The sequence below is a fragment of the Schistocerca piceifrons genome, chromosome 4 (genome assembly GCF_021461385.2).
Source record: "Schistocerca piceifrons isolate TAMUIC-IGC-003096 chromosome 4, iqSchPice1.1, whole genome shotgun sequence".
NCBI lineage: Eukaryota > Metazoa > Arthropoda > Insecta > Orthoptera > Acrididae > Schistocerca > Schistocerca piceifrons.
This window is the reverse complement of record NC_060141.1, coordinates 752,408,695-752,552,873: the sequence shown is the minus strand read 5'-3', so window position 1 is coordinate 752,552,873 and position 144,179 is coordinate 752,408,695. Positions and strand designations below refer to the sequence as shown.

The following is a 144,179-nucleotide window of genomic DNA, read 5'->3' as shown; positions in this document are numbered from 1 at the left end:
TTGTGTTTAAAAATTAAATGACATTCAAAGCTGTACTGTTTCTCTGCTCGTCACTTTTCACGCCTCTACTGCAACTGTTCATATCACTGCAGCTTAGTTGGATCACTTGTCTAGCCAGTGCTGTCCAAGTTAAATTGGTCGTTAAAGCTGTTGCCACGTGTCATCGCCGAGTCGATGTGCGCGTAACGCACAGCATAAAACGTATCCTCATTATCGTGCTAGACTGTAATCTAGACGGCTTGCTTCCATTCCACGTGAAACGAAATCCAATGAGGTTGCAGCAAAACCGGAAGAATACATAGTGTAAAGTTTACATGAGGTTTATTCTGATGATGAACCTAGTATGTGATAACGTGTCCAGCATCTCAAAAGCGTGCCATCCTCAGCTGAATCTTCCTGCGTCGCGTGGTTACAGCTGTAAAAATAGACAAAATTTATCTTCTTGTCTGTATACTCCCACATAATTCTTTCTCTGCTGTGACTAAGACTGGCGGAGGAAATCTTTTGGCTCCTTTTTTCGATGTTGTATCCTTCTGTGTCGGTTTCTGAACATAGATGAACAAACATGGCTCTGGCTCTGAGCGCTACGGGACTTAACTCCTGAGGTCATCAGTCCCCTAGAACTTAGAACTACTTGAACCTAACTATCCTAAGGACAGCACACACACCCATGCCCGAGGCAGGATTCGAACCTGCGACCGTAGCGGTCGCGCGGATCCAGACTGTAGCGCCTAGAACCGCTCGGCCACAACGACCGTCAGATGAACTAACATGAAAATAACTATTGTAGTTCACTCCAACGTATTTTGAGACTCATTGTTTATTTTATCAAATCTGTTACAAAAACATGAGCGTGCCTCTGTTTGCGTCCACTCAGCTTCACAGCTACCAGGAGAAGACAAATAATATCCGCCTCCCACAATTTTTACTTCAAGACATCTTAAAACGAGATGGGAGCAGTGCACTAATCGATAAAAGGATACTTGACGAGAAAAACACGACGACGATTTTACATACAACTTCAAACCTAAACGGTAAAAGTTATTTCACAACCAAGTGGAGGCGTGATATATTGCACTACGTGCAGTGTATCGCGAACAGTAATGAGCATGTCTCACTTTACTGCTACGAATGCCGGACGCCACTGTCAATTTCTCTCGATTAAGAATGACTTATCAAGTTTTTTTGTCAGGAAACCTTCAGTCCATTTGTTCCGATGTATAATAAAACCGTACTTTTTTTCTACCCTACGGTGTGGAACTGTGTCAGAGGTGGTAACAGTCTGGGCTCTTTGAAGAAAGAAAGGGTCACATAGCATCGTTGGCTGGAAGGCTCTGTAGGGCAGGTTGAGCCGCCTGGTCGGAAAGGATTTCCTCCCTCGGCACACAATGGCCCTTATCCCCGTGGTGTGTGAGGGTTTTGTGTTAAGCGTGTGTAGGTGACTCCTAAATGACGTGTGCGTAGTATCATGTCGTGTCTGTGTTATATGATGATGATATGATGATGATATGATGATGATATGATGATGATGATATGATGATGATGATGTGATGATGATGATATGATGATGATGATATGATGATGATGATATGATGATGATGATATGATGATGATGATGATGATAGAAAGGAGAGGGTGAACAGTGTCGCATGCTCTCACTCCTTGAGAATCTGTGGAGAGGTCTGGAATTGAATCCAGGACTGGTGCAAAGAACAACAACTTATCTATCAAAGGTGTGTGAGTTGGGGGTGAAAAAAGAAGTGAAGCCCACAAGGCCCGAATGCCCAGACTGTACATCCAGAATATTAGAGTGAGAGCGCTTAGTGATGTGCGACAAACTTTGCACATAATTTTAAAGCATTACGAAACTTAGAATGGAGCCTTTCACGACCGGATGACACAGCTGCTGGTAAACCTTCCGGGATGTGATATTGTGGTCCAAGAAACTATTCTCTTCCTGACGCTTCGTCCAGAATTGCGCTGGACATCCTCAGAGCCTCTTCTCTGCCGAGTCTTGCCGACTGACCTGTCGGACGTCCGAGAGCGACATAAATACTGTCGGAAAGGGGGCGTGCTCTCCATATCGAATTTAGCGAGAAATTCGAACAAACGGATCTGGACAAAGCAAATAAGAAACCTTCTTGCAGGTACCGGTTTGTAGATAACACATTTGTGGTTTGGTCCCATCGTATATAGGCTCTGGACGAATTCTTTGATCACCTAAATAAAATTAATCGAAAAATCCAGTTCACCGTGGAAATGGAAAATGATAACAGAATATCTTTCTTGGATGTTTTAGTTATGAGATAGTCCGATGGAAGTTTGGAACATAAAGTTTTTTCGGAAAGTAACGCATACGGACAGATATTTGCGTAAAAACCCCGGTCATCATCCACAACAAAAGAGCGGTGTCATTAAAAGTCTTATCGATAGAGCCGAACGAATATGCACGTCGTAAAACCTGGACACTGAAATAAAACACCTGAAACAGGCTTTCGAGAAAAATGGATTTTCTCCGCTCAGGGACTGGGTGTTGTGTCATCCTAATCATCATTTCATCCCCATCGACGCGCAAGTTGCCGAAGTGGCGTCAAATCGAAAGACTTGCACCCGGCGAACAGTCTACAAACTGGAGACCGGTCTTTAGAACAACAACAAAAAAAAAGTCAAGTACTCCGATCTGTGAAGGATAAACGCCCTCCTATGGCGACTTGTGGTGTATACAAAATTCCGTGTACGTGAGGTAAAGTTTACATTGGAACTACCAAGAGGAGCATAATTACACGGCTAAAAGAGCACAAAAGTCTTTGTCGACAAGGGAAAATAGAGAAATCAGCTGAAGCAGAGCATGCTCTTCATTTAGGAAACCACGAAGTGAAGTTATCTGAGACAGAAATTTTATCTGCAACGTCAACTTATTATCCGCGATTATGTAGAGAAGCTATTGAATTTAAAAGCATCAGGATGGTTAAATTTTATCTCTGAGCAGGATTATCTCGCTCATCACGTGTTACTTTGAACACGCCAACTTTTCTACAGTATTTATGTCGCTCTCGGACGTCCGACCGGTCAGTCTGAAAGACTCAGCGGAGGAGCGCCTCTGAGGGTGTCCAGCGCAGTCCTGGACGAAACGTCAGGAATTACCTCACATCCCTAAAGGTTTACCATCATCTTTACGAAACCTTTTCTGGCTGACAACCCTAGTAAACGACGAAAGAAAAGAAGTTTGCCACTCACTACTTTTCCGCTGTTCATGTAGTGAAAGTACCACATGAAGCATCACATTTTAATTTATTACTTTTTTTACTAATAACTGTATTCGTGACAATTTTGCAGACGGTTTTCAGATATACCTCTGAATGTACTTGCAAAATTATATCAATGTAGAACGCGTAGGCCGGCAGCGGTGGCCGAACGGTTCTAGGCGCTTCAGTCCGGAGCCGCGCGACTGCTACGGTCACAGGTTGGAATCCTGCCTCGGGCATGGATGTGTGTGATGTCCTTAGGTTAGTTAGGTTTAAGTAGTTCTAAGTTCTAGGGGACTGATGACCTCCGATGTTAAGTCCCATAGTGCTCAGAGCCATTTGAACCATTTTTACAACTCGTAGTTCAGGAGATATGACATCATAAACACTGATATGTCTGAAAAACTGGTGCATCATGCATGACGCTTTAATTTATTACGTCTTTACTACTAACTCTATTCGCAATTTATTTTGCAGACAGTATCCAAATGTACTACTAAATGTACCTGCAAATATGACGTCGTGAAGACTGAGCTGCGTGAAAACGAAACTGCAGGGTGTAATTCGTTACACATACAGGTCAAATTTGTGTTCAGATATGTGTGAAGTATGTTAAATACTTGTATTAGTTGGTTGATTTGCGGGAAGCGAACAAACAGCTAGGGTATCGGTCTCAGCAGATTAGGGAAGCATGGGAAAGGAAGTCAGCCGTGCCCTTTTGAAAGGAACCATGCCGGTATTAGCCTGAGGCAATTTTGGGAAATCACGCAAAACCTAAATCTGGACGGCCGGATGGGGGTTTGAACCGTTTTCCTCCCGCATGAGAGTCCAGTCTGCCAACCACTGTGTCGTCTCAGTCGGTCTCTATATGTGAAATATGTGTAACATGTGCATTCTCTGGCATGGCTGCGGGAAAAAGTACTTCTTAAACCCCTGGATCGATTTCAGCCATATTTACTACACATATTACTTACTATCTACACTATCTACAAAGAAATATTGTGGGTGTAAGAATCACTGGCCTGCTGTTGGTGATGGAGAGAAAGTGTGGGTAGGATGAGGAGGACAGAGGGAGTGGGGACGAGAAGATGGACAGAGATAAGAGGTGAGGAGATTGTCAGAGATGGAGAGGAGCAGATGGACAGAGGGGGATGAGGAGGAGATTGACTTAGAGGGAGTGACGGGACGAACTTAGAGGGGGGGGGGGGGAAGAAGAAGTGGGCTTAGAGGGGTGAAGATGGGGAGGAGGAGATGTACAGAGAGAGGGGAGAGGAGCAGATGAACAGGTAAAAGGGCAGGAGGAGCTGAACAGAGAGAAGGGGAGGAGCAGGTGTACGGAGAGGGGGAGGAGCAAATGGACAGAGAGAGGATGGAGGAGGAGATGGACAGTGACGGGGGGAGGGGCAGTTGAACAGGGAAGGGCAAGAGATGGACGTAGAATGTGGAGAGAGGAGCACCACGATGAGGGGGGAAGGAGGAGACTTACCAACAGAAATTGGTAAGTCCGTAAGCAACGACAGCTACTCAGCGAGTACCATGTAACAAAATTGCGCTCAGTAAAATACAAGGTAATGAAGCTAACATTGAATGCACCTGGATACACGGTGGTAGCAGAACTTCTGCTCAAGAGTGATACAAGAGATACCAGAGATTACTCAACACTATTGACCTTCTCTCTATTTCCCGCTATGTAAGTTAATTATTTCTGTTTTGCCTGTCAGTTATTGAATATAACCTGTTTCCGCTCTCCCAAACAAAGTAGTGACTTTACAGATTACTAACTTTTCATTATATCTTCTGTGTGCAATGTAAATTAAGAGAAACATTTTCATCAACGATATATTCATATTTCTGTTAATATGTAGCAATATAAAGAAAGCTGCGCAACACTGAATCAACTATTTGACAACCATAAATCGAACACAAAATAGGACAAAATAGAAAAAAAAAGTACTGGCTACCAGAGATACGTTGAGGTATATTACGAATCTTTCAGGCACAGTAACGTTGATGTAGACTGTCACTATTAGTGTAGTGTACTGCATGAAAGGTGCAGCACGATTACTAAATTACAAAACAAAACAAAAAACAAAAAATAAAATAAAATTTGACGTCTATATATGAAGGGCTTTTTTCAATAGTGGTACAAGTCCATTTTTGTTCATTTTGAGATACAGAGTCCTAAAGTTAAATGCGCGCTGAAAAATTTGCAGTTGAGATACCAGAAATATTCAAGTATATATACTGGAATATTTCTGGCATATCAACTGGAGATTTTTCAGCACTCATTTAACTTTAGGACTCTGTATCTCAAAATGAACAAAAATGGACTTGTACCACAATTGAAATACGACCTCCATATACAGGTAGTTTAAATTTCTCAGTACAAATTTCAGTTGATTACATTAAGTGTATTTATTGGCCATGATTACATAAATTTTATATTTTTATTGAAGTCACCAGACCTAATGAGAAACATTTGCTCGGTATACAAGACGAAGTTGTTCAAAAGGAAAGCAAATGTGCATGTGAAGGCTCCGATGAAATTCCCTATAATACTTAAATTGGCCAGTCATTTTGCCTAGGTACGTAGATTGCATCAGTGTCTGATTCGTGCTACTGGAACAAGATACGCTGGACCACTCGCGTTTTCTGGCGAGGTTATCGTAAATCGAATGGCGCTGGAGAGTCGTGGTGATGGACCTGAGTGGCCCGGAGCTCTGTCGCAATGGTAAATATACCGGATGTCTCTTCTGAGGGTCGTCAGGCCCATTTCCTGTTATGTTTTGGCAGACATTTGCAAATTCGATTCTGCGAACTGTCGATAGAGCCATCCCAAACCGACACCGTTCGTCATAAGCTTCATGCAACGTCCAGTGCCAACGGAAATCGTCGATTTATTTCCTGTTACAAACAAAATGATTTTTAAAGCGAAATATTCTGTGCCTATTCGATAAAGCTGCCCCGCATTAGTCTACTGCGATATTCGCTCTGTCGATATGTGTTAAGAGGGACAGTAAAGCAGGAAGAATAACCAATACTGTTTGTCCACGATAATTTGACGATTGGTGCGGTAACTGTAGCGAACGGTCCTGCCCCTGAATTACGGCTGACGAGGGGACAGGAACGGTAGGGGGAAAGCAGCGTCGGCTGCTTGTCACAGTGCTGCCACCGCTACAAGCGTTTCGCGCTTAACGCGAAGTGGCAGGTGGCATTCGCGTGATTGTTGTCCTCTTAAGTCACACTGATTTATTGAATATTCATGCTTGAGAGTTTTACCTGCAAATTACGTACACTACTGGCCATTAAAATTGCTACACCGAGAAGAAATGCAGACGATAAACAGGTATTCATTGGACAAATATATTATACTAGAACTGACATGTGATTACATTTTCACGCAATTTGGGTGCATACATCCTGAGAAATCAGTAACCAGAACAACCACACCTGGCCGTAATAACGGCCTTATACAGAGCTTGGATGGCGTGTACAGGTACAGCTGCCCGTGCAGCTTCAACACGATACCACACTTCATCAAGAGTAGTGACTGGCGTATTGTGACGAGCCAGTTGCTCGGCCACCATTGACCACATGTTTTCAATTATTGAGAGATCTGGAGAATGTTCTGGCCAGGGCAGCAGTCGAACATTTTCTGTATCCAGAAAGGCCCGTACGGGACCTGCAACATGCGGTCGTGCATTATCCTGCTGAAATGTAGGGTTTCGCAGGGATCGAATGAAGGATTGAGCCACGGGTCGTAACACATCTGAAATGTAACATCCACTGTTCAAAGTGCCGTCCATGTGAACAAGAGGTGACCGAGACGTGTAAACAATGGCACCACATACCATTACGCCGGTTGATACGCCAGTATGGCGATGACGAATTAACGCTTCCAATGTGCGTTCACCGCGATGTCGCCAAACACGGATGCGACCATCATGATGCTGTAAACAGAACCTGCATTCATCCGAAAAAATGACGTTTTGCCATTCGTGCACCCAGGTTCGTCGTTGAGTACACCATCGCAGGCGCTCCTGTCTGTGATGCAGCGTCAAGGGTAAACACAGCCATGGTCTCCGAGCTGATAGTCCATGCTGGTGCAAACGTCGTCGAACTGTTCGTACAGATGCTTATTGTCTTGCAAACGTCCCCATCTGTTGACTCAGAGATCGAGACATGGCTGCACGATCTGTTACAGCCATGCGGATAAGATGCAAGTCATCTCGACTGCTAGTGATAACGAGGCCGTTGGGATCCAGCACGGCGTTCAGTATTACCCTGCTGAACCCACCGATTCCATATTCTGCTAACAGTCATTGGATCTCGAGCAAGGCGAGCTGCAACGTTGCTATACGATAAACCGACACCGCGATAGGCTACAATCCGACCTTTATCAATGTCGGAAACGTGATGGTACGCATTTATCCTCCTCACACGAGGCATCACAACAACGTTTCACCAGGCAACGCCGGTCAACTGCTGTTTGTGTATGAGAAATCGGTTGGAAACTTACCTCTTGTCAGCACATTGTAGGTGCCGCCACCGGCGCCAACCTTGTGTGAATGCTCTGAAAAGCTAATCATTTGCATATCACAGCACCTTCTTCCTGTCGGTTAAATTTCACGTCTGTAGCACGTCATCTTCGTGGTGTAGCATTTTTAATGGCCAGTAGTGTATTATTGATCCTTGGCAGCTATGAAAAATGAAAGTAGATGAATGTACAACTACGACGCTGAATCTAACCGATTTTTGGAATCTGTTTGGACATTGCATTTATGAAACACAGCACGGCAGTAAAGTTTACGAAGTGTACTTAACTGTGCTTGGTAGAATTGTCAGAATGAGGTTCGCTAAAGATCACTGTCATTTCTGTTTGATTCAAGGTCATCATCATCGCTTGAGAGTGTGGTATTGATGATAACTTCACTGATGCCTTTTTCCGTTATGCCACCTCGTGTCCAGTACTCTGGCTCCAGCTGCTGCACTTTTCTGCAGTAACCTTGCCAGTCCTGTGCAGTAACTGAAAGAAAAGCAGCGTTAGCAGCAGTCTGCAATCTTTCCTTCGACACTAGTGGCATTGTTTTCTTAGAAATCGTGTTTTATTTTGGTCAGTGTCAGTTCTATGGGATGTAGATCGCAGTTGTAAACGGACGACTTGTGGCCTCTGCTCTCAGTGATTTTATCCACGACGTACACATTCACTGGTTTGTTTTACTTTATTTTAGGTAAGAGTTCACCCTTCCCCATTCAGTAGTTGCAGTTTATTTGCGTGCCTCGCAACCACTCTGAAATCATAATACTGAAATCATATTTCTGCTGCGGTGTGACGCACTACTCATGCAATTTCAGAATTGGGTGGAATATTACGAACCACCATATCTGCAACCCCCCCACCTCCCACCCCCACTGCCCCCTCCTGTCGACGCCCGCTATTTTCGCCAACTTCAAGAAGTTCGCAAGTTAGTGGAAACAGTTTCTTGTATGAAACTTCCTGCCAGATTAAAACTGAATGCCAAACCGGGTTCCCACGTTCGTGTCCCCGTCCGACACACTGTTTTAATTAGTCAGGAAGTTTTAAATCAACGCACACTCCGCTGCAGGGTGAAAATTCGTTCTAGTTCCTTACATCTTGCTGCATGTACTGGCCGAATATGGCAGTTCGTCTAAGTTTTTCTCAAACTTACAAAAGTTGTGTATGTTCAGTACCGGTGCGAAAGTACCAGTACCGAAAAGGATAGCCGGCCGCGGTGGCCGAGCTGTTCTAGGCGCTTCAGTCCGGAACCACGCGGCTGCTACGGTCGCAGGTTCGAATCCTGCCTCGGGCATGTATGTGTGTGATGTCCTTAGGTTAGTTAGGTTTAAGTGGTTCAAAGTTTAGGGGACTGATGACCTCTGCTGTTAAGTCCCATAGTGCTTAGAGCCATTTCAACCATTTTTTTCGAAAAGGATAATGACACAAAGACAGATAAACCGGAAGAAATGTAGCATTGGAACCCCTAAACACTTATAATTGGCATCACCAGCAAAGGAAATGCGAAATTAATCTACCAATTACTTACCAGAAGAGAAAGAAGAATGGCAGTACATACGTCTTTAAATTTTAGCTGAATTTTTAATGTTATCGTTAACGTAAAAGCACTACATTTGTGATAAACGTAGTAAATACTGCTTGCAAAAACAGAACAGTGATTAAAAGAAAGTCTCTTGGTAAGATACCACGGCCTATTCATGTTTCCTGTTATCGAATACTTTATTATACAATAGACAAGACGTGTTCGAAATTAGCATACGACAGCCTCAAAGTTTTTTATCTAAGTGAAGTCACCCAGTTGTAGGTAATTTAATAGTGTTTCTTGATAATATCAATAAATACTCCTCTAACGTTTTTTAAATTTTTTTTTAATTTTTGTATTTCGTCACATTTTTTTCTTTAATTATAATGCAACAACAGTGGCGACTGTTGTGGTGTTTAAGAATAATTGCACTTCTGCAACAAGAACTTCCAGCAAGTTCCTGAAATAAACTTGGCGCAATGACTTGAAGAGGTAAACCTGAATAGGTTTTTGTTCTGATGTAAACACCTCAGCAAGTGCTTACTGAAGGTACTTGCTAGTGGAAATTAACCTCTTGTAGTACTTCGCGTCCAGGGGCAGTTTGACGTTGCCAGCGCTCGGAGACAAATGAATATCTTTCAAGTAGTACCGAATTTCTCCGCTTCTGGCATCACTACTGAAATCGTCAAGTTGTCGCGGCCAAACAGTACTCCACCTCCACCAGCGACTGAGCAGCGCCGCTGTATGGCGGTATCAGCTAACACGGGCCATTCTACAATGTCTCACAGTAAGGAAAGCGAAGAGTTTACACGAGAACAGATTTGTTCCACGAAATCGAATGTGAAGAGGTGCACATTAGCAGTTGCTGAAGTCCATGTTTACTGTCCTTTTTTGCGTGGAACGATCTTTTCCGTCATACTCTTGAATATTGACAATTCCTCCTGAGACACCACGTGTAACTCATAGTGCTCGGGTTCGGCTTACAGCCGTCATCAGATCTGTTGTAAAACAGAAAAAGAGTAATGAGACAATAATAAGTTCAACTGGCTGAAGCCTCAATATATAGAATATCTAAGAATACATAAAAAATATAACATGGCTGACAGCCATAACATGCCATTAAAAGTCTTCTGATACATGTATCAATGCGAAACAAATTGTACGTACAGGTTCACAACAAGAGCTAGTGAAGACTCGAGGATGTCCATACACGGACAAGCTAAAGCCAGTAGACGGTGCGAGTGCTGAGGTACATGAGTAATCAGTATCTCAGATTCAATACCTTAAAATAAAACACTGTAGGATGTGAGGTCCGCCAGTTATGCAAAACACCGTTAACTGGCGGACCTGACATCCTACAATTTTAACTGCAAACACGGTCAACACAAGGAGCTGCAAATCCAAATGATGAATAAAATAAATCATTCCTAGTCATTAATTAAAATGATTTTACATGTTAAAGTGTATGTCTTACAATAAATATAAAATAAAATGCTATATGTGGAAATAAGATATACGCTTAAATTCAGAGCAAAAGCGTAGAAAGTGATGGTGGTAAGTTCCTATGGGGCCAAACTGCTGAGGTCATCGGTCTCGTAAAAATTCGTATTCATCCCTCTAGTAAGAAAAACTTTTAGCGTGACAAAGCAAATAGAAAACATCATTGTGAGAAAAATAAGCGAAATTAAAATAGTTTCCCATGGCTAAAGTATATTCTTCTCCTTTAGTGTATCAGTATTACGGCAGGTTTCAACTGAAGGCGGTATACAATCTGCTAGTAGAAAACCTTTTTGCACGACATTCTGTTAGAGGTGACCACATGAAACAGTAATAATCTCAGTAAATGCCTCGATGGCTGACAGCGCAGTCAAAGGCATCTCAAGCGGGTCCTCTTTGTGGAGCTGTCTGCGAGAGGTGCCCGAGTGTTTGTGATGCCAGTGGTCAGTTTGTACATCCCTGAGTCGAGCCCCATGTCTACCGGTTGATCAAAAAGTCAGTATAAATTTAGAAACTTAATAAACCACGGAATAATGTAGATAGAGAGGTAAAAATTTACACACATGCTTGGAATGACATGGGGTTTGTTAGAACCACCCCATATTGCTAGACGCGTGAAAGATCTCTTGCGCGCGTCGTTTGGTGATATTCGTGTGCTCAGCCGCCACTTTCGTCATGCTTGGCCTCCCAGATCCCCAGACCGTGCGATTATTGGCTTTGGGGTTACCTGAAGTCGCAAGTGTATCGTGATCGACCGACATCTCTAGGGATGCTGAAGACAACATCCGACGCCAATGCCTCACCATAACTCCGGACTGGCTTTACAGTGTTGTTCACAACATTATTCCTCGACTACAGTTATTGTTGAGGAATGATGGTGGACATATTGAGAATTTCCTGTAAAGAACATCATCTTTGCTTTGTCTTACTTTATTATGCTAATTATTGCTATTCTGATCAGATGAAGCGCCATCTGTCGGACATTTTTCGAACTTTTATTTTTATTTTTTTTTTTGTTCTAATAAAACCCCACGTCATTCCAAGCACGTGTGTCTATTTGTACCTCTCTATCTACATTATTCCGTGATTTATTCAGTTTTCAAATTTATACTGACTTTTTGATCACCCGGTAGCTTTTGTCATTGTAGCAACTATGATTACGAAAGTTAATAAATGGGCGAAGAAGGCTAGGGGAGTGTTTCTGCTACATAGAGCAGACAAGCAGTTACTAGCATCTCACTTAGACAGTGAATTGGCATCACGTAATTCCAGTAATATGGATATAGAGCAATTATGGGAAAAGTTTAAGCAGATTGTAAATTGTGGTTTGGAGAGTTATATGTCTAGTAAGTGGATAAAAGACGCAAAAGACCCACCATGGTTTAATAACGAAATTCGGAGGATACTGATGAAACAGAGGCTGTTGCAGTCTCGGTTCAAAAGGGAACGCACAAATGACGACAAGCGAAGGTTAGTAGAGATTCGGGCATTTGTGAAAAGATCCATGCACGAGGAGTACACCTATCACCGTCACACCTTAGTAAAAGACCTTGCAGGGACCCCGAGGAAATCCTGGTCTTATGTAAAATCGCTAAGCGGGTCCAAGGTTTCCATTCAGTCCCCTTGTTGACCAGTGGCAATTGAAGAGGCAGAGCGAAACCGAAGTTCAAGAAATCGTTCACACATCGGACAGATTCCCGTATGGACGACATAGTAATAATCATACCTGGCGAAGAGAAACAACTGAAAGATTTGAAAGTAAATAAATCACCAGGTCCAGATACAATCCCAGTTCGATTTTACAAAGAGCACGCTACGATATATTGCTTTCTTACCTAGCTTGCATTTATCGCGAATCACTCATCCAGCACAAAGTTCCAAGTGACTAGAAAAAGGCGCAGGTGACTCCAGTGTATGAGAAGGGTAAAAGAACGGACCCCCAAAATTACAAAGATCAATATCTCTAACTTCTGTTTGCTGCAGAATCCTTGAACATATTCTCAGTTCGAATATGATAAACTTTCTTGAGATTGAGAAGCTTATGTTCACGAATCAGCATCGTTTTAGAGAGCATCACTCGTGCGAAACTCAGCTTGCTCTTTTCTTACATTATACACTGCCACTCCTGGACAAAGGGCAACAGGCAGGTTCCATATTTCTAGATGTCCGGAAAGCATCTGGCACGGTGCCTCACTGCAGGCTGTTAACAAAGGCATGAGCATATAGAGTAAGTTGACAGATATGTGAGTGTCTCGAAGACTTGTTCAGTAATAGAACCCAATATGTTGTGCTCGACGGTGAGTGTTCGTCAGAGACATGGGTATCGTCTGGAGTGCCCCAGAGAAGTGTGATAGGACCGCTGCTGTTCTCTGTCTACATAAATGATTTGGCGGCAGGGTTGGCAGCCAGTCTGCGGCTGATTGCTAAATATCTGGGCGTAACGCTGCAAAGAAGTGTGGTAGGGAAGGCAAATTTCCGACTTCGGATTATTAGGATAATTTTAGGAAAGAGTGGTTCACCTGTAAAGAAGGTCGCATATAGGACGCTGGTGCGACCTATTCTTGAGTACTGCTCAAGCGTTTGGGATCCGTACCAGGTCGGACCGAAGGAAGACATCGATGCAATTCAGAGGCGGGCTGCTAGATTTGTTACCGGTAGGTTCAAACAATACGTACGTGTTACGGAAATGCTTCGGGGACTCAAATGAGACACGCTAGAGGGAAGGCGACGTTCTTTTCGAGAAAAACTTCTGAAAAAATTTAGAGAACCGGCATTTGGAGCTGATGTCGAACGATTCTACTGCCGCCAACATATATTGCATGTAAGGACGACAAAGGTAAGATACGAGAAATTAGTGCTCATACGGAGTTATATAGATAGTCGTTTTTGGTTCAAATGGCTCTGAGCACTATGGGACTTAACATCTGAGGTCATCAGTCTAGTCGTTTTTCCCTCGCTCTGTTTGCGAGCGGAACAGGAAAGGAAATGACTAGGAGTACCCTCCGCCACGCACCGGATGGTGGTGTGAGGAGTATCTATGTAGATGTAGATGTAGCTTATTATTGCCACATTTATATTTTTCCATTTTGTAAGATATCTAAAGATGGCAGTGAGCCAAAGCCGATCATTGCGACTGATGTAGTTAAATGGAATTTACGAATAAAGCAAACTAATTCGATGCATCACTACGAAGGGGATGATATGTCTAAATGTCCTTTCACTTTTGCTTCCGAGAGAAACTGCACCATGTCGCGTATTGCAAGTCAAAACTTGGAGATGTGCTCTATCCACACATAGGTGTCAATTTTTTATATGGCTTATAGTTTCTACGAAGTCGTTTCTCAAAACCCAGATGTACTGGGTGTTTATAATTAAAGTGCACCTACTCACAAAGGTCCAGTGTGGGTTGTAACGATGGCATGAGAGCAAAATGCGTTAATGCGGAGCCGATTTAAGTTGGAAAAAATTAGTTTCAATTTTGGCCACCAGGTGCAAATCTGGCGATGTGAATGCAAGAAAGACGTATAGAAATGTTTCGATATGTAATGGATTAGGAAGGGACGTGGAAGGAAAAGATGAAACAAGTAAGAAAGGGATAATGTTGCTTTTATTATAAACCACCGCTCACATAATTTGTTCCATATGAGGACTGTAGACGTCGACGAGATGTTGCACACGTAAAACAATGTCATCGAAAGTTGTTTGTAGCAGTTTTGGTAGAATCTGATCAGGTAGGGACCGAATGTGTCGCTGGTAAACGCTTTCATTTGGATACCCCCAGAACAGAAACTCACATGGATTCAGATCACGTGATCTTGTAAGCCATGCATCAGGTAAACCTCAAGAGATAACATGTTCATGGGAGGTCGCATTCAACAGATATTCGGTTCAAATGGCTTTGAGCACTATGGGACTTAACTTCTGAGGTCATCAGTCCCCTAGAACTTAGAACTACTTGAACCTAACAAATCTAAGGACATCACACACATCCATGCCCGAAGCAGGATTCGAACCTGCGACCGTAGCGGTCGCGAAGTTCCAGACTGTAGCACCTCCGCTCGGCCACTCCGGCCGGCGCAGATATTTCACTGGGCAAGTGACGTGAGGTATTGCCAGCCTTTCATGAAAACAGAGGTTTCTACACAGTTGCACTCTTGCAAACCAGGAATCACGTGCTGTACGAGGAGCCTCGATAATGTGCAGACATCACGGTAAGCCGACAGGCCCTCTAAGTGTATTCTCTTCAGCTACGAACGGACCGAGAATAAAGGCACTTGTGAATCTACACCACACAGTCATATATGGCGAATGCAACGGTTCTTAGCCACAATATGCGATCTGAGACTGCCTCAAATTCGGCAGTTCTGTGTATTCACTGCATCCTGTAGTGTAAAATGTCGTCACTGCATACAGTATTGCCCGACCGCATGTCATCAACTTCGATTTGTACCAGAAACCGAAGAGCAAATTCAGGATGTTATGCAGTGTCCTGTATGGGTCCCAGTGTACTATAGACCGCAGAACATTCGATACTGTTGACCATGAGATGGACTATTCTCGTGACACTGCACGAACACTAGTGGTACCCAGGGCACATGCTGCACGGCCAGTTACAGCGACAGCAACCTTGTCAATAACTTCCACCGTGAGAGGGCGCGCTCCTCTTCCAGATCCCACAGTTTCACTAAGAGGTCGTGGTCTCTCTTCTCGACAGCCGTGCTGTCCACTCACGCTGTGCCTTGTCAAATGGAAGCGTCGGTGTCATACCATCGTACGGCGTACAGCACCAGATTTGCACCTGATGGCGAAATAATGTTGTTGTTGTGGTCTTCATGTGTTGATGCAGCTCTCCATGCTACTCTATCCTGTGCAAGCTGCTTCATTTCCCAGTAACTACCGCAACCTACATCCTTCTGAATCTGTTTAGTGTATTCATCTCTTGGTGTCCCTCTACGATTTTTACCCTCCACGCTGCCCTCCAATACTAAATTGGTGATCCCTTGATGCCTCAGAACATGTCCTACCAACCGATCCCTTCTTCTACTCAAGTTGTGCCACAAAATTCTCTTCTCCCCAATCCTATTCAATACCTCCTCATTAGTTATGTGATCTACCCACCTAATCTTCAGCATTCTTCTGTAGCACCACATTTCGAAAGCTTCTATTCTCTTCTTGTCCAAACTATTTATCGTCCATGTTTCACTTCCATACATGGCTACACTCCATACAAATACTTTTAGAAACGACTTCCTCACCTTTAAATCTATACTTGATGTTAACAAATTCCTCTTCTTCAGAAACGCTTTCCTTGCCATTGCCAGTCTACATTTTATATCCTCTCTACTTCGACCATCATCAGTTATTTTGCTCCCCAAATAGCAAAACTCCTTTACTACTTTAAGTGTCTCATTTCCTAATCTAATTCCCTCAGCATCACTCGACTTAATTCGACTACATTCCAATATCCTCGTTTTGCTTTTGTTGATGTTCATCTTATATCCTCCTTTCAAGACACTATCCGTTCCGTTCAACTACTCTTCCCAGTCCTTTGCTGTCTCTGACAGAATTACAATGTCATCGGCAAACCTCAAAGTTTTTATTTCTTCTCCATGGATTTTAATATCTACTTCGAATTTTTGTTTTGTTGCCTTTACTGCTTGCTCAATATACAGATTGAATAACGTCGGGGAGAGGCTACAACCCTGTCTCACTCCCTTCCCAACCACTGCTTCCCTTTCGTATCCCTCGACTCTGCCATCTGGTTTCTGTACAAATTGTAAATAGCCTTTCGCTCCCTGTGTTTTACCCCTGCCACCTTCAGAATTTAATAACAGAATAATAACTAATGTTTTTCCAGCGTAAATCGGTTCTGTATTAACACGCATTAGCATCTCTACCAAGTATCGCTGTCATGCGATAATTACAGCTCACACTTGAAACGTCCCCTTTTTTAAAATTATAAATGATGTGCTCGTAAGCGTCTGCGTTATTTGATTTTCAAACAGCTGAGCAAAACTGAACGTACTCAGACATTTCACTGTTTTCTTATTGTGACCATCACTAAACTGACACACAATATTTTTAGCGCAACGCAATCTGACTTCCACTAATCCCCACAAAGGAATGGCCCTGACTATCAATAACCTGTACCTTTCATGAATCACTTACCTCACAAAAATCTGCGTTCCTCGAACTACTGCAATACAGCGAGCGCCAATACTGCCAGCTAAATAAAAGATTCTAACTACTGAAAGCGCTAACTACTGATAGGCATAGTTAGCAAATGAAAGATTTTGATAGAGAAGAAACATGTATTTACCTTAATAATGTTCAAAAACCATCATATATATATCTACCAATTCATGACGTCCATCTTTATAAACTTCTTTTTTCTGGCGGACACACGTCCAGGTCGTCCGCTTATAGCAACCTCTCAAAACTGTGGTATCTCTCTCCCCACATCCTCCAGTGATTGCGGCTCACCTCCAACTGCCCAACACTACGCGCTGTTCACGTCCAACTGCCCAACACTACAATAGCGAATATTCCAACAATGCCAAACAGCCACAGATGTAACACAGCACAGTCAGTGATTTTCATACAGAGCGCTACGTTGCGTTACCAACATAAAAACCTAAACAGCCTACTTACACACTGAACATCCGTGAGCAGCTGCACTTTAATTACAACTACCGGTACTTAGGAATACTTCTGTATAATTTGCATACCAGTGGGGTAGTGGACTAGTTTTGTGAGGGTCTCTGAGAACAGAGGAGTGAGGGGCTCTGACGCTGCAGGTGCGGCGGCCGCCGTGCTGGGGGAGGCCCCGGGCCCGTGGCGGCAGGTGAACCCGTCCATCGACCTGGACCACTGCGGCCCCCACCACCTGCTGCGGCCGTGCCCGCCGCGCTGCTCGCTCGCTCTGCGCCCCGTCTACGCCGTCTGCGAGGGCGGCCGCCTGCGCAGGTTCCTCAACTGCTGCGCCTGGCACCGCGACGTCTGCTTCTACAAGAGGAGTGAGTCCTCGCTTCAGTCGACACTTCTCCATCACGTGCTACCTGTTCAAAAGTATCCGCACATGTAACAGTTAACATCAATGCAGTGGGTGTCCACTCTTAACCTATACGATGGTTCAAACTCTGCTGGGGGGCACTTTCAACTATGTGTCTGAATGTCTGTGGAGGAATGACAGCCCTTACTTCCCCAAGAGCTGAAATCAGAGAAGGTACTGATGTTAGACGCTGTGGTCTGGAGCGGATTTGTCGTCCTGACTCCCATCCCCTCCCATCTACGTATTCCATTGCGTTCAGGTCACATCTCAGTACACGACAGGCTGCCTCAGGCTCATCTGCCACTTGACCATCTTCTACTTCTGAGCAAATCCACAAACAGTGCCCGAACTCTTACGGGAATCGGCAACGCGCCGCGAGTACTGAGTATAAAGGGCGGGGGCACTACGAATGTAGTGCGGGACAATACGTTGAGAATGAGGGTTTCGCGAGAGGCGTGCCAGAAATAAATCCCTGCAGTCGCACTATCCTCTGTTTCCTCAGTGGCTCAGATGGATAGAGCGTCTGACATGTAAGCAAGAGATCCCGGGTTCGATTTTCATCTGTCCCCGTTGACGTATGTCAAAGCCTGTACGCAGCTTAAGGGTGTTCATTTCATTGTAATTTCTCTTTAGGAGTGTTACTGTCGCAAACCGTTGCCTGCTAGATGCTGTTTCTTGCCAGGATGCGTTGTCTTGCTGATTCAGTCATCATCCCCGAATTGTTGCTCTACTGCACACAATGGTGTAAACCTTGTTCAAATTTTTCCACATTTGCTCTTTTGTTAAATACAATAAGGGGATCACAACCCCAACCAGGAAAAGCAGCCACATAACGCTATATCACCTCATCTGCGCCGGCCGAGGTGGCCGAGCGGTTCTAGGCGCTTCAGTCTGGAACCGCGCGACCGCTACGACCACAGCTTCGAGTCCTGCCTCGGACATGGATGTGTGTGATGCCCTTAGGTTAGTTAGGTTTAAGTAGTTCTACGTTCTAAGGGACTGATGACCTCCGCAGTTAAGTCCCATAGTGCTCAGAGCCATTTGAATCTCATCTGCATTTCTCCATTGGCAATACACTTATTCGTCTTCTTGTCCCTTCGTCCCACATCAGTACAGCGTCAGCATGGTTATTTACGGATTTGGCATGATTAAGAACTGACCAGATGCACTTCCTATCGCCATCCCTACCTCTGGGACGGAATATACACTCCTGGCCTTTAAAATTGCTACACCACGAAGATGACGTGCAACAGACGCGAAATTTAACCGACAGGAAAAAGATGCTGTGATATGCAAGTGATGAGCTTTTCAGAGCATTCACACAAGGTTGGCGCAGGTGGCGACATCTACAACGTGCTGACATGAGGAAAGTTTCCAACCGATATCTCATACACAAACAGCAGTTGACCGGCGTTGCCTGGTGAAACGTTGTTGTGATGCCTCGTGTAAGGAGGAGAAATGCGTACCATCACGTTTCCGACTTTGATAAAGGTCGGATTGTAGCCTATCACGATTGCGGTTTATCGTATCGCAACATTGCTGCTCGCGTTGGTCGTGATCCAATGACTGTTAGCAGAATATGGAATCGGTGGGTTCAGGAGGGTAATACGGAACGCCGTGCTGGATCCCAACGGCCTCGTATCACTAGCAGTCGAGATGACAGGCATCTTATCCGCATGGCTGTAACGGATCGTGCAGCCACGTCTCGATCCCTGAGTCAACAGATTGGGAACTTTGCAAGACAACAACCATCTGCACGAACAGTTGGACGACGTTTGCAGCTCGGAGACCATGGCTTCGGTTAGCTTTGACGCTGCATCAATGACAGGAGCGCCTGCGATGGTGTACTCGACGACGAACCTGGGTGCACGGATGGCAAAACGTCATTTTTTCGGATGAATCCAGGTTCTGTTTAGAGAATCGTGAATCTGTGCCCGTGGTCTAGGGGTAGCGTCTTTGATTTATAATCAAACCGTCTTCGGTCCCGGGTTCGATCCCCGCCACTGCCTAAATTTTGATAAATAATCAGCATTGGCGGCCGAAGACTTCCGGCAGAAGAAGTCAGCCTCATTCTGCCAACGGCCTTGTCAAAGAGGGCGGAGGAGCGGATAGAAGGATAGAGGTTCAGGTCACTCTCTTGTCCTAGGGGTGGGAAATTGCCCCTAAAGGCGGAAGAATCAGCAATGATCAACGACATGAGGCTGCAGAAGGCAATGGAAACCACTGCATTAAAGACACGTAACGTGTATCCACAGGACATGTGGCCTGTAATTGAAGAAGTGTCATGATGGTCTCTCCATTGGCAAAAGATTCCGGAATAGTCCCCCATTCGGATCTCCGGGAGGGGACTGCCATGGGGGAGGTTACCATGAGAAAAAGATTGAATAATCAACGAAAGGATAACGTTCTACGAGTCGGGGCGTGGAATGTCAGAAGCCTGGACATGGTAGGGAAACTAGAAAATCTGAAAAGGGAAATGCAAAGGCTCAGCCTAGATATACACTCCTGGAAATTGAAATAAGAACACCGTGAATTCATTGTCCCAGGAAGGGGAAACTTTATTGACACATTCCTTTGGTCAGATACATCACATGATCACACTGACAGAACCACAGGCACATAGACACAGGCAATAGAGCATGCACAATGTCGGCACTAGTACAGTGTATATCCAACTTTCGCAGCAATGCAGGCTGCTATTCTCCCATGGAGACGATCGTAGAGATGCTGGATGTAGTCCTGTGGAACGGCTTGCCATGCCATTTCCACCTGGCGCCTCAGTTGGACCAGCGTTCGTGCTGGACGTGCAGACCGCGTGAGACGACGCTTCATCCAGTCCCAAACATGCTCAATGGGGGACAGATCCGGAGATCTTGCTGGCCAGGGTAGTTGACTTACACCTTCTAGAGCACGTTGGGTGGCACGGGATACATGCGGACGTGCATTGTCCTGTTGGAACAGCAAGTTCCCTTGCCGGTCTAGGAATGGTAGAACGATGGGTTCGATGACGGTTTGGATGTACCGTGCACTATTCAGTGTCCCCTCGACGATCACCAGTGGTGTACGGCCAGTGTAGGAGATCGCTCCCCACACCATGAGGCCGGGTGTTGGCCCTGTGTGCCTCGGTCGTATGCAGTCCTGATTGTGGCGCTCACCTGCACGGCGCCAAACACGCATACGACCATCATTGGCACCAAGGCAGAAGCGACTCTCATCGCTGAAGACGACACGTCTCCATTCGTCCCTCCATTCACGCCTGTCGCGACACCACTGGAGGTGGGCTGCACAATGTTGGGGCGTGAGCGGAAGACGGCCTAATGATGTGCGGGACCGTAGCCCAGCTTCATGGAGACGGTTGCGAATGGTCCTCGCCGATACCCCAGGAGCAACAGTGTCCCTAATTTGCTGGGAAGTGGTGGTGCGGTCACCTACGGCACTGCGTAGGATCCTACGGTCTTGGCGTGCATCCGTGCGTCGCTGCGGTCCGGTCCCAGGTCGACGGGCACGTGCACCTTCCGCCGACCACTGGCGACAACATCGATGTACTGTGGAGACCTCACGCCCCACGTGTTGAGCAATTCGGCGGTACGTCCACCCGGCCTCCCGCATGCCCACTATACGCCTTCGCTCAAAGTCCGTCAACTGCACATACGGTTCACGTCCACGCTGTCGCGGCATGCTACCAGTGTTAAAGACTGCGATGGAGATCCGTATGCCACGGCAAACTGGCTGACACTGACGGCGGCGGTGCACAAATGCTGCGCAGCTAGCGCCATTCGACGGCCAACACCGCGGTTCCTGGTGTGTCCGCTGTGCCGTGCGTGTGATCACTGCTTGTACAGCCCTCTCGCAGTGTCCGGAGCAAGTATGGTGGGTCTGACACACCGGTGTCAATGTGTTCTTTTTTCCATTTCCAGGAGTGTAGTAGGGGTCAGTGAAGTGAAGTGGAAGGAAGACGAGGATTTCTGGTCAGATGAGTATCGGGTAATATCAACAGCAGCAGAAAATGGTATAATCAGAATCGACAGCAGACCAACACCGACAACGATAGTTCAGGTATACATGCCGACGTTGCAAGCTGAAGATGAACAGATAGAGAAAGTGTATGAGGATATCGAAAGGGTAATGCAGTATGTAAAGGGGGACGAAAATCTAATAGTCATGGACGACTGGAATGCAGTTGTAGGGGAAGGAGTAGAAGAAAAGGTTACAGGAGAATATGGGCTTGGGACGAGGAATGAAAGAGGAGAAAGACTAATTGAGTTCTGTAACGAGTTTCAGCTAGTAATAGCGAATACCCTGTTCAAGAATCACAAGAGGAGGAGGTATACTTGGAAAAGGCCGGGAGATACGCGAAGATTTCAATTAGATTACATCATGGTCAGACAGAGATTCCGAAATCAGATACTGGATTCTAAGGCGTACCCAGGAGCGGATATAGACTCAGATCACAATAAAGTAGTAATGAAGAGTAGGCTGAAGTTCAAGACATTAGTCAGGAAGAATCAATACGCAAAGAAGTGGGATACGGAAATACTAAGGAATGACGAGATACGTTTGAAGTTCTCTAACGCTATAGATACAGCAATAAGGAATAGCGCAGTAGGCAGTACAGTTGAAGAGGAATGGACATCTCTAAAAAGGGTCATCACAGAAGTTGGGAAGGAAAACATAGGTACAAAGAAGGTAGCTGCAAAGAAACCACGGGTAACAGAAGAAATACTTCAGTTGATTGATGAAAGGAGGAAGTACAAACACGTTCCGGGAAAATCTGGAATACAGAAATACAAGTCGCTGAGGAATGAAATAAATAGGAAGTGCAGGGTAGCTAAGGCGAAATGGCTGCAGGAAAAATGTGAAGACATCGAAAAAGATATGATTGTCGGAAGGACAGACTCAGCATACAGGAAAGTCAAAACAACCTTTGGTGACATTAAAAGCAACGGTGGTAACATTAAGAGTGCAATGGGAATTCCACTGTTAAATGCAGAGGAGAGAGCAGATAGGTGGAAAGAATACATTGAAAGCCTCTATGAGGGTGAAGATTGTCTGATGTGATAGAAGAAGAAACAAGAGTCGATTTAGAAGAGATAGGGGATCCAGTATTAGAATCGGAATTTGAAAGAGCTTTGGAAGACTTACGGTCAAGTAATGCAGAAGGGATAGATAACATTCCATCAGAATTTCTAAAATCATTGGGGGAAGTGGCAACAAAACGACTATTCACGTTGGTGTGTAGAATATATGAGTCTGGCGACATACCATCTGACTTTCGGAAAAGCATCATCCACACAATTCCGAAGACGGCAAGAGCTGTCAAGTGTGAGAATTATCGCACAATTAGCTTAACAGCTCATGCATCGAAGCTGCTTACAAGAATAATATACAGAAGAATGGAAAAGAAAATTGAGAATGCGCTAGGTGACGATCAGTTTGGCTTTAGGAAAAGTAAAGGGACGAGAGAGGCAATTCTGACGTTACGGCTAATAATGGAAGCAAGGCTAAAGAAAAATCAGGACACTTTCATAGGATTTGTCGACCTGGAAAAAGCGTTCGACAATATAAAATGGTGCAAGCTGTTCGAGATTCTGAAAAAAGCAGGGGTAAGCTATAGGGAGAGACGGGTCATATACCGAGCGAGGTGGCGCAGTGGTTAGACACTGGACTCGCATTCGGGAGGACGACGGTTCAATCCCGCGTCCGGCCATCCTGGTTTAGGTTTTCCGTGATTTCCCTAAATCACTCCAGGCAAATGCCGGGATGGTTCCTCTGAAAGGGCACGGCCGACTTCCTTCCCCATCCTTCCCTAATTCGATGAGACCGATGACCACGCTGTCTGGTCTCTTTCCCCAAACAACCAACCAACCAACGGGGTCATATACAATATGTATAACAACCAAGAGGGAATAATAAGAGTGGACGATCAAGAACGAAGTGCTCGTATTAAGAAGGGTGTAAGACAAGGCTGTAGCCTTTCGCCCCTACTCTTCAATCTGTACATCGAGGAAGCAATGATGGAAATAAAAGAAAGGTTCACGAGTGGAATTAAAATACAAGGTGAAAGGATATCACTGATACGATTCGCTGATGACATTGCTATCCTGAGTGAAAGTGAAGAAGAATTAAATGATCTGCTGAACGGAATGAACAGTCTAATGAGTACACAGTATGGTTTGAGAGTAAATCGGAGAAAGACGAAGATAATGAGAAGTAGTAGAAATGAGAACAGCGAGAAACTTAACATCAGGATTGATGGTCACGAAGTCCATGAAGTTAAGCAATTTTGCTACCTAGGCAGTAAAATAACCAATGACAGACAGAGCAAGGAGGACATCAAAAGCAGACTCGCTATGGCAAAAAAGGTATTTCTGGCCAAGAGAAGTCTACTAATATCAAACACCGGCCTTAATTTGAGGAAGAAATTTCTGAGGGTGTACGTCTGGAGTACAGCATTGTATGGTAGTGAAACATGGACTGTGGGAAAACCGGAACAGAAGAGAATCGAAGCATTTGAGATGTGGTGTTATAGACGAATGTTGAAAATTAGGTGGACTGGTAAGGTAAGGAATAAGGAGGTTCTACGCAGAATCGGAGAGGAAAGGAATATGAGGAAAACACTGATAAGGAGAAGGGACAGGATGGTAGGACATCTGCTAAGACATGAGGGAATGACTTCCATGGTACTAGAGGAGCTGTAGAGGGCAAAAACTGTAGAGGAAGACAGAGATTGGAATACGTCAAGCAAATAATTGAGGACGTAGGTTGCAAGTGCTACTCTGAGATGAATAGGTTAGCACAGGAAAGAAATTCGTGGCGGGCCGCATCAAACCAGTCAGTAGACTGACGACCAAAAAAGATGGTCGCATTCGTGTTTGGCGACATCGTGGTGAAGGCGCATTGAGAGTGTGTATTCGTCATCGCCATACTGGCGTATCACCCGGTGTGATGGTATGGGGTGCCATTGGTTACACGTCTCGGTCACCTCTTGTTCGCATTGACGGCACTTTGAACAGTGGACGTTACATTTCAGATCTATTATGACCTGTGGCTCTACCCTTCATTCGATCCCTGCGAAACCCTACATTTCAGCAGGATAATTCACGACCGCATGTTGCAGGTCCTCTACGGGCCTTTCCGGATTCAGAAAATGTTCGACTGCTGCCCTGGACAGCACATTCTCCAGATCTCTCACCAACTGAAAACGTCTGGTCAATGGTGGGCGGGCAACTGGCTCATCACAATACGCCAGTCACTACTCTTGATGAACTGTGGTATCTTGTTGAAGCTGCATGGGCAGCTGTACCAGTATACGCCATCCAAGCTCTGTTTGACTCAATCCCCAGGCGTATCAAGGCCGTTATTACGGCCAGATATGGTTTTTCGGGGTACTGATTTCTCAGGATCTATGCACCCAAATTGCGTGAAAATGTAATCACATGCCAGTTCTAGTATAATATATTTGTCCAATGAATACTCGTTTATCATCTGCATAATGGCCAGTAGTGCATCTACCCCAACTGTCTGCATGTATTTAATGAGAAAATAGGTATACGTTTCCTAAATGTTTGCAGATCGTGTAACTGAGGTGTAACTTTGGTCCCAGCCCAGTATTCACCTAGTGGGATGTGGGAAACTACCTAAAAACCACATCCAGGCTGGACAGCACACCGAACCTTGTCGTTGATCCAACAGATGGACTCGATAAGTGCCGGCGCTGCTCCTCATCCCGGAAGCAGTGCTTTAACTCGCACAGCTACCTGAGCACGACTGTTTCGCAATACACACGATGACAGGTAATGTTCTAGACGTGCTCACCAAGCCCGAACCCTTTCATTGGATTGATACAGGGTATATCGTGCTTTGCCACTCCAAATGATCTATCCCAGTCATCCACTATCCAATGGCATCTCTCTTTGCATTGACGCTGGATGCTGACTTGTCCGACCAGGCAACATGTTTCCCGTGATCAACAGTATAATGTTGGTGTTGAAGGGACCAGGCGAGGCGTAAAGCCTTGTGCAGTCATCAAGGGTACACGAGTGGGCCTTCGGCTCCGAAAGCCCATAACTATGATGTTTCCTTGAATGGTTCGTACGCTGACACTTGTTGTGCCACAGCGTTGATATCTTTAGCAATCTGCAGAAGGGTTCCACTTCTGTCACGTTGAGAGATTCTCTTCGGTCGTCGTTGGTCCCGTTCCTGCAGGATCTTTTTCCGGCCACCGCGATGTCGGACACTTGATGTTTTACCGGATTTATCATATTCACGGTATACTTGTAAAATCAAATGTTGAAATGTGTGTGAAATCTTATGGGACTTAACTGCTAAGGTCATCACTCCCTAAGCTTACACACTACTTAACATAAATTATCCTAAGGACAAACACACACCCCCCATGCCCGAGGAAGGACTCGAACCTCCTCCAGGACCTCGTAAAATCGTCGTACGGGAAAATCCTCACTTCATCGCTATCTCGGAGATGTTGGGTCCCAGTGCTCGTGCGCCGACTATAACATCACACCCAAACTCTCTTAAATCTCGATAACCTGTCATTGTAGCAGCAGTAACCGGTCTAACAGCTGCGCCTGCCACTTGTTGTCTTATGTGGGCGTTGCCGACAGCAGCGCCGTAGTCTGCCTGTTTACATATCTCTCAATTAGAATGCGCATGCCTATACCAGTTTCTTTGGCGATTGAATGTAGATATATGAGACACTCGGATGTGTCGGTGGCCCGATGTTGGATTGCGTGGGAGTATGAGGGCAGTCGTACTTGCCACCAAGGTTCCAGCCGCCCACGTCTGACCACCATAAGGGAGGATCCCCTTATAGTGCACCAATCACACCATAGCCCCTTCACATATTCACCTGTCATATCATAACAAATAATGGACTCCCTGGAACTTATCGTGTAATCCTGCTCTACTAATCAGAGTATAACAGCACCTGGGCCACGGAATAATCGTCTAATGCACAGGCTGCTCTTAAGACCGCAACACAATAGACTTCCTTTGCAATGGTGTGGTGGCAAGGAATATGGACTGCTGATGAATGGTGTCGCAATGTGCTCAGTGCTGAATCGCACCCTGGATGACCACAGTCGGTGAGTGTGGCGACGACCTGAGGAGAGGTCCCATTCGTCCGATGTTTTGGAAAGGTACGGCGGTGTCGCTCCTGCCGTAATGGTGTGGAGAGCCATTGAGTATGACTTCAGGCTGGTAGAAGGAATTCTGACGGCACGACGGTAGGTCATGGACAGTCTACGTCCTCGTCTGTTAACTCTCGTGCGACAGTATCGTGTCGCCATTTTTCAACAGGACAATACTCGTCCGCACATGGCACATATCTCTAAGAACTGAGTGATGTTGAGATATGCTCGCGGCCGCTAAGATCCCTACATTTGCCTCCGACAGGACTTGGGGGAGAGGCAGAGGGGCGGGGGGGGGGGGGGGGGGCAGCTCGAACGTCAACCCTGTACCAGGCTAGTATCCGGAATGTCAAGGACCAGTTACAGCACGTCTGGGCCAGCTTGTCTCAGGAGCGGATACAACTGCTTCATGACACCCTTCCCAACCGAATTAGTGCGTGCATCCAGACCGGAGGGAGTGCGAAGTCGTACTGATGAGTGGGTCCATTCACACTGCTAAGTTCTTGGTAAATTTCACTCGATCCCTCAGTCCGTGAAGCTTCATTTCGTTTCTGGATCCGCTTCTGGGCGTGTCACTGGTCTGGAGAAACAATGAAATGGGAAGTTTTGACGAGAATATCTATCGACTTTTTGTAATTGAGGTGGAAATATGTCTTTCAGAAAGTGACTACAGATGAAAAACAGGATATCCAAACATTAAGTAACATCTATTGCAGATTTGTACCAATGATGCAAGACGGGAAAGGCGTATTGTTTCTAAACGTAAATTTTACAGACGTACTGTGCAAAACAAAAAGGCCTTACAGCAATGCGTGAAGAAAATGGAGATTGTTCCCCCACATTAGTCTTCCTCCAACCACAACTCACGTGAAGTCTGGAGCTTGCGTCCTCTGCTACCTGATCCCCATTTTGTTAGGAATCAAGAAATGTTCAGCAAATCGTGTACATTAATACACTAGATAACTCCTGTGAGACCCATTGCAAAATATAATATTAAGCTCAGACTAAAATAAATACAACGTAGAAAGTATCGGCATACGATACTAATCTTAATAATATGTTTTTCAAATGTTGATTCGTGTACTTAATAAATAAATATGTGATACGGGCTTCACTACTTACAACCATCAGCCAAGATTATACTGTAATGAACTGGCTTACCTAAACTGTTTTACAATAATTTCATCCTTAATATTTAACTCTAATGAATACCTTTCTGAGTTTCTTTTCATTCATTTTGTTTCAGAATGCACTTTCAGCCACGAGGAACCAGTCGAAGACAAATGGTGACAAGCAGTCGCAGAATACACAATAGATAAATAAAGGACGCCAATGCGAGAAGCATCTTCAGCACGTACTTTCTTTTCAATGTTCCTTTCTCTCTACATCTTCAGTCCCAGAATCCCCGATGTATTCGTGGCTATATTGAAATTCCTGGTACACTTATTTGACAAAAAAGTAACAAGGAAAAAATAACATAGCGACCAGAAAGTAGGTCGTAATCGATAGTGGGATGTCATTTTTACTAGCTATTATTTTGTGAACATGCAAATACAATAATCTTTCAATATTCACTGTCAGCATTTGATTTTACGCATATAATTTTAAAACTTCTTATATTTAGGTAAAACTAAACTATAATTTTACGTATCTAATTCTATTTCTTCCGTTTATGTTTCGTGTAACTGTGTAACAATTTATTACTAAACATGTATTTCTTATTTAGTACTAGGACCATAAAGAAATCTGAAAGAATCGCTGTGGATGCTGGTTTGCTGACCAATGTCACTTTTTTCAGTTTATTATTAGGTCCTTTCTACAGCTTAAAGCCAAGAGAAGGATAGAAAGGAAAAGAGACTTCAGACGTTGGAAACTACAGGAGACAGAGCGTTATTTTGTTTGCCTCATTTCTGATTCATTAATTTGAGTTGCAATTGCCACAATGCAATCCAATAAACCTGAATCACTTATACAGAACAGTTCTGCCACAACACTTTATGAAACCCAGACCCTCCTACAGCTTTTTTCGCCAAATGAAAGTAGCATTGTCTCTTACAAAATATTTTGCTTTTCTTAAATGGAATTCAGCACACTAGTGATTCTTCTTCAGATAATAATTTTTTTGGGAGTTGAATAACTGAAATAACCTTTCTAAATTTCTGTAAAAAATTTACCAAATCTTAGGGTTTTGCTTTTACATAAATGCCTTACTATTGCTGTAAATGAAAGTTCCTTCCACAGAAAGTTTCAATCTAGTATTGACTAATTGCATGCAAAATGTAAGAACTATAATGTCAGTGGTTTGTGAGAAACAGGTACATCAAGTTGCCAAAATGTTAGTTACGGGAAACGTGAATCAAAGATCTGACAGTGTTTGAATTAGGCCTTACCTTATCTGGATGAGTTACTACAAACCATAAACATTCACCTCTTCATCCTCAAGCAGTCTTTTCTTTGTTTGGAGTTTTAGATGAAACGGTTTTTCCAATAACAATAATGTCAGCTCCATCAATTCTCCCGCTATCGATTTCCTTCAATATTTACAGTGTGAAAGCTCCTGCATCAAATCCTAGCCTCTGTAGAGTCCGTAGTCTGCCAAGGTTAGCACAGATAGAAACAAAACTTGCATCATACGCTGCAACTTCGTCAGCAGTTGTGGAAATAAATGTTGTCTTGGGGTATGGTTTTCCTATCGGAGGGTTGTAGCTTTCATCAGGATTTTGAATTTTTCCGTGCACACACTTTTGTAGAAGTCCTGGATCTGCTAAACACCGAAATATTCTCCACGTTGTGACTGCACAAAACTGGAAGAAAGCACCGCAGAAATAAATAATATGATGAAATACAGAACACAAAGGGGCGTGGCCCTGTGCAAGTTTTTGTTAATTATTATTTTTACCGCACTTCGTGGAATTGGAACGTAATATTCAGGAATTGAAATTTCAATACCATACAGTAAATTATGATTAAATAAAAAAATTTCCACAATTTGTGTCACTTTAGCGTACGTTCCCCCTCAACTTCTATTGGGACTCATCTTTTACTTTATAACATATTAAGGGAAGGTTGTGATTCAATCTATAAACTGACGCATTATACAAACAACGAAATCTGTAAGTATTTGTCTCTAATAATTCACTAAAAATGTGAAAATTGGTATTTTGCACAAACAATAAAAAGTTTAGGTCCTTATCTCTAATGGTTCACTAAAAAATTGTTCCCTATATATCAATTTCCCATTTGCAAGAAGCAACAGTTTAATGAGCTCTCGGAGCACAGGAAGAATTTTCTGAGCCACCAAGAAACTCTCAATCTCTGCTTTCAGCTACCCTTCTTTCTCCAGCTTTGTCTCTGTTTCGTCTCAGCTCTCCTCTTCCTCCCGTGCCTATGACTGGCATGTATTTTGCATATAAAATGACAGTTACTAAAATTTGCTTTGTTGTATGTGAAAATAGCATTATGCATTCCAAAGCTAAGAAATTGAACTTTTACATGGCATATGTCCCAAAGAGACGAAACATTCAGTACAAATGCAGTCCATACCAATAATCAGAGCATGTTTAGAAGCACAAACAGTCTACCAACAGATGTCATAGAGGTTTTAAAGCCAATTTTCACAGATATGACTGACATTAACTTAGTGAAGAGATGTCTTCATCACAATAAAGTGTGGGCAATGAAATTTGGATCATAGTTCTGGTTTTCAGATCCATGACGCTTCATTGCAAAGCTGTAATGGAGCTGACGTCATCTCCAACACAGACTCACTAGTTTACTATTGTCCACACTATCCCAAGAGATTGTCATTATTATGTTACCTATATACCTTCCTGGAGATTCCTGCTTCTCAAAAATTCGATTGCCACGTTTACTCTGAACTAACAACATATTTCACAAAACAACAACTAATATATTACGTTATTCGTGAGATTCGTCGTCTGAAATGGAAATATTGGTCTGTATTACCATGTTAGCCAGCTGTGAATACGTTTTCCACAGACATGGGAATTACTGAAAAGTTTGAATGACAGATTTTTTTAAGGGAAAAAGTCGCGAAGAAACCAAGGTCAGCGTATTTTTAGAAAATGGATTAAAATAGTTAGAACTAAGCTGAAGACAAACACAGATATTGTTTCAAAGAGGAAAGTCTTTATTAGTTACGTACACAAGCAACAAATTTCACAAAACAACAACTAATATATTACGTTATTCGTGAGATTCGTCGTCTGAACATTTTGTCGACCTAAAGTATTCCTACGGAGAGCAGGAGAAAAGTTTTGAAGACGAAAAGCCCTCATTTGGTTTACAAATCTCTGATTTGTCATTAATAGCCTTCAAAGTTTACAGTGTGTTGATTAGTTCTACACCCTTTTATGGACAGAACTTGAGGCTATTCCCTCGACATAAAGATAATTCATGTGTTTTGCACTCACTAAACAGCAATCTTACTTTTTAGGATAGTTCTTGTTGTCAACCATAAATTTCGTATGCGAATAAGTGGCTCCAATACCAGTGTCAGAATCTCCAGCTTGTCCCTGCTGAAGTACAAAGAACTGCGCCAACTAGTTTCTCGGGGAACTGGACGTTTCTTATCTTCATCTTTTGCTAGAGAAGTTAATACAATGCCCGATCAGGAATGCCTCGTCGCTGAACAAAGATACATAAAATTGCACCAGGCTCCGTCAGCAGAAAATGTGTCTGCCTCAATAATTCTTATAATATCAGTTTTTTTTAATAATCATGAGTCTTTTGGCTAATTTGATGCGGCTGTCAACGATTTGCTCTCTCGCGCAAAATCACAACTCAGAGCAACATTTACAACCAACATCCTCAAATCATTTGGTATGCAAATAGAAACATCGGGCGTAATTACTAGGATGGATTGAAAAGCAATGCAGACAACTTATTTCAGATGACTTTTTCTTTTGTGCTGAGCAAAACAGAAATGTATACGTTGACAATAAAAGTTTCGCCTGTTTTTCAACACGTATAGTGTGTAGAACCAGACGCATCAAGACAAGGCTATTAGCATGAATCATTGCAGAAGCTCCGAAACGAATCGTTATGCACTCGTTGTCGCCCATAGTGTCGACAGAACCAAATGTAAACGCAATGACCCACCCTCCACGGTCTGTAAGCGAAAAAATACCTCTTTATTTTGTTTGTCACCTCCATTTGTGTATTACTGGATAAACACGCTTATCACTACTCTCGCTTACAGTACTCTGAAGTAGTAACAAGTTTTACAGAGATGGGCTTGAACTACGTCAAAGTTCAACAGGGCACGCGTATGATGTCGTTTGCCGTATGCAGAATGTTATCTCGCCAACCAGAATAGCTTGCACTGTAACTCTACGTGAGTAGTGTTATTATTCAACAGATTGCAAGAATGACACTCGCCACGTTTTTATTTGACATACATACACCCACTAAATTAAAATAATTTTTATACTCGATGCGCATCGCATCCAACCACTTCCACAGTGTACAGTACGGAGTAAAAAGTCAACCGTTCTGGGATCAGTTCAGCTGAGATGACTTTAACTAGTACTCCTAAGCTCGGTTAGACTCTAGCGATTGGCAATGACTTGCAGAGTTAATAACACCACGTAACAGCCACGGTTTGCGTGTAAACACAAGGTACCAGTATTGTCACTTTTAAACCTACACACAACGTATACGTAACAGCTTCAATCAAGTAACTTATTATCAAAACTACTGCTTTCAAGGCGATTCTATTATTTGCAAAAACTCTCAAAACCCTTTTAATTACTATAGCAAATCTGCTCTCAACAGGAAGCCACTGTTATTAATGCAAAGTCGTACGTTCACACTACGATAATACGACATAGTTCAGTGTTGGTGGGGGCCCCTTAATGGACGGCACAGCGTGGTAGCAGAGGTACGGATCTGCGTTTGAGCCCTTCACGCAAACGCCTATCGAACAGACCTTCTAAGCTACAGCTAGCGGGTCTACAAACGGTGGTACTACAGCTCATGTCTCGGGGTTGCCACCTGTCCCGATTTTGTGGGAATAGTCTCCACATATCCCTACATGAGTATGACAGGACACCCTCCAGTCCCTATTTTTTGGTCTACTTTTACAGTTTTCGTTTTTTTTATATCATATTACACAATTTTTTATTTTTTATTCTTCAGCTTATCTTATTCTTGCTAGCCAAAGCCAATATATGTAAAACACTCGAGAGAACAAGAAAACAATAAGTTTCGAAGTAAGTCTTGTTTTCATAACAGTTAGTGAATCCCACCCATGTGTTGTGTTGCAAAAAAATGATTCAAATGGTTCTGAGCACTATGGGACGTAACATCTGAGGTCGTCAGTCCCCTAGAACTTAGAACTACTTAAACCTAACTAACCTAAGGACATCACACACATCCATGCCCAAGGCAGGATTCGAACCTGCGACCGTAGCAGTCGCGCGGTTCCGGACTGGAGCGCCTAGAACCGCTCGGCCACCGAGGCCGGCTGTTGTGTTGCATCATGGTTTCTTTGTCAACTAATCTACAACTACCTTAGATATTGTTTCTATGCATTTGTACGTATGGATCGACCAAGTAAAGACCTACCGACATGTTTCGTAGTTTCGCTGTTCCGTTAGAGCAAAACATATTAATATTATTATGAATAATAGCCAGCTACACTGCTATGTAAATTGTTTATATTTTATTTCATTCACGATGAGCACCTTTCGGGAAATTACCATCGTCAGGTGCTCAGTAAATACATAAATAAGCGATGGTCTTAATGTAATGGTCTTGTAACTATGATCTGAAAAGCTATATCATTAGGTGTTTTACTTTATGTGTAACATCGTTGCTGTCATGTCCTGTCAGTTCTGGAATTATTCCTTTCTCCCAGGTGTACACTAGAGATGTATATCGGATGTTACTTGTTTTCCATATATGCCACGTTTCTGACAGTTTGGATGACACTGGGTCAGCGATATTACATGTTTACTTAGTTAACATTATAAATAAGTTATGCGTGAAATTAAGTTGCTTATTATAATTTTTTATATAGGTTTGTTTCTGCTTATGTTGTTGCCTAAGGTTAGTTTCAGTGATATATATATATATATATATATATATATATATATATATATATATATATATATATATATATATATATACTACATCAAACAACAAGAAAGTCCTTAAGTTTCAGCCCCAGCCCCATTTATTTTCAGTATATATATATATATATATATATATATATATATATATATATATATATATAAACAATTTACATAGCAGTGTATCTGGCTATTATTCATAATAATCAAGTCATTTTGCACTGGGGGCCCCAAAGAACAAAAAAGTATTAATATTACGCTAGTTTTTGGGTTTTCCAAGTCCGATTCACATGTAAATGCACAGTAGATTAAACGGAAATCCAAATAACAGTGTCAGTGAGGGCAGTGATGACTGTTATGGCCCCAAGGAAGAAACTCAAAAGAATGTACTGATTTCGCAGTGAACGGTTGGTGGGTAAACAGTTCACAAGTTGGGAAGCTAAAGGTGATGATGGAGGGACAGCAAAGTGTACAGTATGCCCTGCCTCCTTTTCAATAAAAAAGACTCCGGAAAATGAACTTCTTCTGAAGATAAACTATAATATGAGCTTCTCAGAATACTGTCAGCATCTACACGAGAAGAAATTTCAAAAAGGCTACTACATCAAACAACAAGTAAGTCATTATGTTTCAGCTCCAGCCCCATCTATTTTCACCAGTGTACGGGGTAAACACTGCTCAGTTTCAAATATTTTTATTTCAATCACGGGTTTTGTGGTTTCGTTTGGAGTGAGGCTATAAACCGACGAACATTGGTAAGAATTGCACATATAACACACTGGTGTCCAAAACCACTGTTTTCCCGTCCTGAGTCTAATTCACAATATAATCATACAAACTGTCAACACATGTTCGTAAGATCGTGTCTTGCAGGGAAGATAGCATTCTGGTCAAGGGACAACAACGCCACCGATGACGTCAGGGCACCTATCAAACGGATAGTGTTTGCAGGGTAGTCCCACTTCCACAATCGCTGTGTCCACAGTCACAGAAGGTGCAGTATGGCACAGAGAAGACGCCTATCAGGCTCTCTGCGGTGGAGGGCAATTGGAAGAACAGGAATGGAAGCTGGATAGTCGCAAACTGATATGGCTCAATGGCTTGATGCGAACCATTGTGTCACTTTTCGGATGTGGCGACCGTTTATAGAGACCGAAACAGTATCCCGAAGAGCAGGACGGGGCCGACCACGTGTAACATCAGAAAGAGAGGACCGTTATTTGGCTGTAAGGGCACGACGGTACCGCCTTAGTATTGCTCAGCAACTGGCGTCTGACCTCGCAGCATCCAGTGGACGTGTTGCATCGAGGCAAACGGCGTATATAAGGCTTCGGCAGAGTGGCCTTTACTGTCGAAGACCTGCTGTATGTGTACCTCTGACTCGTCTTCACAGAAGGGAACGTCTAGAGTGCAACTTTCAAAACATTCAGTTTCGAAATGGTTTCAAATAATGTTTAAAGTTTGTTGAAAGAAGCTGGCGCTCACGCACTACTTCATATAAAGCTATTGATAATGTTTCATTTGCTACAAGGACTATGTTTACCAGGAATAAACCGAAGCATTGCATCTTTTGCTGCAGTGGATGGACATTGTGTCATCATAGGAGCCCTACTGAATTTTAGTACTAATACATCTCCCATTCTCAAATACTGACTGAATGTAGTCTGGGCAATCTGCGTACCGTGAATTACGCTGCATCGAGACACGAACGCAATTTCTAACTTCAACATTCGACGTATTGTGTTAACCATTTCGTGCTGTAACGCCCCATTAGAAAAATTAGGAATGACAGTGCTGGAAAAACTCTTACGGTATTTGATACAGAAACAGCTGAGTAAGACTGAACGTGCTCAGACAGTTCTCTCTTTACTTATTCTGGTCATCACTAAACTGACACCCAATATTTTTAGCACAACGCAACTGACTTTCAATAATCCCTACAGAAGAATGGCCCTGACTAACAGTAACCTATAACTTTCATGAATCACTTACCTCATAAAAATCTTCGTTACTCGAACCACTGCAATACAGCGAGCGCCACTACTGCCAGCTAAATAAAAGATTCAAACTACTGAAGGCACTAACTACTGATAGGCATAGTTAGCAAATAAAAGATTTTGATAGGGAACAAACAATGTATTTACCATAATAGTGTTCAGAAGTCATAATATATATAGCAGTTCATGGCATCCAGTCTTACAAATTTGCTGTCTCTGATGGACACACGTCCAGATCATCCGCTCTCAGAACTCCGCCATCTCTCTCCCCACATCCGCCACTGCTGGCGGCTCACCTCCAACTGCGCAACGCTACGCGCTGTTCCCATCCAACTGCCCAAAACCACAATAGCGAATATTCCAACAATGCCAACCAGCCACCGACTGCACACAGCACAGTCAGTGATTTTCATATAGAGCGCTACGTGGCGTTACCAACATAAAAACCTAAACAGCCTACTTACAATACATAGCCGTATCTCTTAGAGAGTAGGTTAAGACAGCATCTTGAATTTTTGCTACTGGAAACCGTTAGAAACGCAACCTGCAACAGGAACCGTGTGACCGTTTCGTAATAGAGAGGGTGAAGAAGGAGTGCCGCAGTTAGAGGTCAGAATGCGATTCCTCATCCAGAGTCTAGACAAAAGTTTGTGTAGCAAAATCTGGTAGTGTGCATTTTGAAAATGAGGAGCTGGCAATACTGTCTCACCGTGCAGCAGATTGCTGTGTTCAGAGGAACATGTATCACCCCACACTACTGCACCAGCTCTTGCAGCTTACTGATTAGACTACTGGAGCATCCCACCCACATCCAACATTGAGCTATCTTTCGAAGCCGCGCCAGGTTCCCTTTTTGTTTTTTAGACATCCGTTCCCTAGTTCCGGTCGTTTATAAGTAGGACATCGTTTTTTTACATGTCAATACCCTATCACATGACAGTGGGATCCATTAAACAGCACGCACGTGTCCACTAAGCACGCAGTGCACAACCGTAACTGGTCCTGTTAAATTCAAGTAGAGGGGTTTCACGATGGAGCACACAAACAATGAATACATCGATATGCTTTTGCTGCTGGGTGCATCCGATAACCAGGCTGCTGCTGCTGCTCGTGTGCTTTCTGCAGAGTACCCTCAAAGGCGCCGTCCCGATAACAATGTTTTTTCTCGGCTGAAACAAGCCAGCAATCTTCATCCATAAGTAATGAGCAGTGGTCGTCCAAGGGCAAGACATAATCCACAAACGGAAGTGCGATTCTTGAAACCGTTCTCCAGTCACCTCGTCAAAGTATCGGTGATATTGTAAAGCAATTTCAGATATCTTAAAGACTGATTGTTGAAGTATTGTACGATGAAGAACTGCACCCATTTCATTTCCACATGAACTCAACACTAGCGGCCAGAAGACCGTATTCGACAAGTATAGTTTTGTGAATGACTTTTACACCAAGTGGAAGGTAACGAACATTTTATAAATAACGTGATAATGAACTAACGAACGTAGCTTGACTCGTGAAGCTATTTTTAACCTCCCTTCACGAATTGTTGATCGGACCACAACCCACTTGTGAGCCGTGATCATGGTTTCCAGGCACACTTTGGCATAAACTTGTAGGCTGGAACCATGGGAAGAGTGCTTTTGGGCCCTTTCCCATTAAAAGACAAGTTGAATGCGCCCCTGTATCGCACTTTTTCCTGGCCTCCACGTTTCCCAGACCTAAATCCCCTACATTTTTATTTGTGTGGACACTTAAAATTTACCACCCATGGACGTACAAGTCCTTATAGTTCGCGTACATGGCACTTCGGCAACGGTGGAAGCAGATACGTTGCGCAGGGTCCTGCAAAAATATGATCCAGAGAGTGGCGAAGTGTTTGTAAATGCAAGGTGATAGATTTGTACATCTTCCCTAAAGTGAACATTTCTCACACGTGTACGTACTGGCTCTCTGAAGATAAGCCTGGTCCTCAAATGTAGTGAATGAAATGTATTGTGCGTAGTGTAATGTGCAATCTAGTGTAGCCTACTAATTGTACCTCAATTGATACAGGCGATGGTACTGTGTCCGCTGTTACTTTCTGTGGTTTTATTTGTGTCGCGGACGAAACAAAGTGGTCGTTTACATTTATAAGAAGTTCATGTTATGTCTTAATGTGTAAATAAAGGTAACAGCAACAGAAAGAAACACAGAAGATACCGCATTTTGGAGGTGTAAATTCGATGCAATTTGATGCTTTAACTAGAAAAAAAAGAAGTTGGGTGCAAACGCGACTCGAACGTCATTGAGTCTGCATGTCCGCTCCTCACGGCATTGCCTCGTCTCGCTGAGTTAACTGAACAGTGTCAGCAGGGCGCGGAGTTCGTGCTATGTGTTGTTGGCCACGCTGCACGCGGCAACAGCGTTGACAGTACCTCGTTATTTAAATGACACTTCTGTTTAACCTACTGGTGGGACTGGCTTTTGCTAAATACACTTCTGTCTTGAAATGTGATCAGGAATCGCATGGCGATCGCGAAGTGCGGCATTTTTTTCTTCGCCCTGTAACTGGCATTAGGTGGAGAAGTTAGGTAGGTTTTATACGAAACTAAAACTGCCAATAAAACTTTTTTGTAACGAATATAAGTATTGGAACAACAGGGGTACCAGGACAAAGTACCGTTATTCAAGAAGGCGGCTGTGATGTCACAGACACACCCCTAGTGACGTCAATCAAGATGGCGGATTTTGGCGGGAAGTTTGAACTTTGGTGGGAAGTTTCAAATTTGGCGGGAAGAAGGTCAATTGGGCTACCTCCACTAATCTCCCCCCTCCCCCCCCCCCCCAGAAAATGGCAGGAAGTTCAAATTCCAACATGATAATGCGTCACACCTAGGAAAATGGCGGGAAAATGGACTTCTCTTTATTATTTAACCAATTTCAAGCATGTGTATGTCCGCCACTGGGTCTGGACTCCAACTGGCCTAGTTCATATCCTCACCAACAGAGAGTACCACTGTGGCATCAGGTGATGACACAAGTATCGTTCTCCAAGATGGCGGCAAACAGTGGGTTCTCCACGTGGCTTGGTACACAGAGGTTGCTGTTGCGACGTCAGCTGATGACGCGAGTACCGTTATCCAAGATGGCGACAATTTTTTTTTTTTTTTTCTCCACTCAGATGACCGGATTTGGTGGTGCACATTCAGTTTGTGCTGAGCTGTTGTTGTTAAACCATCGTCATGTGTTCGATCATCGAGATGAATGTGAAGGCTAGAGCAGCTTTCAATAGCAGCATTACATGTCGACATTTGAGGGATGACTGTAGCCACAGTTCACTACATCACATATGGAGGAGTATGATAATGGAGGAGTGTAGGAGTAATAAGTACAAGAATTCTGTTCAGCAGATTTCGGCAATGCAGAGGGATGGAGCCAGGATGCACCTCATAACCAGCACATGCTCATGTGCATGCGCAGACTGCCGAGATATTCATCATGAAGCATTCACTCTCCCAAAACGGAAGAGACATCCAGTTGATGTCAATTCACTTCGGTCTAAGCATATTCGTATACTCCATATATAACATTAAATATCAGCTGCTCACCCCAATCCTCATGATCGTGCCGAATGTGTTCTATCGATGAGTTATTGGCGTTTGAGCAGGATGAGTTTAACAGCTATGTTGTTTGTAATCATACAGTCGAGGACTGCCCCCATAGCCTCCTACATGTGAAATGAAAGTGCGCATTAATGCTCAAACATATGAAGAGGAAGAATACGGTTCTACATATAAATGCTTTGCAGCCAGTCGCTTTAAAGATGCATTACCCATCTCATGGAAGCATCTGTTACTGTTGGAACTGTCTGCCTGTTCTAAAATCACCATATAAGCTCCCAGCCCACAAGAGATGACTGCCTCCGATCCAGCACACGGAAGAACTGATCTAATTCACAAGCTCACCGTTAGAGGGAACTTCGATAGGTTACCTGACCATACGATTCAGCCAATATGAACACGACATCATGATGACATAGGTAGATGGTATAAAAGGAGGACTCAGCAGCTGCTCGATCTCTGTTCAGGTCAGTCAGTCAGTCACCACAGCAGCAGCAGAATAGGAGGAGGAAGCAGCAGAAAAGTAAGTATCTATTTCGCAAAATTATTATTGTTATTATTATTACTTCTGTAGGAGCAGCATATTCAGCTTATGAATATTCTTCTTTGTCCACTAGCTGCACCCGTCACATCAGCATCAGCGGGTTCCAACCTGTCGGAGTCGGCACACGTGGTGGTCTCGGACTCTTCCACGCAGGATCCTGTAATACAGCTTCTCAGCATGCTGGAGCAGGATAGCGAGGTGCTAATGTCAGTGCCAGAGGCTGCGTTTGAAGCGGCTTCACAGTACAGGACTCCTCCGTATGTGCCGTCCATTGATCATCGCACAACAGACGTACAACCGTCAGTGCAAGAACAGCAGGCTAACCGTTCTGGTGTGGATGTTGTGGATGAGAAGATACCAACCCCCAGTGCACCGCAGCCTTTACTGTTCGTCTCATGCTATGTGTTAACAGTTAGTGTTTCAAAACGTCTTCATGTAGGACTTGAAGTTTCACAAGATGGTAGCCTGTCAACTGTGTAAGCGCTCGAAAATGTGCACAAAAATATTAAAGTTAAGTATTCTGATTACGAGTGGGATGAACTCTGTCATGTAAAAACACACATCAAGAAGCATATGACTACCGAATACGCTCTATCCCACTCCTACCAGGACATGTGCGGCAGCAGTCTATGAGTATTCTATCAATGTATGACAATGCTACACTAAGGATTAAAAGTGCTGAGGGTCATAGTATTTTCTTGCAGCACTCGACTGTTGATAACTTATTCAGTCTAGACATGGCATTAACTAGTACAATAGAGAGACTAAATAGATGGCGCCCATATGTTCAAGCTGTATACAGTGACATCATTAACTGACTTCAGGCATGTAGCATTCACATAGAAGATATAGATCATAGTTTTAGTACCTGTATAACTGCAGTGTCGAAGTCTTGTGCTATTCCTCGAATAGGTATTGAAAATGTTGAACTCAAATTTACTGGTGGAATACCTGACTATTGCAATGCGCCTATAACATTACGAGATATACGTGCTGAATTTGAGGTATACAAGAAGCAGCTATTTTCCAAATACTGTACTGCTGCTGCACCATTTAAAAAAGAATGAAGTTATTTTTTTCCATGCTGATGATAATTGTAGATCTTGATTAAATGAATATATTTATAATCTTAAATTTGTGTTTGTGTTTTTATTTCTCCAGACAAAAATCTCACACACGTTAATGCACCTTAGTACACGTTTATGTACATTAATGTATGTGACGCTCTTCCCTTCAAAAATACTACTTGGAGTTCGTTCTATCTTGTAGCCGTTGTAGCTCAGTTGGTAAGGTGACTGCGCTATAGTGGCTACACACACACATATTGTTTATCATATAAAAGCCTATTGCACGCCAGGACCTAGCACAGTAGGTATCATGGCAGGCTGGGTGAAACAATCTCGCTGCAGGGACTTTGTGTGGGTGACTGGACCTATGATGATGACCAAGACCAGAAGACCAATAAGAATGGACCACTCCTTTCTGACAGCATACGAGCGATAATTGTAGGGCCTTCCAACTGTGGTAAGACAAATCTCGTCATGGCTCTGTTAACGCATATAGACGGAGTCCGCTTCGAGCATCTTTTCGTCTTCTCCAAAACACTCTTTCAGTACCAGTTACTGAAGAAAATATTAGATGGAGTAGATGGTGTAACACACAGAGCATTCAGTGAAAGTGACGACAGCCTCCCACCTGAGAAGGTAAAGCCTAACACTGTATTCATATTTGACGAGGTCGCTGTTGAAAATCAAGATCAAATCCGTAAATATTTCTGCTTTGGCCGTCATATGGGTGTTGACGTATTTTATCTGAATCAGGCATATTCCAGGATCCCAAAACAGTTGGCGAGGGTTAACGCCAACCTCATTATAGCCTTCAAACAAGACAATCTCAATTTAAAACACACTTACCAGGCTCACGTAGGGACCGACATGCGACATGTCATACAATGAATTTATAAAGATATGTGTTGATTGTTGGAACCACTCACAATACGGGTTTCTCGTTATTGATAAAACTCGCAAAATGAATGACGGTAGGTATAGCCGGAACTTCCAGGAGTTTCTCCATATATAAACGTACTAAATAGCTGAGTGCGTCAATAGACACTACACCATGAACAAATTTACACGCATGGCGGACGTTCTGTCTGAGAGGTTTGGTGTACGCAGACAGAATGCTCGCATGTACACCGATATGAAATTTAAGAATCTTGAGGGAAGACTCGGTAAGGTTGTAAGGGAATTAAAGGACACTCAGAAACTTCTTGTGCTTAATCAAAATCGGCTAGAGAATAGAATCAGCACAATTGAGGGGAAGATAGAAGCTGAGGTTGTTGTTATTGAAGAAGGGGGTGTAGGAAACAAGAAGAAGAACAACAGAGCATATATAAAACCACATACTATGCAGAGCTCTGATTAGTATGCTCCGAGATGTGGACAAAGCATAAAGTCATACAGGCGTGCAAAGCAGTTCCAGAGAAATTACGTTTGCTGAGGTTGGGACATATGGATCACGAGCAAACACTAAGAGAAACTTTTAAACCTGTTACCGAATCTATCAGTAAGATGGCTTCGCGTGATAATGATCCAATCGCAGAATTCACCAACCAGAATGGGGCGGGTAAGATAGATAGAAATATTTGGTGTCAGCCGGGAGAGACCGCACATGCTAGGCTCTCAAACTATAAGTTTATCCGATAGCACAATACGCATCTGGGATACAGAGTTTAAAAGAACACCTGATTTAATGAATCTAATCTTCCTAAGGCCCTCAAAAAACTTAAAATACTTTACCAATGAAACTTCCTCGCAGATTAAAACTGTGTGCTGGACCTAGACTCGAACTCGGGACCTTTACCTTTCGGGGGCAAGTGCTCTACCAACTGAGCTACCCAAGCACGACTCACGACCCGTCCTCACAGCTTTAATTTCGCCAGTACCTCGTCTCCTACCTTCCAAACTTCGCAGAAGCTCTCCTGCATACCTTGCAGAACTAGCACTCCTGGAAGAAAGGATATTGCGGGGACATGTCTTAATCCCAGCCTAGGGGATGTTTCCAGAATGTGATCTGCCAGGAAGTTTCATATCAGCACACACTCCGCTGCACAGTGAATATTACATAATCTACCGATGATCCCAAAGTGTATAGTCAAATACTACAATTGACTGAGCTGTATAAAAATCCTGACGGAACACTGAGAAACTTGCAAAACTCTAAATACACAACCATTATACAACCTTTACTGAATGAGCAACCTAAAAGCATAAAGGAGTGAGCAATATATATTACGATGAGCCAGATGAACTAATAGACAAGCGGTGAGAAGTCTGGAATGCGCGCTTTCTCCTCTCCTTGTCAGAGCCGGTGTGCGAACATCCACACATATAAAAGAGCCATCATTGAACGCACATCCATCATTTGTGGTTTAGATGCAATGTCATACACTCTGACTTTAAAAGAGCGAGGATCAGTATTACGGGAAAATTACTTTCCACTGATTGATTTAAGTACAGGGGACTGGAGTATTGTGCTGATTGGTCTGGAGACATATAACAGCATTCCATACATAACAAAAAGCAACAATATACTGCATCTGGAAACTGACGGTCGGAAAGAGATTCTACAAATACATCCTGGTGCCTACGATATTGATGATCTAAACAAAACAGTCAGGAAAAGGTATTGAACTACGGGCAAACATTAATACCCTTAAATCTGAAATATGGACAGAGAGTGCTACGATCGACCTTAGACAGAGAGATTCAATAGGTCCACTGCTAGGTTTTGCCAAGGATCGTGTTTTGGTGAAGGACCCCAGTGATTTTATGCATCAGATCAAGCTGTAGATATACTTCCAGTCAGCACAATCCACGTTGAGTGCAATATTGCCACAAACTCATACCTCAGCGATAAGTTGATTCACTCAATTTACGCATTCTTCCCTACAGTCGGTACTGGGTATAAAATAGTTCAAGCCCCCACAAACGCTATATATCTCCAGGTGACAGTTCAGACATTGGACCACCTAGAACTGCATATTGTGGACGAGAATAATCTGCTTGATAACTTTCTAGGAAAAGAGATCATTGTGCGCTTGCAAGTAAGGCGAGATGGGAGTAAGGTATAAGGCTATCACACCGAGCTTACAATCCATCAGTGCATCGTAGAAGTGCAAGGTGTTAAAACGCCTTAATTACGAATTCCTTATTTCAGCAGGTTTCAAACCGCAAAATGACGTCGCTCAACGTAGCTCAGTCAGTAGAGTATGATGATCAAATTATACGTCATGAACACCACTCACACAAACCCTACGCTTCAGGCACATTTAACAAAAATGATGAAATTAGGATTGTTATCCAGCATCAGGACGCCATAATACTGCCTTGCTAGAGCTTCCTGTATCTGGACTGTACATTTAAGAAAGCTCACGGCACCGCAGTAACGCTCACAAAGCTGACGCGAAATGCTCTAGTTTCATGAGATACGTTATGAACTTAACGGTATCGAAATCGACCACATACGCAATGTCGGCATAACGTCAGCCCTTAAGACGTACGTTTCAGCCTCAGCCTCTGATTCAAACAGCTTGGAAAATGCGGGATAGTTCATAGATACACCGGGTGATGAGGGGGGATAGAGTCGATTTACTGCGTGCGTGCCACTAAAAATGCTCATGGGTTATTTTGAGGACATGCAGCGAATTATTACGAACGCTAAACAGGAGCTTATTTTGGTGCGGAGTGCAAGTGACGCGAATTCATTCTTTCAAACAGCTGCAGAGAATGTTAAAATCAGGATTAATAGTATAGTAGGAAAACGCCTCACATCACTGTTGCTGACGAGGAACACTTGAAGCTCTTAAAAGTTCTGAATGCCGGCACCTATCTACCACTAACCTCCCGATCATGGGAGCTTTTTCAATACCAAATTCTACCTACAGCGTCCACACATACTTGGGCTATTAAAACATCAGTGTATTTGGAAGCACCTTGAGTCATCATACTTGTATTTCAAACTCAAAGGTGTGGGAATGTATCAAAGGACTCAACTGAATTTGACCACTGCAAGTTAACTAACACCAGAGTCTACTTGAGTTCTGAATACTACCCATACGAGAATCTACATCTACAGTGGGACAGCGATGTATAAAATCTGGTATTTGACATGTATGCAAGATTTAGAGCATCTTCCCACGAAGGCGTTGAAAATGAAACATGCCTACTCAGTCCACAGAGTTTCAAGAAGCTAGCACCAATAATTGTTATTGATTGTTCAAAACAGAATGAGATAGTTAAAACAGGGTCTGTAGATGTACGGATTGAATTTGAATCTTAACCCAGATAGTCCTGAATTATTTGTTTTTTAAAATTGATTTATATTTTATGTACATTCACTCACAAGGTTGTGAGGAAGAAAGTAAAAACAATATTGAGTATTTATTTTTATTTAGTATTTCCAAAAATGGGCGTCCTTCCAGAAGGACGTCAGGACAATAAGGGTACATGTTTTTCAAGTATATGGCATTGCACAATTAACTTGTTTTGGTTTTTATACTTTCAAATAAACATAAATAAATTTGAATTATGGGCTAAAACATAATACATACAAAAAACCAAGAAAATAACCTATACACATATTTTATGCACTAGTATGATAAGACAAAAAGCAACACACATGAAGTGGTTCGTCACATTTTATGCACATAGTAGTAGTTTTTTTGTGGCATCTTCAACATTTTAGCTGCTTCTCCTTTTTTGTTATCTCGTCCTCTGGTAATTCAGCAACATAATGTTCTCTTCCATCAAATCTAGAATCTAGTTTTGCCGGGTTCCCGGGTTCGATTCCCGGCGGGGTCAGGGATTTTCTCTGCCTCGTGAAGGCTGGGTGTTGTGTGCTGTCCTTAGGTTAGTTAAGTTTAATTAGTTCTAAGTTCTAGGGGACTGATGACCATAGATGTTAAGTCCCATAGTGCTCAGAGCCACTCTAGTTTTGCCCCCTTACAAGGACGTCCTCGGCTGGTAATGACTCTTTTGTTACTTTCAAGAATTGCAGCGACAATTCGACGAAGAAATGTCAGATGATCAATGGGTTCTTCATTGAGCTTGTAAAGATTCCAGGCATTTTGCCCTGCAATGTCTATAAAATGTGGAATGATCGGGAAATACCGCTTTTTCCCTTCTTATAGAGCATCTATATAGGGAGGGGTACATTTTGGTCAGCTCGATCTATGCTTCCCATACGATTATTGTAGAAGTGTAATAAGTTAGTTGAGGCATGCTAATCCTTTTCTTTTGTTCCCTGGAATCGGTTCTACGCTCTACAGTCTGGAACCGAGGGACCGCTACGGTCGCAGTTTCGAATCCTAGGTCGGGCATGGATGTGTGTGATTTCTTTAGGTTAGTTAGGTTTAAGTAGTTCTAAGTTCTAGGGGACTGATGACCTCAGCAGTTTAAGTCCCATAGTGCTCAGAGCCATTTGAACAATTTTTTTGTCCAAAAGTTCCATCAGTGTACATCGTTTTCTGTGAATACAGAATGACAACATATTACCCTGACGTCCTTCTGGAAGGACGGTTGAAAACATTATTGAATTCAAACTGACAAAAACTTTCAATCACAATATGAACCCATAAATAATATAGGTTACTTATTTCAGATATTATATGAAAAGTTTCAGAATTATTGAAGCAGTATGAAAGAAAATATACATATCCATCGATGACAAGGGCAGTCAGTTCGTCCATGGTAAAATCGGCCCTATTTTCAAGACAGTTTCTCACTCACTATGAACGACAGCGTCAAACTGACTGTCGCAGCGCACAACTGACTGTCTACTTCATATAACAACGCGTCACAGTCCGTTGCAACAATGCGTTATTTGCAAAAATAAATAATTTCAACAGTGAGTGACGTCGTCCTTCCAGAAGGATTATCTGGGTTAACTTCCCAGATCACACTGCAGCATAATCTCTAGTTCTGCGTGATCGTGATGTTAACTACTGCCCGCTCACTCGTGTAGTGCAACGATTTGTATAAATTAATAAGCGATCTGCTACCTCTAAGGCAAATCGCGGTGTTACCCCAAGGTGTGAGGATCATAGCTGACGTTCAAGGATTTTACTACGATGAACGCAGGTGATCCATAATTAAAGGTTGTGCATTAATAGCATTCACACAAAGTGATGGAATAATAGGAACATTTGCATCAAGAGTTGCATCGCCAAAACCATTCAAGGATGTGAAGTGCTCTAAAACACGGAACAGTGCAATGTGGTTAACACACTTCTGTCATGGAATTCACTGGGATGATCCTGGCATCTCTTATAAAGATTTGGTGCGAGTGCTCCGAGTATTTGATCACATGTATACCATCATTCACATGAAGGGAAAGGACAAAATCTCATGGATGCGCCGAATATTTAAATTTGCTTCTATCCAAGACCCGGAATTGTACAGATGTCCATCTATCCATCGACTCAAGAACATTTACCAAAAAGTGCTGTTGTATCTGCATATGAGAATGTAAAATTACTTTTAAATTTGATTACAAATAAATAATAATTTATAACATTGGCTGTTTTTCTTTTTCTCTATGACACCCAACGTCTGTAGAACGTAACATTATTGGGGGATATTGTATATGAAGCGAATTCCACTGGAACTGTCTGAGACACATATCTCAGCCCTGACGTGCTGAGTAACGTTACCTGAGTCAGTAATAGGCCAGCTTTCACCTCACCTGCGTGGGATCCAGTGACTGTGACAGTCGGTGGCAATGCGTCAGATGCCAACCGCACAGCTGCCAGTGCCAGGGCTGAGGCACGTTGTGTGTTCGGACAAAGGTTCGAATCCTGCCTCGGGCATGGATGTGTGTGATGTCCTTACGTTAGTTAGGTTTAAATAGTTCTAAGTTCTAGGGGACTGATGACCACAGTAGTTAAGTCCCATGGTGCTCAGAGCCATTTGAACCATTTCCATATCTTGTAGACACAGAAAAATAGATTTATAATATTTTTTTTAATAAAGAGAATTATGATGATTGAGGGTTAAATAATAACAACATTCGACATTTTTACAATAAAATAAGTGAATTTATTATTGAATGCAGAATTTTTAACAGTATTTGCGAAATATCAGTTTACAGTAAGATGATTCAGTTTTCACATTATATATGAGTTTACAGATACATGATTGCTTTTTGATGAAAAATATCAACCTTCTGCTGTTTCAGAAATATAAGCATTCTCCTCACATGAATTATATATATATATATATATATATGTATATATAATTTTTACAACTAATGCAGAGGTACTACAACCTAATTACACTATCTTATGAGGTAAATACTATCGATAGTGAAGTTCCACCCGAAAAAAAAGACAACACTTTTAACTAAAGGTTAATATAATTAACATTTTCCACTATCACGAGCAAATGAAATTATATTTCTCTGAAGTAAGTGGCTCTAAGCATTTTCCACTACAAGAACAAGGTCAACATATATATATATATATTTCACTGAAGTCGATGGCTCTAAACATTTTTCTACTACAACAAGCAAGTGAACATATGTAAAAAATTAAATTGGTGGAACTCACATACTTAAAACTAGTTCTGACTGGAAGGCTAGCGGTAAGTGAAACTTACAAGCTAAAATCTAATCTCTATAACCACTCACACAGAAGGACATATGAAGTGCGAAAAGTTTATTTTTTCTTCATATGCAAGGCACAAGTCAAGCAGGAAAATTAATCTTTTGTTCATGTATTATGTACTAATACTGGTCAGAAAACATTTACATAAATATACTTTTTTCAGTTTTTAATTTTTTCATTTTTATCTTTTTCTTTCAAAAAATTATATATATATATATATATATATATATATATATATATATATATATATATATACTCACATACACATAACACAGGCTCCCACACTCATTCGCACACTCAGACATACACAGAAGCATGCAACATTCACACGCTCATTCCCTCTCTATCAATCAAACAGAGTCCCTCACCCCTACTTTCGTTTCAAGTAAATAGTGAGAGTATGGGAGGGTTTTCACCCCATCCTCACAAATGACTCTTTTATCATCATGAGGAGACAATCCGACTTTAGACTGTAGCACAGTGTACACCTCGTGACTTCGTGATCGATTACTAGTTTGTTGAACCGTATGTGGACGAGCGCCTTCAATGCTGCAACCATGCAGGCATTGCAAATAGTCTTCGACCATGAGAGCACGATATGCGACCCGTATAGCACCCTTTCCCCACCTCTGAGTGTCCCCGTCTATTGTACAATATGCATACATTTTGGACCTCAATCCCACAAACTCTACAATTGGTAAACCATTCGACTCGTCTTTCATGAGACCAATAACCTTCTTGTTCTGTCGAACAATACCATAAGGATTACTGACCTCATAAGAAGACGTGTCGAATTCTTTACCATTGCATCTAATTACTTCATATGGATTGCAGTTCTTGACCCAGTAGATAAAGCTCTCTATATCCATATGAAATAACTTTGGTTCTACAAAATGAGATTTCGCAAACTCATCGTGGAATCAGTACATATAGAGTTTGGAGGTGTCCAGTATGCACATCTCCAAATAGATAGGCTTCACAAACTCTACTGCAGTCTTCGACATCTCCACAGCAACGAAGGTTTCATTGAAGATGGTGGCACACTTAAAATTTGGCCTGGCTAAACATTTTCTCACGCCTTAACAAGCTTCCCATGCGGTTCTAATCACAATATCGCGTTCATTTCGTACATTCTACATAGTTTTCCCGAAAATGGAATTATTCATTAATTTATAAAAGTCTTTTCCAAAATCATTACGCGAGGCCGCCCTCTTTTCCGAATTTAATTCAATATATTCCTTCAACCAGATGAATGGCTTGAAGGAGATTTCCCAGGAGACTCTAAAAAGCTTCATCCCTAAACTGAGACACTGCTGGAGGTTACAGTAATGAATAATATACCTCTGCTTATCCCCAACAGTAGCCAATAGTTTAGGGATGGTGCTTCCTCACGGAATTTGTTGCTGTGGACATAACGGCAAGTCGCTTGTCTCTCCATGCACATTATTAGGGTATGCGATGTCTGCCTCAAGCGCATACCCTAAATCAGAATCAGCCACAAGACTCATTATTTGTCCACCTAATCCCTTCAATTCGTCTTCGGACAGCCACCTAAACCCACCAACTGGCAGTGGTTGCATCATGGCGTGCCCGTATAAGTTGTTAACATCTAAGTACAAAATGTAACTAGAATCAAGGGATGTGTTGTACTCGACACCCATCCACGGGTTATTTGCCTTGGGATGCCTGTGAACACATTGACAAAGTCCCCCACAGATCCCTCGCTCAAAAAATAGAAGCATTGCAGAATCAGTCAAAAGTTCAATACTGTGGCATTGAGCATAGAGCATAGAGTCCCAGGACAACCCAGGTGACGGGTAATAAAAGGCAGAGTCCAGAGAGTATGTGGTCATACATACACTCTGGAACTTTACGAAAACATCTCCAAGCAAACACACATCTGTGCCCATGTGTATGTATAACCTTGCATATTGTCCAAAATTGGGTATGTTGAATTCCCACCAGACATTCATGGCATGCTCATAATTTGCGGAAGTTATGACATCGCCTGTGAGAGTACTGGTAAAAGCAGATATGTCGGGAAGCCTGGTTTCATTGAGTTTTGCCATACTGTCAACATACTCGTATGGGAAAACTCCTTTCCTAGTCGCAAGTTGGAACTTTTTCTCATCGGGAAATGCAGATAGAGTGATATGCATAACATTCCGAGGTAAAGTCTCAACCAGTTTCTGGAGTGAAGTCTGCATAAAGCATAGAGACTCAAGGAAGCGGAGCGTAATTTTTGGCGTCATTCGTTTTGAAAAAGAAATGTACTTCTCAACACTTTCAGGGAGGACTGACCTGATCCTTCTTCTTACTGAACTTAGCCAAGTGCTCAACAAGAAAATGAGCGTCATACCCGCTCAAATTATGAAAAAAGACGGGTATGTGTCTAGGTAACTGACACTTCAAGTTGCATGCGTTGTGGGCTGTGCCGCGGAACTTACCCGTAAGATGACAATGGTCTCTACAAGGAGTTTCCGCTTTTCTATCTACGGCAAGCTCACAAATATGACAATTAACTGCCTTTTCATACAATTCATCATCTTCCTTTGATTTGGTAATGGGAATGTTGGTGCTTTAGAGACTATCAACTTCCCATGAAAGTTTTTCAAGCTCATTGAGAAGCCAAACCGCGGGATCGTTCCCTACAGAAGACTGATAGCGCTTAAGTTTAGACTCATACGCACATACAACTTGGAACGCTGCTGCATAAGGTACGTGTTTGTGTGTGAGGCTAGGGAGTTCCAACACAACGAGTAATAGCAGCCAGCAAGCATTCAAAATCGGCGTACACAACAAAAAGACAACGCTGCTGGTGGTGAGCATCTTGAAATTTAATGAAGTTATTTTCCTCAGTGGGCATAACCACACGTACCGGGCCCTTGGAAGCACAATCTAATAGATGTGTCGCTAATAACTCTGGAGATGAAAAATAATTCAAACACCTTAAACAAATATGCTTTTTACACTTATAGTTATTCAATTGGCTGTAAAGGAGTTGGGGCACGTCCTTGATCCAGACATAGTGATAAATACAACCTTCAGAGAAAAGCAGCATGTTCACATGCAACTCTCGCTCACCTGCAAATTTTGAGAAATGGAGGGGACCTAGTACTGTATGCTTGTCCTGCTCAACTGATGTATTTCCTGGATCTTTACAGGGAACTCTATTCTATCGAAGTTATACTGTCTCTTAATATCTTTGACATTGTAACTGCTCGGAGATGCGCTAGCGTCTTGTAATTTCTCTGACAAGCCAGGACTGACCATGCAAAACAAGCATTATCATACTTATTTTGAACATTAATGCATGGCTGCTTTTTCTCAATATCGTTCGGAAGTTTAATATAACTAGACCCTCCATTTAGTGGATCATAGACATGTATATGGATGTCGAGGTGTGGTATACAGAAAATGGTTCGAATGGCTCTGAGCACTATGGGACTTAACTTCAGATGTCATCAGTCCCCTAGAACTACTTAAACCTAACGAACCTAAGGACATCACACACATCCATGCCCGAGGCAGGATCCGAACCTGCGACCGTAGCGGTCGCGCAGTTCCAGACTGTAGTGCCTAGAACCGCTCGGCCACTCTGGCTGTCTGTGGTATACTGCTGAGCGCTTTAGAGGACCCACGTACTTCCATCTCGAAAAATCGGGCCATAACATCGCTCAAGGTGGATTCACGATACCACTCAGCAATTGGTGTGCTCCGAGAAATAACGCCATTATCATCCCATATATAGTGCAGGGTCGTTGTCTCCGCCTCACCTTGGTGTTTAGGTGCATGACTCAATTCGCAGCATGATACTGCTCTGCATTTAATGGCGTTAAATTTCGAATCTTGTAGGACTTCGAGGAGCTCTGTCTCCAAGGCAGGGAGGCATGCCTCTAAAAACCCGACAGGGTCGCGATACCTCCCGCCCAGATTCTCAGTTCTACTGAATGAGATTCGCCCCTCAAAAGCTTTACCAACTGCTGAGTATTCTAAGGAGGTCATTACGCTTTTATTCTGATCCAAATCATTATCGATACGAAAGGGAAGAGAACTACCGCTAGCCACAGGATAATTACTACTACTACTACAGCTAGTGGTCCACCCGGTAGAGGATGGGGCCGGTGATGGTGTGTCGTCATCATTTACAGGGAGGGGAATACGTGTAGGAACGCGTACCTTGCGCGGGCGGCGGCGAGCTTGTTCCGGAGGAGGAGGAGGAGGAGGCACCTGCGAGTGGGCAGCAGCCCGTGGAGACCTGATCGAAGGCGTTGCGGCCAACTTCCAGTGAGAAAAGCCGGGGGGGGGGGGGGGGGGGGTCGGGTCCCTGTGCAACAGCAGCAGCGGCAGTAGCTTCTTCCCGGTGAGAGCAGCCTGGGCTTGGTGCAGGTGCAGGTGGAGCGTACCAGGTAACGCTAGCTCTTCTCTTTTGGGTGGACTTGACTCACCATCAATTAGCCCGCAGCCACTTGCAGATGCGCCTGAAGCCTCTGACGTGCAGCGACCAATGGGGTGCGAACTGGTGCCGCGTGATGGCGGAGGCCTGACGCTCCCACAACCCCGCGTACATGTGGGAGGGCTACAGGAGCCACACCAAACGCTGAGAAGGTGGTTCTGTAAAGATAGGATGGAATGAATAAGTTCACACACGGAAAAGAACAAATGTTCATATTATAATAATAAGAAGAAGAAGAATAAGAATAATAATAATTGTAATTACCTAGGTCAGCCTGTCGCCAGGACTCCATGACCCCCAAAATATCCCCATCGGGAGTGCAGTACCCATGCTCCTTGGCCATCTGGTGCACCCAGTCTGGTGTTGGGGAGTGGGGTTGCAGCCTGTCATCTCCACTGTAACAAGTAATACAGTCAGCAACATACACTCCTGGAAATTGAAATAAGAACACCGTGAATTCATTGTCCCAGGAAGGGGAAACTTTATTGACACATTCCTGGGGTCAGATACATCACATGATCACACTGACAGAACCACAGGCACATAGACACAGGCAACAGAGCATGCACAATGTCGGCACTAGTACAGTGTATATCCACCTTTCGCAGCAATGCAGGCTGCTATTCTCCCATGGAGACGATCGTAGAGATGCTGGATGTAGTCCTGTGGAACGGCTTGCCATGCCATTTCCACCTGGCGCCTCAGTTGGACCAGCGTTCGTGCTGGACGTGCAGACCGCGTGAGACGACGCTTCATCCAGTCCCAAACATGCTCAATGGGGGACAGATCCGGAGATCTTGCTGGCCAGGGTAGTTGACTTACACCTTCTAGAGCACGTTGGGTGGCACGGGATACATGCGGACGTGCATTGTCCTGTTGGAACAGCAAGTTCCCTTGCCGGTCTAGGAATGGTAGAACGATGGGTTCGATGACGGTTTGGATGTACCGTGCACTATTCAGTGTCCCCTCGACGATCACCAGTGGTGTACGGCCAGTGTAGGAGATCGCTCCCCACACCATGATGCCGGGTGTTGGCCCTGTGTGCCTCGGTCGTATGCAGTCCTGATTGTGGCGCTCACCTGCACGGCGCCAAACACGCATACGACCATCATTGGCACCAAGGCAGAAGCGACTCTCATCGCTGAAGACGACACGTCTCCATTCGTCCCTCCATTCACGCCTGTCGCGACACCACTGGAGGCGTGTCGCACGATGTTGGGGCGTGAGCGGAAGACGGCATAACGGTGTGCGGGACCGTAGCCCAGCTTCATGGAGACGGTTGCGAATGGTCCTCGCCGATACCCCAGGAGCAACAGTGTCCCTAATTTGGTTTGGAAATAATTTCGTTCGTATATGTGAAGTAAAATCCTAAGTATATATCGAAAATGGGTTAGGTAGTTCTATTTAGAATTTTCAGTCTGTAGAGATCACTTTATGAAATATTTGGACTGTTATATGCATAATTAGGCGTGTATTCCACGCCAACGTTTGAAATATAACCCCCTGGTGCTGTAAATGTTTATAAGTTTTAGTTACTGTACAAGTCTGGCAGATCACTGTTCAGTCCAATATATGTTACATGGTTTGCACATAATTACGTTCGTATATGTGAAGTAAAATCCTAAGTATATATTCCAAATGCGACAGGCAGTTCTATTTAGAACTTTGAGTCTGTAGCGATCATTTTTATAAAATATTTCGACTGTTATATGTATAATTAGGCGTGTATTCTTGGCCAAAGTTCGAAATATTGTTGAGACTTCGAATATAGTGCTCTGAAAATATATTTGTAATTGCGTTTGTATATGTGGAATACAATCTTATGTTGCTGTAGGCGCGAGTGGTCCACTAAATTTAGAATCATAGCGTGAGTCAAAAGGTGATGTACAGTTACGCTGCCGCAGCAGGCAGGCCCACGGCCCGTTATGAGCGTGGGCCTATGCGCGGGGCTGGTCGGACTGGCCGAGTGGTTCTAGGCGCTACAGTCTGGAATCCTGCCTTGGGCATGGATGTGTGTGAGGTCCTTAGGTTAGTTAGGTTTAAGTAGTTCTAAGTTCTAGGGGACTGATGACCGCAGAAGTTAAGTCCCATAGTGCTCAGAGCCATTTGAACCATGCGCGGGCTGCAGCGACCGGGCAGTCCCACATGCTCGCTGTCAGACGACGTGGCAGCTGTCAACAGCCCCAACGCGCTCGCGAACTGTCGGACGGCATAGTGTGTTCGGGATGTCAGAGCAATCTAGAATAAAGGTACTCCCGTGATAAGCTGGCATCACGACATGTACCAAGCCATGTGGTGAACCCACTGTTTGCCACCATCTTGGATAACGGTACTTGCGTCATCACCTGATGTCACGGTGGCGCTCTCTGATGGCGAGGATATAAACTAGGCCAGTTGGATTCCAGACCCAGTGGCGGACACACATGCGTGAAATTGATTAAATAATAAAGAGAAGCCCATTTTTCCCGCCATTTTCCTTGGTGTGACGCATTATTATGTTGAAATTTGAACTTCCCGCCTTTTTCTGGGGGGGAGGGGGGGAGGTTAGTGGAGGTAGCCCAATTGACCTTCTTCCCGCCAAAATTCAAATTTCCCGCCAAAATCCGCCATCTTGATTGACGTCATTGGGGTTGTGCCTGTGACGTCACTGCCGCCGTATTGGAGACGTCACAGGATGTGTGTCTGTGACGTCACGGCCGCCATCTTGGTCCTGGTACTCTGTTGATCCAATACTAATATACAGGGTGATTTTTTCCACCATGTACAAACTCTAGGGATTGATTCATGAGATGATATAGAAAGAAAGGCCTAATGTCGTTATGTCCGCAGATGTGTGGTTTCCATGCTAGAGGCCATTTACTCTGGTGTACTTTGTTACAGAGACTGTGGTCTAATATGCGTTGTACCATGCAGGCACAGTTACAGTATGCATGGTTTCCTCCTAGGTGGCGGTACATCATCCGTTAGGTCCCCTCCCCAAATCAGCCAACCAACCACACGTCATGCCCTAGCGCCCTCTCCTGCCATAGTAACTGGTAATGTCGTAGTGAATGTGGTTCAGCGTTGTACACAATGGTTCTGTATTCGAATCGGGAGCTTGCCGAGATGGCATTTACTTACGGAAAGGCAAATGGAAATGGGCGACAGGCAGAAGGTTTGTATCAGGAGACTTATCCCCACTGACAAAAACCTCATTATTCAGAGTTTGCAACAGTATTTCGCTGTTTATCTGAGACAGGGTCGTTTCAGGAAGTAGGAAATCATGAAATATGTACCATAATGTTTGGATACCAGAATGGAGGAAAATGTGATTAACACTGTGGAAGGCGACTGCCGTGTCAGTTGGTCCGCCAGTACAAGGTAAGCCAGACGACCATGTCGAACATTCTCCATGACAATTGTTAGTACCCATATCACCTACAGCGCATCCAGGGTTACTAGCGGCAGACTTTCCACATCGGGAGCAGTTTCTCACTGGTTTCTTCACCAGGCAACCACGATTTCGGGACTTCAGTCATCCGTCCTATTCACCTTTACACGGAGTGTACCTTCAACTTTCATAACAGTGATATGTGGGATAGTGTGCCGAACCCTGTGGTATGATGCCAGCGAATCATCAGCATTGGTGCAACCGGAATGTGTAGGCCGTATTTATTGGTGACCGTGTTTTGGGACCCGTATCCCTTCCACCTAACCTAACAAGCCGGAACTATCGGCGTCTCTTGCGGGTGACTTTGTCTCCCCTGTTGGAAGAAGCACCATTGATGAATCGAATGTTATGTGGCTGCTACATGATGGTGAAGCAGCCCACTTCGCCGTTAACGTCCGGACGCATCTCAATCGCGTCTTGCCTGCTCGATGGATCGGACGAGGGGGTTCAATTGGAAGTCCTGCTCGTTCACCAGATCTCAACCCGTGGTTATGGGCTCATCTCAAAAGTATCGTGTATACAGAACCCATTCCAGATGTGGCGACACTGGAACAGCGCATTCATGTTGCTTTTGGCACTGCTTGGATCCTGTCTGGCCGATGTGAACGTGAGAGACAGCACGTGCTACAGCGCGTTCACGCATGCATCGAGGCACGTGGAAACCATTTTTGACACATACTGTAACTCTGGCTGCAAGGTACAGCGCGTATTAGGCGACAGTATCTGTAACAAATTATGAATAAATGGTCTCTAGCATGAAAACCATGCATTTCCAGACATAAGTTCATTAGACCCTTTTTGTTCTATATCCTCTCATCAGCTGTGGTTCTTTCCTTGTAAATATAACGAAAATAACAGTCCATGGCTTTCTATATGCTTACTTGTGTGCTCGTGTGAGGTGTTACGAGCACACTGGTCGGCAAAGATGTAGCAAGAAGATCAATAGCATGCGCTGGATCAAGCACGCTTATCAGGAGAGAGGCCAAAGACACTCGCAAGCAATACGTTGCCAATGCCCTCTCGACCACAAGAATTTAGATCGCCGCCGCTGACTGGAGGGTCTCCGTGTCAGTGGCAGTCTCAGTCACTTGTCAGTCACTAGTCAGTCCCAGTCACTAGCTCACTCACTAGCTCAGTCACTATCCTAGTTGGCGTCTGTCAGTTCACATTACCGGCTACGAGAGTGTATAGTGACTGGAGTAGTGTTTATAGCAGGACTTTACCAGCAGTAAGGCTCACGTGGACTATTGAAGAGCTTGTACCACAACACAAGGACTCTTTAAAGTTAAGTAGGAGCCATCTGTTCAAATAAATAAAGATCCCTGTTAATACATGTGTGCTCACTCACTAGCTCAGTCACTATCCTAGTTGCCGTCTGTCAGTTCACATTACCGGCTACGAGAGTGTATAGTGACTGGAGTAGTGTTTATAGCAGGACTTGTACTTTACCAGCAGTAAGGCTCACGTGGACTATTGAAGAGCTTGTACCACAACACAAGGACTCTTTAAAGTTAAGTAGGAGCCATCTGTTCAAATAAATAAAGAACCCTGTTAATACATGTGTGCAGTTGTGTTGTAGAAAGATACCAGCCACGAAACAACATCCTCTTCCTTGATTCCTATGGTACAAGACTCTACAGTGGCAACGAGGACACAATAGTTTGGGTAATACAGGAGTGATCATCTTGCGTCAAAGACATGTGATTAACTGTCAGTAGTGTCAGTATATGCCTGCCATATTGTGTTGCGTGGTGAGTACCTCTGCGGTCATTCTGTCATGTCATAGTGAGTGGAATATGGCTCCTTCTAATTGGCACTTCATCAGTGACAGTATATGAGCCTCAGTGTGGTGTTGTTCTCGTTGTCTGCCCAGCGACTGAGGCAGAGCATCGAGGTCCCTGAGCGCCGCTTAGTAGAAGTCCAAGGTCTTTTTTTTTTTTTTTTTTTTTTTTTTTTCACTTGCCGCCCTGATTTTACGACCCACCACCTAAGTGCTTAAGGTGGGTCTATTTTGACCACTTGGCCGCTACGACCGGTGTGCGGACACTGATGTAGTTGATGAAACTCACACCAGTTCCCGCATCCGGTCGCACCGTTGCCCGTGTCCCGCCACGTGGAGGCGGGTCTGTGCTTTTCTTTTCTTTTTTTTTTTTTTTTTTTTTTTTTGGCAGCTTTCCCAAAACCGATTTAACAAAAATTACAAAAATTAATTTTGAATTGGAAGAAGGAAATACAGGGAATAGTTTAGTCTGAAGAGGAGAAAAGACGATAGGAAAGGAAGAGATGATAGTCCCACCACCGTAGGGGACTGAGGATGAGCGTCTTGGGATTTATCTTCAAGCCTCTGATCCTCAGTCCCCTAACCTTAGCCTAGGAAGTTCTATTCTATTCTAGTTGTGGCGTTTGATATCTCTATTTATGTTCTATCTGGTTACTTGTATACAGGTTTAGAGTGCCGTGGTAGCTGATGGCAATTGCGACGGTGCGCCGACACTGTTTATGTCTAATTTTATACATTAATCTATTGTCAGTTTTAGTTCTACTTATGTAAGTCTATTGCATGTCAGTTGTTTTATATTGAGACTTAGTTTAGTTCTTCCACACTATGGTGTCTGTCTGGGTGCTGCATATAGGTTTATTGTCTGTGTGGTCTTCTGTTCCTGTACTCTTTGTGGCATTCGTCAGAAATTTTGTCTGTTAGTGCGTTCAGTATGTCCCAAAGTTCAGGTGTTCTGATCGCGTCGTATATGTGTTCCTCTGTCTGTAAGTGTTGTATCCCAGGTGTGTTCCTGTGCTGTCTGTATTTCCCGCAGAATAGGATTGTGTGTTCGGGGGTTCCCATACCTCCACATGTACACGTTGATGTATCTCTAAGACTCACGCGATTTAAGTGCGTGGGATAAGGTCCGTGGCCAGTCAAGAAATGCACCATGCCGCGGCTAGGATCGGCATGTTTCATTCTTAATCTTTCCGTTATGTTCGGAAAAAATGTATAGACTCTCCGTCCCTTATCACTTGTGCCCCATTCCTGTTGCCATGTGTCGATTTTCCATTTTTTGAGGTCCCGCTTATTGTTCAGCGGGGAACCAGTCAATATGTTGACCTGGTCTAGTCTACCCATCTTTAACCAGTACAGAGCGGCCCGATATTTGATTGTGATATCTATCGGGAAGATTCCTAGCACGACACACAGTGCTTCAACTGATGTAGTGCCGAAGGCTCCCGATAGTCGCAGAAGGACGCTTCTCTGCCCTCGCCTAACCGCTGTTCTGTTTGTGACGAGGTTGAGTCTGTGCGCCCATGTACTGGCCGCAAAGCTTAGCACTGATTCGAAGAGTGCGCAGTGGTAAGTTCGTGTGACTGACAGAGGAAGTCTGTATTGTCCTGAATTAATCCTTGCCAGTTTATGTAGTAATTTTTCTGCCTTGTTTGTTGTTAATCTGATATGTTCATGGAAGTTCAGCTTCTCATCTATGTATACGCCCAAGTAGCGGGTTACCGTCATTCTCTTTATGTTGTTGTTCTGTATTTTAATAGATGGATTGCGTCTGAGTTGCCCTTTGAGCAGTGTGTATGTTGTTTTGTTGCCCGCTATCTTGAGTTTGTTTTTGTTGCACCACTGTGTTATTGTCTGCAGTGTGCCACTCGCCTTCTCCTCTAGCTGGGCTCTTGTATTTGCTGAGATGACCACCAGTAGGTCATCTGCATAGGCGACAGCACCGTCTGTCCTCATATCCTCCTCCAGCAGTTGCAGGAGAGGTTCAAAAATTATGTCCCAGAAGATGGGTCCACAGATCGATCCCTGCGGACATCCCTTGGTAATTTTCCTTATTACCTTCCGGTTGCCCACGCGCCATTCCACTATTCTGTCTCTGCAGTAGTCTAAAAGACTGTTGTATAGGGCTGCGGGTACTTCCATCTGGCGTAACCTCAGAAACAGTGCTGGCCACCACAGGTTGTCAAATGCTCCTGCGATGTCTATCATGATTGCCAAGGAGTATGTTTTATCTGTGTTTTGTGTAATTTCTAAAGCTCTGTTTATTGCATCATCGATGCTTTTCCCTTTCCGAAATCCAAACTGGTGGGGATTCATTCCAAGTAGGGTTCTGTGAGCCTGCAAGCGGTCACACAGTAGCCTCTCTTGGATTTTTGCCATGGTGTTTATGAGGCATATTGGTCTGTAGGATTTCGGATCTGATTGGTCTCTGTCTGATGATTTTCGTATGATGACTGCATTTGAGGTTTTCCAGACTGTCGGTACACGGCCTAGCCTTAAGGCGTCGTTTAGTAGTTCTGTTAAGTATGGGGTGATCTGTGGTGCTAGCCTCTTAAGCACTTCTGCATGGATCCTGTCGGGTCCAGGTGCTTTTTTATTCTTTAGCTCTCTTATCGCTACCGCAACTTCCTCGTGCGCAAAGGGACAGGTGACGGCGTCGGTGTTATACTGTTCATGAAGTTCTTGTCTGAGTGTGATCTGTTCCTGTGTGTCTGAGTCTGTGGCATCTTCCGGGAGGAGTTTGTTCAGCAGATATTGTGCTGTGTTTCTCCATCCCACTGTCATTGTGCCGTCATCCTGCCGTAGCGTGCTTAATGCCAATGGGGTCTTTATTTTTTCTGTCAGGATCTTGTATTGTTCCCCCCAGATATTCTGTTGTGTGTGTGTGGTCAAGTAGCTCTCCCAGTGTTGTTTCCTGGTCTGAAATAATGTCTTTTTGAAGAGTTCTTTGGCTTCCCTATATGCAGCTAGTCTTAGTAGTTTGTCTCTTTGTATCCATGTCCTCTGGTATAGTTTTCGTTTCCTTGTCATGTCACGTTTGAGTCTGGTTAATTCGTCTGACCATGGTGTTTCCCGTTGTTTGCTGTGTGTGTGCGTAGGTATTGCTGTTTCTTGTGCTGTTTGGATGATTTGTGTCAGTTTGTGTGCTCTGTAGTCCACGCTTCCCTGTATGTTGTATATATTCTCATTTTGAACAATTTGTTGTAGTCTGTCCCAATTCGCTCTCTTAAAGTTGAAGTGTGTTGTATTGTGTGTGGTGCGATAATTGTTTGTTGTGAGACTTATTTCTATTATGTTGTGATCACTTGTGGTCAGAGAGTCGTGTATGGTCCATCTTTGCAGTCGTCCTAATGTTCTGTCATTCGCCAGAATAATATCGATTTTGGTGGCAGATCCGCCTGGACCTCTGTATGTAGGTGTAGGTCCGTCTTCATTTATAATATGTAGTTGTGTCTCCTGTATGACGTCGTTGACTTTCCGTCCTCTGTCGTCCGTTCTGTCCGAGTGCCATAGTGTGGATTTAGCGTTGATATCTGCACATATAATTAGGTTCTTATTTCTAGAGTACTCAGCAATGTCTTGTATCATATGTAGGTATGGCTCTATGTCGTCACTGTACTGTGCGTATAGTGATGAGACCACCCATGTGTCTCGACCCTTAGTTATTTCTGCCGTGGCCAGATGACTGTTACATAGCTGCGTAATCTTAGTGATATTTAAAGTTTTGTTGAGGACAACTATGGCAGCCTTGTAGTTTCGTCTGTCTGAGATTGTGACAGCGTCCCAAGGTAGGTTAGTTAAGTTTCCCTGGGTTGTCACATAAGGTTCTTGCAGGCAAAGAATATCCGCCTGCAAGTCCAGAGCTACTCGCGGCAGTTCTGCACTAACGAGTGTGCTTCTATTAGCATTAAGTTGTATTATTTTCATGGGTGTTTCACATGAAGGTAGAATTTGTGTCCTGTTTGCGAGTAGTCAAAGTCAGTTCTGCCATGTGCCCTCACTTGGTCCTTGTACACTTGGTGTGGGTTATATGTTTCCCCCCTCCGACTACACGCTAGTATGACTAATTTTTCTAGCTCTGCTGGGTCTGTAGGTATGTTTGCGGTCTTTAAAGTCATTCTGTCAGATTGTTCAGTGGTCGGGAAGCATACATAGCTGCCTAGTGGGTGAAGTAGTCTGGTTAGCAGTCTTTGTGCTGTGATGAAAGTATCCTTATATTCTAGCCTACTTAGTCTTAAGTTTAGTTCTACATTGTTGTAGTCAGCATGCCATGGTGTTTGGCCGACTTTTCTCTTCTGCTCTTTTTCTACATATGGGATGATTCCGCTATATTTATCTCGAAGTGCAGATGTCACCGGTGTGGTGTCTTGTTCCGTCTTCAATGGTGGTGAGGCTGATGAGCTGTTACCTGCGGCTCTTCTTCTTTCACCTTTACTTTTTCTTATGTTTACACTACCTATTGCACTGTCGTCACCTTTCTTTTTGCTATCACTATCTGTACACTCATCGTCACTATCGTGATTACCCGTAAGTAGGTTTGTGTCAAGGACTACTACCTTTTTCTTATATGTCTCGTTACATCCGGTCATCTGTTGTGTTTCATTATGTTGTTGAGGTGTTATGCGTTGTTGTGTATGATCTGCAGGGTTAATTATCCCTCCAGATACAAAATTCACTGGTTTTATATGTCCTATACATCTTTTTGTATTATACCTTTTTGGTGTGTTGTCATTTATTCTTTCTTCGCTGCTAGCTTTGGCATAGTCAGGTGTTGCGTGAGATTTCTGTGTATTGTCCATTTGTTCGTTTTCCGTGTGTTTGTTTAGGTTTACAGACTTGTCTGTGTTCGTGTTTGTTTGTGTGCTATTGTTTTGTATTCGATCGGTGTTGCTGTGTGCATTGTATAGCACTTCAAATTCCAGCTCGTCAATTCTTGCCTGCAGTGATTGCTGGTAGCTGGCCCAGTATTGCATCTGTTTTTTAAGTTGTTTGGCTATGTTATAATGTATAGCTCCATTAAGTACCATGTCGTCGATGAAGTCCATGGTATTTATATAACTGTCATGTAATGCGTGCATGCCTTGAAGAGATGGGATATCGTCTGTGTGTGTGGGGTGAGTGGGAAGCAGTACCATCTGCCTGCGCCAGCTTATAGCTCTTTGGTGGTTTCGATTAATGGTCGATGGTGATTTATAGTTCGTTTTTTGCATTCTTGATTGGGGCAGTGTTGGGCTGCTTTCATTCTCCATAATCGAAGCTCTGTAGCAGTCGATCTTGGAGGAATTTATGTGTTTGACAATCAAGACCTCTTCGTCTGGCACACAATTTGCCTCGGATTCTGCAGGGGATGCAGATGTCTTGTTCTGCTAGTTTGCACTGATTTCTTATGTGGCCCTTCCCTTTGCAATTGGAGCACGTGATTTCGGTGTCTTTACACTGCTTTGTGGTGTGTCCAATATCACAGCACTTGTAGCAGGTGGGGACTTGGGCGAAATTTTTGACAGTTAGAGACTGGAAATCTATATAGACTCTATCCCGTTTTGTCAAAATTTTGTGCAGATTCGGCGTGACTTCAATAACTTGATGATTGTATCCCCGCCCTCTTGGTCCTGTTCGGAATTTGATTTTTGTCTCTTTCAGTAAAGCCTCTTTCTCAACTTCCTCACTAAGGTTCAGTTCATAGAGGCTTTCAAGAAAGTCTTTGTCGCTGATTGTGTCTGGCACGTGGTGTATGATCACTAGCGGTCGTCTCTTCCGTGGTGGCTCGCACTTGATTGTGTTAATGTTCTTTGCTGACTCGAGCAGTTTTTTACAGTCGTCCTGTGTTGCAGTCTCAACTATGACAGCTGTTGCTGTAGTTTTGACTGCCTTAATTTTTATCTTGTCCTTTTTTGGGTCAAGTTTCTGTGTAAGGGTTTGTCGCACAGTTTTTGGGTCCTTATTTTCTGTCGAGGTGATGAAGAGTGTTGTCGCTTGTTTTGCTTTGGCGTGTTCTATTTTTAGTGTTTCTTTGGATTTCGGTTGGGATTTGGTGATACTGGCGAATGTTGGTATTGCTGGGAGTATTGTCTCTGGTTTAATTGTTTTTGCCTCATCCAGTTCTTTCTGCAGTTCTTGGTTGTCTCTTTTTAGTGTAAAATTTTCTAGCCTGAACTCCTCTAATTGGACGGACAGCTTGTTATTCTCGTCTTTGAGAATATCAATCTGGCCCTCCAGTCTCGCATGTATGAGCGAGTCTGTTGCTTCAAGGTCATGTCTGGCTGCTGCAATTGTTTGTATTTCTACTTGTTGTCTTAGTCTTGCGTTTTCTTTTTCTAGGGCCTGAATTTGTCCCTCTAACCTAGCTTGTGTCACTGCGTCGCCGATTAGCTTATTTCTAAATGCTGACAGTATGGTCAGTGACATTTTTTTTGCTTTTAGTTCTGTTTGTATTTCAGCAATGAAGGTGTCGATGGCATCGACCTTTTCCTCGTCAATTTTGTTGGGCTGATCCTCCATGTTTGCACATTTTCGAGGAGTCCCCGGCGTGCTGGAGGCGTTGCTGGCTCTTCTCCTTACAGAAGCCAGCTTGACAGCCGCCGAATCGGCCTGTCCCGCGCTTCGCTCCAGTTTTCACACTTAGTGCGAAAGTGGAACGTTGCGCAGTGTGCAGGCTGGCACAAGCATCAGGCTTCCTTGGTATCAAGGGAGTTGAGCCTATACCAGCTTAGAGCCTAGTAGCGGCTGTCTCCGTAGTTCTTCTCGCCCGCAGCGGCCAGCTGGAACTGCGCTCCACGTTCGCGCTTTGCGCTGCAGCCGGCGACGCAATTCGCGCACACGCGCACAGATGGCGGCCGAGTTGCCCCCGTACGCTGCTGCCTCCCGTGGTTGGACGCGGAACTACGTGTCGCGCTTAGCAACACGGGCACGCGTCGTCCGTCGCGTCCTACTTATGGGACTTCGCACAGCTCGCCACTGCCAGCGTTACTCGACCTACTTAGCGGACTTTGCGCTATGTCGCTTTTGTGGCGTATCGCTTTCAGTTATCAAGCAATCTCCTTGACAATGATCTCTATTAGTTCAGAATTTGTCTGGAATTTTTATAGACGTTAGCCTTCACTGCTGCGCAGCTGTGCTGTGATTTCGGTAGAGTTTTATTGTCCTATACCGGAGAAAACACCTACCATATGTTGTGGTTTTTGGTTTGTCACACGAGATATTTTGTAATCAACGTACTTTGGGCACTTCACAAACAGCGATTAGTGTTGTTAGTAATGTTAATACTGTCTGGGGTTCCTAGGGGTGTTAGTAGTGTTTTTCAAGTGTTAGTTGTCGTTTAGTACCTTTGTTGAGGTCCAGTTCCGTGCGTGCAGTCTCGAACTCACTGTGCACCGTTTTCTCACATAAAAACGCTTTTGACACTGTGTCACTACACACTGCACTGAAGATAGTCACTGTTGCTCACTATTTATGTTCAGTTTGGCGCGATTGCACCAATATAACCGACGCGAAAACTATATAAGCGAGAGCGCGCGCGCGACACGTCTGCTCCTGGGACCACGAGGACAACACAAAGACTGCGATGGAGCTCCGTATGCCACGGCAAACTGGCTGACACTGCCAGGTCTCAGTGTCCTGCCAGTGTCCTTCCAAAACTGCATTAGTGTTATGCAGATTTCCAGTTTGGCCAAGAAGAGCTACCATGCCAAAGTCAAGTGGCATTGGGAGTGATGTTCACAGTTGGCTCACACAGCGGCGACCAACTTGCCAATGGCAGTACAGGTCCTGCAGGTGTGTTATGTTCATCTTCCAAATGCTGTTACTAGGCCAGACTTATTGAGGGTGGAGATGCATCGTGCAGATATAGCCACTGTGATCATAGAAGGCCAGAGGTCATCGTTCAGCGACCACCACACACTGTGTAAGACCTTGTGACACGTATATGCAATCCAGCCAGCTCGCCAAATAATTGGTAAGATGCATGTGTCCAGTGCTGTCACTATGTATCTTTGCCACATGTCACACAAGTGAAGATCAAGAATCACCATATCCAGTTCCGGACAAGGAGTGTAGAGCAAGATTTGAGTCTTGGGACGAAGGGCACTGAAAACGTTATTTCTTTTTGAACTGCAAATTCATTAACCTTTACTATAAAGGGAATGGAAGGACTTGACCCATACAGTGACCATTTCATTTCAACATATTTATTTGCATCATAGATAAATCATTAAGAGAATTACAATCATAAATCAGATAATTTCTTTAAGAAAGTCACTCAGGTAAACTTTACAAACTGCTTGTTATAAAACCACAAATGAATTAATCTCTTCGAAAACATTTAAAAACCCACCACTCAGGCAAATTTTACAAACTGCTTGTTATATGAAACCACAAGAGAATTAATCTTTTTGCAAACATTAAAAAAAACGCCAATCGGGCCAAGTAAATCATTTAAAATAAACTTTACATCAAATAACCAGGCAATCAATTATTATTTCCACGTATACAGGGTGTTACAAAAAGGTACGGCCAAACTTTCAGGAAACATTCCTCACACACAAATAAAGAAAAGGTGTTATGTGGATATATGTCCGGAAACGCTTAATTTCCATGTTAGACCTCATTTTAGTTTCGTCAGTATGTACTGTACTTCATCGATTCACCGCCAGTTGGCCCAATTGAACGAAGGTAATGCTGACTTCGGTGCTTGTCTTGACATGCGACTCATTGCTCTACAGTACTAGCATCAAGCACATCAGTACGTAGCACCAACAGGTTAGTGTTAATCAAGAACGTGGTTTTGCAGTCAGTGCAATGTTTACAAATGCAGAGTTGGCAGATACCCATTTGATGTATGAATTAGCACGGAGCAATAGCTGTGGCGCGGTACGTTTGTATCGAGACAGATTTCCAGAACTAAGGTGTCCCGACAGGAAGACGTTCGAAGCAATTGATCGGCGTCTTAGGGAGCACGGAACATTCCAGCCTATGACTCGCGTCTGGGGAAGACCTATAACGACGATGACACCTGCAATGGACGAGGCAATTCTTCGTGCAGTTGACGATAACCCTAATGTCAGCGTCAGAGAAGTTGCTGCTGTACAAGGTAACGTTGACCACGTCACTGTATGGAGAGTGCTACGGGAGAACCAGTTGTTTCCGTACCACGTACAGCGTGTGGAGGCACTATCAGCAGCTGATTGGCCTCCACGGGTACATTTCAAAACAATGTGTCAATCCTCATTTCAGTGGCCGTGCGGTTCTAGGCGCTACAGTCTGGAGCCGAGCGACCGCTGTGGTCGCAGGTTCGAATCCTGCCTCGGCCATGGATGTGTGTGATGTCCTTAGGTTAGTTAGGTTTAATTAGTTCTAAGTTCTAGGCGACTAATGACCTCAGAAGTTAAGTCGCATAGTGCTCAGAGCCATTTGAGCCTCATTTCAGTGCAAATGTTCTCTTTACGGATGAGGCTTCATTCCAACGTGATCAAATTGTAAATTTTCACAATCAACATGTGTGGGCTGACGAGAATCCGCACGCAATTGTGCAATCACGTCATCAACACAGATTTTCTGTGAACGTTTGGGAAGGCATTGTTGGTGATGTCTTGATTGGGCCCCATGTTCTTCCACCTACGCTCAAAGGAGCATGTTATCATGATTTCATACGAGATACTCTCTAACTGTGCTGCTAGAACATGTGCCTTTACAAGTACGACACAACATGTGGTTCATGCACGATGGAACTCCTGCACATTTCAGTCGAAGTGTTCGTACGCTTCTCAACAACAGATTCGGTGACCGATGGATTGGTAGAGGCGGACCAATTCCATGGCCTCAACGCTCTCCTGACCTCAACCCTCTTGACTTTCATTTATGGGGGCATTTGAAAGCTCTTGTCTACGCAACCCCGGTACCAAATGTAGAGACTCTTCGTGCTTGTATTGTGGACGGCTGTGATACAATACCCCAATCTCCAGGGCTGCATCAGCGCATCAGGGATTCCATACGACGGAGGGTGGATGCATGTATCTTCGCTAATGGAGAACATTTTGAACATTTCCTGTAACAAAGTGTTTGAAGTCACGCTGGTACGTTCTGTTGCTGTGTGTTTCCATTCCATGATTAATGTGATTTGAAGTAATAAAATGAGCTCTAACATGGAAAGTAAGCGTTTCCGGACACATGCCCACATAACATATTTTGTTTCTTTGTGTGTGAGGAATGTTTCCTGAAAGTTTGGCCGTACCTTTTTGTAACACCATGTAGATTGAAAAGTAGAACCTGGCTTGCTAACGACATTTTGTGGTGCCCAATGGTGTATAAACATTAATGAATCACTTGTCAAGTGCCATGACTGCTATTCCTCATGCAGAGTAGAGGTATGTGATGTTAGTGATTTTGCCACCATCATGGACTAGAATCGCCACGCTGCCATCTGTGGGACAACCAGGCGTCACGTTCATTGCATAACAATAAAAGTTCAGGAGTGCATTAATTCACACGAATGCGAAGTAGAGTCCTGTATCTTGTATTGTTTCTGTCAGGATTTCGATCTGGGCATGAGAGCTAATCTTGTTGATATGCGTCGTGGCCAGGTGGTAAGGCTAGCAGTGTGGTGGTTGAGCAGTGGTATCCATGGTGACGTGGATACACATCATGAGTGGTACCACATCCCATCTTCCAGGTGCTGTTCAGACCTCCCAGGGCTCTGGATCCAAGTCCATCCCAGTCTTGACGTCCTCGGCCCATGATGTGGGCATGGAAATCTGTTCATGTTCCATGACATCATGGTGATTGATAGGAAGGGAGCGATCAGGTTTTCAACCTGCATTGTTTTCAATGTTTCGGTGAATGGTGTTTTCGTGTGTGGCCTTCAGTGTCGGACGATGGCAATGGCTTACTCCTCACAACACGAGGGCTTCTGTTGATACGATGAGTGTATCGATTGCCATCTTGCTGTCGGTGGTACTGTAACATTAGTCTGTTGCATCTGAACAGATGTAGATGTGAGCACCACCACGTAAGTTACTGGGAGGATTGTTGGCGTTAATGGAGGTATGGCATTATGCAGTGGAAGTTGTGTGATCCGCCGTTGGAGGCACTCGGTACGTCGGTGACTTTCTTTGCCACATCTGGAACACGTTTTAAGCTGGTCATCGTCAATAACTATGGCCTGGCAGCCTCCTATTTGGAGGACTGGTAGTGTTGGCAGGGTTCAGTGTATACCTAGTATACCCTGTTGAGGACTAGATATGTTTTAAACTGGGTCCACTTTATAGGGTGTAGAAAAAATTATTTTCTGGTGACTAAACAGTCACAATTTTTTTGTATTTATACAGAGATCTCCAGTATATAAACATGTACATTAATGTATAAACACCTGAAGATGGCCGCAAGCCCGAAACCGGTCGTGTGACAAATAAATAACCTTTTATTGTGGCTGGTAGCGGAAATTTTTCTACACCCTATAAAGGAACAGTCACGGAGTTCAGAAGCATCCACTATGGATAAAATTCATTCATTGGGTCCATTTTACTGTGTTCTTGTACTGTACCATATGGACAGAGCGCCGCCATGACGTTTGCCCTGGGAGTTCGAATGGTAATTCTAATATGTATACAACATGCAGTCCCAGTCCAGCATGGTCAACCTCGACGTTGCCAACACATCCATCTGCGTGGCAGAAGCGGAGTCTCTGCTTGACCTCTCGAAGAATCATGTCGCATGTAGCGTCGTTAGTAAGTTTCACATGGAACATGTTACGATCAAATAGTGGATGTCAACGACGTGGGCAACTGGGATATTGACCTCTTCCTTTGAAAAGCGCTCGACATAGAGTTCTTTTAGTCTAGCAAAGTCGTTTCTAAAAGCGAATTTCAATGCAGATTTTCGGTATTGATTTGCTCTACCGCAACGCAAAGGAGGTGAGTGTGTTCGCTTGGTAGCTGCAGGCCAAAAGAACAGTCAAAAGGGGAGGTTCAGTAAGAAGCGGATTGTTCGATTGGTTTGTGCAATGTGAGGGCGGTTTCTTTGTTGCTAATTCAGCTCCCGTACCGGGGCTCGGTGGAAACTGGTTGTGATTCTTTCCCTTCTTCATCTTCTGGTCCTCCCCTGGTGGAGAACTCCAGGTGTTTCCCTAGTGGGCGAGAGCTTGTGGTCTGTATCTTGTGGTGTACTAAGAGCCAGTGGCAGTTTCCAACCATACCAACAGTGGAACTGCATATCATCTCGGAAACATCATGTGTGGTGTGAAGGTGAAGTTATTCATCCCGAGTCGGCCATCTGACGTTTGACAATTCCAGCACGCACAGTCGTAACTGTGAGTCAAATTGGTTTGGCCAGACCAGCAAACGGGTGCACCTCACACAGAAATCTGCCGGGATTTTAGGGCTCTGATAAGGAACTTTCCCGTATTCTGCTAACCAAAACGCCAGACTACATAGTTCGTAAATTTTCGTGGACACATCGGAGTATTAAAGCTACAGTAGAGCACCGATCCTCGCCCACAGCGTGCTGTTCTCTGCTGCCGCCTGAATCAAGGTGAAAGGGTTAATACTGTTGCTCCAGTGGAGTGTTGTTAAATGATATTCACAGCTCTCTATTTTCAGGTGAACCTTAGTTTGTGGTATACTTGGTCTTTGTTGATTCCGTTTGAATAAAGTTGGGCATCACAGTGGATTCATGTAAGCAAAGTCAGACTGCGTTGTAAAAGGGATCAATTCAAGGGAGAATTTGTATAACTACCACCCCAATGTATGTGTAAGATTTATCAGCTAATTGTAGTTACAAAAGGATTAATAAAACTTCTCATTATTTTGTAAACTTAAATACGCCACTGTTTTCATTCATACTCCCTCAGTTTTTCACTGTTTTCATTTCATTGTGGTGGTACATGGGTACACCAGCAATTTAAGGTTCAATCTGATCAAATTAATTAATTTGATTATTAATTTGAGTTCTGAAAGTAACCACAGGTGTAGGCAACAAAAGTGCCATGAGTAAATTCACTAATTCATACATAAAAACTAAGGGTGTAGCTCTCAATTTGAGGATTGTTGAGAAGATAATACTTTTCTTTATGTAAAAATAACAGCATTAGCGTCACTCTGACATACATTTATGATTGAAGCAAGTGACAGCTTGCAACCCTTAGACCTTGGTACCTGACATAAATTTCAATTTCATTCCACCCTTTTTACCGATTGAGATACAGAGTGCTAGAAACAGTTCTAGAGGTTAAAACACTGGTTTTCCCAGTGAACTGAGCCCCATCTTCTCCTTGGTGTTAATCCTGCCTAGTATGGGATTCGCTGTACTCAAGATGTGCCACATTTATTTTAGCTAATTCTGCAGCCGCATGCATCTCCTGTCGTCACAGTCTTTACTTCTTCAGTTACCTGAGAGAGACAAGTCGCTGGCGCCACCTGTGTGCCAACTGTGTAAACTTTGTCCTGTGTGTTATCGTATTTCAACTGTTTGCTTATTATATACTTTGAGGCGGAAAGTGGAAACCAGGTAAGCATTTGCCTAAACGAGTGTGCGAAAGCGCTGAAAGCCGCACTTCAGGCTGGCCGGCACACTAGACACGGTCGATGCGGATCTGTCTCACCAGCTTAAGCGCTGTGCGTTGCGCTGTACGAAGATGTCTCCTAACCTCATATGAGGCATGCGTTCATCGACTAAACATTCTGTTACCTTTGGAGAGATTGTTCTACGTACTGTATTTACCGAAAGCCTGTGGCAGAGCAGGTTGGGCTCTCACTATAATTTAAACAATCAGCCAACCTACCTGGATAGGTTTCAGGTTGTCTGTCCGTTCGCTCTGCGATGGTAGATACTGGTTTAGCCGACAAAAGTAGCGTTGACGAAAATTCGACTAAATACTTACCACGCAAAGGCCACATAACTCCAGTCCACGGATGGTAGCTGAAAGTTAGTTAAACTATCGAGCGTTTGGATTCTTGCATGAGTCGTTTGAAAAGTGTCAAAAAATTCTTTTAATTAGTTTATTGTCTTTAAAACAAAGAAAATGGCTATCAAGTCCGTATTTAATATCCCAGCATCAATTGTGCAATGTTACTGACTGTAACAAGTTCACAGCCAAAAGTAACCAGAAGATATTTAGTCCGACCCGATATTTTAAACGTCCTAAACAGTCACTGATCATCGACTACTTGCCAGTTAACACATTCATCGTTCGGTAGACTTTTTGTGAAGAAGTGCTCGCCATAATATCTCGTAATCTGCACGAAACAGGCCTCGCGGAGTTAGTGTATAACGTGAAATGTTGACACTCGAATATCTCCTAAAACAAACCACTCAAAGCCGCTCTTAGTCAACGACACGAGAACCGATCAAACGCGCGAATTTCTTCATTTTGGTACAAATTTGATCAGCGGGGTTTAACACGGGTGTTTACCGGGAGACGACTCCCGACAGACCATCTCGACTCATCGGTCTGAGGCACAAAGCCCTACTCAAACGCGAGTGAAACGCTGGATTCCTATTGGCTGGTATGTTAAGCAGCCAATCATGTCATCTCGGGCACTTCCATACTCGCAGTATTTCTAATGTCAGCCAGTCACATTACCACAAATAATTTAGATTAGAAATCTCCTAATGCCGAAACTAAATAAAATTTAATGAAAACAAAATATGATTCCATTCCACAAAGTACATTACTAATAAATTTAATATTCCACTCCCCCTCTGTCTACCTTTTTCGAAACCAAGGTCACTCGGACACAAAGTACGTCACAAATTCCTCTATTGCACAACAACTTTCTCACGCATACATTCACATACTTTAACACATTCTCACTTCATGTATGTCATCCATTCTCTCTCTGTCTCTCCAAAACACTCATACAACCAAAACACGATGAAATAATAACTTTCCAAACTACTTTCAATTACGTCAGAAATTTGTGTTAATGAAACTAAAGAAAATTCCAAATAATTAGATTGTGTGAATCTATCCTCTTGGCTGTACTTTCAGTTGATACTATAGATGAATACATTACAGTCCTTACCTCTGTTTCACAATACCAGCATGGTTATAATTGTTCTAGGTAAAAATATACATCTCCAAAAATATTGAAGTTATTCATTTGACATTTTCAAAAAAAAGGTTCAAATGGCTCTAAGCGCTATGGGACTTAACATCGGAGGTCATCAGTCCCCCCAGGTTTAGAAGTACTTAAACCTAACTAACCCAAAGACATCACACACACATCCATGCCCGAGGCAGGATTCGAAATTGCGACCATAGCAGCAGCGCGGTTCCGGACTGAAGCGCCTAGAACCGCTCTGCCCCAGCGGCCGGCTTAGAATTTTAACAGTATGTTTGTGTTACCCATGGAATTTGGTATATTAAGTACGAAAAAGTTCGATTAATATTTGATAGCACATCTTCAAATTCATGGAGAGTGAGTGTAACGTATTGCACGCAGCGTTAAGTAAGTACACGGCTCGCCCCGCCCAGTAGCTGTGCCAACGTGAGAACCAAAATTTGCTTTCATCCCGGATCCAGTGCCAGCTACGCTTTCAGTGCAAGATGACAACTCGTAATAACTTGCTACGTTAGAAGCCGCGCACTTTGCTGAAGTTGATAAACTTTCTTATCGGTCTATGTAAACAGTGTGCCTGTGGTGAAGTCATTTATAATTTTTTTTCTTTTTCCTTTTGCTAATGCCTTCCTGTATGTGGAAGGTTTTTCTATTTTTTAAAGATATTTATTTCACATGTAACAGTTTCCATAATAACAGAAAACAAACTCATCTGAAAAATAATTATATAAATTACAACACTTTTACATTTCGGTCTTTTGTACGAAAACCTGCAGGAAATTGTCCATTGAGTTATTTCTTAGATGACGCTTTTGTACAATTTAAACTACATTTTTTTTCTTCCGTAAGGTTTCGTGTCAAAAACTATCATAAGCTTTAAATATTGGAATCTTGAGAAAATTCGCGTACGTAAGCCTGTATTTAGGATGACGAGTTACTTTCTCGTATTCGTCCCAAAAATATGCAGGTACTGTAAGCTGTGCGTTAATTTAAGTCCAAAAATTATGTGAACTTTGTGTGCCATGATCCACTTTGTCGTGGGTCGCTTTGCTTTGGGAAACGATTTCCATTCGGGTATCATGGCGTTAAAAACCTGTGTCATGCCTATGTCCGTTCAATCGATCAGTCAAGCCATGCCCCTTGCTGTGTGCCATTGTTGTTGTTGTGGTCTTCAGTGTTGAGACTGGTTTGATGCTGATCTCCATGCTACTCTATCCTGTGCAAGCTTCTTCATCTCCCAGTACTTACTGCAACCTACATCCTTCTGAATCTGCTTAGTGTATTCATCTCTTGGTCTCCCTCTACGATTTTTACCCTCCACGCTGCCCTCCAATGCTAAATTTGTGATCCCTTGATGCCTCAGAACATGTCCTACCAACCGGTCCCTTCTTCTTGTCAAGTTGTGCCACAAACTCCTCTTCTCCCCAATTCTATTCAATACCTCCTCATTAGTTATGTGATCTACCCATCTAGTCTTCAGCATTCTTCTGTAGCACCACATTTCGAAAGCTTCTATTCTCTTCTTGTCTAAACTATTTATTGTCCACGTTTCACTTCCATACATGGCTACACTCCATACAAATACTTTCGGAAACGACTTCCTGGCACTTAAATCTATACTCGATGTTAACAAACTTCTCTTCTTCAGAAACCCTTTCCTTGCCATTGCCATTCCACATTTTATATCCTCTCTACTTCGACCATCATCAGTTATTTTGCTCCCCAAATAGCAAAACTCCTTTACTACTTTAAGTGTCTCATTTCCTAATTTAATTCCCTCAACATCACCCGACTTAATTCGACTACATTCCATTATCCTCGTTTTACTTTTGTTGATGTTCATCTTATATCCTCCTTTCAAGACACTGTCCATTCCGTTCAACTGCTCTTCCAAGTCCTTTACTGGCCCTGAGAGAATTACAATGTCATCGGCGAACCCCAAGGTTTTTATTTATTCTCCATATTTCGGGCACTCAAAAACGATGTTCGATTGTGTCCTCCGAATTATAATTTCCACATGCGGCTGGCGGTTTTAACTGGATGGAGTAAAGCTTGGAGTTGGTGGCTATTGTCCGGATTATCACTTTGTACTAAGTCAGTCTGGGGTCCTCTGGTATTATTTTCATCGCTAAATTTTCCCACACGATTTTCCACTTGTGCTGCAGTAGTTGCAACTCCCATTTATTAAGAGTTGGTATTCCTTTGAGAGCAATGGCCATGTTACGAACTTTTCCTTGTTTCCGGATGTCTGTTGGTGTGTAGCTTTTATTGAGATAATAACTTCGGACAAAGTTTAACGAGTGTGGAATACTGACAATGTAAACCGGGGCTAGCTCTGACGTCAGGCGATATCTGTGAAACAGTACAGCAGCTGGCGAGTGTGATCCCTTTACTATTTACACACTTAGCTCTGTTAACGAGTAGTGCCGCGCATTTTGCGTGCAATTCCTTTTGTCCCAACCCATCCTCATTTAAGCTGAGGGTGCTGGTCGGCAGAGAAACCTTAAAGATTTCTTACCTCCATATAAACCAGTATATCGCTTGCTGTACAGCCCTCCCTATTTTTTTGGCATCGGGAGGACCTTAGCTTTTGTATCTGGCATTTTCTGTCGTAGCTAAATTTCTACCTGCGTGGATTTTTACTACTGTTCTTATTATATATAGTGTTGTGCGCCAATTGAGAGTCTCCATTATTTGTGGGTTATTTACCATAATGATACCTAACAGCTGGTGTTGATTTTTGGTAGTGAACCAGTTCCGCTGTATATTCCACTCATTATTTGTAACTGGCAACATCACAGCCTTTTTGGGGTTGACAATAGCACCTGTAGCTTTTTCGTATCATCGGGGGACATTACGTAAAATGTTAACATCTCATGAACTTTCCATGAAAACACCCAAGTCATCGGCGCAACCTCTGCATGTCAGCTTTTCATTTCCTATTGAAATCTCTTGGCACTCACAACATATGGCATGTAGGAGCGGATCTAAAGCTGTTGCATATTGTAGGATGTGGCTGGATTTTAGTGTTTTTGAATTCACTTCTATTATAGGTGGGTGATGGTCGCGGGCTATTAACAGGTCAGAAAAGTATTATGGGAGTTGCTACTTTTTAGAGCTCCGACGTGTTGCCAATATCTTTTTTTAACATTCGTACATGCTTACCATGTATATTCTGAAGAACGAGAGTTCAATGTGAGTTCGTATACGCCTGTTTTGTTGCATTTATCCGTGGGTTTACTATCAAAAACAGTATTGATCACAATTTATTTATTACGGTGACCGGTTTCGACCACTACTGTGGTCATCTAGTTATGTAGTGATTTACCAGCAGAAGGGGGTTCTTACTCATTGATCTGAAGATGACCACAGTAGTGATCCAAACTGGTCACCGTAATAAATAAATTGTGATCAAGACCGTTTTTGACAGTAAATATTTGCAACACATTGATCACTGTTCACTCCCACAATGAATTCCAAAGTTATCCGTGGGTGTTTCCTGTGTTCCTGTTTGCACAACAGGCGAACCTGAAATCCAGTCATGTAGTCTGCAAACGCGGAAACTGCAAGAGTTTTAAAACCAAACGATGAACATCATCTGCATTAGGTTAAAACGTGGCCTGCACTTCAACGAAAAGTGTATGTAGTAGGGATACGTTGAGATGACAAAAGTGATGGGAAAGCGACATACAGATGGCGCTAGAATCGCACACACGAGCTATAAAAGTGCAGTGCGTTGGTGGAGCTGTCATTTGTATTCAGGTGATTCATGTGGAAAGGTTTCCGATGCGATTATGGGAATTAAGAGACTTAGAAAGTAGAATGGCAATTGAACTTAGACGCACGGGACATTCCATTTCGGAAATTGTTAGAGATTTCAGTATTGCGAGATACACGGTGTCAAGAGTGTGCCTAGAATATCAAAATTCAGGCATTACTTCTCATCACGGACAACGAAGTGGCCGATGGCTTACACTGAGCGACCGCGAACACCGGCGTTCGGTTGAACTATCAGTTCTAACAGACAATTGCCGAAATCAATATGGGACGTACAGCGAACATATCCGGTAGGACAATGCGGCGAAATATGACGTTAATGGGCTATGGCAGCGGGCGACCGAAGCGAGTGCCTTTACTGACAGCGCGACAGCGCCTGCAGCGCCTCTTCTGGCCTCCTAAACAAGTCGGTTAGACCCTAGGCGACTGCAAAACCGTACTCTGATCAGATGAGTCGCGATTTCAGTTGGTAGGAGCTGTTGGTGGAGTTCGAATGTAGCGCAGTCCGACGAAGCCATGGACTCAAGTTGCCAACAAGGCACTGTCCATGCTGGTGTTGGCTCCATAATGATTTGGGATGTGTTTACGTTGAGTGGACTGGGTCCTCTGGTCCGACTGAACCGATCGTTGACTGGAAATGGTTATGTTGGGCTACCTGGAGACCATTTGCAGCCATTCATGGACTTCATTTTCCCAAATAACAATGTCATGTTACTCGGGCACAATTAGTCTGAAGAACAGTCTGCGCAGTTCGAGTGAATTACTTGGCCACCCACACTGCCCGACATGAATCCATTCAACATTTAAAGGACATAATCGAGATGTCAGCTCGTGCACAAAATCCCGCGCCGGCAACGCTTTAGCAATTATGGACGGCTATGGAGGCGGTATGGCTCAATATTTCTGCAGGGGACTTCGAACGACTTGTTGAGTCCATGCCACGTAGAGTCGCTGCACTACTCCGAGAAAAAGGAGATTCGACATGAAATCAGGAGTTATCTCATGACTTTTCTCAACTCTACATCTACATCTACATTTATACTCCGCAAGCCACCCAACGGTGTGCGGCGGAGGGCACTTTACGTGCCACTGTCATTACCTCCCTTTCCTGTTCCAGTCGCGTATGGTTCGCGGGAAGAACGACTGTCTGAAAGCCTCCGTGCGCGCTCTAATCTCTCTAATTTTACATTCGTGATCTCCTCGGGAGGTATAAGTAGGGGGAAGCAATATATTCGATACCTCATCCAGAAACGCACCCTCTCGAAACCTGGCGAGCAAGCTACATCGCGATGCAGAGCGCCTCTCTTGCAGAGTCTGCCACTTGAGTTTGTTAAACATCTCCGTAACGCTATCACGCTTACCAAATAACCCTGTGACGAAACGCGCCGCTCTTCTTTGGATCTTCTCTATCTCCTCCGTCAACCCGATCTGGTACGGATCCCACACTGATGAGCAATACTCAAGTATAGGTCGAACGAGTGTTTTGTAAGCCACCTCCTTTGTTGATGGACTACATTTTCTAAGCACTCTCCCAATGAATCTCAACCTGGTACCCGCCTTACCAACAATTAATTTTATATGATCATTCCACTTCAAATCGTTCCGCACGCATACTCCCAGATATTTTACAGAAGTAACTGCTACCAGTGTTTGTTCCGCTATCATATAATCATACAATAAAGGATCCTTCTTTCTATGTATTCGCAATACATTACATTTGTCTATGTTAAGGGACAGTTGCCACTCCCTGCACCAAGTGCCTATCCGCTGCAGATCTTCCTGCATTTCGCTACAATTTTCTAATGCTGCAACTTCTCTGTATACTACAGCATCATCCGCGAAAAGCCGCATTGGAACTTCCGACACTATCTACTAGGTCATGTCAGGAAATATATTGCATAAAAGCGGCATGGGAAGGAGCAGTCATGGTTGCATAACATAACTGCCTTGTCTCGACCATATTCTTTTCAATAGAATCATCTCCTTGGGCGTTTCGGCCATTGTCCAGCTTCGAATGACATGAACAGTAATCGGTACAGTGCACCTCGTCTCAGTTAGTGACACCAAGCTTAAGCGCAAAGACTTTTATGCACAGTAGATCGGTTATACAAGTCCGCAGATGGAAGTACATTTTGATCAAATGGCTGGTAGTATAATACCTGGTTGGACAATCAGAGATGACATAGTTTGCACGCACTTTCTTACCACAGTCGCACAATGGGAATGCCCACTAGCAAATGCAATGTAGTTGTTTTCTGTATCTGCCGTGGCTGGACGTGAAGAGGGTTACAGTGTTCTCAAATCTTCTAGACTCTACAGTATTGACTTTCTCGTGCGAGAACTGTATCATCAACGCCAGGTTAATCTCTGCATAAGATATTAGATAAATCTTATCATTCTGCGTTCCAGTTCTCTCCGTTTACTAATTTCAGGACCTGTAAAAGATGGTCCCCCTCTCCGTCGTAAGTTGCTGCTTTGGCTAACTTGTCTGCTGTTTCACTTCGAGGAATGAGTTCTTACACAACACATGGGAACATCATGATTTCTCAAATAACTTACGGGTTTGCTGCCGGGTGACGTCGTCGACCACCACCGAAATTTCGGCAGAAGCACACCCTGCCATTCTCAAGGCACAAACGCAAGGAGGAGGAAATGTGCAAGCAAATTTAATACCTCGGTTCACAAAGAAGAAACAAGGAAGATACTACACACAGAACAAGTGTCAACACAAACAAAATCGGTTTTTGGAACACCTGAATTCAATCCACTCGAATATTCAGTTCACCATGGAGGTGGAAAAGAATGGATGCCTCCCCTTCCATGATGTGTTGGTCAAAAGGAAGACTGATGGTACGTTGGGACATTCTGTTTATAGGAAGCCTACTCACACTGACTTGTATCTGCGAGCTGATAGTTGTCACCATCCAGCTCAGCGTGAAGTACTTCGTACCTTGGTTCACAGGGCCCACGTTATCTCAGACTCTGAAAGTTTGGCAGCTGAGCTATCACATTTCGAAGTCACCTTTCGTCAGAATGGTTATAGTGAGAGGCAGATCAAACGTGCGTTGCGCCATCAGCCTTCTGTGCAACGGGTGAGTGACGATAGCAACGAAGTCGCACCTAAGTCTACGGCCTTTTTGCCTTACGCAGGAAGCATTTCCAACAGGATTGGCCGTATTTTGCAGAAATATGGTGTGAAATGTGTTTTTCGACCACCTTCTAAGATTAAGGCCCTGTTAGCGTCCGTAAAAGATGATCTTGGTTTGCCCAAAGCTCGGGTCTATCGTATTCCTTGCAGCTGTGGCATGTCATGTATTGGTCAGACAATCAGGACTGTAGAAGACCGGTGTATTGAACATAAGCTTCACACACGCTTACAACAACCGAGCAAATCCGCTATTGCACAACATTGCCTTGACACCGGTCATCCTATGGAATACAACAGCAAGGAGATTCTGGCTTGCACGTCCAGCTATTGGGAGAGTGTTATTAAGGAAGCTGTTGAAGTCAAACTATCAAGCAACCTTATTAACAGAGATGGTGGATTTTGTTTAAATGCTGCTTGGAATCCGGCTCTGTCTCTCATCAAAAAACAGAGGGACAGAATTAGTGCTACCTCACCTGTTGATTAATAGTCACTATCGATATTTCTGATGTTGGTTATCTTTGTTTGTGTTGACACTTGTTCTGTTTGTGGTATCTTCCTTGTTTCTCCTCTGTGAACCGAGGTATTAAATTTCCTTGTACATTTCCTCCTCCTTGCATTTGTGCCTTGAGAATGGCAGGGTGTGCTCTTGTCGAAATATCGGCGGTGGTTGACAACGTCACCCGGCAACAAGCCCGTAAGTTATTTGAACATTCAATTCGTCGAGAAACGTCTGGTTCAACATGTCGAATGCCACTAGATGATTGTTTCGTACACGGTAGAGGTGATTCATACGCTGATCTGGGTTCAGAGAGAACTATCTGGTCACACAAATGCTTCTCAGAGTACAGAAATTGTCATTGCATAGCCACAATCTCAGATGTCATAGCTGTTATTATCTTAGTCTGCATGAATTTGTTACCACTGTGACAGCTGCTATCCCAGTAAACACAAAACAGCCATTCCCATTGCTATGCTTGGACAGACAATCGTTCAAAAAGGAATCATTTTATCATTTAGCTATCCAAAGATAAAAGCCTAGGACCAGAACAACCTGTGGGTGTAATATACTGATCTGGTAACCTGAGTAGTAGCCTGATTGTACATAAATATATTTTCATAAATGGTTTGCAAAGGTGCACGCTGGACCTGAAATAGATAGCTTGTCTTGGCTGTGATGGCTTGGGTGTGGGGTGGAAGGGGGGGGGGAGATGGGGGAGGAGTGGAATGGGACCTGTTGGGTTGTGGAGGAAGGACCCCATGTTAGTTTCACGGTGAATGACAAACTAGTTTTGAGATTTCACGACCATGGATACACTTGCTACTGATCATACCCATTACACACTGATACTGAACTGATACGTCTGTTTGTCTGGTGGGACAGCATCTGAGTGAGGCTTGCAAGGTTCTTCTTTCGAGGACAGGAGAGAGTGGTGAGCGAGCGGAGCAGCTCGCTGTAATCATTTGCTAGTTTCTATAAATCCCGAAACAACAGCAGGAATATATTTGATGAGCCAGTTTTTGATTGCAGACCACAAACCCATTAAGACGTGAACTTCTAGTACCTGATGTTGTAAAACTTTAATATTTCTTCCTGTCTTTCCTTGTTGAACATTTTTTTTTATAGTTTTTGTTTTCTTTGGAGATGGACGTCTTCGTAACGCCGTAAGAGTTGTCAGTAGGTTTAGTCGTTTTGTAATCGTTCCAACATGCTGTTCGGGAAGTATCCACTCAATTTTCGATGACGTGTTAACTTTTTAACTCTGTTATTGCCACATATATCTCGCAGCAGCCGCAGGTTGCTAGAAATGCCAGTTTTTTGGTCATCGGCGCTTGTCCTGCTAGACGGTCTGCAGATAAGGCACGCCCGGGAGATAAAGGCCCGTAAGCTGGCGCAAAGGATAGCCACGGTCGTGACCAGTGAGCGGGGAATGGCTGAAGCTACGCCTGCGCCGCTATATAAAACAGCGGTGACATCTGGTACCAAAGTAGCGCGATGAGGGTCTGTCTTGTTCTCTGCTTTGGTGAGTAAAGCTCGAAGGCGAGTCGGTCATACATTTCCAACGCCATCGTGGCGTTTTAGTGCGAACTAGACCAGCATTCATTCGCATCTGGAATCATTTAAGAAAATCTTTATTTTAATAGTTAGGGTAGCCTACTCATTTTTGCCAGTTCATTTTTTCTGAGTTTTCGTTAATATTACGTAATCGAATGCATCTAATACAGTAATATCGAAAATTCATTTAATTGAATTTCAAATCGGCGAGACAGTTACGTGCTGCACATAAAATACTCCTCCAGCAATAAGAAGGGGGAGACGCCTTCTGATTGGGTTTGAAAACATTTTGTTTGTCACTAACATCCTTCACATTTTGTGTCAAACAATTGAAAATGTACGTTGTAAAGCTCTACACACTTTTTTTACACAGTTCTTTTTATAGAAGTGCAGTAGTGAGACACTAGTTTCATAATCTCATATATCAACTGGAGGAATCTGTGGGTTTCTTAAATAGGGGTGTACAAGAGCTTCATGAAACAGAATGATGTTATGGCTTACTTTTGGGTTAAAAATTTTCTCTGTGACTGATATACACTGTTTCAAGGTATTATCCCACTTCATACAAAAAGTACACTGCCTATAATAAATGTGAAGCATCCAGAGAGGGAGGAGGAAACGACGTAAACTTCACTGGTTCAGTGGGTATGTGACGTTATTTCAGTCATTACAAAATCGAGTCAAATTTAGAAAAAAAAAAACTTGGTAGTTCGATCAGACAATGGCTTTCACGACTGGTACTGACATCACTTAAAACTTCCGGGCTAGCAGGCCGCGGTCGATGTATGAAACGTTCTCCTAACGTTTCCTCTCCGACTACGGTAGACATCTTTAGAGGTAAAATGGCGAACTGCAACCACAACTCGAGGGAGCGCCGAGTACATAGGAGGCAGTGCAGAGGGCACCGCAGTCTATAACGTGACTTCGGCTACAACATTATCGCTGGTAATGCCAGTATTCTCGATTGAAAGTAATCGATTATCATTATTACGTTGCAATGTTGACATCCAAATCGTATCTAATTTAACACCTTCCTCTTTTCTGTTAAAATTATTATGGTGTTTCTAAATGTCAATAGCCTCACTATATGTACGCGAACGATAATGCGACGTTTCTGATATGACACTCGTCTCTGCGAATTTTATTTCATGGTCACCCTCTTGGTACAGATGTTCCGCTACGGCTGATTTATCCGTATGTCTCAGGCAGCAATTCCTCTTGTGTTCAACGAGGCGTGTGTTAACACTTCTTTTTGAGGTACCAATATAAACCAGTCCACAACTACAAGAAATTTTATGTTCACTCGGTATAGCCAAGTCGTGTATCTTTTCCCTCATCTTCCCGGTGCCTCACTAGTTTTCACACCGTACTTGCTTAACACTTTCCCATTGCGTTCTGTAATCATTCTGATAAACGGAAGGAAAACTTTCCTTTTGTGCGGCCGTCATTTCTCATCGGTCCTGATTTTCTCCCAAGGGTAAAGTGGTTAGAATAACCATTCTTCTTGAATGTCGACCGTAGATGTTCAAGCTCGTATTTTAACCCTTTCAGACCCTCTGGTTACAATTGTGTCTGCTGTGTATTATCTGCAACAGAAACATTTTTCCTCAATGGAAACCTCATGTACACATTTTTGAATGTTAAATCTTTTCATCATGCGCAAGTGCTGTCGCCTGTTGCGCATAACTATAATTATCAGTAAGTTAACGTAGCAATATGCAGCAGCTTGTAGCCACCAGAATACACGGAAGTGGTTCGTTACTTATATTCCACTGTATAACTGAATGTTATATTGTTATTTTGCATGGTAATTCTTGAATGATTAGTTTATTTATTAGAACAGTGAATATTTCAAGACTTATTATTTTAGTCCGTAAAATGAGGGCAAGTGTACAAAGCAAATTTTGAAATTGTACATATATGTGTATAAATCTAGCATCTAAAACCGTTAAAAAATCACCTACGAGCATTAGAGCACAAAGAAAAATTTTCCTTCTGCCAGAAAAAATTCAGGTCTGAAAGGGTTAAGTAAGTCGGTTCACAAACTATGTGTGCCCTATCTGTCAACATTCTAATCACCCCTCTTTTCTGTCTGGGGTGGTGGTTAGAATCTTTATGGAGGTAACGTTCAGTATGCGTGGCTGTTCTGTATACTCTGTGGCCCAACGCCCCATCCTCTCGCTTGATAACAGACACATCCAAGAAATCCAGTTGGATGTTATTCTTCGTATACATCGTATATCGTATTTTCGGATTGATACAGTTGAGATGTGTCAGGAAGGCATCCAGTTTCTCTGCACCGTTTGCCCGTACTACACAAGTATTATCGACATAGCTGGTCTTTTCCTGGAAGTCTGCAACGCCTGTTGTTCAACGTTCTCCATAAACAAATTGGCAACAGCTGCACTGAGAGGACTGCCCATAGTCACACTGTCAATCTGTTCATAAAAATCATTATTGTATTGAAAATAAGTCATGGTGAGGCAGTGCCTGAATAACTCCACAATATCTTCTGGAGAAATGTCAGCTATACGTGAGATAGCTTTCTTCGCTGGAATCATGGTAAATACTGACACAGCATCATAACTAACAAGGATATCACCTTGGACCACGCGGATTTCTTTTAACTTGTCAATGAAATGGCATGAATTTTCAATATGGCTATCAGTTCCACTAACATAAGGTTGCAGCAGTGAGGCAAGGTGTCTAGCTAATTCGTGGGTGGCAGACCCTATAGCCCTCACAGTAGGCCTCAAAAGAATCTGTGGGTGGTGCGCCTTGGGTAATCCACAGAGCCTAGTGGGGTACGTTTCTGTTTTGCAGAGTAGTTTCTTATCGTCAGAGGAGAGTAAAGACGCTTTCACCACTCGATTAGCGATTTTTAAAATCTTCATAGTCGGGTCCTTCTGAAACTTTTTTTTAATAATTGGTGGGATCGAAAATATTATTGATCTTTCCATGATAGTCCTCACTCCGCATCAGGACCGAGGCATTACCCTTGTCTGCAATATGAACGACAATGTTTTTATCCGCATTGATATTCCTCAGCGCCTTTCTTTGTGCCTGCGACAAATTACTGTTAGCTGGCTATTTGCATCCTAATTACATCAGCCGACTGCTGTGTAAGCTCACGGATCACTACTTCAATATTTGCTATAATCCGTGGGTAGTTTCAACGGCGTCACAGCGAAATTGCCTACTTTGGCTAGAACAGAAATTTCAACTTCAGTCAAATCTTTATCAGACAGGTTAATAACAGTTCGAGAATTATCCTCAACTGAAGCTATCGACATGTTCTTCTGCAGACTATCGAACTTCTTCTACTGTCTACTAACTGGTATCGCTGTTCTAATTTCCATGATCCTGAACGTTAGACCGTCAACCTTATTCCGGTCACAACACTGTGCATTATTACTAATAAATAAGTGGAGCTGTAATAGCTTACTGTTGGTCCATCTACGTCTACGTAGATACTCCGAAAGCCACCGCACGGTGCGTGGCGGAGGGTACCCTGCACCACTACTTCTCATTTCCTTTCCTGTTCCACTCGCAAATAGAGCGAGGGAAAAACGACTGCCTGTATGTCTCCGTATGAGCCCTAATTTCTGGTCCTTACGCGCAATATATGTTGCCGGTTAGCTGCGCGGTCTAACGCACTGCTTTCCTGGGAGGGGGGGGGGGAGAGGGGGGGCAAGCCGTGCCGGTCCCCGGCACGAATCCGCCCGGCGGATTAGTGTCGAGGTCCGGTGTGCCGGTCAGTCTGTGGACGGTTTTTAAGGCGGTTTTCCATCTGCCTCGGTGAATGCGGGCTTATTCCCCTGACTCCGCCTCAGTTACACTATGTCGGCGATAGCTGCGTAAACACGTTCTCCACGTACCCGTACACCATAATTACTCTCCCACGCAAACATTGGGGGTACTCTAGTCTGGTGTGTGACGTTCCCAGGAGGGTCCACTGGGGGCCGAACTGCACAATAACCTTGGGTACGGTGTGGGGCGGCGGTGGGGTGCGCGGACTACTGTAACCTGTTGTGGGGTTGTGAACCACTGGGGGCTACGGCGGGGACGAAGCCTCTCCGTCGTGTTTTGGTCCCCTGTTCCATACAATACAGAGCTGCTTCGTGAACTCCAATGGGTATCCCTGGAGGGATACCTATTTCTCTTCACAAAACGCTATTGAGAAAATTTAGATAACAGGTATTTGGAGCCGACTGCAGAACGATTCTACTACCACCAAAGTACATTTGGCGCAAAGACCGCTAATACAAGATAAGAGAAATTAGGGCTCATACGGAGGCATACAGACAGTCGTCCCCCTCTCCCCCCCCCCCCCACCCATTTTCGAGTGGAATAGGAAAGAGAATGACTAATAGTTGTACAATGTACCCTCAGCTATGCATCATATGGTGCTTTAATGAGCTGTATGCAGATGTATATGTAGATGTCGACATATGGTATGACTGAAGAATGATAGTTTATATGGTCCAGCAATTCTTATTTATATTTTACGTGATTTCCCCAGTTCATTAGAGATAAATGCGAGGATGGTTACTCATAATAAACTATGGTCTATACCTTCTCCTTTCTTAACCTGTTATTTAGGTTTGTAAAATGAATGATATTTTTATGTCTCCATTTTTTAATAATAACAATGGTTGCTAGCGTGCAAATCTAGAGGAAGAAACACTGCTGACGGTTTACAGCTGTATTAAATTATGAAATATATTCGCAGACCGTGAATACTATATCACATTTACTGTATGGTTTACTATAGACGTATGAGAATTTGTTTCAGTCTGGGACTATAGCCTGAATTTCCCGCTTACTGCGAATGGTCGCCTTAACTACTCCAGATATCCGTGCACGCCTCCCAGACCGATCCTAACTGTCATATGTCGTAGTGACTATGTCCCAGAGTTCTCGCACTCCATTCAGACATATCTGAAGACACCTGCATCGAACTATGCCGACACTGTCAAATGCAGAGTTGTCACTAACTGTATCTCATGCTAAAGCAAGGCAAAATGACGAGGAAAACTTTGTCTCTCCCTATGCGGGAATTACAAGAAACATGCGAGCATCTATGACATAGGGAAGTTTGGAGGGAGGCATGCACGGATACTCACAGTGGTTAAGGTGAGAGCTCACGATAAGCCGGAATCCAGGTTGGAACTCTGGACCAGCACAAATTTCCTTGAGTTTATACTAAACTATAGAGCTGATGTAATATCATATTTATTTACATTTTAAGACTGTATTGCCCAGTATCATAAAAAAATGTGTTTTTCCCCTGCAAAAGATAACTAATGCTGCATTCTGCAACCTTGTCACATTTAGTGATAACAGTAATAATAACCAATTTTGAGGAACCAAGGGCAAAAATTCTAGAATAAATTCCAGGATGGAGCTACACAAACTCAGAAACCCTCTCCCCAGCACGGAAGCTATTCAAAATACCATTAAAAATTGGAGGAATGATAAGGTCGCTGGGAAGACTCAGTAACTGCTGGAACGTGGAAAATTGCAGTGCTGTAGACTTTGAACAGGCATATGATTCGACGGACAGGAAAAACTATTCAACATCTTTAAAAAAGTTATGGGGCTGACAACAAATCAGTGACACCCTAACAAATACAAAGTTAAATTTTTTAGGTGAAACCTCGAAGCCATTTGAGATCGATGCTGGTGTAAGACAAGGAGTCGGATTGTTCTCACTGCTGTTCTGTTGTGTACTAGGAAACGTAATCTTGGAATGGAGGAAAAGAACAGAAGAAGAAGGACTTTAGAAAATCATATTTGGGAGAAAAGGGAATAATCTGAGACTGACTGTTTGGCTTTTGCAAATGATATTACCATCCCATCTTAATCTATAGAATATGGAACAATACAGATGAATCTCCTACAGGAGAGAGCTTCAATAGCAGGCTTTTGTACGTTTTCTGCAGAAAAAGAGTGTACGAAAGGTGCGAAGGAGGCATCAAAATACGTGGAAACTGATTATGGAAGAATTAAACATCTAGATGAAATAACACTAGTTAACAAATTTATACCTTTTTCCTGCATCTGATTTGTAAATGGGTTATTTTTACCTAATTTTGGGGTGCTGAATCGTTGGTAAAATCAGTTTTGCTCTATGATGTCACCTTTCCTAGATAAACAGCAGAATAAAAAATGGTAATAGCGAATATTGACAGAATTAAGTCAAACAAAAATATACATTCAGAACGTTTGTATGTGTATATGGACATGATGCCAATAAAAGGTCCAAATTAATTCAGAAGATATTTTCACCTTTAATCGTCTTTAGTTTTTGAAAAATTCGACGACGGAGCTCTTTTGTCTGTCATTTCATCACTCTCCCTAGCAAGACTCCAGCAGTAGTCACCCATCATCGAAGGGTTCCAATGGCCTTGGTAACGGTGTTCCATGGTAAGAATGTCTGGGTCAAAGCGTTCATCATGCTCATCGCTTACGGCTCCCAAATTTTCCGGGAAGAAATCAAGGTGAGAAAGTAAAAAGTAAATTTTAAGCGACATTCTACACCCCATGTTCTTATAGTTGTCCAACAGATCATTCACAATGGTAATATAGTTTTTGTAGATTCTATTACCCAAACACCCCTTCATAGATGCTTTAAAAGAAGACCAAGAAGCTACTTGGATATTTGTGAGTTTGGTACGAAAGGTTGGATCTTTCAGCAATTTTATTATTTGTGGTCCAACAAATATACCCTCTTTCAGCTATGCCTCACTTAATTTGGGAAACTTTTCTTTTAAAGCTTTTACAAAGTTCTTGATAAGGCCCAACTTGATATGCGGGGGAGGCAAAATGATTTTATCGGGCTCAACCAATGGGGTATTGTTAACATTTACGTTTCCAGGAACATATGACTTCCTTATAGGCCATTCCTTGACTGTATAGTGCTTCTTGGCGCAGTATTTCGTGAATCCAGCCTGTAAACCTGTAAGGAGTGCAACAACTTTTAAATCGCAGCAAAGCTGTCATTCATGATTCTTATATTTAATTGCCTCTAGCAGTAGAGTCATGGTTTCATAAGTCTACTGCGTAAGATAAAGGTGCCATAGCCATTATTCGGTAGTGCTGCTTTCAAGCTGGTTGTACTGGAGTCAATAAACAGTCGCCACTCCTGTGGCTTATGTTGCACACCTAGCTGCATCAGCAGACCATTGACATCCATCTCTACATAGACACATTGAATTCTGCATATCGAAATATTGAGCGAAGGAAGCACCTCTTGATCTGAAACAGGAAATTTTTGTCCCTGGAGCTAGAAGGTTCCGTTGTTGCTGTCTCGACCCCAAGAGTTCAGCTTGCTGTTTCGAAAGTTTTAGATAGCGAACCAAATCGTTCAATTCCATTTGATTAAAGAGCTGAGGCGAAGTGTCATGATACTGAGGGCAGTACTCTTCTACATGTCCAATACCTACTGATTCACTTGACATGGTGTCTGGTTTTGTGGGTTTCATGTTACAGACAGGAACAGGTAACCCCTCACCGTGGGGCACAGGCAGTTGCACTGAAGAGACATTTGGATACTTTATTTTATGTCTAGTTTTGCTTTAATGTCCTGAAATATTTGTAAGTCTGAATAATGGTCATTAGGCTCACACCACACCATCGGAACAGCGAATGGCATGGCTCTGCATTTTCCTTTCAACCACTCGGATAAGGTTGTAGAACAGGTTATGCAAGCAATATGAGGTGCAAAAATTTTATCTTGATCACCAACAGGACAATCAAAATTTCCTAACGAAATCAGTGATTGGTTTTCTTTGGGCTTTTGGAGTGAATTTACCACACACATAACAAAAGTTGTCGGGGTGGTTTAGACAGCAACGAGATTTACTAGTTGCCATTTTTTTTTAGCGTAAGTTTTAAACACAAAAAGTTTGCGCTATCTTTCACAGGAAACACTCACTGAGGATCTCTTTCACATCTCTAGATTACCACACCAACCATTTACTGACGATTTGTAAATCTTCTAGCTCTCCTCTGCAAATCAAAAACAAACAAGTAAACATCAAAACAGAAGAATAGCAAAAAGCGAAACACTGAATACGAAAAATAAAAAAACCTTTAAAAACTCAAAAATGGTACGTACTAGAACATTTTGAAAAGTATATTCGGATTATACACACCAAAACACATACTAGTTGAGGTATCACATCCCAGATGCAAAACGGCTGTTGACTAGTGTAATAAGCCAATTTCTTTGGACAAGGACGCTAACGCAGCAAGGGCAAGGAAAATGGAAGTTGCTGTTCAGTTAACAAAAGAACATGCGTAACAAGAAATCTTTGTCCATAAAAGCAAAACTCAAACACTATGTGGTGGTGGTGGTGTGTTGAGGCTTATGGGCGCTCAACATCGAGGTCATCAGCGCCCTGACACACATTAAAAGGAACGAATGTGGACAGACCTAAGAAAACTAAAGCACACACTCAAAGAAAGCAGGAAAAGAAGGAAAATGCTACATAAGAATGTAAAACCTAAGGAAAAGGGGAAACATAGCAACAAGAATGTCACAGGAAATTGTTATTGGCTGGCCACTTACATAAAATATGGGCGAGCTTGTCACACAGTGAGCAAATTAAAATCCTCTCCCTAAAATCTTTGTAAAAACATTTGAAATGGCACAGAACTTTAACGCTTTAACCACATTCGTCCGAGTGTTGCCTAAAAGAGATGGCGGGTCCGCTGGCAAGTCAGCCGCGACCCGCTGGTCAGAAAATAAAACGCAATCCAATAAAACGTGGCGCACAGTGACCTGGACGCCACAAGCACTACACATTGGAGGGTCCTCTCGCCGGAGCAGGAAGCCGTGCGTCATAGGGCTGTGGCCTATTCGAAGCCGAGTGAGGAGAACCTCGTCCCGTCGATGGGGCTGAAAGGAAGTACACCACACACGCGTTGTGGGCTTGACTATACGGAACTTATTGTCAGTCACTTCCAGCCACTCATCCTCCCACCGAGGCACGACCCGTGAGCTCAACAGCGAGGTGAGTGCGTGCAAGGGGATATCACACTGAGATACTTGTGGGGCGAGACACGCCTCCTTGGCTGCGAGATCTGCCCTTTCATTCCCAGCAATGCCAACATGCCCCGGAACCCAGCAGAAAGCTACAACCTTCCCCAGTCGCTGTAGTCGGAGGAGGGCATCCTGGATGGTCTGGACAATTTTATCTGCCGGATACAAACGTTGCAATGAGTGAAGGGCACTGAGTGAATCGGAACAGACAAGAAATTTAGGAGAGGAAGAATGTCTCATGTGCTCCAGTGCCCGCAAGATCGCAAACAATTCTGCATCAAAGACAGTAAAAGTCTGAGGCAGTCGGACCTTGAGGACACGATATGGAAAAACAACTGAGCAACCAACAGAATCCCCTTGCTTAGACCCATCCGTAAAAACAGCTACATAGTCGTGGTGCTCAGATAAAATGGCAGAAAATGCTGCATTAAAAACGGTGGCAGGAGTGCAATCTCTATTGTACTGCAATAAATCTAAAATCACTCCGGGCCTCTTCAGTAACCAGGGTGGCAGGCGGTTAAAACCAACCTTGGATTTGGGGTTGTACAGACTCCACACCGAGGGACTCTAGTACACGTTGCACATGGATCCCAAACGGCAACGTAGCCCGGGGACGACGGGAAAAAAGGCGGTCCAGAGGTGGATGGGCAACAAGATGGTGAGCAGGCGATCTGGGAGCTGCAAGAAACTTACAAGCCTGGCGCACCAGCAGGAGCTGCCGCCGGATGGTAAGTGGCGGTTCACCAGACTCAGCACAGAGGCTGGGTACGGGACTGGTCCGATAAGCACCCGTGGCCAGTCGGATCCCAGCATGGTGAACAGCGTCAAGGATCCGCAAATAAGATGGCCTCGCTGACCCATATACTGTGCACCCATAGTCCAGCCTTGAACGCACAAAAGCTCCATAAAACTGTAGGAGACGCGCCCTGTCCGCGCCCCAAGACCTGTGGCTGAGGCACTTGAGGATGTTCAGTGCCTTCAGCGTTCTGGCTTTCAAGTCACGTAGGTGTGGCAGCCATGATAACCTGGAGTCAAAAATTAGGCCCAGAAACCGCACTGTGTCTCTAAAATGTAGTACAGTATCCCCCATATGCAAGGCAGGCAAAGTAAAAAGATGACGAGAACGATTAAAATGAACACAAACACACTTTTCGGCAGAAAACCGAAAACCCGTCTTTGCAGCCCACTCCTCTAACCGCCGCACTGTTAGCTGCAACTGACGGCTCACGGTTGCAACACTGGAGGAGGAACAGAAAACAGCAAAGTCGTCCACAAATAAGGAGCACTGTACTGGACTCCTCACTGTAGACGTTATACTGTTGATGGCTATGGCAAAGAGGGTAACGCTTAAAACACTGCCCTGGGGGACGCCGTTCTCTTGCTCAAAGCGATCAGACAGTGTGTTGCCAACGCGGGTCCGAAAAAACCGCTGAGACAGGAAAGACCGAATGAAAATGGGGAGGCGGCCACGAAAGCCCCATTGATGCATTTGTGCAAGAATACAGTGTCTCCAAGTAGTATCATATGCCTTACTGATATCAAAGAAGATACCGATACAGTGATGCTGACGGAGAAAAGCCTGCTGAATAGCCGCCTCTAGGAGGGTCAGGTTGTCGACCGTGGACCGAAATTTTCGGAATCCACACTGAAAGCGGCTAAGGAGCTGTCTGGTCTCTAACAGCCAGACCAGACGCCGGTTAACCATCCGTTCCAGGGTCTTTCCGACACAGCTTGTCAAGGCGATACTACGATAACCACCGGGACATGTGCGGTCCTTTCCTGGTTTGAGGAGAAGGATGAGAATTGCCTCCCTCCACGAGGTGGGGAACACTCCTGTCTGCCATATGAGATTAAAACATTCGAGGAGGATTTCCTTTGACGCCGCTGGCAGATGTCGAAGCATGGAGTACCGGATGCGGTCGTAACCTGGTGCAGTGTCAGAAGTCTCAGTAAGTGCCGATTCAAGTTCCCACATGGAGAAAGGGGAATTGTAGGCCTCAGAACTGTTCGACCGAAAGTCCAAGGTCGCTCTTTCGACAGTCGCACGGTAGCGACGAAACGCTGAATCCTGATTTGCAGTGGCAGTACTTTGTGCAAAATGCTCTGCCAGCGTCTGAGCAATGGCTCTGGGTGTCGTTTGGAGGCATCCCTGGTTCAGGACAGCAGCTATTGGTAAACGGCTATGTTTACCGGAAATCCTCCGGATGGCTTCCCATACTCTTGTGGAACAAGTGGAACGGTTGATGGAGTCCAGGAACTCCTGCCATGACCTTTTCTTGCTCTCTTTAATGACACGGCGTGCCCTGGCTCTCGCGATTCGAAAGGCGGTAAGATTGACCGCTGTTGGGCGGCATTTAAATCGGCGAAGAGCCGCACGCCTGTCCCGGATGGCTGAACGGCACTCTTCCGTCCACCAAGGCACAAGGCGCCGCTTAGGAGTGCCAGAAGACTGTGGTATGGACAGGTCAGCAGCATGATGGACCACAAGCGTGATGTGATCCACCCATTCCTGTACGTTATTGTGGCGGTCAAAGACAGCCAACCGAGTGAACAGCGGCCAGTTAGCCCTGCCAATCATCCATGATGGTGGCCGCGGCTCCAGCAATACACCATCCAGGAGATGGATGCGGATAGGGAAGTGATCGCTGGAATGAAGGTCGTCAATGACCTCCCAGTGAACAGAGTCGGTGAGGGTTGGAGAGCAGAAAGATAGGTCAATGGCTGAGAATGACCCTGTAGCAGTAGAGAAATGAGTCGGAGTACCTGTGTTGAGGATGCACAACACTTGAGATGTTAGGAGGCTCTCCAAAATTCGACCTCGAGCGCAAAGAGAAGTGGAGCCCCACAGGACATGATGGGCATTGAAGTCTCCCAGGAGAAGAAATGGGCGGGGGAGTTGGTCAATAAGATCTGTGAGAGCGTCTAAGGTCATTGCATCCAGAGGGGGTAAATAAAGGGAGCAAACGGTAAGCCTCCGAGGTGAATAAATTTCAACTGCAACTGCTTGCAGGTCAGTATCCAGGGGGAGGGCAGAGGAGTGGTGGTCATTATTGACAAACACAGCGACTCCGCCTTTGGCCCTTTCTCCAGTCAGGTCATCTTTGCGATATGATGTATAGCCCCTTAGTACAGGAGCATCAGATGGTTTTAAATGCGTTTCCTGTAAACACAAGCACAGGGGGCGTTGCCATGCTAGGAGGTTCAGTTCCTCCACATGTGCCCGGAATCCATTCATGTTCCACTGTATAATGGGAGCCATCTATCAGGGTGGGAGTACCTTCATTCTCACTTTCTGTTGGGGAGGAGAGCCCACAACAGGTGGAGGCTCAGTTTTGGGGCGAGATGATTGCCCCAGTCTGACATCAACCTCCATCGCCGCAGAAGAGGAGTCCAGAGAGACGTCAGAGAGAATGACATCCACATCAGGAGACTGTATAACTGCAGTCTCCTTTAGTGGGCGAGTCTTCACCTTTGTCTTTGGCTTCGATGTTCTGGCCTGAGGTGGCACTGGAGCCAAAACCTCAGAAGCAGTAGGGGATGTAGCAGTGCTGGGCGGTGCACAAGACTGGACCCGGGAAGGGGCAGGAAGTTCCATGATGTCAGCTACCACGGCCTGCTCAGAAGGCCAGGGGGGAGCAGCAGGCTTCACAGGAACGGCAGCAGCACACGTACATTGACAAGTGCAGGTGCTAGTGCTGACAGTAGCAACCTCCGTTTGTGTAGCGGCATCGGTATTCAAGACTGGTTGTTTGAGAACGGAAGAAAAGGAATCAGCGAACGTGGGCGGCTGCATGGACTTGTAGATTTTCTTCGCCTCACCATACGGGATGCGTTTTGTAGTTTTTAGTTCCTGGATCTTCCGTTCCTCAAGGAAAACTCTGCATTCCCTACTCCACACAGGGTGATCCCCAGAGCAGTTGACACACTTGGGAGGAGAGGAGCAACCAACTCCCTCATGGGCGGCTTTACCACTATTCCCACAAGTGGCTTCCCCTCTACAGCCGAGAGTAGTGTGTCCAAAGTGTTGGCATTTAAAACACCGCATGGGGTTGGGGTAATAAGGCCGTACGCTGAGACGTAGGAAACCTGCCTTCACATGCTCTGGCAATTTGGTGCTGTTAAATGTAAGGATAAATGAGTCAGTCTTTATGAGAGCACCATCCACCCGTTTCATAATATGTTGCACGTCGACAATTCCTTCCCGGGACCATTCAGCCTTCAGTTCGTCTTGGGGAATGTCAACGAGATCTCTGCAAGTCACAACATCCTTGCTGTAGTTCAAGGTGTTGTGAAATTCAGTCTCTATCGCAAACTCCCCAAGAAATTGTGCCTTCTGAAGGTTCTGGACTTGCTGGAAGCTAGATGTTTCAACCAACAAGGTGCCATTTCGCAAGCGCTTTACAGATTTTAATGTGCCAGCAATACCTTATAAGCCCTTCTGTATATAAAATGGCGAAACTTTTTCAAAACTCCCATCTTTTCTTTTAATTATGAAAAACACATTCTGCGAAGCAGCATGCGTTCTGTTACTACTACCTGAATCAGGAGGACTGGCTACACGAGCCCTCTTGTTGGATTGAGTGTTAGAACCCACCAGCGGTCCACCCTTTCCGCTGGCAGGAGAAGAATAAAAGTTCGAGGGTTCCATCTCGGTCCCACGAGCAGCTAGGGAACTAGAAGTCCACCTAGACAGAGCCCCGCGTGCCTAGGTAAGCCTTATACAGCTGGGGCGCGGCAGGTGCCCCAGAGGTTGCCCGCTTGCGACTGTTCCACCCCAACAGCCATGCATCTTATAGGCGCGCAGCACACCGTAAGATTGAGGGGTTTTTATAGAGGTTTACCTTCCTCGCGATCCAGGCGGTCAAGCCAAGATTACCATTCCCCGCAGCACACAACGTTCCACCGCCGCGCCATGCGGTGGTCGCTGAAGCATGTCCGGGGGTTACGGTGACAGGAGACTGGCGGCGCTGACCAGTCCCCAGCTCAGGACCCCGGGGTCGCCAAGCCCGTACTCAGCAAATGAATGCTGAGCCCCTGGGGGGTCAAGCACTATAATACTGGCATTAGACGGCAGTACCTTTATGCTTCAGAATGCCTTTCGTTAAAAACAGCCAAAGACTTAGGTGTAATGGAAAAGAAGGAAAGGAAAATAATGAAGAAAATTTGGGACCAAAATATGACAAAGGAAAATGGAAATTAAAAAGTAATAAAGAAGTTTATGAATGAACAGAACGAATATTAGATGCAACGAGGAAAAGAAGAGTTACATTCTATGGACACCTAAAAGATGAAAAAAGAATAACAAAAATAATTTTGAAATCCTTTGAAAGAAACCCAAAAACAACAGTGATGTGAATCAAATGAGTTGAAGCAAAACTGAGAGAATTGGGAACAGTGGAAGAAGAAACAGGAAAAAAGAGAAGTTCAGAGCAAAAGCAAAAAGTGTCAAGGGCTCTTAGAAGAAAACAAAGGAAAAGACAGTTGGAACACGGACAGAAGAAAGAAAAGAACGACATAGGGACATAATGAAAAGCTACGGGAAACAAGGAAAAGAGAAAAGAAAAGACATAAGGTACTTCATGTGGTACTTAGTTGACCAAACCAATAAATAATAATAATTATGTTTTCACAATTATTATCATTCCAAGATTGCGTTCTTTAAATCTGACTTTCCCTTTTAAGACATTCTAGATGCCTTACGATGTATTGTCTGTCTGTCATAGAAACAGTGGCCAAATTGAAGCGGGTGATATTCTTCTGGATACCAGAACATGCGTGACTTCAAAGAAACAAAGTGGAGACATGATTAGCACCTAGTATAGCACAGTTGTAGGTAGTGATCCACCTGTTGAGGTACAGGGTTACACGTCATTGAGTGGATGAGTAACTGGGAATGAGGAACAGCAAACTGCAGCTTTTGACGCCAACTACTCAACTTCCTCCAGCCAATGAGGAGGCAAGAAGTCCTCATTACACACCTCTGGATAGACAATGCCCTTTGAATGGATAGTTCCCCTTTGTAACGAGACGATCTACCAGAACACTGTACGTGTGGTGTATGATTTTCTCTAAACCTCATTTTGGAAGAGTGTACCAACTTTGTTGCTTAGATGCTAGTCAATGATATTTGCTAGGTATTTGTCCACAATTTTAGTTGTTAAGCACGATGTGCCATGCCCCTTCTAAATTTATCTTCGTAATCACATCTTTTATGCAGACTGTCGGGAGGACCAGTTAGCTTGGTCTTCAAACTGTTAACGCTGTTCATTTTTGAGTTCTTTCTCGTCTGCAGTAAAAGGAATCAGATTTGCCGTAAGGGGAACACTGGCGTAGCTCCTGCTTCCGAACGCATTTGCTGCAGTCCGGCATGGAAACTTAACATTGTGTCTTTTTGGCCGGTAGCATTCAGTGTTCTTCCCGCTTCACTTGTTTCGCTGGTAGTGGTTTTGCTCTTGGAGTGGTGTTTAATTCGACTTGTGTGGCCACGTGATTTACCCAGGTAATTTACCGGTATTGAGACACTGGTTAATTTGTGTCGCACACTATCTTGCATGCTGCCTTCTGTGCATTGACGTCAGTCAGTTTTCGTTCTTGTCAAGTGCCGAATTCCTTAATTTGCATTTTTTAAACTAACTCGTCCATCGTCAGCTTTGTTTCCTGCGGGTAACTTGTAAGTGTGCCTTGCAGCGTTTGTTCCACACGCCATGTTTGGCGTGCCTCCAGGACGAGAATTAACATCCGTTCAAGCTGACAATCTTTCTCAGTAGGCTGAGCCATAATCTATTTTCCTGTACACGCATTACTCACAGCTCTCTCAGTTTTAAGCAGTTGCTGAGAGCTACACTTATTTCTTGCCTTGCTTTGTTAGTGCATTACATGCATTTAAATTGCAATGACATTTCATTTTATCACTGAATCAAATTGCCCATTGTCTGCATGACAACATTTAATTTTTCACATTTAATTTTCCTAGCGTTTCGTTCATCTTTGTCATGGACATGTTTTCAACCGCCTCTGCCATATTTACCAAAGTTTATTATGGTTACATTTCTGTTAAAAGAACAGTTTGAAAAACAAGCAACAGTTTTTGTCTTCCAAAGTAGCCTGCACAACCCAAGTTCAGTGCTCAACAGCAAGCTTAAAGGGTGCGTCAGATTCACTACTCATGAGCAACAATGTAGTAGACATTTTAAAACGCCATTCATGGTATACAAGGAGAAACTGAAATTTTCTTAAATTGGTTACTGCGTCTCTTGTTATCTGTAAATTAGCAAGAAGGCTCTAAAATTTTCTTAAATTGGTTACTGCGTCTCTTGGTATCCGTAAATTAGCAAGAAGGCTTTCTGTAGGAGTTTGCTGATAAATAAAATGGCAAATTTATGTGCAAACATTTTAGGTTAGGCTTTATCTCGACCGTTATTCACATCCAATGAAACAACAACTTAAATGTTACCAGTCACTGTTTATTTATTTCTACAATGCGTTTCAAAGGTTTAAACCTCCACATCTGGTGGAAGAGTGTATGACATGTTCGTGTTGTTTTACACTTTAGAGGTAATCTGCGTGTCTTTCTAGTAGAGAAAAAACAAAACATTATTTCATATCAAAACTCTGTGGAGGTCTCTGACTAAAGACTGAACATAAATGCAAATGTGAAAATAAATTAACTAAAAGAGCATACCTCCAGTGGTCGTAATACATGACTTATAAACCGTTACATGCTGTAAACAAAGATGATGTTTACACTTGGTTCGCAAACAGAAGAGTGATGTTTCCCTAATTCTAAATTGGCAGAAGTCGGTTGACACCGGTTTGCTCGTTTTTCGTCCGGCCACGACCAATCTCAGGACTCTAACACATTCTGAAGTGACTGTTGTGCTGTGTTGGTTGCGTAGCTAAATGAGCATTTGGTGTCATTGGCCGGGAGGTCCATTACGGGGCAGGTCCGGCCGCCTTGGTGCAGGCCTTATTACATTTGACGCCACATTGGGCGACCTGCGCGCCGGATGGGGATGAAATGATGATGAAGACAACACAACACCCCGACCCAGCCAGGAATCGAACCCGGGCCTCTTAGGACGGCAGTCCATCACGCTGACCATTCAGCTATCGGGGCGGACAGCTAAATAATACAAGATGAAGAACGAATTCCGATATATATCTACATATTTTTCGAAGAATAATCAATGTATTACTGCAGCCTTTACTTAGTTATAACATATAATCGATGCAATCGTAACAGCACACAATTCTGACACAGCCAAACTTTGTTTTTAGTTATTGGCATGTTTTTTGATATATTCTAAATGAACAATTGTCTTACCTGATCCACAAAAGCCAATAGATCCACCCAAAAATCAACAATTTTTCCTCCTGTTAGCCTGAGAGTAGATATGTCTGTTTATATTATAAAAATGCACCTATCTGCATATTTTTACTTTCTTATCAGTGTGTTATTTCAACATTTACTTAATTATAACATGTAACAGATGTAAGCCTAATAAACCCCCAGCTGTGGATAACCAAAAATTTGCTCTTCTTATGTGACTCATTTCAGTCTAACTGTAAATTCCAGCCTAAGTATTACTTATGTATAAACGTTGCCACTACAGATCACTTAGATTTTTAATAGATTTTGAGGTAAGTTCCTATGAGACCAAACTGCTGAGGTCACCGGTCGCTAGGCTTACACACCACTGTGTCTAACTTAAACCAACTTAACGCTAAGGACAACACACACACACACACACACACACACACACACACACACACACACACACTCGCGAGCGCGCGCACGCACACACCTACCCGAGGGAGGACTCGAGCCACTGACGTAGGTAGACGTGCGAACCGTGGCAAGGCGCCCAAGACTGCGCGGCTCAGGCAAAGTAGTTATTACCCTTAGTGTCTTCAACATGTCATCTGATTACATAAATAGGTACACAATACAAGCAACATAAACTTGACAGAAAAGAATTTGTGTACTAATGGAAATATTTACACTAGAAAGGCTGTTCGTTTACACAACCAGAGATCTCCACAAGACTTTAAGACTTGCTGCAAAATAGTGATTTTGTTTTGCTATAAGTGGTTTGCACTTTGAAATAGCATTTCTGTTATGTTATATGTTCTTCGCACGTATTAGTTTCTACAGTCTTTTCACAACAGAAAGAAGGAATACTGAGGGGAGGTGCTGGGAGTGGAGGAAGCAAACTCGATCCACCGACCCCCAGCGCGTGGGCTACCAAGGGCTGAGGGCTGGTGCGGAGGGAACTGGACCCACTAATGTCACTCTGTGCTGGCAACACGCTTGCGTTTACGTACGATTTTTGCTCCATGTGCATTGACAGTGTGATTCATTAGCCGCCGACATAGCAGCTGTCGTATGGCTATGAAAGTGAGACAGGGGTGTAACGAAAGCTTAAAGCGTTCGTTAAATCCAAATTGATAGTTTCATGTTGAATGATGGTGATTATTGCTGCTAATCCCATATCCGTTCTCATAGACAATTCTAAATTAAAAAGAACTAGTAGTAAAATTTACATTGTGGCAATAAAAAAAGAATGAGTAAAAGTTTGAACATTTATCCACATAATATAACACTGAATTGTATGTACACATACGAGGGTGAGTCAAATGAAAACCTTAAATATATTTTTAAATATTATTTATTGTGCAGAAGTGGTACAAAGCTGTATCACTTTTCAACATAATCTACCCCACGCTCAATGCAAGTCCTCCAGCGCTTACAAAGTGCTTAAAGTCCTTTAGAAAAATATTCTTTTAGTTGTCCCCGCAACCACTCATGCACCGCGTGGCGTACCTCTTCATCAGAACGGAACTTCTTTCCTCCCATTGCGTCTTTGAGTGGTCCAAACATATGGAAATCACTTGGGGCAAGGTCTGGTGAGTATGATGGATGAGGAATACACTAAAAATGCAGGTCTGTGATTGTTGGAACTGTTGTACGGGCAGTGTGGGGCCTTGTATCGTCATGCTGCAAAAGGACATTGCTGACAGCAACCCACGTCGCTTTGATTTGATTGCAGGCCGCAGATGATTTTTTAGGAGATCTGTATATGGTGCACTGGTGACAGTGGTCCCTCTAGGCATGTAATGCTCCAAAATGACGCCTTTTTCGTCCCAAAAGAGAGTCAGCATAATCTTCTCTGCTGATGGTTCTGTTCGAAACTTCTTTGGATTTGGTATAAGGAATGGCACCATTCCTTGCTCGCTCTCTTCGTTTCCCGTTGGTGGAAGTGAGCCCAGGTTTCGTCCCCAGTAACGATTCTTGCAAGGAAGTTATCACCTTCTCGTTCAAAGCGCCGAAGAAGTTCTTCACAAGCATGAACACGTCGTTCTCTCATTTCAGGAGTCAGCTGCCGTGGCACCCACCTTGCAGACACTTTGTGAAATTGGAGCACATCATGCGCAATGTGGTGTGCTGACTCATGACTAATCTGTAAACATGCTGCAATGTCATTCAGTGTAACTTGGCGGTTTTCCTTCACTACGGCTTCAACTGCTGCAATGTTCTGTGGAGTCACAACTCGTGGGGCCTGACCCGGACGAGGAGCATCTTCCACTGAAGTCACGCCATTTGCGAACTTCCTACTCCATTCCTAGACTTGCTGCTGTGACAAACATGCATCACAGTACTAAACCTTCATTCGTCGATGAATTTCAATAGGTTTCACACCTTCACTACGCAAAAACCGAATAACAGAACGCTGTTCTACCCTGGCGCACGTCGCAAGTGGGGCAGCCATCTTTATTCTGATACTGCGACGGTATGTGTGCATCTGCACTATGCTGCCACCTATAGGCCATTCTCCACGCTGTTTGTAGCCCGCTTACCAACTTACAGGCTAATGGCACGAAATTTTGATTTGTTATTACAAATTGAAGGTTTTCATCTGACTCATCCTCGTAAATCACTCATAATCCGTCTCATTATATTCTTTATTCCTCTCTCGTTATATTCCTCTTTGATCCGTCATCACAAGCAGTCTTAGACGGATTATCTTTGGACGTGTCTCCTGAAATATTGTGGTCCATAAAGATCCATATCACACTTATAGGGTGGTAAGTAGACAACAGTGTGGCCTTTCTCTTTTGCCATTGCATCAATTACACGCGATTTTAGCAGATGTACGTTCTTGAATTAAAGTGAACAAAACTTACTCCTTATGCTCTCGTTATAGACAACATGCCTCTTTTGCAGCCATTTCAACATACTCACTTTGGTATCATACCATGCGGGTGTTTTTTTCCACGAATCTGACATAGTATGGAGGATTGTCAATCACAATGACTGACTCTCGAGGAAGATTTGCGAGAACTATATTTGCAAACCACCTTTCAAAATTTCCAGACATGTCTGAAAAAACATACACCGCATATATTATTAAGGCGATGAAGGCCAGTGATCCCTTCAATACAGATGCACACCAGGTTCGAACTTTTATTGGAATAAGCGAAATGCCTCGAGAAATGAGATTAATGAGCAGAGGTACTATATCAGTAGTGTGTGGTGCAGTGGTGCAAGTTGAGAATCTGGTCTGATAGAAGGCATAATGGGGTAGTTTCTGTGGGTATGGTGTCCATCCTGTTAAGATGGCGCAGGAGTCAGCGCATCTGATTGGTAAGCGGGAGAACCAGGTTCGAATCCCAGACCGTCACAAATTTTCAACTTGCCCCACTGACGTAAATCATCACCCATAGGCAGCTAATATCTTTTATTCCTTTGTGTTTTGGTTCATATTGGCTGCAGACTCGAAATGGTGTGTTCTTTTGGACAAGTCCGAAAGAACAGACACGATATACCAGGTGATCAAAAAGTCAGTATAAATTTGAAAACTGAATAAATCACGGAATAATGTAGATAGAGAGGTACAAATTGACACACATGCTTGGAATGACACGGGGTTTTATTATAACCAAAAAAAAATACAAAAAATGTCCGACAGATGGCGCTTCATCTGATCAGAATAGCAATAATTAGCATAACAAAGTAAGACAAAGAAAAGATTATGTTCTTTACAGGAAATGCTCAATATGTCCACCATCATTCCTCAACAATAGTTGTAGTCGAGGAATAATGTTGTGAACAGCACTGTAAAGCATGTCCGGAGTTATGGTGAGGCACTGGCGTCGGATGTTGTCTTTCAGCATCCCTAGGGATGTCGGTCGGTCACGATACACTTGCGACTTCAGGTAACCCCAAAGCCAATAATCGCACGGACTGAGGTCTGGGGACCTGGGAGGCCAAGCATGACGAAAGTGGCGGCTGGGCACACGATCATCACCAAACGACGCGCGCAAGAGATCTTTCATTGCGTCTAGCAATACTTTGCTTTTTTTTTGTTCTAATAAAACTCCATGTCATTCCAAGCATGTGTGTCAATTTTTACCTCTCTATCTACATTATTCCGTGGTTTATTAAGTTTTCAAACTTATACTGACTTTTTGATCACTCGGTATACAACCAAGGCAATGACAGGCTATGTTTCCTTCAGTGCCGATGCACAGTAAGCTCAGTCTCTTACGGGAATTGGTGAGATGCCACAAACAATGAGACTAATGAACAGTGGCACTACATCAGTAGTGTGTGGTAGAAGCTGAGAATTTGGGTCTGATGGGAGGCGTGCTGGGGTAGTCTGTGCAGGTGTGGTGACCACTGTTTCCAGATGGCGTAGTGGTCAGCACATCTGCCTAGTAAATAGGAGACTTGGGTTCGAATCCTGGTCCAGCACAAATTTTCAACTTGCCCCATTGATATAAATCAATGCCCACTGGCAGTTAATTTCTTTGATTTCTTTGTGTCTTGATTCATGAAGGCTGCAGAAAGAACAGGCACCACATATATAATTAAGGCAATGATGACGGATGATCCCTCCAGTACAGATGCACAGCAAGTTTGAACTGTTACGGGAATCGCCGAGATAACACGAGTAATGAGGCAGATGAGCGGGGGCACTACATCAGTAGCGTGTGGTAAAAGTTGAGAATTTTGGTCTGACAGGAGAGGTGCTAGGGTAGTCCCTTCAGTTGTGGTGACCACCGGACCTAGTGATCAGCGCATTTGCGGGAGACTTGGCTTCGAATCCCAATCCAGCCCAAATTTTCAACTTGCCCCATTGATATAAATCAACGCCCACTAGCAGCTAATGTCTTTAATTTCCTTGTGTTTTGAGTCTTAGTGGCTGCAGGATCAAAAAAAAAAAAAAATGGTATGTGACAGAACCCATGTCATCTACCTTCAGCATACCAGCCAAGTGTCTTAACTATTAGGCTGTATGGGGGTTTCTAAAAACGGCTTTGTTATTGCAAATTTAGCACCTACTGAATGACAAGAAGTTATTTTATCCACGCAAACAGAATGACCGCTTGGAAGTAATTCAGACAAAGGGGAAGGCAATTTCAAAGAACTGTCGAACTCAAAAATTTTAACTGAAATTTACGTCTTTTTGCCTGGAGTTTCCGATTTGCCAGGATTATCTTCACAAAATCTGTGAACTCTTTTCATAGAGCTGAAGCTTGTCCCTATGTATGTAATTGTTCGTCTTGTCGGCTGAGAGAGAGGCTGTAGTAACTCTTTGTTTTTGCTCTCCTGCTGCAGCTTTTGGCGACATGGTTAATATTTTCCTTGCTTCACCCCGTAATGCACTGCCCATTGAGTGAAAGGAGTAACTGGCATTGCCCGTGACGTGGCACAATCAGGGGTGGGTCCACTTGTTGCCAAGGTTGTTTCTAGTACGCTACAGAAGTTTCGGTGAGGAGTCCTTACACATCCTCCGTACAGTCTCGATCTCTCCTCATGCGGTTTCTGTATTTTAGGGGCCCTGAACGAAGAGAATCGTGGCCGTCGATTTTCCGACGAACAGATGCACGTCTGGGTACGATCACTGTTCCACTGGAAACCGAAGACATTTTTCGTTGAAGGCTTTGGCCGTCTTTTCTCAGAACGAGAGATATGTATTAAAGTTACGGTAATCACTTTTGAAGTGATAAACAGTTTACTTACTTTTTTTCGTCTGTCTCGTTTTCATTTGACTGCCCCTTATACGTTACCATATTTATTCTACTTTGTGAATATGCATTCTGTATTCTTGTTTTCGTGACTTTTCTGCATCCTGGAGGATCTACTCACTATGGATATATTGAGACTAAAAGTACAAATGTTGCACCCAACTGTTTATATAAGTTGACTGATTACTGTTATGACTCACTGGTATTATACATCTATATACATACTCCACAGGCCATTGTATGGTGCAGAGCGGAGAATACCACGTACCGCTACCAGCCGTTTCCTTTCCAGTCCTATTCGCAAATATGAGTAGAGCGAGGGAAAACGACTGTCTATAAGCCTCGGTGTGGCCCTAATCTCTGTCATCCTATCTTCGTAGTTCTTGTGCGAAATGTACGTCGGCGGCAGTAGAATCGATCTGCTGTCGGCCTCAAACGCTGGACCTCTAAATTTCCACAATAGTGCGCCGCGAAGAGAGCATCGTCTTATCACCAAGGATTCACATTTGAGTTTACGAAGCATCTCTGTAATACCTGCTGATCAATCTAGCAGCCTGATGACCAATCTAGCAGCCTGCCTCTGATATTGCTTCGATGTCTTCCTTTAATGCGACCTGGTGGGGACCCCAAACACTTGGGTCGCACTAGCGTTCTATACTTTTATAGACGAGTTAGCTCCACTTTCCCAAAAGTATCCCAATAATACTAAGTCGTGAATTCGCCTTCCCGACTACGAATATGACGTGCTCATTCCATTTTATATCGTTTAGCAACTTTACGTCTAGATATTTAATCAATGTAACTGTATCAAGCGGCACACTAATAACGCTGTATAAGAACGATAAAGGGTTGTTTTTCCTACTCATCTGCACTAACTTACATTTTTCTGTATTTAGAGCAAGATGTCATTCATCATGCCAACCAGAAATGCTATCCAAGTCATCTTGTGTCCTCCTACAGCCATTCAACAATGGCACTTTCCTATACATCAAGTCATCAGCAAACATCCGTAACTTGTAGTCACGGGATACTACGTTTTTTAGGATTCCGTGCCTCAATCGGTGAAAACGGAACCCTTACAGGATCACTTCGTTATACATCTGTGTTTCTATCCGTCTTTTAAGTCTCAAGTTAAAATTTATGTCAAATACTAAAGCCTACGATCCTTTTTCAGTGTAAAAAACATAAGCTTGTAAGTCAATGAAGTCAAAAGATATCACATATTTTGTTACAGGCAAACTCATTCATTAAAACTTGTAGATGAACTGTGTGTACACATAACTAAATTTGTACATAACCCTCAGACTCAGCGTCTGCCTTGCCGATCATGCACGCTACACTATGTACCAATATGTGTGTTTCAGTATGGGTCGATGCGTGATACTTCAGAACCGATTGTGCTATTGGTCTGTAAGTGTAATCGTTTCATGCACTCTATACGCACCGTTGCAGCAGTAAATCTTGAGTGAATTGGGAATCTCTAAAAGGGAGTACTAATTTTCTTTCCTTTAGTGTATATGGCGTGGGAAACTGTGCGCCGATTACTAGCGCCAAAAAACAATAATGCAGCGTTCATAGGCCAAGTTCGTCATTTGGTGTTCTCTGCCGTTACCTCCAGAGCTTGTTCTCAAATACGAGCGAATGATAGAGAACACTGGAGACGCCCTTGTGTTCGCTACCATTCGCTCCAGTGTAAAGGGGGCTTTTCATGTTCCTGTTCTTGGAAGTATCCCACTTCTTTGCGAACTGTTTCTTCCTGACTAGTCTCCTAAACGTCAGCCTACCTTTCTTCATTGCCAAATTGTGATCTGGGTATGCCTTAAAGTCCAATATCTGATTTCGGAATCTCTGCCCGACGATGATGTAATCTAACTGAGATGTTCCTATATCTTACAGTGATTCTTGAACAGAGTACTATCTGAACTCAATTAGCCTTTCTCCTCTGTCATTCCTACTTCCAGTTCCATATTCTCAGGTAACCCTTTCTTCTGCTTCTTCCCCTACAACCGCATTCCAATCCCCCGTGACTATTAGATTTTCATTTCCCTTTATCTACTGAATTACCCAGTCAGTATCCTCATATACTTCCTCTGTCTCTTCATCTTCGCTTACGACGTCGACAGGGATACCTGAACTATTGTTGTAATCCCGTAGATTTTTCCGGCGTGTTATATGATTATGTTCTTCACGGGTATGCTACAGATGTATTGACGATGATTATATCCGGCAGAATACCGGTGAAGTACATAATCACTGAACTATGTTGCAACAATGGAAAATTGTACTGAAATGCAGGGGAATCTGCAACGAATTGACGTATGGTGCAGGGAATGGCAATTGAATCTCAATGTGGACAAGTTTAATGTGCTACGAATACATAGAAAGAAATATCCTTTATCATTGAGCTACAATATAGCAGATCAGCAACTGGAAGCAGTTAATTCCGTAAATTATCTGGGAGTACGCATTAGGAGTGATTTAAAATGGAATGACCATATAAAATTAATCGTCGGTAAAGCAGATGCCAGACTGAGATTCATTGGAAGAATCCTAAGGAAATGCAATCCGAAAACAAAGGAAGTAGGTTACAGTACACTTGTTCGCCCACTGCTTGAATACTGCTCACCGGTGTGGGATCCGTATCAGATAGGGTTGATAGAAGAGAGAGAGAAGATCCAACGGAGAGCAGTGCGCTTCGTTACAGGATCATTTAGTAATCGCGAAAGCGTTACAGAGATGACAGATAAACTCCAGTGGAAGACCTTGCAAGAGAGACGCTCAGTAGCTCTGTACGGGCTTTTGTTGAAGTTTCAAGAACATACCTTCACCGAGGAGTCAAGCGGTATATTGCTCCCTCCTATGTATATCTCGATAAGAGACCATGAGGATAAAATCAGAGAGATTAGAGACCACACAGAAGCATACCGACAATCCTTCTTTCCACGTACAAAATGAGGCTGGAATAAAAGGGAGAACCGATAGAGGTACTCAAGGTACCCTCTGCCACACACAGTCAGGTGGCTTGCGGGGTATGGATGTGGATGTAGATGTAGATATTGTTGTCGGTGTTGGTTTGCTGTCGATTCTGATGAGAATAACCCTACCACTGAACTGTTCACAGCAACTCAATCTCTGCCCTGCCTTGCTATTCACAACGAATCCTACACCAATTACACCATTTTCTGCTGCTCTTGATATTACCCTATACTCGTCTGACCAGAAATCATTGTCTTCTTTCCATTTCACTTCATTGGCCCCTACAAGATTTAGACTGAGCCTTTGCCAGAATTTCTAGTTTCCCTACCACATTCAAACTCCTTACGCTCCACACCCCGACTTGTAGAACATTACCCTTTGGTTGGTTATTCAATCTTTTTATCTCATGGTCACCGCCCTCTTACCAGTGTCCTCTCAGAGATCCGAATGGGGGACTAGTCCGTAATTTTTTGCCAAAGGAGAGATCATCATCACACATTTTCAGTTACAGGCCACATGTCCTGTGGATACACATTATGTGTTTTTAATGCAGTGGTTTCCATTGCCTTCTGCATCCTCAAGCCGTTGATAATTGCTGATTGTTCCGCCTTTATGGGGGGTTTCCCACCCCAAGGAGAACAGAATGCCCTGAACCACTCTGTCCACTCCTCTGCCCTCTTTGACAAGTCAATTGGCAGAATGAGAGTGATTTCCTATGCCGGAAGTCTACGGCCGCCATTGCTGACGATTTTTATGCCCCTACAGATCTTAATACGATGTTTTTCTACACTCTTTGAAGGACCGCAGATGGCCTGACCAACCTGTCTCCGGGCCCAGATACTTGGCTCATATTCCACTATTGAACAAAGTACACTGTTATGGTATATTTTTATGGCTTTGGCTAGAATATGAAATCTTTGTCGACCAATTCGCATTAATTTATTGTAAAGTGCAAGAGTTTTTTCTTTAACATACTTGGTGTGGTCTCTAGCTATCTTTCCCTTTAAACATACAAAGTAGATCACAATAGTGAATAATGACACTGTAAATTGTACAATAATAGAAGCAAAAACTGTCTAGTAAACATGGATCCACAAACTAGCTTCTTGCCAGATAATTTTGAATGTGTAGTTACTAGCTTCCACTGACTTCAGTATGAAATACTGTCCTAATTGGTACAAACGTATTTTAAATGTAATCTTTTCAATTAAGTCGCCATCTAACTGGGCTGAAATTTCACCCATGGCATATATTACCTTGCACAACGCCGGGGAACGTGGTGCATGCATTATGGGGCACAGGCGTGTTTTGCTGCTGACATAAGATGGCATCTAACACGCCAGTATGGTCCAAAATGGATAGGTTGAGAGGAGCCTGTGCCTTGGCCTCCAAGGGTACTTGACCTCAGTCCTCTGGATTTTTCAACTATAGGGTCATCTCAGAAGTGAAGTGCACAACAGTACCGCTGGTACAGTGGAACAACTAGGGTATTGTCATGATTTACGAGATGATCTGGGGGTGTTTGAAAGAATTCATAGCTCACTGCAGAGGCGAGTGCAGCATTGCCTCCAAATGTGAGGACAACATGTGGAGCACCTAATTCAACATGTAGTTAAGTGTGACATACTGTGGCAATTTTTTTCTACTCGTGAAGGTAGGTCTTAGATAAACTTTCAGTACAATTGTATAGGGATTCAATCGGACAGAATTCCACACTGAGGTGATAGGCAGCTCATAATCTCGTAAAACAAATATCTCGCAAATGGCTCGTTTGTGTTCCCATGCTCAGTGCAGTGTTTTTATTCCTATTTTTGTACACTTTTAACTAGTGTCAGCTTTTGTCACTAATTAAAATGTACCCTGCACATACATACTGCACGGGATGCTTCCAATGACCCCCATATCTTGGTGCCTCCCACGGCCGCTTGGGCCTTAAACTGGCCGTGCTTGTAATGATGCACTGGTCGCGTTATTTCTCTACGCATCCAGTGCAGTTTACATTGAGGTGAAAAAAGTCATGGGATAGCGATTTGCCCGTATACAGATGGCGGTAGTATCGCGTACACAAGGTATAAAAGGGCAGTGCATTGGCGGAGCTGTCATTTGTACTTAGGTGATTCATTTGAAAGGAAATCAGATGTGATTATGGTCGCATGACAGGAGTTAGCAGACTTCGAATGCGGAATGGAAGTTGGAGCTAGACACATGGGACATTCCATTCCGGAAACAGTTATGGAATTCAATGTTCAGAGACCCACAGTGTCAAGAGTGTGCCGATAACACCAAATTTCAAACGTCACCTCTCATCACAGACAACACAGTGTCCGACCGAGAGCAGTGGCGTTTGTGTAGAGTTGTCAGTGCTAACAGACAAGCAACACTGCGTGAAATTACCCCAGAAATTAGTACGAGACGTACGACGAACGTGTCCGTTAGGACGTGGGGCAAAATGTAGCCTTAATTGTCTGTGGCAGCAGACTACCAACGCGAGTGCCTTTGCTAACAGGATAACTGTCAGATGAGTCCCAGTTGCAGCTGGTAAGAGCTGATGGTAGGGTTCAAGTGTAGCGCACACCCCACGAAGCCATGGATCCAAGTCGCCAACAAGGCACTGCGCAGGCCAGTGGTAACTCCATAACAGTGTGGGATGTGTTTACATGGAATGGACTGGGTCCCAGCTGGGCTGATCATTGACTGGAGATGTTTACGTTCGACTACTTGGAAACCATTTGCAGCCATTCGTGGACTTCATGTTCGCAAACAACGATGGAATTTTTACAGATGACAATGCGCCATATCACCGGACCACAGTTGTTTGCGATTGGTTTGAAGAAAATTCTGGACACTTCAAGCGAATGACTTGGCCATCCACATCGTCCAACACGAATTCCAGTTCCAGTGCCAGTTCGTGCTCAAAATCCTGCACTTGTAACAATTTCACAATTATGGACACCTATAGAGACAGTATGGCTCGATATTACTGCAGGGGACTTCCAACAATTTGTTGAGCCCATGCTACGTCGAATTGCTGCACTAAACCCGACAAGAGAAGAACTGGCACGATGTTGGGAGGTATCCAATGACTTTTGCCACCTCAGAGTATTTCATCTACTATTTAGAATTTTGTATCAGTTATTGTCAGCGAATGTGATACGTGTGCATCATTAATACGTGGGGATGTCAAAAGTAAGCGACACATTATTAGAGCAGGCCAGGCAATTTTTATTGAATGCTGCACTACACTTTGAAGAGACACAGATAGGCGACAGTATTTTTCGACATAGTCACTAAGTCTCTGTGCACAGCAGTCAGAACATTCTGCCAATCATTCAGTTTCTCGACGATAAAAATCCACTCCTTAGTCACGGAGCCGTTCGAGAACCACTGGGCGAACGTCGTTGGAAAGTCTCTTCCCCCATCTCCCCCTCCCCCGGATGTTATTTCACCTTGCTGGAAGATTTAAAACGCATGCTGCAAGGTCTGGACTTCCTGATCAGCATCAGCCATGTCTTTGCGGTCTTGGTGAAATTGTTGACACCACTTCACAATGGCTGGGTATATTGCATACTGCCAGTATTTCAGGATGAATCTGTTGTGCAGGATGAAATAACAGCCATTGTGAAGTGGTGTCAACATTTTCACCAATATCGCAAAAAAATGGGTCATGCTGATCAGGAAGTCCAGACCTTGCACCATGCGTTTTAGATTTTCCAGCAAGGTGAAAGAACATCTGGGGGAGGGGGAGGCCTTAGATTTAGTTCCAGTGGACGCCGAGTTGATACTACAACAAACATCAAATATTAGATCAGTTCATTATAAGTTGAAGAAGATGAAATACTCAACTTTGAAACAATCCATTGCCACAGGAAAGTCATTTACACTACGGGTCATTAAAATTGCTACACCACGAAGATGATATGCTACAAACGCGAAATTTAACCGACTGGAAGAAGATGCTGTGATATGCAAATGATTAGCTTTTCAGAGCATTCACACAAGGTTGGCACCGGTGGCGACACCTACAACGTGCTGTCATAAGGAAAAATTCCAGCAGATTTCTCAAACACAAACAGTAGTTGACCGACGTTGCCTGGTGAAACATTGTTGTGATGCCTCGTGTAAGGAGGAGAAATGCGTACCATCACGTTTCCGACTTTGATAAAGGTCGGATTGTAGCCTATCGCGATTGCGGTTTATCGTATCGCGACACTACTGCTCGCGTTGGTCGAGATCCAATGACTGTTAGAAGAATATGGAATCGGTGGGTTCAGGAGGGTAATACGGAACGCCGTGCTGGGTCCCAACGGCCTTGTATCACTAGCAGTCGAGATGACAGGCATCTTATCAGCATTGCTGTAACAGATCGTGCAGCCATGTCTCGATCCCTGAGTCAACAGATGGGGACGTTTGCAAGACAACAACCATCTGCACGAACAGTTCGACGATGTTTGCAGCAGCATGGACCATCAGCTCGGAGACCAAGGCTGCGGTTACCCTTGACGCTGCATCACAGACAGGAGCGCCTGCGATGGTGTACTCAACGACGAACCTGGGTGCACGAATGGCAAAACGTCAATTTTTCGGATGAATCCAGGTTCTGTTTACCGCATCATGATGGTCGCATCCATGTTTGGCGACATCGCGGTGGACGCACATTGGAAGCGTGTATTTGTCATCGCCATACTGGCGTATCACCCGGCGTGATGGGATGGGGTGCCATTGGTTATACGTCTCGGTCACTTCTTGTTCGCACTGACGGCACTTTGAATAGTGGATGTTACATTTCAGATGTGTTCCGACCCGTGGCTCTACCCTTCATTCGATCCCTGCGAAACCCTACATTTCAGCAGGATAACGCACGACCGCATGTTGCAGGTCGTGTACGGGCCTTTCTGGATACAGAAAATGTTCTCACCAATAGAAAACGTCTGGTGAATGGTGGCCGAGCAACTGGCTCGTCACAATACGCCAGTCACTACTCTTGATGAACTGTGGCATCGTGTTGAAGCTGCATAAGCAGCTATACGCCATCCGAGCTCTGTTTGACTCAGTGCCTAGGCGTATCAAGGCCGTTATTGCGGCCAGAAGTGGTTGTTCTGGGTACTGATTTCTCGGAATCTATGCACCCAAATTGCGTGCAAATGTAATTACATGTCAGTTCTAGCATAATATATTTGTCCAATGAAAACCAGTTTATCATCTGCATTTCTTCTTGTAGTAGCAATTTTAATGGCCAGTAGTGTAACAGCCATTGTGAAGTGGTGTAAACATTTTCACCAAGACCGCAAGGAAACGGGTGATGCTGATCAGGAACTCCAGTCTTTGCACCATGCGTTTTAGATTTTCCAGCAACGTGAAAGAACATCTGGGGAAGGGTGAGTCCTTACATTTAGTTCCAGTAGACGCCGAGTTGATACTACAACACACATCAAATATTAGATCAGTGTATTATAAGTTGAAGAAGATGAAATACTCAACTTTGAAACAATCCATGGCCAGAGGAATGTCATGTGTATTTGTTACTGGCAATGAACACAAACGTATCACGTCATATACTAGAAGATAGTAGTCTCTTCTCTGAAAATGCACTTGACCATAAACCATTTTGCATAGTCTGTCTAATACAGCTCTCGCACTGCTGGCTGCAGTCTTCGCAGACGACTACAGTCTGGGATGAGCGGCGCTCCACTCTGACGTAAGAATACCTTCTGCAGCGGTGGCGTATGGAACTCTTGAGGGCGTGCCTACTCTGACGTCTCTGATATTTTGTTGCATCTGGTGGCAACTACGCTTACTAGTGGTTCTGTCGCGAGTTACCAGCCTCGCCTCACCACCACAATCGTACCATCCCGAATACTTCAGCAATGGACTACAGTTCGTTGCCGCATCATTTCGCTCACACACTTCGATACACTTGGGGGCTATACTGCAGCGGAGCTGTATCAGCATGAAACCGAGAACAGGTACTCTGTTCCACCAATGCGCCACGCCTGTTGCGCATTGGTCTTAGCGTAGGACGACGGTGTGTAATATACTTCCGAAGTCGCTACATAAATGAAACATTCTTCCATTCATCAAAACGATAGTGCTATTCACATTTGTTCTGTTTCTTCCTGTGCGTAACACTTGTTCTTATTCTTACATTTCTTCTCCTATCTCTTCAGTACACAACCTGAATGGCTATTCACATACGCTGGTGTCCAAAATTAAAGCAACGAACCGAAATTTTGCAAGGTTACGTTTATTTTGCCGCAAAACAGTACAATCAGGTGATAGAAAAGTAAAAACAATATAAAGAATACAGAACGCAAACAAATGCATTATGCATAACGGTATACAAAAATGGTCTTTTTTTCCAACTTAATGGATTTACACACACATTCCGCCAACTGGGTAATACTCCCAGTATAAGGTGTGGCCACCTCTGGCAGCAATACAGGTCTGACAAACGACGGGACATGCTGTGAATGATGTCAATCTCATGCAGAGGCAATAACGCCCATTCTTCCAGCAGCGCCCGTCGCGGGTCTTGGAGAGTGGTTGGTGGATGCTGACGTGATTATCTCGTGTCACTAGTGCACCCCAGACATGCTCTGTGGGATTCAAATCGGGAGAACGAGGAGGGCACGCCATGCGTCCAGTATCGTCCGTTTCCAGGAAAACATCAACCACACGTACTCAAGCATTATCGTCCATCAATACGAAGACTTGGCCCACAGCATCTCGCAGCAACCGCATATTGAGTCCCAATATCTCGTCACAATACCTGACAGCAGTTAAACCTTGCAGTTTAACCATACAAGTTCATGAAGTTCCAGTCGTTAACATAATCCCTGCCCACACCATTAGGGATCTTCCTCGATATCAGTCTCTTTCCATAATGGTTGGGTCCTGAAATCGTGTCCACGTTCCCTTCAGATGCTAATTCGTCGAGAATCACTGCCCAGACCACATTGGGACTCATCTGTGGAAAGAACATTGGGGCACTGTTCGACCGTCCAGATGGGTGTCGACAGCTCCACACTAGACGTTCCCTTCTGTGAAGATGCATCATAGGTACACATACAGCATGTCTCTGACCATAAAGGCCACCGTGCCGAAGCCTTCTGTACACCGTTCGCATCGCAACAACATGTCCAGTGGATGCTGCGAGATCAGATGCCAGTTGCCGTGCAGCGCTAAGGAGGTACCGTCGCGCCCTTACAGCCAGATAACGGTTCTCTCTTTCTGATGTTACACGTGGTCGGCCCCAGCCTCGGAATACAGTTGCGATCTCTATAAATTGTGGCCACGTCTGAAAAACAACAGAACGATTCACATTAAGCCATCGGGCCATATCAGTCTGCGAGTGTCCTCCCATGGCCCTCCACCGCAGAGACTGGTAGACGTATTCTCTGTGTCACACTGCACCGTCTGTGACTGTGTACACAGCGAGCGATTGTGGATGTGGGACTACCTGGCAAACACTGTCCCATTTAGGACGAGGAAGGAGACGAGGTACTGGCATAATGAAAAGCTGTGAGGACGGGGCTTGAGTCACGCTTGGGTAGCTCAGTTGGTAGAGCACTTGCCCGCGAAAGGCAAAGGTCCCGAGTTCGAGTCTCGGTCCGGCACACAGTTTTAATCTGCCAGGAAGTTTCACTGCCGCATTTGATAGGTGCACTGACGCCGTTGTTGGGGTGGTTCAAAAACTGGCTCTGAGCACTATGGTACTTAACAGCTGAGGTCATCAGTCCCCTAGAACTTAGAACTACTTGTATATTGAGCAAGCAGTAAAGTAAACAAAAGGAAATTTTGGAGTAGGAATTAAAATACTTGGAGAAGAAAAAAAATTTAAATCTCGAACAGACGACGGGTATACTGTCGGTTCATAGTGTCCAGCGGGCACAATATTTCGGCGATTAGACATGTCGCCATCGTCAGGTGCGCTGACGAACTGAGCTCCTGAAGGCGGGCGGCCGATTTAAATCCCCTCACCCCGCGGGCTGCTCTCTTCGCTGTCCACGCCAGCGCGCCGGCAGTCGCGAAGACGTGGGCGTCGGAATCTGTCGTAGCGTCCATGTGCTTGCTACGTCCGCCCTGGTCGCCAATTCGTACTTGTTACTGAGAATCTTCTTAATTTCATTCAATGCCGGGTCCCAAGCCTTGCTGAGATTATAGCCGCAATCTCGGTTGATAAGATCTTCTCTGGTGCGAATTTAGATAGCCTCCCTTATAACGCTGTCCCAATATTTAGAGGTCTGAGCCAGGATCATGGTATGCTCATAATCCACCTCGCGTTTCTCGGACAGACAGTGCTCTGCTACCGCCTACTTAATGGGATATTTCAGTCGAGCATCCACGCCCGATGCAAGATTGGAACCTGCGACCGTAGCGGTAGCGCGGTTCCAGACTGAAGCGCCTGGAACCCCTCGACCACGTCGGCCGGTGTCGATGGCATGGTTGTCCATTGAACAGAACGCCATCTTGTTGCTTAAATTTTGGACACCTGTGTAGATTCTCTTTGACTTGCACGTTATTCTTGTTATGTTATTCAATTTCTCCTCGCGCCCTTTCAGCTTAAAAGTTGATTGGTTGTATCATTTGCTGTTAATGCCACGTGCCGTGTGTTGTCTCGCCAGCAGCCGTGGCTGTGGCGACAGTAGCGGCAGGGTACAGCCCCTGGCAGAAGGGCGGCTGGTGTCCACCGGACTGCGCACACAACTGCACGATGGAGTGTCTCAACTGCAAGTGCCCCGGCGAGTGCTCACTGGAGATGAACCGCGTGGTCGCTTGGTGTGACGGCGGATGGGGTCACGATCGCAAGGTGCTGCGCGAGTTCGTCAACTGCTGCGGCTGGCAGCGGGAAATCTGCCTGTACGGGAGGGGTAAGTGCCACCCCAACCCCTCACACCCACCACCCTCACAGCGTAAGGACGGCAGGACGCTACAGCCGCATTCGGCTGGCATTCGGGTCACTTGACGTCCCTCACTCATTGTGTGGTGCCATCTTTGTCTTGACCGCCAAATTTACGAAAGTGTTGTTCAGGACACGATCACAAATAGATATGTCACTGCTGCGAGCAATTTGAGCTGTGCTCCTAAGGTTCCTGCCTAACCACTTGCTCGTTTCAATCACAGAAATTTAAGCTGTCCTCTTAGGTTGCTGTCTAACCATACCCTCTGAAATCTCGATGTATCCGGGGGAAGAAAAAAAAAAACATATTTGTAACGAGGACTTTCATCTTTAGATTTTTAATCAGACTAAAGACACAAAATTGAAGAAACTCATTCCTGAGACTGTGTACTCTTCTACGCAAATAACATCCGATACTGTAGAACAGGCGTGGGCAACCTTTCGCGACCAGCAGGCCTGAGTCACATACAAACATAAAAACTACACTACTGGCCATTAAAATTGCTACACCACGAAGATGACGTGCTACAGATGCGAAATTTAACCGACAGGAAGAAGATGCTGTGATATGCAAATGATTAGCTTTTCAAAGCATTCATACACGGTTGGCGCCGGTGGCGACACCTACAACGTGCTGACATGAGGAAAGTTTCCAACCGATTTCTCATACACAAACAGCAGTTGACCGGCGTTGCCTGGTGATACGTTGTTGTGATGCCTCGTGTAAGGAGGAGAAATGCTTACCATCACGTTTCCGACTTTGATAAAGGTCGGATTGTTGCCTATCGCGAGTGCGGTTTATCGTATCGCGACGTTGCTGCTCGCGTTGGTCGAGATCCAATGACTGTTAGCAGAATATGGAATCGGTGGGTTCAGGAGGGTAATACGGAACGCCGTGCTGGATCCCAATGGCCTCGTATCACTAGCAGTCGAGATGACAGGCGTCTTATCAGCATTGCTGTAACAGATCGTGCAGCCATGTCTCGATCTCTGAGTCAACAGATGGGGACGTTTGCAAGACAACAACCATCTGCACGAACAGTTCGACGACGTTTGTAGCAGCATGGACTATCAGCTCGGAGACCATGGCTGCGGTTACCCTTGACGCTGCATCACAGACAGGAGCGCCTGCGATGGTGTACTCAACGACGAAATTGGGTGCACCAATAGAAAAACGTCATTTTTTCGGATGAATCCAGGTTCTGTTTGCAGCATCATGATGGTCGCATCCGTGTTTGGCGACATCGCCATGAACGCAAATTGGAAGCGTGTATTCGTCATCGCCATACTGGCGTATCACCCGGCGTGATGGTATGAGGTGTCATTGGTTACATGTCTTGGTCACCTCTTGTTCGCATTGACGGCGCTTTGAACAGTGGACGATACATTTCAGATGTGTTACGACCTGTGACTCTACCCTTCATTCGATCCCTGCGAAACCCTACATTTCAGCAGGATAATGCACGACCGGATGTTGCAGGTCCTGTACAGGCCTTTCTGGATACAGAAAATGTTCGACTGCTGCCCTGGCCAGCACATTCTCAAGATCTCTCACCAACTGAAAACGTTTGGTCAATGGTGGCCGAGCAACTGGCTCGTCACAATACGCCAGTCATTACTCTTGATGAACTGAGGTATCGTGTTGAAGCTGCAAGGGCAGCTGCACCTGTACACGCCATCCAAGCTCTGTTTGACTCAATGCCCAGGAGTATCAAGGCCGTTATTACGGCCAGAGGTGGTTGTTCTGCGTGCTGCTTTCTCAGGATATGTGCACCCAAATCGCGTGAAAATGTACTCACATGTCAGTTCTCGTATAATATATTTGTCCAACGAATACCCGTTTATTATATGCATTTCTTCTTGGTGTAGCAATTTTAATGGCCAGTAGTGTAGCTGCCTGCATCATCACGTAATGTGACAGCAGCTCCTCTAGTTCATAAAGTCGAAACTTAGCACCTGTGACGTTAATTTTTATGGACTAATGCACCGTCATGAATGGCATCCATTTCTCATCATGCCATGCCCACAAATTATTCCTCAAATCATCCATTTTTGAGAGCACATTCATTTTGTTTTCATACCGTCTTAATGTGTTTACGTTTACTTACGTGCTGTGAACATTGTTTCTTGACTTACCACGTTTTACAGTAGCTGCCTCGAAACTGCTTTTGCAAAATCCTGCAAAGCTACAGCAAAGATACAAAATTCTGGATAGCTGTTAGCAAGAAAACGAAGTCCACGACACGGAAATAAATGTAAACATCTGAAGATGGGATACCAAGCAATTTGAAATATCGTCATGCAAAAATAAACACCTAGAAAAGCAATTTATAGCGGTTAATTCATTATAAATTCCCTTCAGTAGCAACAGCTGCAGTGTTCTAATATCTCCATGACGGACATGAATAATTTAATAATGTTAATATGGAAATATTCTAAGATATATCCCGGGTGGAGCACAATGTGAGCACCTCATTCTCTTCTCTCTCATCCCACAAATTTCTTCCGCAGGCTGACTGAAACCAATCACGGGTCAAGTGCAGCCCGTGGGCCGCCAGTTGCTCATCCACACTGTAGAAGATAATTCTATTACATGAATAAGAAAAAATCTGTCACAAATGTGAAGATTAAAGGAAAAAAGAAATATTAGCTTGTTGCAGGATTTAAAAAAAAAAAAAAAAAGGCTCTGAGCAGTATGGGACTTAACATCTGAGGTCATCAGTCCCCTAGAACTTAGTACTACTTAAACCTAACTAACCTAAGGACATCACATACACCCATGCCCAAGGCAGGTTTCGAACCTGCGACCATAGCGGTTGCACGGTTCGAGACTGTAGCACCTAGAACCCCTCGGCATGTTGCAGGATGTCAACCAACTTTCTTCGACTTTGTAAATTCACGTCTCTAACAACAAGACCTAAGTGAACACGTACAAGCATTTTTATAGTTAATCTCGGGATCTCCTCAAGGCTTTTACCACTATTGTGTCATTTACTGGCATTAACTATAATCGAACCAAGAGTGATGTGTGTGATAAATCTTCAACATGCTCTTGCCTGGAAACGGCTTACTGTCTTAACATTCTACTAATAACATGAAAACAATGAAATAAGTAAATCCAGTATGGTGTCTCCAAAGTAACAAGCGAGGGATGTCACGTGACTAATTTTCAGTTTCAGCTGAATGGCATTGTACTGTCCTCATTCTAGTCCTTCTTCATCTGTCACGAGTGGTGGTTTTCATTTAGAAACTGGTGCCAAAATTGCGCGCGTTGTGACACCTGTCTGTTGTGCAGTTTGGAATCCAAACGCGGAAGATGAGCTTATGATGGAGTATCATTCTTACAAAAAGGTATATATAGTGCAGAAACAGAATACAGGAACTAGCAATAGCAACAGAGTTTATTTATGGCATAAGGAAAATCCGGAGCATATATTCTTGACATTAACCATATGCCCCCTCCCCCCCATGAACCATGGACCTTGCTGTTGGTGGGGAGGCTTGCATGCCTCAACGGTACAGATAGCTGTACCGTAGGTGCAACCACAACAGAGGGGTATCTGTTAAGAGGCCAGACAAACGTGTGGTTCCTGAAGAGGGACAGCAGTCTTTTCAGTGGTTGCAAGTGCAACAGTCTGGATGATTGACTGATCTGGCCTTGTAACACTAACCAAAACGGCCTTGTTGTGCTGGTACAGTGAACGGCTGAAAGCAAGGGGAAACTACAGCCGTAATTTTTCACGAGGGCATGCAGCTTTACTGTATGGTTAAACGATGATGGCTTCCTCTTGGGTAAAATACTCACCCATACAGATCTCTGGGCGGGGACTGCTCAGGAGGACGTTGTTATCAGGAGAAAGAAAGCTGACGTTCTACAGGTCGGAGCGTGGAATGTCAGATCCCTTAACCGGGCAGGTAGGTTAGAAAATTTAAAAAGGGAAATGGATAGGTTAATGTTAGATATAGTGGAAATTAGTGAAGTTCAGTGGCAGAAGGAACAAGACTTCTGGTCAGGTGACTACAGGGTTATAAATACAAAATCAAATAGGGGTAATGCAGGAGTAGGTTTAATACTGAATAAAAAATAGGAATGCAGGTAAGCTAGTACAAACAGCATAGTGAACGCATTATTGTGGCCGAGATAGACATGAAGCCCACCCCTACCACAGTAGTACAAGATTATATGCCAACTAGCTCCGCAGATGACGAAGAGACTGATGAAATGTATGATGAGATAAAAGAAATTATTCAGTTAGTGAAGGGAGACGAAAATTTAATAGTCATGGGTGATAAGAATTCAATAGTAGGAAAAGGAAGAGGAGGAAAAGTAGTAGGTGAATATGGAATGGGGGTAAGGAATGAAAGATGAAGCCGCCTGGTAAAATTTTGCACAGAGCATAACTTAATCATAGCTAACACTTGGTTCAAGAACCATAAAAGAAGGTTGTATACATGGAAGAAGCCTGGAGATACTGACAGGTTTCATATAGATTATATAATGGTAAGACAGAGGTTTAGGAATCAGGTTTTAAATTGTATGACATTTCCAGGGGCAGATGTGGACTGTGACCACAATCTATTGGTTATGAACTGTAGATTAAAACTAAAGAAACTGCAAAAAGGTGGGAATTTAAGGAGATGGGGCCTGGATAAACTGACAGAACCAGAGGTGGTAGAGAGTTTCAGGGTGAGCATAAGGGAACAATTGACAGGAATGGGGGAAAGAAGTACAGTAGAAGAAGAATGGGTAGCTTTGAGAGATGAAATAGTGAAGGCAGCAGAGGATCAAGTAGGTAAAAAGATGAGGGCTAATAGGAATCCTTGGGTAACAGAAGAGATACTGCATTTTATACAAAAATGCAGTAAATGAAGCAGGCACAAAGGAATACAAACATCTCAAAAATGAGATTGACAGGAAGTGCGAAACTGCTAAGCAGGAATGGCTACAGGACAAATGTAAGGATGTAGAGGTGTATATCAGTAGAGGTAAGATAGATACTGCCTACAGGAAAATTAAAGAGACCTTCAGAGAAAAGAGAACCACTTGCATGAAAATCAAGAGCTCAGATGGGAACCCAGTTCAAAGCAAAGAAGGGAAAGCAGAAAGGTGGAAGGAGTATATAGAGGGTCTGTACAAGGGCGATGTTCTTGAGGACAATATTATGGAAATGGAAGAGGATGTAGATGAAGATGAAATGGGAGATATGATACTAAGTGAAGAGTTTGACAGAGCACTGAAAGACGTAAGTCGAAACAAGGCCCTGGGAGTAGACAACATTCCATTAGAACTACTGATAGCCTTGGGAGATCCAGCCCTGACAAAACTCTACCATCTGGTGAGCAAGATGTATGAGACAGGTGAAATACCCTCAGACTTCAAGAACAATATAATAATTCCAATCCCAAAGGAAGCAGGGGTTGACAGATGTGAAAATTACTGAGCTATCAGTGCAATAAGCCACAGCTGCAAAATATTAACACGAATTCTTTACAGACGAATGGAAAAACTGGTAGAAGCCGACCTCAGGGAAGATCAGTTTGGATTCCGTTGAAATGTTGGAACACATGAGGCAATACTGACCCTACAACTTATCTTAATAAGCAGATTAAGGAAAGGCAAACCCACGTTTCTAGCATTTGTAGACTTAGAGAAAGCTTTTGACAATGTTGACTGGAATACTCTCTTTCAAATTCTGAAGGTGGCAGGGGTAAAATACAGGGAGCAAAAGGCTATTTACAATTTGTACAGAAACCAGATGGCGGTTATAAGAGTTGAGGGGCATGAAAGGGAAGCAGTGGTTGGGAAGGGAGTGAGACAGGGTTGTAGCCTATCCCCGATGTTAGTCAATCTGTATATTGAGCAAGCAGTAAAGGGAAAAAAAAGAATAATTTGGAGTAGGAATTAAAATCCATGGAGAAGAAATTAAAACTTTGAGGTTCGCCGATGACATTGTAATTCTGTCAGAGACACCAAAGGACCTGGAAAGCAGCTGAATGGAATGGACAGTGTCTTGAAAAGAGGATATAAGGTGAACATCAACAAAAGCAAAACGAGGATAATGGAATGCAGTCGAATTAAGTCGGGTGATGCTGAGGGTATTAGATTAGGAAATGAGATGCTTAAAGTAGTAAATGAGTTTTGCTATTTGGGGAGCAAAATAACTGATGATGGACGAGGTAGAGAGGATATAAAATATAGACTGGCAATGGCAAGGAAGGTGTTTCTGAAGAAGATGAATTTGTTAACATCGAGCACAGACTTATGTGTCAAGAAGTCTTTTCTGAATTTATTTGTATGGAGTGTAGCCATGTATGGAAGTGAAATGTGGACAATAAATACACTCCTGGAAATGGAAAAAAGAACACATTGACACCGGTGTGTCAGACCCACCATACTTGCTCCGGACACTGCGAGAGGGCTGTACAAGCAATGATCACACGCACGGCACAGCGGACACACCAGGAACCGCGGTGTTGGCCGTCGAATGGCGCTAGCTGCGCAGCATTTGTGCACCTCCGCCGTCAGTGTCAGCCAGTTTGCCGTGGCATACGGAGCTCCATCGCAGTCTTTAACACTGGTAGCATGCCGCGACAGCGTGGACGTGAACCGTATGTGCAGTTGACGGACTTTGAGCGAGGGCGTATAGTGGGCATGAGGGAGGGCGGCTGGACGTACCGCCGAATTGCTCAATACGTGGGGCGTGAGGTCTCCACAGTACATCGATGTTGTCGCCAGTGGTCGGCGGAAGGTGCACGTGCCCGTCGCCCTGGGACCGGACCGCAGCGACGCACGGATGCACGCCAAGACCGTAGGATCCTACGCAGTGCCGTAGGGGACTGCACCGCCACTTCCCAGCAAATTAGGGACACTGTTGCTCCTGGGGTATCGGCGAGGACCATTCGCAACCGTCTCCATGAAGCTGGGCTACGGTCCCGCACACCGTTAGGCCGTCTTCCGCTCACGCCCCAACATCGTGCAGCCCGCCTCCAGTGGTGTCGCGACAGGCGTGAATGGAGGGACGAATGGAGACGTGTCGTCTTCAGCGATGAGAGTCGCTTCTGCCTTGGTGCCAATGATGGTCGTATGCGTGTTTGGCGCCGTGCAGGTGAGCGCCACAATCAGGACTGCATACGACCGAGGCACACAGGGCCAACACCCGGCATCATGGTGTGGGGAGCGATCTCCTACACTGGCCGTACACCACTGGTGATTGTCGAGGGGACACTGAATAGTGCACGGTACATCCAAACCGTCATCGAACCCATCGTTCTACCATTCCTAGACCGGCAAGGGAACTTGCTGTTCCAACAGGACAATGCACGTCCGCATGTATCCCGTGCCACCCAACGTGTTCTAGAAGGTGTAAGTCAACTACCCTGGCCAGCAAGATCTCCGGATCTGTCCCCCATTGAGCATGTTTGGGACTGGATGAAGCGTCGTCTCACGCGGTCTGCACGTCCAGCACGAACGCTGGTCCAACTGAGGCGCCAGGTGGAAATGGCATGGCAAGCCGTTCCACAGGACTACATCCAGCATCTCTACGATCGTCTCCATGGGAGAATAGCAGCCTGCATTGCTGCGAAAGGTGGATATACACTGTACTAGTGCCGACATTGTGCATGCTCTGTTGCCTGTGTCTATGTGCCTGTGGTTCTGTCAGTGTGATGATGTGATGTATCTGACCCCAGGAATGTGTCAATAAAGTTTCCCCTTCCTGGGACAATGAATTCACAGTGTTCTTATTTCAATTTCCAGGAGTGTAGTTTAGACAAAAAGAGAATAGAAGGTTTCGAAATGTGGTGCTACAAAAAGATGCTGAAGATTAGATGGGTAAATCATATAACTAATGAGGAAGTATTGAATAGAATTGGGGAGAAGAGAAATTTGTGACACAACTTGACTAGTAGAAGGGATCTGTTGGTAGGACATATTCTGAGGCATCAAGGGATCACCAATTTAGTATTGGAGGGCAGCGTGGAGGGTAAAAATCGTAGAGGGAGACCAAGAGATGAATACACTAAACAGATTCAGAAGGATGTAGGTTGCAGTAGGTACTGCGAGATGAAGAAGCTTGCACAGGATGGAGTAGCATGGAAAGCTGAAATCAACCAGTCTCAGGACTGAAGACCACAACAACAACCATACGATAAATTCTCCACCTTGCAGAGAACTGAAAGAATAAGAAAAGTACCATCTAAACATTTCAGAATATCAACATTCAACATTTTTTTTTTATTGAGAAAGTATATCAGCCTACGTATAGGGTGGAGCAAATAAAACTGGCCCAGATGAGTGGATACAATTGGACATAAATTTGTGGCAGCAATAATGGAGGAGGAAATGACCGACAGATACTTCCAACAGATTGGAGCAACTGTCCATACAGCCTGCCGAATCTTGGAGCACATTTACGCTATCTTCACACCTGTCAGAGTTTTTAGCAGATCCTAGCTGGCCACCCAGGTCACCTGATCTCTCGCTCTAAGATTACTTTGTGTGGAGTGCCCTCGAGTCTCATTGTATCGCAACAATCCATACAGTCTGCAGCAGAACATTTCGGATGTGACTGCAGCAATTCCAGCAGCTTCAATCCGCTTTCAGCAACTTGCTGACCAGGACCCAAAAGTGCCAACAGATGAATGGTGGTCACTTGCCACATCTGTTACGGCCATGTTAATACTGTATTTCCTTTACTCTGCTGTGATTTTTTGTAGCCTGGAAGTCTGTTCTGCGAGCCGCTTTTATTTGCCCCACCCTGTAAAAATGTCAAAAAATATTTGCATTGAAGTAAATAGTGCCTTTTTACTTTGTCGTTTTTATTTTTTTAAGTGACAAATCACATCAAAAAGTATTTTTCATTTCGACAGATCTGTTTTCTCTGACTAAATGATTTTCTTTAAAAAAAAATTTATCTGTTTGTAGTTTTCTGTGCCCTTCTGTTTATAGATATTCATCCTTTCCCTTGAGAGCAGACTCAAGCAGAAAAATCATAAAAACCAGGAAAAATCATCAAATCTTCCTGCAACGTTTTCATTGTATCGCAAAAACAAAGCAACAGTAGAAGAATCATGCTTTATGATAATCAACATTAAGAATGCAATGCATAAAATATTTCACTGAACACCTTTCTTCCTCTGCCTTCCCACCCCACAGTGCTACACCACACACTTTTCCTTGTTCTCCTCAAATGCTTCAATTGGCTCTGAGCACTATGGGACTTAACATGTGAGGTCATCACTCCCCTAGAACTTAGCCTTGTTCTTCTCTCCAATCTCCTAAGCCACCAACTTTCCTGGAAATAGACTAACTAGAAAACTACTAATCCAAAACACAGACACAGCTCTCTCAATAACAGCTCAGTATTTTACTGCCATAAAAATGAAACAGTCCATCACCAGCTTCCTATGAAAAGAATGGGAAAGAGATATGACAACATTCTCATCCACTGGTGAGTGTCTAATTGTTCACCTGGAAGACTGTAACAGGTATATACTTTGGTTCTATGTCTGCCATGAAGGATATGGTAGTTACAGACAGGTTGACCAACTCTCCCATATTTCTCAGCTGTCCCATATTATAGCAATTTCTTTCTAATCCTCGCAGCTTGCTTATTGACCACCTGTTCCTCCAATACTTTACATCTTGTGAAATACTATTGGTAGTTCAAATTGCCTGACTGACAGATATTGAAAAGTTTTCATATAATTATCAATACTACACTAATAAGCCAAAACATTATGATCACCTGCTTCATAGCTTGTTTGTCTGTCATTGGAATGAAATACATCACCAATCCTGCATATTATGGATCCAACCATTTGTTAGTAGGTTTGTGGAAGTATGTGGGTTTAGATGTCTATGCACAGGTCATGTAATTCGTGTAAATAACAGGCCACTGATTTGCATACGCAGTTATGTGCCTCATAGCAACCCAGATGGGTTCCATAAGATTCACTTCAGGCAACTTTGGCCACCAATACATCAACGTGAGTTCATTACAATGCTCCTCAAATCACTGTAGCATGGTTCTGGCTCTGAGACATGAACAATTGTAATGTTGCCATCGGGGAAGACATCAAGTATGAAGGGATGCAGGTGGTTCGCAGCAGCCAGTGTGCCTTCAATTACTACCACAGTCCCCATGCAAGTGCAGGAGAATGTCTCCCATATGACAATACTGCTCTCACCAGCCTGCATCCATAGCATGCTGCGTGTTTCAAGCCTCCATTCCCTTGATGACAATGTTTGTGGAGACGACCAGCAACCTAGTGTAGCAAAAATGTGACTCACTTGAAGTGCCAACATGTTTCCATTGACTGACAGCTGAATCCTAATGGTCCCATGCCCACTGAAATTACAACTAGCAATGTTGTTGGGTCAACATGTGAACACGTAGGTGTGGTCTGCTGTGGAGCTACATGTTCAACAAAGTACGATGAAAGGTGTGCTCCAAAACACTTGCACATGCACTGATATTGTGCTCTTTTGGCAGAGTTGTATCCTACTTTACAGAGCAGACAAGCCTGTGAACCCCATGTTCTGTGAAAGTGATGGGTGCCCAACCATTTGGCACCTAGTGGTAGTTTCACTGTCCTACCTCTTTCTGTAGATGCTCACAACAGTAATATGTGAACATTCAACCAACTTCGCCATTTTTGAAGTACTCATTCATGGGCTCTGTGTAACAATCATCTGCCCTTTGTCAAAGTCATTTATCTCAAAGGATTTCTCCATTTGCAGCCCATATCTTCACTACGGTGATCCCCTGTTTGTGTCTGCTCCATTCACATATTTCTATTACCATGTCAAGTGCACGCAATGCCACCAGGTATAAGCCAACATCATGGTGGGCAGCGACCATAATGTTTTGGCTGCTCGGTGTACAGTCAACATATAGTAAGCCTCAAGGGAAACCCGAGTAGTGGAGAAAAAGGCATTGCCTATGCATCTAGAGGGGTCATGAGAGGAAGAATGTTTACTTTTTCTCACTCAATACTGACAACCCATGGATGTGTTCATCTCATACCTTTCAGCAATTATGGTATAAACAACATATGGAAGTAACAAGGATTTGCAAAAGTGGATGATAGAGACATCCATGTTTAAAAACACTTGTTATGTTATTTATTTCCCAACTGAGTCACATAACACAACAACATTTCACAAGTAAGCAAACTATGTTAGTTTTTTTAATATTTATATCTCCTTTGTCACACATTACAAGAAAATGCAATGAAGTTCTGCAATTAAAATTTATTGCAACTAATTCTCCCTTAAAATTATGCTCAGATGTTGAGTATCTCCCTTACAACTGTGACCAAATGTTGGTCACCTAGGTATAGATCACAAGGAAAACATTAAGATATATGGTTCACAGTATGTTATTCTAGGATCTTTTTTTTTTTTTTTTTTTTTTTTTGCATAATACATCAATCACTTCTTTTGTGCACCTACAACCAGTGCATCATGTTTTCATTATCATAATACAAGACTTCTTCATCAGTTTTCAATCACCTTCTGATGTGCAAACAGCTGCCGACTAGCCACATCTTCTCAAAAATTACCCCATATTATAGTCCTCATTTTTTCATTGAATCTGCTTCTTTTTCTTTATCTTCATTTCGTATATTCATGGGATCAGCATGTTAATCTGGGTTTGGAAATGTTAGTGGTATAAGATGACCAAATGCCCTTCTTGCTCCCTAGGACAGAATTTGTGCACACCATCTATCTGCATCTATGTTATACCATGCAAAAGTGTGGGAACATTTCTCAAAATGTCTGAGAATTGTGTAGCTGTGGTGAGACATGGGTAGCAGTGCAGAATTCACCCTGTTGGATGTGAGAAACAGCCTGCAAACCATTTTCAGCCTGGCCTGCACACCAGCATTCATGGTTAATCTGCCAGGCAAATTTGATACAGGATCAGCACATCTTCCCGAATCCTGGAAGCTGCATGCTACAGTGCACAGCTATCTGGGTGGCTCAACACTCCATCACTGAGTATGAAGTATTTATCATCTTTTGCCAATAATGCCAATTCACATTGCTTACTGTATGTAGCTAGGATCAAATTATATACTCAAAGTCAATATATCAACATCATTTAATACACATTCTCAGTAATAACCATTGCTTCTTTCCTTAGCTGAATAATGTTTCACACCTTTTGTTCTACACATTACACATGGTGTTTCAGTTTTGGGAGCATATGTTTTGGTTTCAGTCCTATGAATTCTGTAATAACGTCCCCTGATAATTCATCTTTCATTACACCCACTTTCTTTTTACTGACACTTGGTATGTTATATATAATGTTGTGAGGGTAACCCAAATTATTACAGTACCTATGAACATTACTTTTAATAACATCATAAATGTTTGAGATAGTTACGTAGTATATTAAGCTGTGTCTGCGTAATACATTTTAACAATTTCAAACAATGGAAAGTCCAGGATGGTATATCGACAATATTATGAAAAGACTGCAGTCTGGCTGTAGTGGCTGGAGATAGCAGTCAATAGTGTGAGGTCTGCTTCCTTGTGTGTGTGTGTGTGTGTGTGTGTGTGTGTGTGTGTGTGTGTGTGTGCGTGTTTCTTTTTTGAAGGAGGGTATGGCTGAAAGGTTATATGTACTAGTCTTTTCATTGTGCCAGTCTGCAACTCAAGATTTCATTAACTTATACCCATAATGGGACTCTAAGATGTGCCTTATAAATATCTAAAATAACCATCTATACAGCAACGGATTTGTTAAAAACAATGTTAAATCAGCTTATTTCAATAGTAAGCAAATTTTCACGAAATATGACATTGTACTTGAAATTTGGTCTTTCAGTCAGATCAGCGGTTCCATATCTAGCTTCCCACTGTATTGCTAACTTCACATCTCATTTTTTGCATATTGCTAAAAACACTGTTAATCCATTAACTTAATTTTGAATTAATGGATAAAGCAGTATATTGTTATTAATGCTGTGAAACATATGAATGCAAAAGACTGAGGGAATGATAATGTCTGGTGAATTTTTCTTAAAATAAGATAATTATTCAGACATTGCTTTACATTTCTGTAATGAATCACATGATTTTTTTACTGTATAATGTGTAAATCAGCTTCTTTACAATTACTGGCTTTTGTTTGTCAGGGGTACCACTTGATTTCAGCATAAAGGCAGATCTGAGTGAAGTTCATGACATTTTCTGAATACATGAGGTCTACTTCTAAAATGTAACATATGTCTAACTCATAAGGTACGCTCAGTACTTCAAAACTGTCGATAGAGAGCCTTGCAATACCAGAAAGTGTTAGGTACTGCATCACTTCCCAACAGTAGGCTATTAACATCAAGAGATATATTATAAGATTAATTAAACAATGGAAAATCCATCATTGAATAATGACAATATTACAAAAATTGTTGATTACTATAGTGAAGATGTTGAGTCGTAGACAGGGGAAAAAACCAAAAAGAAAAAGAAAAAAAAACTGCTATGCATGTAAGCTTTCAGCAAAAGAGCTTCTTCTGAAGTAGACAGCAAAAACAACACACACACACACACACACACACACACACACACACACACACACACTGGTGCAAACACAACTCATGCACACATGTCCAATGGGCTCAGCAGCTAAATCCAGTGGGCATTTGTGTCTGAGTTGTGTTTGCATTAATGGGAGAGTTTATGTTGTCTAAATCTGAAGAAGATCTTTTGGCAGATTTTTCCCCACTGTCTGCGACTCAACATTAACATCTCCACTATGTGGTGAGTATCTATCCTTATCATAATATTGTCATATAAGATTTGCTGTTATTTTCAGTATAATCAGCCATGAACCTATTATGCGCAGGAGCATGCCTATGCTAACAGTGAACAATATAGCATCTCTGACACCATACTCAACAAATTTTGATCGTTCTGAGCCTGTAATAAGCTTTAATTTTACATTAGTAGTTTTCAGCAAGGTATCCCTCATTAAACCAAGTGAAGTCACATAATGGACTGGATCCAGTTTGTGCATTTTGACACAGAGTGTGTGGAAATTTTCAAAGACATTAGCCAATACAAGGTATAAATCAGAGAAATTCCCTGTTGTCTCCATTCAGATACACACAATGCCTTGCACCCTCCTTGGTACTCAAATTCTTGGATAGTTGTTTCATCAGCCTGCATGATTCTGAATGCTTCAGTTGGTGGCAACTGCTCATCCAACAAAACTGATTCACCAGTTACATACTCACATGGGAACACCATTCTACAGAAAGGATAAATCAGAATTTTATGTTGCAATGGTGTTCCACTCCAGTAGATTTAGTACATATTTTACACCTTTTCATGTTTGATGCAATCATAGAAATATGGCCTGAATTTATTTTCACATTTTATTATGTTCAGTTTGTTTCACTTGTTTGCAGAGTTTCATAACTACAAAATGACCATTGTATTTCATCATATTGTGAAACAACAGGCACTATAAACTTATGTCTGTAATTTAAAATACAGCTAGCATGTGCAGTTCCTTGAAATCTGCTTGTAAAATGACAATGATCTTCGTGTTGCACGCCAGTTTTCTTGAGCCATTCATGCACACATGGAAAATTTCTGCTGCTCAAACCTTTATCTCCTCTCCAAGGCTATGATTCATCTGCTTGTTTCACAGCAAGTAATTTTTTATACTGTTGTCAAAAAACCCAATATAGTCAGTAACGCAGTACAACTGAAACTCTGGACATACCACACTGTAATTACAGTGCATGTAGAAAGCAACACTACATGATTTGTGCTCATGAATTTCATCACTAACACCCAGTTGTAGTAAGCAATCGATATCCGCATACAGATTGCCTTATTTGTTGAATTTTATGTATTGTTCCTCTGCTTCTCATATATACACTACTGACCATTAAAATTGCTACACCAAGAAGAAATGCAGCTGATAAACAGGTATTCACTGGACAAATATATTATACTAGAACTGACATGTGATTACATTTTCACGCAATTTGGGTGCATAGATCCTGAGAAATCAGTACCCAGAACAACCACCTCTGGCCGTAATAACGGCCTTGATACACCTGGGCATTGAGTCGAACAGAGCTTGGATGGTGTGTACAGGTACAACTGCCCATGCAGCTTCAACATGATACCACAGTTCATCAAGAGTAGTGACTGGCGTATTGTGACGAGCCAGTTGCTCAGCCATCATTGACCAGACATTTTCAGTTGGTGGGAGATCTTGAGAATGTGCTGGCCAGGGCAGCAGTCGAACATTTTCTGTATCCAGAAAGGCCCGTACAGCACCTACAACATGCGATCGTGCATTATCCTACTGAAATGTAGGGTTTCGCAGGGATAGAATGAAGGGTAGAGCCACGGGTCGTAACACATCTGAAATGTAACATCCACTGTTCAAAGTGCTGTCAATGCGAAAAAGAGGTGACCTAGACTTGTAACCAATGGCACCCCATATCATCACAAGGGGTGATATGCCAGTATGGCGATGACGAATACATGCTTCCAATGTGTATTCACCATGATGTCGCCAAACAGGGATGCGACCCTCATGATGCTGTAAACAGAACCTGGATTCATCCGAAATAATGACGTTTTGCCATTCGTGCACCCAGGTTCGTCGTTGAGTACACTATCGCAGGCACTCCCGTCTGTGATGCAGCATCAAGGGTAGCTGCAGCCATAGTCCCTGAGCTGATAGTCCATGCTGCTGCAAACATCTTCAAACTGTTCATGCAGATGGTTGTTGTCTTGCAAACGTCCCCATCTGTCAACTCAGGGATCGAGACGTGGCTGCACAATCTGTTATAGCCATGCGGATAAGATGCCTGTCATCTCGAATGCTAGTGACACGAGGCTGTTGGGATCCAGCACAGCATTCTATATTACCCTCCTGAACCCACCGATTCCATATTCTGCTAACAGTCATTGGATCTCGACCAACACGAGCAGCAATGTCGCGATATGATAAACTGCAATCGCAATAGGCTACAATCTGACCTTTATCAAAGTCGGAAATGTAATGGTAAGCATTTCTCCTCCTTACACGAGGCATCACAACAATGTTTCACCAGGATACGCCGGTCAACTGCTGTTTGTGTATGAGAAATCGGTTGGAAACTTTCCTCATGTCAGCACATTGTAGGTGTCGCCACCTTTGTGTGAATGCTCTGAAAAGCTAATCATTTGCATATCACAGCATCTTCTTCCTGTCGGTTAAATTTCACGTCTGTAGTACATCATCTTCGTGGTGTAGCAATTTTAATGGCCAGTAGTGTATTTCCCTGAGGTAGGCAGTAAACATTTACAGACAAGGAAGACATCTTAAGTGGCTGACTGAACTTTCGTACTCTATTGTAGAAAACTAGAATATATGTGTAAAGAAGTTTTTGTAGGTTTTGGATTGTAAAAGCAAAATTCAAGCAAATCTGCTCAAGAGTATTGTCACTGATTTTAATGTGCCATGTATGACATTCACCCTTTATTTACAATATATACTACTGAATCCATAGCAGCTCCTCTTCTTCACCAACAGCCTGCAAACAGAGATGTCACAGTATTTTAATTTTCATGGATAAGTTTTGCAGCTGCAAAATTTAAGTAGAAGGTTCTCTTAAGCTTTGGGAACACAGTGATACAGAAAGTGTAACAGCTGAGACTTGGTAGTAATGACCTTCATAATTACATTTTGAAGCTGAAGAGTGTATGTGCACGTGTATGTGTATACACAAAATCTCTTGATGACAGTCACAAACAGGGTAGGTAACAGTTCCAGCAACACCATTAGTGACAAACCACTACTGGCAGCCTTGCTTATAAGATCTACAATACCTTCCTCCTTTCTCAAAAAGCTCTCAGGCAAGTTGAGACTTGCAGACATCTGCACATGCATTTTCAAGGACATGTTTATGCTATCTCCTAGTGTGTCTCCTGATGGCTTGACTTAAATACATGTGCAAGAATCATTTGCATCATTAACTGTGAGCTGTGTAACTTCATGTAACAAAAATGTTTCAGATCTTCATAACAAAATACTGACTGTTTTAATACTTTTCAGTCATTTATGATACTTTCAACACTTATGAATTTTTTTTGTACTTCCATAACTTTTCAATATCTTCCAACACTTTTTTATATATTTGTGTACTTCCCAAACTGGTTTATAGCATTACAAACAGCTTTGCACAAACATCAGCAGGGTTTATAGCAAAAGCCATTGGCTTTATAGAAATATCAATGGGAGCTATGTCCGACAGATTTCACGGTGTATAACCAACATGTGGAAGTTTCCTGAGAAGTTTGTATTACGAAATTAACAGCTGGCATGAAGCCCTCCAGCTGCACTTCGAATAACTGTCAAACACCGAGCTAACATGGCCTTCACATATGTTTGCGCTATCTAATGCTAAGCAACAAGCTCTTTAATGGTATACTACAGCACAGCATAGTGCACAACTGCAGCTAGCCCTAAGGAAATGATGCTGCAGCTAATTTTACTATGTAAACTACATTATATTATTAACAATGTAGGAAAAGATAGAGTGCTACTTACCACAAAGAAGAGATGTCCAGTTGCAGTCAGGCATGATTATAACACACTCACATATAGCTTTCAGCACCCTCCCCCCCCCCCCCCCCCACACACACACACACGAAGGATGCACACAGAAATCTGGAGGTGGCAGGGAATGGGTAGTGTGTGTGTGTGTGTGTGTGTGTGTGTGTGTGTGTGTGTGTGGAGAGAGATGAGCACTGTCTGGTGGAGTGTGCAGGGGTTAGACTGCCAACATGCACAACATCAGGAGGCTGTGGGGCAGGGAGTTGGGGGAAGAAAGGAACAAAATAGGAGAGGAGCAGGGAAAGACAGTCAGATGCATTGGCAGAGGGCTGCAAATAAACAAGGTTAAACTATTATTTATTATATCTAAAAACAAAGATGATGTAACTTACCAAACGAAAGCGCTGGCATGTTGATAGACACACAAACAAACATAAACATACACACAAAATTCAAGCTTTCACAACCAACGATTGCTTCATCAGGAAAGAGGGAAGGAGAGGGAAAGACGAAAGGATGTGGGTTTTAAGGGAGAGGGTAAGGAGTCATTCCAATCCCGGGAGCGGAAAGACTTACCTTAGGGGGAAGAAAGGACAGATATACACTCTCGCGCACACACACACACACACACACACACACACACACACACACACACACACACATATATATATCCATCCGCACTTACACAGACACAAGCAGACATTTGTAAAGGCAAAGAGTTTCGGCTGAGAGATCAACATAGTGTAATGGCTACATCCTGCTTCCACCAGTACTACAGTGTAGCCAAAATCTGGTAGTCACAATTGTTGATTAGAATAATGGTTAAGTGTGAAGTGCAATCGTTTTGATCTCAATCCCTATGCACTGATGGCAACCTGAAAATGTTATGATGTATCAGAAAGGTTTTAGAGCCTATAACACCATCTCAGCTTCAGGCAAATTCAAATACCCTATTTCAGCAGGAAATGTGCAAAACTTCTTCACAGGTGAAAGCTAACATTACTTCACTGGCCTGAAAGTTTGACTGACATGTCAACCATCATACCAGTCTGAAATACAATTGTTTGGGAATTTGTATATCACAACAGTTACTGCTGATTGGAAATGTTCAGGAAGAAGGCTAAGGGACTGAACTTCGCAGTTACTCCCAAACAGATCCACACAGAAGAAATCATTGAGTCCATGGAAGCAGCACTCTGGCACATATATGCAATTGAAACTGAGACAATTAGGCAGGAAACTGTTAGAATTTAACTAAGAGCCAAGCCACTCAAGAACAACCTTAGCTGGGAGGAAAGGGTAATTATTTACAGAGTTAAAGAAGAACAATGGAACTGTGATATTACAAGCAGGTAAAATCAGTGCTACTGTGATCTTGTATACCATGCAGTACAAAGACAAGGTGAACTGAGGATTGACTCTATGGCTAAGATAGTTCAGTGGCCACAGACCTGAATCAAGGATTCAAGAACTGATGCTCATACAGCCAAGGATCTCATTCCCAGTTACACACATTATTTATAGAGTGACAAAATTACTCATCCTTTACACTAATTGTAAATGGGGTCAACTCACCTCCATACAATTTGGCAAAGTGTCAAGCCCACAAATGAAGACCTCTAGTTGGCAAAACAGAACTTGGCACTCAATAGAACACACAAAGGGGAAACAATTCTACCCACAGAAATCATAATCAGCTTTGACGTAAGGTCACTATTTACAAATGTGCCAGTACATAAAAGTGTTTGCATCCTACAAGAGCATTTTGTGCCAGACATTTGTGACATGGCTGATTTCTATTTGTCATCAACATACTTCAAATTGCAAGGAAAATACTATGGCCAAATAGACAGTGTAGACAGTGGATTCTCCCCTATCCCCTTTAGCAGCTAACATATTCACAGAGGCCTCTGAAGCAAAAGCAATTTATTCAGCTTCTTTTTGCCCAAGTTGTTGGTTGAGATATGTGAACGTCATTTTGGCTACAGTGAGACAATATTCGAACAAAATGCACAAGAAGATCCAGTTCACTCTCAAAGTAGAAGAGAATTGTGCTGTACCATTCCTAGACACGGAAGAATATCAGACAATGGATGGCACACTAGGGTACATAGTTTATCGGAAGCCAGTTCGTATGAACAGATATTTATATGCCCAATCCCACCATTGCCCAATGCAGAAGAATTTGGTCATTCGTTGACTGTTCACGTGCATTACCTAAGTGATCCCCACTGTATAACACCTGAGCATAAAAGGCTGCAAACAATGTTCTTGGCCAATGGATGCAATCTCAAATCAATCCACACAGTGATGGCAAGGAAAAATGAAAACAAGATAAGCAGACAACTGACAAACTGCAGCCAGCAGTGCACTTGCTTTATGTGAAGAATGTTGCCACCTGCATTGGTAAACATCTTTTCAGGGTTGGCATCCAGTCTGTGTTTTACACCATCTGCAAGATCCAGGATGTTCTTGGCTCCACCAAGGATGAGGTAGATGCTCTGTACAGTGCTGGCATGTACAAGGTGACTGTGGAGAAGTCTATATAAGTGAATCTGGAAGGCCAGTAGCAATGTACGTATTGGAGCATGAGCACTCCATTCAGTTTGGGCAGCACAGCAAATCTGCAGTGGCCGAACAAAACTTATACGGTTCCCAAGTATGGATGGTGAGCAGAGCAGGGAGGCCATTAAAATATTAAAACATCTATGAATAGAGAGGATAGTCTCAAGCTTGCACCATCCTAGCTGTCAGCCGTGAGAACCCAACAGGCCATACTAACAACAAAAGACGTGAGCGTTACAGGTGAGCAACTGCCACTGCATGGCCTATGTCCAGCATGAGGAAAAACTCTACGCTCCATTCACTGATGACTACGAGTCACATCATAGACTGTAAAATGCAGTAGACAACAGCAGTTTCCCATTCTCAGCAACTTGGGAAACCAAATACAATTAAGTTTCTCTCTCTCTCCACCTCAAGATCCCAGGAATGTCAATGTTGTTAAAAGTGTGATGTAATTTCATGCTCAGTGGAGCAATCACGGCAAAATGTAAGGGTCATTCCACAAGTCTTGGCAACTGTGGTATATCTTGCGATAATGCAACAATTTCATGATGTGCACTGGACTGGTATGGCAGTATGTGTCTCAATGCCAACATGAATTAGGGTTCCAGTACAGGAGGTCACAGTAAAGGTTGAAATTAAACACACACATTGGAACTCTGTGTAAATTTATTGTGCACAAGCACAAATGGAACAAAAATGAGTCAGAATCAACTACTGTGCTTCAAATTAGTTTCCCAGCATTGCCAATGAAGGGGAAGGCGAAAAACGCCATTGGCATTGCCATCAGTGTGTGTCACATGTCGGCCAAAATACCATGAAAACATTTGCTCTGTTTGCAAAGTGCCTCCCATGTAATGGTTTCCTCAGTTGTGGAACAAGTTCAAAGTCACATGGACTGAGCTCTGGTGAGAAGGGTAGATGGGGGAGGATTCATCTTGCAGCATGCCCAACCTCACACTGAATGTTTCTGGCATCGGTACCGAGCCATCCCTCACATGCATTAGCAATATGTCAGTTGTTTCTGTAATGTCGGCAGCATGTTTCTTATAATGAATTCTGAACAACAAAATATACCTGTAAACCCTGACAAAGGCCACTACAACTGTGGCCAAAATGTTGGTTTCATCAGTGATTTTTATTTACAATATGACATGGTGCCGTACCCAAGAAACTTTCAATTTTAATTGGCTTAGGCCATGTGAGACCACCTTTTGTTCTTTATTGTTCTCTCTCTTGATGCATCTTTGTTAGGCTACATATGCCCTAAGTGCTGATAGGAAGCAGTGGCAGACAAGTTTGTCCAGACTGAAAGAAACAATGCTGATATTATATTAAAGTAGCATAATCTTTAGGACTAAGTGACTAACACAAGAGTCTAATGTGGCAATTTCTCTGTCTTTCCTGTCAGAGTTGAACAAGTGTTCTGTCTATCAACATAGTGTTAAAACTTAACACATGCAATGTGCAATTTTCTCTGGAAAAGACAATAGTGTTTAAGTGTACCGGCCATTCCATGCCAAGTGGTCTAATGTCGGAAAACGTCCCCGCACGACAGTCACAGATTTTGCTGAAATTTTGTGTGAACATTTGCACATGATCCCAAAGAACACTGGTAAAGTTTCACAGTTATTAATTAAGTTTGGTGATACAGTCATTTGATTGACCCCATAATACAGCTATTAAATGTGCGCCCGTAAATATTCAGCAAATTTGAGGCATAATATTTCCAGAAATTTTTTCTTGAAAGAAACAAAACTAGGCCATCTTGTACGACTTTTTGCACTTTCTTAAATAAAATAACAAAAAAAGGTTTCCTGAATGATTATGATATGAACAATTTGATATGAAGTTGGCCGTAAAAATACCTGCTCGAAGGAAATGTGAAATTTAGTTTATACCTCCAGAAGATATTGAAGGATACACCTGAACCCTAGTACATAATAACTTACCAATACAACTTAGAACATAAAATTTAATTCTTCTACTACTTTCCAATACCATAGTTTACAAACTGAGGGCAAAGTTGATGATTTTTCTACAAACACCAAAAATGGCTGCTTTTGTAACACTTTTCCAACAAAGTCGTCTGCAAATTCTTTTAGACTGTTTTCATTAGAAATACCATGTTCTAAACGACCTACAAACTGTTAGGTTTTGCAATAAAATCATATAAGGCAACAAAAAGGATGACAAGGTTAAGTAATGTCTGCCAAGAAAACAGACTCCTTACTAAATGTGAAGGTTACCTTTTTGTATCTGTGGAAGCAATTGCGAGGTAAACCTGAAACTTTGCTCATAATAACTTACCAATCAATACAAGGTCCTAGATTACAAACTTTCATTCTCTTACAGCTTTCCTCAGATGGTAGAGCACTTGCCCGCGGAAGGCAAAGGTCACGAGTTCGAGTCTCGGTCGGGCACACAGTTTTAATCTGCCAGGAAGTTTCATATCAGCGCACACTCTGCTGCAGAGTGAAAATCTCATTCTGGTCTCAAAAATTGCTGAGAACTCATGGTTGCACTTCTAATAGCTGCACATTGGAGACAACAAATGATTATATCTGCAAAAGTACCAACCTAATGATCATGATGCTTTACAAATGTTTACTGGGAACATGTTCAATTATTCATACAAAATTTCATCAAAATCTATGATGGTAATGAGGAACATCTAGACCACTTTGCATGCAGTGACCCTATAGAGAAACAGTTTAATAGCTGGAATCAGTAAAAATATGAGAATTTGGTGTTTGATTAATTCATTGTGTATCTCCTATGATTCTGTTGCAGAGTGTGAAGCTGCACACCACGTGATGAGCAAGCATTATTGAGCCACCAATGGGGTGCCAAGAAAGGTCATCCAGTTACCCCGTAATCAGTGTTCCATAATCATAAAATGAAGCAATAAACAGAGATATCTGAAATCACACAGCACATTTCTTTTTTTTTCTCTACACCATCACAAACAGTCTACCTGTCTTTGAGTTTCATGTGATGTCAATTACAAACAGTATCAGTTTGTCCCGGTAAAAACAAGACATTGAAAAATGGTTTGTATGATATTTTTGATTGCACTGGAGGGATGTAATACAGTTGTATTTTCAAATGCTCTTGAAAAAGTTTAGAATGTTTCCGTAGTTAGCAGACACTTCTCTTGTGAAAAAGATGTGTGACACAGTTAAGTGGAAGTGAACACAACTTCACTTGTGCAGTATGCTAGTGAAACATTACAACTGAATAACTAAACCAACAAAATACGATTTAAAAAGTCTGTTAAGTGATGTTACACATTTTCTGAAATGACAATTAAATAAAATCAGTTCAAGATGACACACTACAGTCCAAGAAATCATTAAGACTAATTTGAGAAGCAGCCATTGGCAGAGGCCATTACTCAACTGTAATGGATTGATGTGTGGCGTGTGCATGCACATGCACAGGCATGCACGAACACACACATATACATACTAGATGATAAAAAGAACAAACATTTGAGCTTCTTCTTTTTTCCTAATATAAAGTCACACACAGACATCACATGTGCAGATACACACAGTCATACGAAAACAGGGGGGGGGGGGGGGGGAACACTGTTGTAGTCACGAATGATGACAGTCAGGTTAATGCTTGTTCTGCTGACCTATGTCACACATTCTTTGACAGACAATGAGTGTTCAGTAGTGTTCTGAGCAATCAGCTGTGAATGTCATAGCCAATGTGAGATTAAACATGATTGTAATGAATTATTTATTGAATTTTTATTCCATTTGTTTCCAGCGGTCATGGCCAATAATGGTGGAAAGCAACAAATTCTACATAAGCAAGTGAGAGACTTAATTTGTAGGAGACTTTATTTCTTCACGCACAGAGGATGTGTGTGCGCATACTGCAACTGTTCCTTCAAACCGGCAACACTGCAATCCCTGTCCATGGACCGCCATCATTTGTGAATCAGATTATAGGCAGTTAGCAGTTAGTGGTGGTTAGAAAATTGGAATTAATTATGTTTCCACTGCTGTTAAGAGCCACGTGCCTCCCCTTTCCTAATACTTTCCTTCTTGGCCTACACATCTTTCCTTCCTCCCCACTGCCACAATTATTTGCTCTCCCTCCTCACACCCACCAAGATGGGTAACAACACTATTGAGCAAAGTGGTGCAGTGTTAAGACATTGACCTGCATTTGGGAGGACAGCAGATCAAATTCCTGCCAGACAATCCAGAGTTAGGTTTTCTGCAGTTCCTTAAAATCATTTAAGGAAAATACCGTGGAGTTGCTTAGCAAAAGGACATGGTCTTCTCCAACATTTGTTTATGCTCGGGTTCTGTTCACTGGTGAGATGTTAAGCCCTAATCTTCCTTCACTCATCAGTATTCAGAACTGCTGAAGGTGCAGGAGATAAAACGACCCTTTTTTTTATTTCTTTATGACCCTCGGAAGCTAGTTCTCAAATATCCATCTTCCTGCTGTAGCTGGGTTTTATAACAAGTTTTTAAATAACGGATACAACATGCCTTTCATTTAACTTGACTGGTTTCCACATTTATTATCCCTCTTGAAAACACAATGAACAGCTTGTTGATAAGATTTCGTACAGAATGTTAAACACAGTAGACATGTCCAATAAAATACTAAGCATTCTGATAGGGGCAACATTTATACAGTGCACTTTCATAAGCGAATTCTGATGGATGAATGTCACAAAGTTGGTATTCATGACACAGCTACTAAACACAATAGATTTTTTTATAACTGATGGCGACACACAGATGTTCATGTTTTGAAAGATACCCACAGGCTTTTAAATGCAGAACTTTACATACTGATGAACTTTTACAGAGATGTGAACCGGGTGACAGCTAGGCACAAACGTTTTACATGTAGATGTTATTGAGGTCATCTACAGCATGGACTCTGATACTGAAATGTCAACTAGTTGAAAGCTAGCTGCAGACACAAAAGAAGTCCATAAGAGATATTTATACATAGATGTTTGTGAGTTGGTGGTGCGGTGGCCCAGTGTAATGTTAAGCTCTCTCTATGCAGCTTAAGTGTTTTCATGGACTTACTTGTTGAAGAATGCTGGTTCTGCTTTCTTGCAGCACCGATGTCTTCTGCTAGCACCGGACGCTTCTCCGAAGATTTCACTGCTAGGAAGGGGAAATTTTCACTCTCTCGCTCTCTCTCTCTTCTTATTTAAAAAATACGCTACTCTTGGAATATCATTCAATGCACTAGAACATATTTATTCCCACTTTGTACAAAAAAACAACTAAACTTTATGACGTAAGCCCACACATTAACGGGCACCCAGAATCAGTTAATTACACGTTTTTGAACACAATTAATACATAAGCTTTTATCGTGGCTGACTATCCACGTCCAGATCACGTACTCTCAACAGCAGTTAAACGTCTAATAAACAGTCACTATCTCGAGTCACTCCATTTGTTTTTCAACAATACAAAGCTACATTACTCTTTGCAGCCGGCCATGGAGCTTCCGGGCCATATTTAATTACTCTTGGCAGGTCGCACTGAACACTTGCCAGCGCCAACGAATTATCTCCCTTCCAGTTTCGCCTGCACAAACAATAAATGGGTGCAGTATTCCACGCTCATCCTTACGCCCTGCTTTAAAATAACGTGTGTTCAAAACGGCTGGAACACAAGTGCCTGGGGGCACTACAGTGGCTGGATGCAAATTGTGGATTTCCGGTCTAGTAGCGGTATTATGCAAACACGTAAGGATTATTAATGAAATTGGTAATTATCTTTGACTTTATAATGGTGCAAGGATCAAAATTACTGGTTGTGTCATTCCATTTAATCAAGCAATAATTTTGAATAACTGAATGTAATATACCTGTAAACATAAAATGTTGAATGCATATTCGGTTGATACAATGTAAACATGCATAGTAGTTCATTAAGTTTCACAAAAATTTCACAATTAGTATCTTATTTAGATAATCAAATTTCTCACATGGGTCACACAAATTAGGGCAACAAAAATAGAATGCCAATTCTGGTCTGAGCTGCCAGTGTTGGTGGTCATATGTGCTTGAGGCGTGCTGGCTTGTGTGAATGAATGGTCTGTGTTTCTCTTTCTTTTTCTGACGAAGGCCATGGTCGAAAGCTAATGTGTAAGTGTCTTTTAATTGTGCCTGTCTGCAAATTAACAAGTAACATTTACAGTAAGTAGCAACCTACCTTTCCCCTACATGTTTCAGGAAAATAGAGAAACCAAATTTGATTTATGGACTGAAAATTATAAAACAGCATAAAAAATAATAATGTGCAAACTGGAAGCAAAATGGACTTACTGCAGTGTAGATGTTGCCTCAAATATGGGTATCCACATAACAGTAATTTAATTGTGTACTGGCCACACTGATCTTCTGAACTTCATCACTAAAGCTGTAATAACAACTTTAAATTAAAACAAAGTTCACTTCTATACTGCACTTTAAAATCTGCACATGTCCAGGGCAGGACGCGA

At 43.4% G+C, this 144,179-nt stretch overlaps 1 protein-coding gene across 2 annotated transcripts; it reads left to right on the top strand.

Annotated features, from left to right (window-relative positions):
* Positions 1-82,447: 82,447 nt before the first annotated feature.
* Positions 82,448-140,607, top strand: LOC124796445. 2 transcript variants are annotated; one of them, XM_047260644.1, is made up of 3 exons: positions 82,448-82,547; positions 117,257-117,502; positions 140,469-140,607. In XM_047260644.1, the coding sequence occupies exons 1-3, from the start codon at positions 82,520-82,522 to the stop codon at positions 140,507-140,509; spliced, it is 315 nt and encodes a 104-aa protein (XP_047116600.1). In that variant the 5' UTR covers positions 82,448-82,519; the 3' UTR covers positions 140,510-140,607. The 2 variants fall into 2 exon arrangements, with proteins under 2 accessions (XP_047116600.1, XP_047116601.1); XM_047260645.1 differs by having other exon boundaries at positions 82,450-82,547; positions 117,260-117,502.
* Positions 140,608-144,179: the final 3,572 nt, after the last annotated feature.

Bases quoted from the DNA above. Each gene is read 5' to 3' on its own strand.
- LOC124796445 (XM_047260644.1), top strand. From the start codon at position 82,520: ATGAGGGTCTGTCTTGTTCTCTGCTTTG. The intron at 82,548-117,256 runs GTGAGTAAAGCT...TTGTCTCGCCAG, and splicing joins CTGTCTTGTTCTCTGCTTTG to CAGCCGTGGCTGTGGCGACA. The intron at 117,503-140,468 runs GTAAGTGCCACC...ATTCTGTTGCAG, and splicing joins AATCTGCCTGTACGGGAGGG to AGTGTGAAGCTGCACACCAC.